General features: G+C 41.5%; 1 protein-coding gene and 1 long non-coding RNA gene across 7 annotated transcripts in view; both read left to right on the top strand.

Moving 5' to 3' along the window:
• Window positions 1-16,476, top strand: part of LOC122873310 — a 103,391-nt gene extending 86,915 nt beyond the window's left edge. Inside the window, exons 4-5 of the long non-coding RNA XR_006377395.1 lie at window positions 12,987-13,078; window positions 14,061-16,476. This is a non-coding gene — a long non-coding RNA (uncharacterized LOC122873310). The remainder of the gene's footprint in view (window positions 1-12,986; window positions 13,079-14,060) is intronic.
• Window positions 16,477-49,501: 33,025 nt separating this feature from the next.
• Window positions 49,502-141,450, top strand: LOC122873289 (LARGE xylosyl- and glucuronyltransferase 2). 6 transcript variants are annotated; one of them, XM_044189813.1, is made up of 17 exons: window positions 49,502-49,792; window positions 49,894-50,015; window positions 82,540-82,637; window positions 116,489-116,700; window positions 123,236-123,525; window positions 125,596-125,678; window positions 127,616-127,739; window positions 130,821-130,992; window positions 132,105-132,209; window positions 132,487-132,599; window positions 133,947-134,072; window positions 135,313-135,468; window positions 136,016-136,179; window positions 136,802-137,080; window positions 137,837-137,983; window positions 138,134-138,329; window positions 138,715-141,450. In XM_044189813.1, the coding sequence occupies exons 4-17, from the start codon at window positions 116,601-116,603 to the stop codon at window positions 138,910-138,912; spliced, it is 2,253 nt and encodes a 750-aa protein (XP_044045748.1). In that variant the 5' UTR covers window positions 49,502-49,792; window positions 49,894-50,015; window positions 82,540-82,637; window positions 116,489-116,600; the 3' UTR covers window positions 138,913-141,450. The 6 variants fall into 6 exon arrangements, with proteins under 6 accessions (XP_044045748.1, XP_044045769.1, XP_044045780.1 ...); XM_044189834.1 differs by lacking the exon at window positions 49,894-50,015; XM_044189845.1 differs by lacking the exons at window positions 49,502-49,792; window positions 49,894-50,015 and adding an exon at window positions 62,300-62,393.
• The last annotated feature ends 2,729 nt before the right edge of the window (window positions 141,451-144,179 follow it).

Genomic DNA, 144,179 nt, shown 5'->3' with positions numbered 1-144,179 from the left:
GCATGTAAAATGAGTTTTCATCACATGTGAATTTGATGTTTTCTCATGTCTGACATTTCAAATGTGAAATATGACAAAACATGTGCCAATAACATGTGAATGTATCATATGTCGGTTGCTAATATTAGTGAGGATCACATTGTGTTTCCTTTTGCTGTTCTTTTCAGTTTGTTTTTGTTTTGTACTGATGATTCAACCAGGAGAGTTTCATGTTCAGCCAAGTGTTGAAGAGCTCACATTGTCTATGAGAACATGAATTTTTACTTTTACCACAGGAATCCTGGACGCCCATCATCTATGATAGATACAGAAGTACGTTTACACAGTAAGAAACAGTATTTGTCCAAAGTTCTTTTTCTTTTGCTGTTTTTTGTTTGAAATGCAAGCTTTATGACAGTTTGCCTTTTTGAAACCCAACGGTGTCCTGTTGCTATAGTTTACCGTGTAGTCTGTAGTTTAATGTGTGTGTGTGTTTGAAGGGCCCACCTGTTCTTCTCCTGTGCCAAATCCTTCACCCTGCAGCCTGCTCCTCAGCCTGTTTCAGCCTCCTCTGAGGCTCGGAGGCCGGGATGACCTCAGAGTCGTCTCTGATCCGAACCTCTCTGTCGTCTCTTTGTGCTTAAGGTTTGTAACCAACTGACATCTACTCCGAAGACTGGTGAGAATGTGAGGACATCTTGGGTCATGTTTAGACCAAAATTAGCACGGAGTCAATAATTTAACTTACAAAAATTAGCAAAAATTGGCCAATCAAATACGGGCAAGCACACATTCCTGGTAGTGTACTTTGTAACATGAACAGCATTTTCTACTAGTTACCTGGCGATCGTGGACATAAAAGATAAAAGGATCATCACAATATCAGAAACCAAAACAACAGTGTTTTGGTGTCTGATAAGCCTCCAAACTCATGGAGCTGATACCCAGACGGGACTTCCTGGGTCATAGGTGCATGAGCATCTACGGGAAATCATACTGTTTTCTTTCTTATCCCTTTAATCATCTGGTGACCCCTCAGATTTATCTTGACACCCCTTGGGGGACCCTGACTCCCAGTTTGTGAACCATTAGTTTAGTATGCATAATGTTTACCGAGTTCAACATCTTAGCTTAGCATGTTAGCATGCTAATGCTTGCAAATTAGCACTAAACACAAAGTACAGCTGATGCTGATGGGAATGTCTTCAGTTTTGCATTTGGACATGAACCAAAGTATTGGACACATTACAATTTTGACCTGATGATGGTGCTAGATGGAAAGACATTAGGAAACATCACCATCATGAATGTTGGCAAAATGTCATGTAATCCATCCATAGTTCAGATATTTCAGCCTGGACCAAAGTAGTTGAACAAATTGCCGATGTTGCCATTCCTCGGGCCATGCTGCTAGCGTGGTTAAACATGAGGGGATCACCAAAACCTTTAGGATTCATCCTCTCTGGACTTTCAATGTCTGAACCAAATTTTATGGCAGTCCATCCAATATTTGTCAAGATGTTTCTCTCTGAAACAAAACATACAAGCCAACATTGCATTGACGTCCCTTGAGCCATCCCTTGGAAGGAAGGAAGGATGGATAGATATCTTCCAGTAAGATGAGGACGACACAGTGGTCAGAGTTCATGTGTAATGAATACGCTGTTACTTTTCCTCAGTCAGCACTTGCTGCTGTTCCTCCAGAGCAGTTTAATCCACAGCCACTTCCTTCCTTCCTTTACAGACCAAAACAATACAGACCAATCCCATAAATGCCTCTTACCTCCGGCTCGGACTGTAGACCTGCTGACATTTAAAGTTCAGAGAGGTGAATGGTGACTGGAGCCCAAATGGAAACTACCTTAATGAAGTCAACCATTGTGTTTACTGGATTAAAGTCCATGTTTGAATTGGAACAACAAAAGGTACAAGTGCTTCTCTTTGATAAATACTCGACCACCTTTGAAAGTTCTACATATCCCCTTCAACTTCCAAACCTGAACTTGTGGGAACAAGATATTATACTTTGGGAAAAACATCCATGTTGTACCAAACTATATTTGTATCTTGTGGTAAAAAATGTGTTTTTCATCTGCAGCAGACAGTTTAGTCTTTTAACGCAGCACATTGCCCATACAAAAATAACTGTTTAATTTTTACCTTTGAATTTTAATTTGTAACTGTAACCTGAAATCACACACTACTAGACTTCTAATGATATTTCACAAGTCTGAAACAAAACTGGTTTTCAAATCTCATGTTGATTTGAAAACCAATTTTTATTTATTTTTTGCTGACACACCATTTAAATTTTAATGTAATTTAATTATTAATACAGTAAAATTACTTCTACTGATTAATCAAAGCATCTTCATTCAGATCTTCAACATTGGCAAAAAAAATGCATATCTGTTCACTGTCTATACCTCCTTATCCTGTGCAGGGTGCTGGAGCCCAGATCACACTGGGTCAGAGGCGGGTTACACTCTAGACATGCCACCAGTTTATCACAGGGCAACATTTATAGACAGAAACCGCTCACATTCATGGACTGTTGGAAGAAACCCGTCCCCCTGAAGGAAACGGTACAACGGTTCGCAGATATCTATAACGGAAAGTTATGCACCATTTTTTGTGCATAATCCTACGAATGTCCAGCAACCAGCAACAGGCGTACCGGACCTTCGTTGTCATGGTAACAATAAACACATGGTTAATGTTGTGAAATGGTCGTAGTTTGGTTAGGTTTAGGAAATGCTCGCGGTTATGGTTAAAATAAGTTAGTAACTCACAGTAAGTTACGAGACGTAAACACGTAAGTCACATTAGGTAAATCACGTGATTTAATTTACATAGTTTACGTAACTTACGTACATAACTTAACTTACATAACTTAAAATAAGTAAGCCTAACTTAAAATAGACTTTTACGCTCTTTATACTTTCTCATCTGACTTCCTCCTTTGCTCCCGTCATAATTACTGAGGCCACTAGAGGTTGCCGCTTAAAGATAAATGTAACTGCCTCGTGGTTCCCGATTACGTTTGTCATATATGACTTAGTGCATAGTGCATTACTTTTCGTAGGTATAACTACGAAAAGTGAATGAGAACAGCCTAAGGAAGCCCATGTAGACACAGCAGAACATGCACACAGAAAAGACTCAGCCAGCTGGGGGACTTTCTTCTTGCTGTGAGGCATTTGCTAGGCACCATGGGCAACCAGTCAGTTGAGGGGGAGGGGGCAACGCATTCATATGAAACATTTTGTAGCGGTCATGTGTAACGGTTTGAGAAGCAAAACTTCAAGCTTCAAATGAAAAAAATCTTTCCTGTCTCCCACAAAATGAATTTTGTTAAAAGGGTTTTTCACTCGATAATTTAGTTCGTCTTTTCCTGGAAAATGTTTCAACCATAGAACCTCAAAAGCTCTTGAGGATAAAATGCAACCTTTGCTGAAAAGAGGGGCACTTTCTGTGCTTTTTTCTAATATAATATAATAATATATATATAAACAATATTGGCTGTTTTAATGAAAAGTAGGTGACTGTAGTGGTTCTTCAGTGGTCGTCCCAGAATCCAATTAATCACCTAAAAGCATTGCAGAGAAGAAGTGTGCTGTTTGAATAACTGATCAGAAACAAGGAGTTTGGAAGTTACTGTGTCCATGACCAGATATTCTGCAACATGTGTGGGAGTCTGTGGTTGAGCCTGCGGGTAGGCGAGTTAATGCATCAGGTGATTTAAACATTATAACTTCAAAAGTGTAGCAAATCATATGGAGGCAAATAACCTCTGATTGCAAGGAAGAGACCTAGCAAAACCCACGGAAAGCTCAACATTGCACAGATATTGTTTTGGCATAATTCAATCAAAGCAGAGATGATTATTTTACATAGACCTCTGCAAATGTTTGAAGCCACTATGGTTAGTGTACATACTGTATGTATATTACGGTGATGACTGATGTAACAAAAAGGTCAGTGTGTGGGCGAAACCTGCAGTTAATCAGTTCCTCTAATTGCCTCAACACACAAATCTTCATCAACGTATTCATTAAAAGTGTTCCCCCTGTCTTTTATAGTTCAAGTTATTCATTACATATTAACTATGAGTGTTCAGACCTCAGGCTTTGAATGACCTTTTTCTGTACTTGTGCATGGCCTGTGAGGCAGAAAGTGCACCATTATTCCAGGAAAATCATCTGAGTTGCTCTCAATGACCTTTTCCTTTTTTTAATGATTGATTCTCATTGGAGCTGTGCATTGCAGAATAGTCTGGACGAAGCAAACGCTAGCGGCTCTGTGAGGCTGTAGTACTCATTGTAAAGAAACCAAAATGTATGATTGATAAAAGTTTAGGTTCCAAGTTTGTTTTTGATCCTACCAGTCGTAATGAAATGAGTTTTTCAAGTTGTGAGCATGAAATTGTTAAGAGATGTGTGAGACAGTATTACGTTTTCATGTTTTTGGTGGAGGCAAAGAGGTCAATATGTTAATGATATCATATGGTAATGATATATACAATTTGGGGTTCAGTATCTTGCCCAGTCTTGACATGTGGGCTGGGGGAAGCCAGGATCGAACTGCAGACTTTCCAATTAGTAGACGACCTGCTCTACCACTAAGCCACAGCTGCCTGAATGCTATATTATGAGTATGTTTTAGCCATGCTACTGGTCCAGACTGAAATATCCCGACAACTATTGGATGGATTGCCATGACATTTGTTACATATATTCATGGTCCCCAGAGTATGATCCTCGGACTTTTCCTCCACTGCTGCCAGCAGGTCAAAGTTTTCACTTATCCCGTGAAATATCTTAACATCTACAAGATGGATTGCAATTAAATTTCTTCTAGCGCCATCATCAGGTCAAAACAAGGTCAACGTTAGACCTTGTAATCCCTTATGAACCTTCATGTAGTTTGAGATCTTCGGGCAGGGGTCTCCTGTCTGCTCCTGAGTCCAGGATGAAAACTAAGGGGGACAGAGCTTTTGCTATTTTACTCTTTGTTATTATAACGTGTGTAATACTATGCAAAACTAATGACATTGCTACCAGGGTAGACACAATACCTGCTTAGCATCAGCATGTTAGTATTGTCATTGTCAGCATGTTAGCATGCTGATTTTAGCATTTAGCTCAAAGCACTGCTTTGCTGAAGTACAGCCTCTGTCTTGTTTGGGTCACATACTTTCTCCGGAAAAAGTGGTGTATTTTAATGCACAATGTTCTACATTTGTGGTATATTGCAAATGTTACATATAATTGTAGTGGTGGTCATTGTTGATATATCATGCTCACATGCTCACAATGGCTTATTATTAGCTCCCACTATTACTAATTAGCACTAAACCTAAAGTTTTTAAAGTTGTTAGTTTTGCAGGTATTTGGTCATAAAACGAAGTAGTGTACAAATTAAAACGTTGACCTGATGATGGCGCCAGAGGAAAAGTTAGTTATTAAGTTATTTCAGTTCATCTCGAGGGGACCACGAATGTCTGAACCAATTTAATCACAATCCATCCAACAGTTGTGAAGACATTTCAGTCTGGACCAAAAATGTCAACCTCATGGTGGCGCTAAAGTAAAGTCAGGGGACCATCAAAGTCATTAAGATTCATGTTCTGGGGACCATGAATATCTGTACAGGATTTCATAGTAACACTTATGATGATGAACCAAAGTGTTTGACTGACAGACCAATTGACATTGCCTCCCTGGACCCACACCACCAGTTTGACTAAAATAAGTTATAATACCTTCTTAAACATTTGAATACTAAAATATACTTAAAGAGTAAGAGTCTTTGTTTTAAGAGTTATTGAGGAATTGAGGGAGAGGCACATTTTCCATCAACAGATAAATCTCATAACTCTGATGTAAAACTACATCAATCGAGCTAGATGTAATGAGCTAATAAACTGATAAAAGAACAAAGAAAAGATCCCTTTAGGGATATTTACCCTCAAAACCCTCTTTTCCACAAGGGGTTCTTCAAATGCAAAAAACATCAAAAGCAGCTTGTGAACAGTACTGGATTACAGATCACTGTTTGAAGAATAAAGTTTGTGTGTTTCTTATAGGTGTCGAAAGAGCATTTTTTCCCCAAGCAGTTCGATTGATTACACAGTAAAGCTTGTGTTAAATTAATTTACAGGGAGAACAATCAATCAGCTTGACACCACTTCATATAAATTTATGTGCAGCAGAAAATGACTTTCACATTTACTGATCTAAAACCAACTCAGTAGGATGATCAGTGGAGGTGGATGAATTTCACTCTCCACTTCCACTTCGTCTTGATGGTTACATCCTGTCATGTGACATGTGGAGGAGGTGAGAGAACTGCTGCAGACTGAACACACACTCTTACATAAGAAAACATATTACATTTCCTGTCTTTAAAGGAACATTCCCTACACTAAGTAATCCTTTTGTGATGAAATTTAGCAGTGTAATTGAGTTTGGTGAACTCACTTTTCCCTCAACCACTTTTACTTCAGCAAAAACCTTTTGACAACAGACAACATCCTATCGTTCATCACGTCACTGTGTACAATTAATCCAACGTTTGCAGTGCTGTGAGCATTTATTGTTGAATATGTGCCCATCACAGGCCCTCCTTACCATCCGTCAGGGATCTGCTCGACTCTCGTTGTTTAACCAGCCAATGTCTTGAAGCCTGACTTTGGTTATTGCCTGCTGAGCTTGTTGGCTGTATTGCACAGTCTGTGTGATAGTGGCTTTTGATACTTGCATTTCCTAGCCATGGGCTAACCTAATTCCACTTAGGAGAACAGTCAGCTGAGGGTTAAAGCAGCAATATTGTGGGAAATATGCTTGTTTGGCGCCCACAGTCAGATGAGGACATTTGTATGAATTTTAGCACAAAGACTGGAAGCAGGGGGAAACTGCTAGCCTAGCTTAAAAAACCCCAAAACCATATATCCTCAAACAAGTGAGTGCAGATTCACCAAAATGTAAAGAATTATGTGGAAAAAAACAGGGCTACAGTGTAGCCCACAGTTGGCCTTTCACACCAAAACTGCAAGTTTGGCTTTGCGCAGAGCAAGGCCATTATTTCCAATGGAGACAGCGGCTATGCTCTCTCAGGAAGCTCTGTGAGACACAGCGGCAAACACTGTGCTGATTTTCATCAGGGTGTGTGATATAATTTCAACTAAATTGAAATTTGACCCCAAATGTGCTGACCTCCATGACGTTTGTCCAATGGGATTCGGGCTCTGACAGGAGGCGACCATTTTACAGTAGAGGAGAATGGTGGAAACCTTAATTTCTAAATGTCTGAATTCACAGAGCTTCAAGCCTTGAAGAAAATATGAAGGATACCAGGTTATGAAACTACCATGTAGCCTGTAGCATCCTAATTAGCTGTTTTGGTGCCGCACTACTTGGCGCAAACTATTTGTTCTTGCACGTTTGGTTTCAGTGCTAGAACAAAGCAAAAGATTTTAAAGTTTAGAATAAGTAAGATTTACCACACTGTTCAACCTGTCCCCTTTCTGCATTGCATTTACTCTCTTCTTCTGTGAATTTCTCCCTGTGTGATTGTCAAACTTGAGTGCAAACTGTTCGGTCACCAGCAGCAGCTTTGTATCAGTGGATTTCCTCCGTAAGTCTGCTGAACGCATATTTGAAGTCGTGGAACAAAGTGTATATTTGTGTTGTGTAGGCTCCTCCAGCCGTCACATCATCCTGTATCCTCTCCCATTATATCCGACAGTGTTTCTGTGACTGGCGTGAGCAGAGGAGTGAGAAGACAACTTTGATGTTCAATGAAGCGCTCCACTTCAAAGTTCTGCGCTGCAGGATTAGCCGAGGAAGGAGATTACTGTAATTGGGGACTGTAGAGGTGGAACAAAAGGTTCTCCTCTCTGTCAGAGAGGTGGATGTTGTACAGTGGAGGCAAGGACACACACACACACACACACACGCAGAGTTACATTGGAGGATGTTAACCCAGCTACTTTAGAAACAGCAACAGCCACTTTTCATATTTTTGAGTTATAGCTTATACAAAGCTCTGTCAAGATGACCGTTCATGGAGTGTACCAGAGTCTGTATTGGAGCTATAATGAGACTGTGGATGAGCTTGCAGATGTAGAAGACACGACAGCAGCTGGAGAACATTCTGTGCTGTTTATTTTTCCAAGATCGGTGAGCAGCATGGTGGCTCGATGGTTAGCACTGTTGCCTCGTGTTTGGGATCAAACCAGATGCAGATGGCCTCTCTGTGTGGAGTTTGCACGCTCTCCCCAAACTTGCGTAGTTTCCCCCTCTTGTCTGTAAGCAGTCCAGTGTTACTGTAATCACATTCCTTTTTGCAGTAAGTGGCGTATAAAAGCACTGTTTAATTCAAAGTTGCACTAATTAATATCTTTATATTAACAATGCATCTAATGTGTCCAATGTGAAAGGGGTAATTCATAGTGATGAACCCAACTCTGCAGTTCCCCTCATTTCTACTTTTTTAGCCTCTTTTAGCTCCTAGTTTTGGTTTTGCAGCACATTTCCTGTCTGGTTCAGTCTCAGTGCTTCCAGCAGCAGCAGGCAGCTGTTTTCTGATAAACCCACTGAACGCGACCTGCTCAGCAGCAAACAGCAGACAGACTCAGTTAGAGACCAGCTGGTGAACATAGTGGAGCTAAAGGATATTTTTTTCAGTAATTTGGTGAAGACCAAACCAGTGCTAAAACGAATGAATCGTTTAATACATTTTTTATGCAAAAGTAATATATTTTATGGTTTCAGCTACTCAAATGTTAGGAATTGCTGCTTTTTAAGTTACACTAAACTAAATAATTTGGGGGTTTGACTGTTGGCTGGACAATACGTGTGGTATTGGTATTGGTACTTTTACTTAGGTAAAGGATCTCTTCCTCCATTACTGCAGCCCAGTATCCTAGGACTTACGTCCACACACTACTCTCTACATTCAGTGCCAATTCAGGGTGGTGGATGGGCATGTAGCACATCTGACTCTGATGCAGGAGGCCAGAGTTTACTTCCTGTCACAGACCTGCAATTAATGTTTGTCTTTTTATTTACTGTATCCATGATCTCCTAACGCTAACCTTAACCAAAGTTGTTAGTTGTCTAATCCTAACCATTTCGCCTGTGATGATTGTGAAGTTGATTGCTTCGATTGTTTTCACCTGTGTCTCGTTGTCTCCCCTCACTGAGTGTATTTAAGTCTGTGTCCTTCATTGCTTCATACCATGCGTCCTGCATTTGTTCACCCCAGTTCTGCGTGTTATCTTCAGTCCTGTATTTTTCCTGTGCCTCTGTGTGGATTTACCTTTGTTGGGCTCCTGTTAAGTTTTTGTGTTGGTCTTTCTTTGGTCTTTGGGATTACTTACCTGGACTTCTCAGCTGCTCTAAGTTGTGTTGTTTTGCCATTTAAGTAAGTAACAAACTCATATTTTGTTCTTCCACCTGCCTGCCTAGAGTCCTGCATTTGGGTCCTCTTTTGAACTGAACGTGACACACTCGGGTATTTGACATATTGACACACAGACCTGCTTGCTGCAGGTTGGGTTGGTCACTAGGAACCGAGTGGACCTGTGAAGACCTCTAATTGATGATGTGAGTCAGTGTGTTTTCAGTAATTTGCAAATATAATACCCAGTACAGACTTTAGTACAGGATGGCACGGTCAACGACAGGACAACACCTCAAATCACTGACAACGTTCAACAGAGGCATTCTGAAGCCCTGTGTATGTTTTATTTTACCTGAATAACAAGACCTTGTCAGAACTGCAGCTTTTCCGGGTTTTTGGGTTGGTTTTTTTTTTGTTTTTTTCTGCGTGGACACGAGGTGAACCCTCACTGTGGCATTCATTACCTGACTTAATCACTGCTGCTGGGAAAGAGGAGGCGGAGGGGAGTAAAGTCCTCGCAGTGACATAACAACAATGCATGGGAAGTGTAGTTAAGTATAACAGAATTATCTCCTCATTACTTCTCTATTTTTGTGCAGCGAGCTCTTGAGATGGCAAATGGGTAACGATTTCTAATTGTTGGATTTGTTGTAGAGATTATGGACTGAGTTGGTGGATGAAATCCTAAGTGATTTTGTGCTGCTTGGCTTCTCCCCAATGGCCTGTTCATCTGTAAATATATTTAAACGGTGAGACAGAGAACCAGGTACACTGAAGAGGTTCAGATTTATCCCTAATCGGCATCATCAGTAACAGCTCACTGATGCAGAGAGAAGCTGATTCAATAAACCCAGTGTTGGAGATGACACATTACTGCAACACTCCACAGTATTGATCCTGTACTGAATTTAAGGATGAAGATGCTGATGGAAAATGAGGTGACAATCAGTTCTCTAGTTACTTTTCATAAAGTAATGTTGCACCCTGTTCCAGCTTCCCTCTACCTAATTTGAAGATTGGAAGGCAAGCTGTGCACAGAGGAGAGGAGGTTTGGGGTTGATGAGAAGAGAAGACTTTGAAATTGACTTTTATGCAAGGTACACACTTTTACCAAAGGTGATGGCAAAGTCTGGTGGTTGGTAAGGTTCCTGATTCAGAGTAAGATATCTCAGAAGTAAACTTCTCATACTGAGCCCCTTCATGCTCCCTAGAGGATGAACCCTATGATTCTGTGAGCAGTTTTACTGCGTGGCATTTTCATACACAGGATGACACAAAAAAGTCAGGTGACAAATTGCAAGAAAAATAGGAAAATGAGTGGAAACATAACAGGAAGATGCAGATGAATCCATACAGGGGGAAGAGGGCTCACTAAATGGTTTGAGTATGAAAATGATGTGAATGGTATGCTATGGCCTCCGCAGTCTCCAGGTCTCAACCCAAATAATGCTAGACAAAAATGAAGGCACGATTCTTTTCTACTGGTACTTTTGTACCGGGTCTGCACTAGTACGCACTGCTTCCACGAAAAAGCCATATGCTCGCACTCTCAAGTCCGACACTGACAAAGGCTCTCAACTTCTCCTGCTCATTTGGCTTTTATATATTACCAAACTAACTGCCAGTCATATAAATGGAACCTACCAGCTTTCGTATTTACTCACTCCCCTCCAAACTTCCTGTACATGCCGAACTGCAGCCTGTACGCTGAAGAAAAAGACACCGCTTTGGAGCTTCTGGGCTCGACAGATTTATTCCAGAGTCAGATAGTAGACTCTGTGCCTGTTAGCCTGTAATGTGTTTGCAATTTGATTTTAATACTTTTATCATATCCAGGTCATATCATGTCAGCGTGCCCTGCAGTCTGTGGCCTGAAAGGTGCCCAACATCCAAAACTCAAACTTGAAATACTCGCTACATATAAAGGTTCAGACCCAGGTATACTGAGGCAACATGACACTTGAACTTCCTGGCACTAAACCCAACTGAACACCTATGGGAGATTTTAGAGCAACGTGTTTGACAGTGTTCTTCACCACCATCATCAAAACACAAAATGAAATGTTTTGGATGAATGCTATTGGAGAACCTACGACGAGAAGCACTGAAGCTGGACGCTCGAACACTTCAGTTAGACACGTTTATGTTGGGTTTCATTTATATTTGTCACCTATTTGTATTTCATAACCTAATAAGCAGACTACCATTTAACTTACTGTGCACATTTGTGCTCTTCACAGGATGAACCATTTAGATTTTTAAAGCTACATGACTTTCCCTTTACCACCACCTTTAATGGTAAAACCCGTCAGGACATTGTTTTTCCGTATATAAGCATTGTGTAATACACTTTCCAGCTTCTTGCAGCTGCTAGACGAGCTTTAAACTTTTAGTCTTGTTTTTGCCAAATATTGTATATGTGGTTATTAGTCCCTCAGTTCACAAAGTGCCTTTTTTTTTTAAACAACTGAAAGGTAAACTGAGCAGGTTTATTCAGATTTATACAGAATGAAGACCGTATAAACAGCACTGTATTCTAAAGAGGCACTTTACAGCCAAAGGAAAAAAAAAAGTATATTATTTATTTTTTTAAATGAGCTCTTTAGTTTCAATTTCAAAAATAAACTTCAGAGATAACTATCGGCAGTTTATGAAGGCATATGTTTGGCAATCTGAGCAGAGGATTTAAATAACGCAAAAAATCAAAAAATAAGAGTACAATTGTGAAACAGCTGAAGCAGCAAACAGCAGAATTGCTTCTGAAACACAAAGTTTTAAAATGCACCCTCTCCACTGTCACAGGTGACTGATGCAAACTTATTCCAGTGTAATGACAGCGTTGGGAGAGATGCATCCCGGGGGACGGCTGGTTATTGAGGTGTGACAGTAACACAGTCTGAACACCCCGCAGGCTTCAGTGGAATCACTTAGTGAAGCTGTTTTCACCCTGGCCTGTGATCCTGACGTGTGTGTGTGTGTGTGTGTGTGTGTGTTTCTGCTTAAGGCATCTGAGTAGCAGAGTGAGATTTCCCTCAAAGCCTGTTTGAGATTCATAGCTTTAGAATTGGACTCTAAAGTGCAGGGTGGCCACTTTTTAAAAGCAGGCACAAATTCTGGCCCCTGTCTGGCGTTTATCCTTCGGAGACCCACTTAAAAGTTTGGGCTTTTCAAAGTTTGGCATCTAAAGTCCGCCACGACAGCAACTACGGAAACTGAGGAAGAGACAGTGTCTTTGTTAGAGACATCCGGGTGTCACCTGAGAACCGTCCAAAGCAGAGAGGAAGCACTCTGGCCTTGGTGAACATTATAGCTGCAGTTAATTAAAAAAAACAATCCGTCCTAACTCTCTGCTAAGCTGTCGGTTCTGATGTTGTGTGGTGTGCATGCTTTGTAAAACTTTGACACCGTGCACGAGTGAGTGAGGAAACTGACTTTAAAATCTCCATCTATTAACACCGTGCAGATGGACTAAAGACGATGGACTGGACTAAACCTCTGACCCTTCTGCAGACATTTTCAGCAGAAATACACAAAGTCAAAGCATTCGGTAGTCACTGAGGTTCACTTTAAATTTTATAAACAAGTCTGTTTTGTTTCAGGGTGGGCCGTGATTGGCTAGCTGCATCCCTGCAATGCAACACAGAATAAAGAAAATTGGGCAACACAAGTCAAGCCATCTGAACTTCACAAGGTAAATCTGCAAGCTTTTTAAAAAAAATAATTTTTTGTGATGTAGGGTCACTGTGAGTTCAGGCCCCCCCCCGGGACATCGGTAAGCAGAGGTCAGTACAGGAGTTTGCACCAAGAATCTTTAGACCTTCGATTTTGTAAATAAATCGTCGTTCCAAAAGCTCGGTATGCACAGAAACCTTGCACACTGATGGCCTCTGCGTGTCTTCTGTGACTGCGCTCTCATGTGAGCCACCGTAACTCGGGGATTTGGCATGTGCTTCTCAGAATTTGAAACACTGCAGTCTGTGTGCAGCTCCTTAATGATGTTTGGCTCATTGGTCTGTGCTACCCCTGAGCCAATCACTGACTTCTGCTTAACAAACATAACACCAGCGTCACAATAAACCATCTTCTGAAGACAAGAAGAATTTAGCGGTCCCAGACTTCTGAATCACCGCCCACATCTCAGATTTATTTAGCAAACAGGTCTGGTGTTGTGCTCGTTGGTGGCTTGTTATCCAGCTGGTGAAACAATTGACCAATCAGAGCTTAGTAGGCGGGAGTGGTGACATCATCTCCCTGTGCCAGTCAGAAAAGTGTCAGAACAAAATGGCAAAGTGAGGATGTGTACAGATTGTTGTAGGTCGAGTTACAGAAACAACATACCTTAAATCGACATGTTTCTTTAACACAACAAACGTTAACTTAGTTAGCTGCTCCTAGTGGGTTGGTTATGTCAGTCTCTCCTGATTGGTTACGGCAAAATAACCCCCCTCCCAAACAGAAAACAATTAACAAGAACACAATGTCAGACTGAATATTTAAGTAAAAATGAAATGGCAGTTCAGTCTGATGTCTAGCACAAGGAAACAACATTACACAACCTATACAGTATATTCCTGATCAGTCCCGCAACAACATCCAGCTTCTTGCAGATTTGTCTACAGTGTCTGAGTGTCTTTAAACTTTTCAATTTCTTTGCACTACAAAATACATTGCAGCCCTCCAGCAGTGATGCTGCTCCTGATGAAGAAGGAAGCGTCAAGAGCAGTTTCACCGGCTGACAATGGAGCTGCAGAATCACTTCAGTTATACTTTCTGATGACAAGCACTGCACTTTAGAGGAAATTGGGAATTTATAAACTGAGAAAAAAATGGGGTAAAATTCACAAAAAAGGAATAAATAAGTTCATAAATACAAACTTAACAGAAAATCTAGACTTTTCTAAAATGAAAGAAATGAAAGTAAAGTTTCTGACTTGGTGTGTAAACAAACTGGACTGAACACATTTTGGACCAAAACACCTGGTTAGTAAAAGCCTTAGTGAGTAGAAAATCAAGAGACAGCAATGATTCCAACCCTCTTTTCTCAGACAGCTCTGTTGCTCTGCAGCCTGAACGCTGCTGATCATAATTCACTGAAACGCTTCTCATGACAAGAAGCATTGAGCTGAAATCAATTTGAGAACTGAAAGCCTCTTTTTATTTATATTTTTTTCTTTCTGCTCTTCTGTGAAATATTATTGGTAACTGACCTAGTACACAGCTATTGAGGCACTTTTATTTCGGGCTTCAGTCAGATTTATTTTATTCCTGTCCTGGCCTCTCTGTGTGGGAAGCTGCTGATGGATTTTGTACTTCTTCACAAACACTGACTCAGTTTGTGCTGCTCAGCCTGCAGCCCACAGGCTCTGTGCAAGTTGCAAGCGATGCACTTATTATGTGCATCTTAATATAAGACTCTAAGATTCCCATATCTCATCAGCTTTTCTTTTTTTATCTCTTTTCCTCACAATTCTCTTATTCTTAGGTTGCCATGTCTCCGACCCTTGAATCGTAATTCTTTACGGTTAATGGTTTGTATATTGGTAGTGTGGGTCTCATTTAAGTGAGTCAAATCTTAAATGCAAAGTAGTTAAGTGGAAAGCCGCCTGTTTTTATTCAGAACAGATGGAAAATGAGTTATTGATTTTGAAAATGATTGTCTAATATTCTCTGAGGAAAGTTCAACTGAAGTTACTGTGGAGGTCAGCAGAAAGTCAGTGAGCTGAGAGGAAAACAGCATGGGGGGGGGCGGCTAAACTCAGAATACATACAGTATAACAACCAAAGATATGAAAATACAAGTATTACTAGTAGTAATCCTGCAGATTTTATTAAAGTTTTGGGCTGCTGCTGAGTAAGTCTTACCATAAGACTGCATGACGAGATCATGCAAAAATCAGTTTACAGTATTTATCTCAAATTCTGACTTTTGCTTTTATTACTTTATTTTTACAGGCTGTTCTGTGCATTGGATTATATACCACAATGTAAAAATATTCCAATACAAGTAAAAATCCTGAATTAAAAATCTTACTTAGTAAAACTACAGAAGTATTTTCAGCAAAGTGTACTCAAAGTATTAAAAGTAAACTACTAATCTACTTCTTAAACAGAATGGCTCCTTTTTTTAGTTATATTTTATACTGTATTATTGCATTATTATTACTGATGCATGAAAGTGTAAAAGATTCTTTAGTGTAAGTACAATCTAAATCTGCAAAATAACAACTGTAAATGTACTGGAGTGCAAGCACAAAGGAGCAGAAAGTAGAACTACTCAAGTGCTGTACTTGTTGTACTTCAGTACATTTTAGTTACATTCCGACACGGTCTTAAAACTTTAAAAGAGCACTCAAGCAAGTTTTAGTATTGAGACTTCTGTCAGTTTTATACTCAGGTCCTGAGTTTCATTTTAATTGTATTTGTTACAGCTGAAATGACAAACTTGAGGTTAAAAAAGAAATGATTATCTAAAGTGAAGCAGAGGTCTAGATATCTTGACGTTTAGTCTAGTATGGGTCAAAAACAATGCACCTCAGTAGCATCTTTGTGTGTGACCCTCCCTGCTGGTAAACAGCCACCTTTCAAACTCCACATCTCCAGTTTGTAACTCAAGCTTTCTGTTGTAAATGTGTAGCCTCCAAGCTGAGATAACCCTGATGACATCATCAGGGTTATTTTCTCCTCCAGAGCAACAGAAGACATTATACAACTGTTCTCACAAGCTGAGTAGGACCAACCAGGAGGAGTAAACTGAGTTTGATGATACTTTTATTAAACTTTTCTCAGCTTTGAAATATTATCAGAATTTTGAAAAAGTAAAATAGAGTCAGCTGTGCTTTTGTTTTCCAGATGGAGTTTTATTTTATGCCTCTGACAGCACTCAAACTGAGCACCGTTTGATCTCTTTAAAATCTCTCCCAAACATCTTCCACTGCTGCATTTTTCTCTACTTATCCTACTCGAATGCATGTTTGTGTGTTTTTGTGTTTGCGTGCATATATTATACAGTGATTGTCTGTGAGGCTCTGTATTGCCGGTGTGCTTGTCATGACTGGGGAGACTGGGTGAGAGCGGGCTATGCGTTAAAAGCCTGCCTGATTGCAGCCTCCCTCTGATGGCAGCAGGATCTTCAGGCTCCATTAGACTCACAGATGCGCTCCAACACAGAGCTCAACAGCCTTCACCTCAGAGCCCTTTTTAAACAACACTTCCTGCCAAACCGTTCGACTTGATGGCTTGACAAGTGAACTGAGGAAGGCAGGCAGGTGCACCACAGGAACCTTCAAGGGGAGCTCGTGGAAACAGATCGCACCAGGACTTTGCTCTCTTGATAGCTTCCATCTATCTGCATACTTGTGCTTGACGTTGTGCACCAGGAGCCTCATAAGTAAGTGACTACATGGTGCTTTGTTGTGTAGCGTGTGAACTATTTTAAAGGAACACAAAAATCCATTACAGCTTAGGACACTGCTTATGTGCCACGTTGCAGGAACTTCAAAGTAGAGGTCTTCACGGGTCCACCAGAACCCTGAGACCTGACCCTCTGATTTTTATCTGCTGTATCTCCGTTACAGTTTGTTTACTTTGACTTACCGCTCTCTCGCGTACTGGAAGCTGATTTGGCAAATACTTATATTTTTATAAGTCAGGTGAGAGTTAGAATTACAGAGAGAAAATCTGAACATGTGCTGCTGCATGTCTTTAACTCCCCTTCCAGTGTTTGTACTGTTCAAGTGTAGTAGTAATAATAATATTAATAATAATAATAAAGTATAAATTACATTCTAGAAAAGGTGCAAAATCGTAGTATTGGCCTTTGACACTACAGCAATAAATACATTTGAGCTGAAACGATTTGTTGTTAAATGGATTAGACGGTCGATGGAAAATTCATCTCCACCTATTTTTTTGGATAATTGAATAATCATTTATTTATTATTTTGTGACAAAAAATTCATCGGTTCCAGCTTCTAAAATGTGATTTTTGTTTTTGCGGATTTTCTTCTTCTGTGTTAAACTGAATATTTTTGAAGTTTTGGACGGTTAGTTATTTTAATATGTCAACTTGGGCTTTAGGAAATCATGATGGGCATTTTTCACCATTTTCAAATAATTTATAGACCAAACAATTAAAAATACCATTAACTGGCCATTTTGTGTAAACAAACTAACCATTTATGGGACCCACTTGAAAACGAGATGAATCATCCTGATACAATAACTCTGATTTACTTTTGCTCTTGTTTGTAGTGTATTTCCACCTTTAATTGTTGGGTTGTCCCTTCACCTCCACTGTCTCTATCAAATGAATATAAAATAAGACAAATATAGTTCTTTACTACTTTTCTTTACTTTTAAAACTGATATAAATCTGTCTGATGTTGATTCAGCACATAGACCATAAAAAGCATCAGACTGATATGTGATTATATGATTTTATGTGTGGCGACGACAGAGCAGCCAGTCATTGTAACTAAATAAACCTCAACAGGGTGAATCAATTCAACCGATACATTTATCATCTGACACCAAATGTTGATTTAAAATTATCTTATTACAAACCGAAGTGATGTACAAGGTCATGCCAAAAAACTGCTCCAGCAGGACTGTAACCATGGCAACTGCTGTGGCTAGCATACCATCAGTGGTAACCATGGAGTCCCTGCTGTTCATCCTCTAACCAGAATATAAAGTTTCTCACTCTCTTAACAAATTGAATGTATGTGTTTAAGTGTTTTTAGAAAGGAAAAACAGAAGTAGTAGTGAAGTAAACACAGCAGAGGCTTGGACACTTAATTATGTTACTGTAACATTCGTCCTCAGGAGCCAGTTGGAGCCTTTTTACTTGCTGCTCTCCTCCATCCTGCTGTGCGACAATGCCATTGATTTATTCCTCTTTGCTAACTCTGGGCTCTAATGGCCTGTGGCTGCTATGAACATTTCAAGGCTAAAAATGCAAGTGCTGCACTACCTATTGATCAGCTGTGTTTACCACTGGTGGTAGATTGTTAGCCGTCTTTCACAAGCTGCAAAATAACTCAGAGTGGTGAACAAAGACAGGAGTGTCCCACATATACACAGTCACTGATAACCAGTGTTAACCAGCTTTTGTAGCAGGTTTCCCAGCGATGTTCCGTGTTTGGGTGTTAAATTGTTTCATTTGTATGGAAGTATATTAATGACAAAACTACTAACCAATCTTTAAAAGACTATTAAGAGTGGTCACACTTTATTTTACGGTACACTAATAAGACGTAATAAGCCGAACTTTGTATCAAATTAGACCAAAACTAGAAATAATGTTCTTTATTAGACAGACAACCAACAGTTATTCCCTAATCAGACACCATACACCTAACTTATGCTGTAATTAGACCCAAAATATAGCCTACTTAGACACGATAATACCAAATTATACTCTAATTAGAAACCAGATAGGAGATCGTAATACACAATTAGACACCATTTTACAAGATCAGAGGCTAATCAGACTACACAGGCTGGAATTACAAATGTAATTGCATATTATATATCGGGTATAGCCTTTTATAATAGACAAAACAGAGCGCTCAGAGGACAATCCATTTATTTGGCCTTTATTTAACATAGTTTCACTTTCTCACAGGGTCATTTGTTGCTCATTAGAAGAAACTGTACTGTAAACTAAAGTCAGACCACTTCTGGTAGCGACCTTACGCGCCCCTCGCAGTCTGGATGTTCTCCGGAGTCCCGTGGAGTTTGTAAATAGTCCTCGACGCTCTACTCCCATACCAGGACATTGCATCTTCATTTGCCACGGTCAGACTTTATTAGACTTTCTTAGAACCTAATTTGCGACACTGTACTGTAAACTAAACTGAAATCACGTCTTCTGCTTGAGACACACCTTCTTCGGCCGGTCCCGTACAACTGGCAGAGTAACCAAGACCGATGTTTTCTGGCCTCCTCCTCTGATGAAATCACAATGATCACATTTTTAAAATTACATTCTATGGGGTTATTATACGCCTACAGTTTAACAATAAGTCTGTGCATTCACCCAAAGCCAGAACATAACAGTAACATTTTGGCTTTGGGTGATATATATACACATTGTTTTGTTTTTTAAATGGGGAAGAAAGTGATTGCATGACATCTCCTGCAGCACTTTATTTAGGTGTCCAAAGCCATACAACCCGTTAAATAAAACAACCGAAAATGCTGAAAACTAAATGATTCTCCATAAAATTGCATCCCTTTGCTGTGATGGAGCCTTTGAAACCCGTAAAAACCAAACACTTATCACATCACAGCTGCACACACACTCACCAACCACTTCATTAGGTTCCCTTAGTACAATCTTATGTGATCCAACGCAGCAGCTCAGCCACACACTCTGCCTTTATAAAGATGATAATGTTCAATTTTGATTGACATTGTCAGAGAGGTATTCATTTAACTACATGTTTATATTATTGAGGCTGTAGTTTGCAGTAGGACTGAGAGGTGTTTCTGATATTTTGGCCCCCCCATTTACAAACATGAGAGGGCCAGAATATTAGAAACACCTGTCAGTTTAATACACTCCAGTTCAACACCACCACCCATTATGACCTCAGTAATAAACAGAGGTGACACTTTCAGAAAGGTAGTAATTCAACAAAAACTGAAAAAACTATAAGCTTAAAGCAGAATTCATGGCAGAACTGTTGTATTGGATGGCATCACATTGTACAGGTGAACCTAATGAAGGGGCCGGTGAGTGTATATTATCACAATAACATGAATCCGATGTCTAACTACAAAGGTGCATTTCATGAACAAAAAGCAGGTGATTGCTGAGTGGATTGGAGTGTCTGATTGCAAGTTGATCCTGTGGTATTAATACGTGATTGTTAGGATATTCCAGGTTGTTACTATGGTGTTGCTATGATGTGGGGAAACCACCCAAAAGGAGGAGCGTTTTGGACTATAAAAGTCAGTGCAAGGGGTTTCATCTTTGGTGCAGCTCCAGAGTTTATCTCTTGTGAAAGAATAAACTCTGATCTTCTCCAGTGCCTTATTATGAGTGTCTCCAGTTTTATTTGGTAAAATGTTGGAAGGGAAACCAGACTCATCTCTTCAGCCCACACCTGGTTTTCTCTGCTCCGTGTAGAATAACTTATCGCTATTGAAAATAAAGAACATGTACCAAAGCAGCCTCGAGTAAGAGAGATGCAAAGAAGGGCACATACCTCTTTGGGGAAACTTGCCTCTGTTCCCCTTCTTCTTCTTTCTTTGGCTCCTGTCCTCAGAAGATGATGCAGTGTCTGTATCGGCGCTTGTCGAGTAGTCCTTCCTCTTGTGTTTGGTAACTAAACTAAAAAACATAATTTACAAAAAGACATAAAACTGCACTTAGGGTCTGGAGCACAAACACAGGACAGGAGTGGTGGCTCATGTTATAAATATGGTCAAATAGTCGGTTACATTAAAGGCTAATGCCAGGGTAACTGTTAACACTTAAATGTACCTACAATATCATGAATTCACCGTATGAACGTAAGTTACTTCATCCATTTATATCATGTGTGCAAGGGTGCGTGACAGGAAGCTGCACTGGGTGTAGTCACAGAGGGCATTAGGAGAGAGCGCTGCGTGTGTGTGTGTGTGTGTGTGTCCGTCCGTCCGTCCCAACCTGGATGTGTGGCAATAGTTCAGCTCCCTAGCTGCAGAACATTTCGCCATTCATTTCTATGGGCGAAGAACCGGAATAGCGCTCAGATTCTTTAACTAGAAAGCACTCAACCACGCCTTACTTTACTTGAAAGAAAGAGAATAAATGCTATGTACATTAAAATAAATACATCAAATACATGTTAACAAGCAGACCGTATTTCCTCAAATAAGAACCGGTAAAGGAAATCTGGTATATAAAGTTTGGAGTGCACTTTAGCACTAAAACTGTAGCGTTATGTGCTAGTAAAATAGTCAGAACTCACCACCTATTTCCTTCCTTCGGTGTGTTGATTTACGTCATTTTCATCTTTCTCCGGCAGGAGGGACACTTAAGCTTCCTCACAAGCAACTTATTTATTTGGAGCCATTTCACTATACTTTTTTATTTTTCCCTTTTCACCTTCCCTCAACAATGTCTTGCCTAACGACATTCTGGCGCAGGCGATCGTAGCTAACTGGCAGTGCTGTGTAGATGAACGACAAAGACAAACAGACCAATCACAACCATCAGCTTAGAGGACGAATCAGCATTGCCGTTGGCCTTTTAGACTTACCGGCCGACAATTTGAACTAGACCCATCAAATCTGATTGGACAGCAGAAACATCAATCAGGAAACACAAGGATCTTTCTTCCATGTATCCGCATCGTGCACCTGCCAGCTGCGTGGTCTCACAAAAAGCTGTGAACTCGAACCGTGATTTCTTACGTAAGTAATTAAGGCGGCTACTCTGCAAGTCAGGCATGTAAAACGTAGCTGCAGATGCTAAGACTCTAAGTTTATGTACAGAAGCCGGGCAGGTTAGGGTAAGAGGAACGTAGAAAGTAGGACTTTCTCTTTATACATCCATAGAAAATAACAAAGATGGCGAATAACGTTGGATTTAACAAGAGATGCAGCTCATTCATTGGAATAACAGTGACGCATGAGCCTCGTAGTGCCCTTGTTTTCCCGTTTAGCTCTGTGCTGGCGGGGCTGTGGAGGCCACGCACCAGCGACCAGAAAACCCAAACTACCTAACTGAATTCATTCAAGTAACTTTTCAGCTATTCAAAAACCTTTTGCTCATGCATCGGCAATTATTTTTTTTGCCGAAATGTCTTTAGGTGTGCTGCTGTCCTATAAGAAATTAGCGAATCACTAAGTTAGTTCTTTGTTTGTAGTCTTACATTAAGCTAACGTGTTATCTTTGAACTATTATAAAACAATATATTTTTTATTGCATGCATTTCTAAAACTCTAACTTTGCAGTCATGAGGGAAAATCTTTTTCCCCACATTCATTAAGTTTTTAAATTACTGACTATCATTATTATTATCATTATTATTATTATCATTGTTATTATTATTATTGTTATTGACTTTTCATACATTTCAGAAAATGTCTGAATCAAACCTCGATGAGCCAGACATCAGAGGTTTATGGTAAGAATCTTAAACATTTAATAACGTTCAAATATGTACAGTTACTGTTTACATACATACAGTAACATCTGCAGTTTACAGCTGAGGAACTGTGTTTAATCTATTCGCTGTTCACTTATACCAGATGATTAATCATTCAATATTTGTGAACCTGAAAATGCTCAACTCACATGGTGCAGAACACTAACAGTTAATGTATTAGATGGAAATTGCATGCACATAGCTTATGTAACGTTTCTGTGTCCATTATTGACAGGTTTTGAACAATGGCAGGAGGATTTTCAGTGATGGCAATAACAGTGTTTGCTCAAAGCTTTAAATTCCAGTCTATTTTGCAGTGGTGAAATGCTTGCAGCAATGAAAGTTATTCAAAATAGTCAAATAACTTTTATATAAGGACTAATTTATATGTGTGTGTGTGTGTGAGGTATTTGAGGTATAGGTATTTGTTTTTCCTAAAGAAAAAATACTTGAGGAAAGCTGCAGAATGGGTAAAGCGAAACAAGCAGCTGTTTCAGGAAGAGGTCCTGTCACCATCTGTCCTCTGACAGAAGGCGGACTCTTAAACATGAAACAAAACCACGTCTATAGAGGCCAGGGAGTACATGTAGAAGAGATGCCGATACTGCCCAGCTGTGTAAAACTCTGTCTGCCTTGTATGTTGCAGACCAAGATTAGTTTAATTCAAACAGGCATACACACGGATTGCTACATACAATATGTAGCATTATTTACTTTTGAGGAATACAAATGTTTGAAATACTTTCCAGTTACTGAGCAGTCGTGTGATTCGCCTCCATTCAACTGACGAAGCTCCGAGAACAGGAGGAGTGCAAATTCCTCAGGGAGGTGTTGGAAGGTTAAAAGGGATTACACAGTGTATGCAATGTACATTATAATGCAAAAGCATCATAAAATTACATAGAGTGGCTATTGCAAGGGTTCAAGAGCTCAGTCTACACACAGATTCCCATCAAAAGTGAATCATTTGTTCCGTCACAGTAAGGGATGGCTGCAGAACCCCCATTAAAGCAGCACCGGGGTGAGATTATTAAAGACCATAGTTTTGATCAGCTCCGATGTTTCCTGGTTTCTTTTATCGGTTTTGGTGTAATTTCCCGTCACGCTGCAGCCCCCCCTGCTGACTGAGTCTGGGCTCCACACACACACGGAGCCAAGTCAGCAGTTTGACGACAACTACGCTGTTTTACACAAGCACAGCGCGCTAGCCGGCTGACAGCGAATTGTTACAAACGAGCTCAAACAAAAGCTGTCTGTATATAGTCTAACTTAACTGTTTAGATTGCAAAATTTGAAGATGGTGGCAAATTCTCGTAAACTCAGCTGCTGACTGAGACAAACCACCTCCTGCCTCTACCTGCGGGACAGAGGACAGAATGTGTGATCTTCACTCAATGTTTTGATGTCAGGAATATGATTTATTTTATTCAGATTAGATTAGATTTGTTTCCAGTGAGAGATTGGTATGTATAGCAGCTTTGCTGTTGGAAACATCACTGTTGCTGCTTTAGAAACATTTAGTTATTAAAAATATTCAATTCTAATCCTGTTCTGAATTTATTCTCTTTTTAAATATATTTTTTAAAAGCCATTATTTAGCAATGAGAAAGAACCAATAAGAGTAGTGTTGATCAACATTTGTGAACCTCAGCTGCTCTGTTATGGTCATTTGTGAATTTCAGCGAGTCACTAAATGCATTTTGTGTTTTAATTGGACCAGCCATGTCTCCTAGAAATTACATTTATATGCAACTAATTTGCAGCAGCGAATACGTTTGGAGGGAAGCGTAACTGCTGCCTGGATTACACCACACTATCGTGTGCCGCCTACTTCCTCTTGTTGTTATAGTGGAGAGCTATGAAGAATATGCCTATAAACCTGATGTTGCAAATAAGGCAAGAGAGGAATGCTGGCAGAATAAGTTATTATATTATTTTACCACTCAGTGCACTGTCAATGCCTCTGTTTCTTTCTAACGTGGCAGCTGCACATTCAGAGCTCTGCCGGCTTCGTTCGGTGGCATTACTAACATACGGCTCAGCAGCTTTGCATATATAACGTCTTCCCTCAGCTGAGAGTCTGTATCGCTCAGAGAGAATATTGAGTTAGTGGAGGGGTCGTGCCTTTTACAGCCGATTCAAGCCGAAACTCCGAGCATAACCTCCCCCGGCACGGGTTATGTGTTCAGCACGAGTTACACGGTGATCTGGCAGGTTAAAGAGATCCACCTTCGTGAACCTGAGAACTCTGGCTTTAGGCTCCACGTGGCTTCGTAGTACACCAGGCCTGAACTTTCTGTGTAATGGATTTGCACGAGTCAAGACTGTGACGAAAAGAAGGTCCAGAAGAAGTGTGCTTGTACTTGTTCAGTTCACCATGCACCATTATGAATACACTAGAGCATGTTTAGTATATCATTAAACAAATTAGTGAATTTTTTTTTCTTCTTCTCCAACAACAGATGTTGAGCCACAACTGAAGGGCCACCCAAATTAACCCCTGTTTGACTTTTCCAACTTCCAGAGTTGTGCTGGGAAATATGTTAATAAGTCAATATCATTGTTGGATTCATGTTATTGTGATAATATACACTCACCGGCCCCTTCATTAGGTTCACCTGTACAATGTGATGCCATCCAATACAACAGTTCTGCCATGAATTCTGCTTTAAGCTTATAGTTTTTTCAGTTTTTGTTGAATTACTACCTTTCTGAAAGTGTCACCTCTGTTTATTACTGAGGTCATAATGGGTGGTGGTGTTGAACTGGAGTGTATTAAACTGACAGGTGTTTCTAATATTCTGGCCCTCTCATGTTTGTAAATGGGGGGGCCAAAATATCAGAAACACCTCTCAGTCCTACTGCAAACTACAGCCTCAATAATATAAACATGTAGTTAAATGAATACGTCTCTGACAATGTCAACCAAAATTGAACATTATCATCTTTATAAAGGCAGAGTGTGTGGCTGAGCTGCTGCGTTGGATCACATAAGATTGTACTAAGGGAACCTAATGAAGTGGTTGGTGAGTGTGTGTGCAGCTGTGATGTGATAAGTGTTTGGTTTTTACGGGTTTCAAAGGCTCCATCACAGCAAAGGGATGCAATTTTATGGAGAATCATTTAGTTTTCAGCATTTTCGGTTGTTTTATTTAACGGGTTGTATGGCTTTGGACACCTAAATAAAGTGCTGCAGGAGATGTCATGCAATCACTTTCTTCCCCATTTAAAAAACAAAACAATGTGTATATATATCACCCAAAGCCAAAATGTTACTGTTATGTTCTGGCTTTGGGTGAATGCACAGACTTATTGTTAAACTGTAGGCGTATAATAACCCCATAGAATGTAATTTTTAAAAATGTGATCATTGTGATTTCATCAGAGGAGGAGGCCAGAAAACATCGGTCTTGGTTACTCTGCCAGTTGTACGGGACCGGCCGAAGAAGGTGTGTCTCAAGCAGAAGACGTGATTTCAGTTTAGTTTACAGTACAGTGTCGCAAATTAGGTTCTAAGAAAGTCTAATAAAGTCTGACCGTGGCAAATGAAGATGCAATGTCCTGGTATGGGAGTAGAGCGTCGAGGACTATTTACAAACTCCACGGGACTCTGGAGAACATCCAGACTGCGAGGGGCGCGTAAGGTCGCTACCAGAAGTGGTCTGACTTTAGTTTACAGTACAGTTTCTTCTAATGAGCAACAAATGACCCTGTGAGAAAGTGAAACTATGTTAAATAAAGGCCAAATAAATGGATTGTCCTCTGAGCGCTCTGTTTTGTCTATTATAAAAGGCTATACCCGATATATAATATGCAATTACATTTGTAATTCCAGCCTGTGTAGTCTGATTAGCCTCTGATCTTGTAAAATGGTGTCTAATTGTGTATTACGATCTCCTATCTGGTTTCTAATTAGAGTATAATTTGGTATTATCGTGTCTAAGTAGGCTATATTTTGGGTCTAATTACAGCATAAGTTAGGTGTATGGTGTCTGATTAGGGAATAACTGTTGGTTGTCTGTCTAATAAAGAACATTATTTCTAGTTTTGGTCTAATTTGATACAAAGTTCGGCTTATTACGTCTTATTAGTGTACCGTAAAATAAAGTGCGACCGCAAGGGGAGAAAGCTAGCCTCGCTGGTCCAGAGTTTTAAAAAACGCCCATCTACACCTCCTCTTTCTGTTATGAATTTTTGATCCATGCAGGTTTTATATTTGTAAAACTTTTTCTGCTGTTTTCTGTTAATGCAAACACAGTACGTCGTCACATGAAAGGTGTTTGATGTTATCACGGCGAGTCTTTATCAAAGTCACAAATCACAACACGGGTTTACAGCAGAGGACTCTCTGGTCTCCATCCGTGGCTAACAACAAATTCTGGGTTCTTCTCTGACTTTATTTTCTGTGCGAATGAGCACAAACAACAAATGCTGAAAGCTGAGTTTGTTTTGGTGTCAGAATATCTGAATTCAGAGTGCAGGTGTACAACAAAACTCCACCAGTCCGTTCGCTGACGAGTGTGTCTTTGTGTTTCCCGGCGACAGGTGGTGGTATGTGAGTGGACTGAAAATATGAAACTTGTTATTGAAAGTTGGACTGGGATTCAGTTCAAGATGTGGCGGGTTGTTTGATGCTGGTTTGTTTTCAGCTGTTGGAGCCAGACAGATCTGTCTCTTCCATTGGGTTTATTTCTGGATCCAACTGCCTTGTTGGTTTTCCATCCTACCAGGCGGTTAATTGCATTCACCTGGCATCCCAACTGTAAACCAGCGCCTGATTAGATAGCTGAAGACGTGTGGAGCTCAGGAATCACGATGGAGGACGGCTAGTCTGTTTCACATATACACATCCTGGAAGTGACACTTAAAGTTTGTAGAATACACAGAAAAAGTAAATGTTGAAAATAAATGGCAGTATTTAATTCAACCTCATACAGTGGAGTCCATGGATGTGCTGAGGATGTCTCATCGGTTGGAGTTAACAGCACTGACAGGCCTGTTTAGCTGGAGCTAACCTTGCTCTTATTGTATTAATGGGGAGAGACGGAAAGCAGCACAGTTTGTCCTGGCAGCCTTTATTATCGTGTCCCGGCCGAGCGGTCAGGGGTGACTGACAGCAGTTTTGGTGAAAGGGGCCGAGTTTCAATTAGCTTCCACCCCAGGAGGACAGAGGCTGCTCCTCTGCAGCGCTGAGCGCAGAAACCTGCCAAGACCACTTTCATCTCTCCAGGTCCAAAAAGGGAAAAAAAAAGCTGCGCTTTCACTTTCCATTTACTAATTTAAAGATGCACTTCCTGATTTTCTTTTGGTGCCCGACAGCTCCCCAGCAGCTGCTGATGGGCCAAAAGTAAAAAAAAAACACCTTAAGACAAAGATGATCTTAGCTCATAGACTTTAGATGGGAGAAAAGGATAGGATAGCCTTAAAGAACAGGTTCAGATGCTGGCTTCCTAATGCAACTGAACTAAAAGACGGCCAAAGTCCACGGTCTTTATTCTGTGCGAAAATAATGTGTAATATATATAAAGAGTATTTTAATGTTGGCGCTGATTGAGAAGGTCCGATTTTGGTTACCTCAATACTGTACTTAAGTACAATACTTGAGTAAATATACTTAGTTACTTTCTACCACTGCATTTTACTAATGCAGACTCTCAGTGCAGTCCTTTAGTAAATAATGGCAAATTAATACAATTGACTGTTTGGAGCCCAACGACGGGCCGCGAATCCTCACTGCCTGTTATGTCTTGAAATGTGCCAGAAAATTATCAACTAGTATGATAATAAGCCTCCTGGTTGGTCATTTTTCTAACCAAACCAGGCAAAAAAAACACTTCTTATTCAAATAAGCCATGTGTTGGACTCATACATAACCTCAGTGTTTGTACAATCCTGGTTGCAGCCTCGTTGGAATAGAGGGTGAGTTTTTTATTTTAGTTTTTTTTTTTTTTTTACAGTTTGTAACTCAGGAGAAGTGGCAGGAGAAACATTAAGTGGCTGTTTACTGACATCACTTCACACCTCAAAGTGAAATGATCAGTGGTGGAAGAAGTATTTATCTTTTATGTAAGTAAAAGTACCAATGCAACAATGTAAAAATACTCTACAAGTAAAAGCCCTGCCATTAAATCCTATTTATGTTAAGGTACAGAAATATTATTTGCTAAATGTACCAAAAGTAAAAGTACTTGTTCTGCAGTAAAGTGTCCCCTGTGACTGAAATGTTGTTATATATTTTATCATTAGGTTGTTAATACTGATGCATCATTGTTTAAGCAGCATTTAACAGGTTTAACTACTTTATATATTATTAGGTCGTTTCATCCAGTGGTTCCAAACCTAGGGGTCTGGCTCCTTTTCTAAAGGTCACCAGATGAATCTGAGGGCTCGTGAGATTATTTATGGGGTAGAAAAGAAGAAAAAACAAAGTTCTGCTACACAAATTTGTTTTTTCTTTTAGACTTTTCTCAAATCTCAAAAAAGCTGTTTTTTGTGAAATATTGGAGAGTTTTACCTTTTTGATCCTCGAACATTTGAGGAGTTTAGAGGGGAAATGTCTCTTTGGTGGAAACGCACAATGCACCTCATATTCACAAACCAAGAAGGTTAGGAACCACTGTCTTAATCTATAGCAATATATTGTACTTTTTAAGATTATCATGTGTTTTTTTTATTTGGTAAAATCTTTATTCTGAAAAGCAGCTAGTAACTAAAGCTGCAAAAGGTCGAGGAGTAAAAAGTTCAATATTTACTCCAGAGATATAGTGTAGTAGAAGTAGAAAGTAGCATAAAATGGAAAAATTCTAGTACGGTACAAGTACCTCGAATTTGTACTTAAGTGCAGTACTTGATTAAATGTACTTTGAGGAGGAGGAAGAGGAGGCTGAGGAGGGAACACGGGTGAAGCAGGCTGCAGGGAAACTAAAGAGCAAAGAGACAGAGAGTGAGTGGAGAGGCGTAGCCAAAGCCGCGTAATGAACACTGTGGTGTGTTGTCTTGTTTTCCTCTCGCTCTCCGTCGCTCTCAGCTCGCTGCCATCATGGCGTGTGGTCGGTGGAACCACCTGCAGACCAGATTAAAAAGGCCTCTCTCTACCTGCTGGATGCGGTGCTGTGTGTTTTGATTTACTGCCTGCTGTGTGTGATGTATAGTGTGGGCGTGTGTGTGTGTGTGTGTGTGTGTGTGTGCACGGTGGTGGTTGTGTGTTATGGAATGAGAGAGCAGATGGAGGCAGATGGTGACTCCTACTGCTGCAGCAAAATGGCATCTCATTACAGTTCTGCCAGTTTAATCTGCTACCAATAAAAAAATATTCTTCAATAAAACAAGAGAAATGAAACTCACCAGAAGACGGAAAGGCGAGGGTGCTGGTTGAAGAGAGGGGGTACTTTTGTGTCATATATTATGCAATCAAAAAATAAATAGATTTGAGAGCAAAACGATGCAATCAAAATAGTTTTTATTGCAGGTAAAATTAATTTGTGATTAAAAATCCATTCATGAAAAGCCAAAAGTTTTGCTTTAGAAACCGAACAGATGCACATTTGAAAGTTTAATTTCAACAATAATATCACTATTAGGCTTCTCAACACAGAAACACAAGCGTCTCCTCGATAAGTTAACGGCCACGTTATGGCCATCCATATCTAAATGGCAGAACACAATATGTGAAGGCTGAAACTCATAAATCCACTGCTCCCCCAGGATCTTTCCTGACTGCTTTTATTTAGTCTGTATGTTAACAATCCTTCTTTTATCCTGATGTAGAGATGCAACTATCTCTGCACATGGTTCCACCAAACTTACTGCTGCAGTGACTCGTATTTTTTTATTCATTAAATCATCGAAGGCATTCAGCAAGTAAAAATGCAAAACTTTTGCTGGTTTTCCCTGTTTTATATCTTTGTAAATTGAATATCTTTGAACTGTTGTTTGAACAAAATAAGTGACTTGAAGACGTCACCTTGGGGTCTCGGCACTATTGTCACTGATTTTTTGACATTTAAAGGTTAAACAATAAATTCATCTAAAACAAAAGGCATGGTGTCCTGTTTTTGTTTGTTTTTTTGTCCCGTTTTACTGGAGGAAAACAGAGTTTGTTACATCTTTGTTAGAGTTTCCTCCAGGTTGACCTTATATTACATCGGGGGGGGGATAATGCTGCTGGAGCGGCTCCCCGGGCCCCCACGATCACACAGTAATGGAGGTCGGAGCAGACTGGAGCCGTCCTCCCAGGTCTTTATTACAGCTACGCTTTGGAAAGTCACACCCGAGTAACCGTTCACCTCTGCTGCTCCGCCAGCTCAGGAAATGTCACCGTGCCACTGCTGAAAGCCACAGCACATGCACTTAGACATCACACCCAAACACACACACACACATACAGTATGCACACACACTCGGTGCTCTGACTTTTCTATGGAACGGATCAGGGGCCACACAGCCGATACAGAAACAGGAGGAATAGTGCTTCTGTAAATGGAATAAAAAGAGAATATTGGCTAACTGTCATCACAGTGTGAAAACCATCCTTGATGAAGCAGCGTGGTTTCTAAAGCTGTGAGCTGGAGCCTTCTTTTTCCTCACTTTCCCTCTTCAGCTCTCCTCCTCTTTGTCTCTTATTAACTTACAAAGATGTGAAGGCGCAAAACCACACACGAGCAAACACACTGACGGAGAAGAAGAACAAATACAAAGACAGACAGCAGGTCTCTTATCTGTAACAGTCTCAACATTCATTAAAATGATCTCAAACTGTGAGACAGTCACACAGTACATAACGTGCTAACGCCATTTGACATTGATGGTCCTCAGAAGATGAATCCTATTGACTTTGATAATCCTCGGACATTTTATCTAGTGCCACCAACCGGTCAAAAGGTCCACTTGTCTGACAGTGGGCAGAGGTGTTTCTGAATAACGTTAAGCTTTGTAAAGATCTTGGTTACAACACTTACATGCTGCAGGGGCCTGGGGTTATAGACAAACAAAAAGTGATAAACAGCTGTACGTTGTTTTTTCAATGTGCTTAAAATGGCCCCAAATCTGTCAATATATGGTGATGGGATGGAAGCCATGTGAAGTTAGGAAAAAGCATGACATTCTGCGACTGTGGAACAGGCTAATTAACATGTCTGACAATAGACTTTTTTAATAGACAAATCTTTTACTGGGATTGCTCAACTATCCACGAGGAACCTGCAGAGTTATTCTTTCAATTTGGTTTATAGTATATATTTAGAAATAAGTTGCCTTGTAGTGTTAGTTATTTTAAGTTTCTGCTGTTTGAAAAGTATAAAGAAAAATTTGAAATATTAAGCAAACCAAAACTGAAAATTTGAGAATACCCTGAACACCCTGAAAGCAAGCGTCACCTGAACACCCTGAACTTAGCAAGTGTCACTCTGAACCTGAGCACACCCTGAATTGTGAATCTGTTCACCCTGAACCTGAGCAAGCGTCACCCTGAACACCCTGAACCTTAGCAAGCGTCACCCTGAACACCCTGAACCCGAGCAAGCGTCACCCTGAACACCCTGAACCTTAGCAAGTGTCACTCTGAACCTGAGCAAGCGCCACCCTGAACCTGAGCAAGTGTCACCCTGAACCTGAGCACGCGTCACCCTGAACACCCTGAACCTTAGCAAGCGTCACCCTGAACACCCTGAACCTTAGCAAGTGTCACCCTGAATCTGAGCAAGCGTCACCCTGAACCTTAGCAAGCGTCACCCTGAACACCCTGAACCTTAGCAAGTGTCACTCTGAACACCCTGAACCCAAGCAAGCGTCACCCTGAACCCGAGCAAGCGTCTCCCTGAACCCGAGCAAGCGTCACCCTGAACCTGAGCAAGCGTCTCCCTGAACCTGAGCAAGCGTCACCCTGAACCCGAGCAAGCGTCTCCCTGAACCCGAGCAAGCGTCACCCTGAACCTGAGCAAGCGTCACCCTGAACCCGAGCAAGCGTCACCTGAGTGATTTGGATGAGGCTACCATGGCTTGTTTTCTTTTTGTTTTCTCTTGCCTCTGAAACACATACTGAACATGGGCTTGTTGACATGCTAACTTAGCATGTTCAGGTACTAATGTTAGCATACAATACATGTTAGCATGCTAATGTGCCAAATGTTGTCAATGACAGCATGTAACAAACTAGCTGTTGGTAAATAACATGCAAACGTTAGTGTTGCTTACATACATACATAATGTGAGCAATGGCATTCTAATGTTAACATGCCAAACTGCTATAGCCTATGTTACATCATAAATGTCAACATATTAACATCCAGTAACATGCATGTTAAAATGCTAGCTGTACACATGTTAATGTTAGCTTGCTAACAATAGCATGCAGTTAAAAACAGACAAATCTCTCCTCAGACTTATGAAAGTTGAGCCTGACCAACAAGGTAGAGCTGAACCTGATAAGCTGAGTCTGAGATGTCCTAAATGGCCTCTGTGTACGGAGGAGATCGTCCATTTTCATTTCGCTAACGTTATTTTCTCTGGCTCCACTCTCCGGACAAACTATTGCCCCACTAGTGGTAAAGAGCTAATAATTACTTCTCTGGTGTGATGAGGATTACAGCCTCTACAGTCTGTGGTCAAAATGAAAAATGTCTGCACACACTGGCCTCATGTTTCAGTGTCAAACTACTCTGTGTGTCTCTATGTTTGTTCTCATTTCACAAACTCTCTGGCTGCCACTAGCAGGGAGCAACTGATTTCTGTATCTGAACTGTAGTTCACTCTGAAACTGTTCCTCATCTGTCTGCAGCCGTCATATCTGGGCTGGTTAGACACTCTGGGATTTGTTGATATGCATGATCATGCAATCATGAAGGGGAGGATTACGTGTTGTTCTCGATGCCGGAGGCAGCTGGAGCTACGATCTCAATGCTCTCCCAGCAGACTCGCCCTAAAAACACACACACACACACACTTACTTGTATTGTATGTACACACACTGCTCTTTCAGTTCTTTCACTGTTCGTTCTTACTTTCTCATGTCAGTCGTCTATCTGCTGCTCACGAATCTTGTTGGAGTGAAAGGTCTTCCTCATGTTTGGTTAGGTGTTGGGCTCACTGGCCCGGGCGACATTTTGGATGTTTTTTACTCGCGCTCCATGTTGTATTCGGCTGATCAATTCAGGTTTTATTTTTGAAAAAATATGCCATGTCAGTATGGTGAGATTTCACCCATTTCAATCTAAACCAACTTGTTTCAAGTAGCATGTGGATCCGCTTAATATGTCTTGTTTCCATACGCTGTCTCTTTTCTGAACGCTTGCTTAAGGAAAGGAAACTGAAACAGGGAGAAGTCAAATTAGCTTTGTCTTATTATTTGGGAAAATAAATGTTAAATGAAGCTGAAATTAGGCTGAATGACCTGTTGAGATGGATGTTTTATGGAAGTGAGAAACAGAACATACCTGTCGGAGGCAGATTGTTAATTTCCTCTTATCCCATTTTCTGTTTCCCTTTCGATATTAATATTTTATTGCTCAGATATTCTGAATATTTGTCCTATTTAAAGTGCCTCAAATTTGACTTTGCTAATATACCAATTGTAATAATCCACATTTAATTTTAGCAGTTTGGTGCTAATATAGCATTATATTTATTGTTTGGGCGGACCCTGCCTGAGCCTAAATGTGCCATATGCATATCAGAACAAGTTGAAATAATATTAGACTTAATATAATGTCAGAGGAACTCACACTTTATACAGAGATCTCCCATTACACAGCATCAGCATGACAGTGACCTAATTAGGAAAATACCTGCCAGTTTCACCATTTAACCTAAACTGTTTTCACAGTTTTTAGATGCAAAGCACCTCATGGAACTAAATCGTAACTCGCTTACAAACTCCTTCACGTTTTACAATCTGCAGACATGTTGACGTCACTACCTACATGCAAAGAAAGCAATTGCTGCTGTACTTTTACACTTACAGGCAGGCGATGACTGTTAGGGTCGGGTTATGCTAGAAAAGAACTAGCTTTTGTAGCAGGTTTTCCAGTTATTTTAGGTATTAAATAAATTGTTTAATTTTGTATGGATGTATACTAATGACAAAACTAAGAGTTGACATGAGATCAATGCCACTCTTCCTCCTACGGGCCGGGTTATGCTCCAAAAGAACTGGTTCGTACAACGTGTTGGCTGACCTCTTCGGAAGGCAAAACTGTTAATATCATATATTAGAGGTGATGAAAAGCTGTCTGTCATAGAGGGGGGGGAAAGAGAAGTTCACACCCTGGCTCCGTTCTCACCCCCACACAGCTGGCCAATGACTGCGTGAAGTGGGTGTGAATGTCGGATTGTGTCTGAAAGTTACAGAAATGATCGGACGCTTGGGGGGGGGGAGGGATTTCTGAAGCTATGTGACCGTCCGTCCAGCAGCAACTGGCAGCCTTAAGGTGTGTCCAGACTAAACGAGAAGCAAAGCTTAGATGCAGATTTAATATAAAGCAAATGGAAAGACGCAAGCGGGTGAGAACTTGGTCTCGGCAGCACACATCGAAGTGAAGACACGTTTACATATGTTGGAAATGTTTCAACTAAAGTGAAACTTTTGCCTGGTTCTATGACTCCACTTAATGAACACACGGAGACAAGAGGAAAAACAGGAAAAACACAGTCAGTGTATACGCTGCTAGCTAGCTACAGCTAACATGGTGCAGTGACTGTTTGGTGGCGAATAAACACGGTCTGCAAAAATACTGTAAGTAAATCATGAGGCGAAATTAGCTTTGTGTTCAGTCTGAACTCAACTTTCCAGCTGCATTTTTTAAAATAGCAGTTGTGATGGTAAACATTCAGATGGAAATACAATTCACCCTGTGGCTGTAAAACACCAACTGTCAGCTTCTGAAGAGTTTGTAAATGAATTTACTTTCTAAATATCTGTGAATGGGCTTAACATTAAACCTTTCCAAGCATTTAACCATCAGACAAGTGAGCCTAAATGAATTGTCTGTAGAAATAGACACCTGTCCAGAGCGGGTGGTGTAGGTTGGGCTGGACCTGAAATTGCAGATTGTTTTTTTTTTTTAGTTAGTTAGTGCTTGTCAGTGCAGAAATCAGGGCTAACGTTCCTCTCTCAGAAGAAGCTGTTTGGTGCTGTTCGATCTTGTTCAGAATGACACACACAACTTGAACAGAGTGAGAAAATCCATCACAGCGAACATGAGGAAGCCTGTGTTTTATCCTGATTTCATTAGTGCTTCCTCACACACTGCTCTGCCTTCTGTCAATCAGCCTGAGCCCTGTGGAAGAGAGAAGTCTCCTGCAGGAAGTAACCCCTCCAAAACACATCTCAAAGAGCGTCTTTGTTGACCTGGTCAGGGTTTATTGGTAGGACATTTTGGCAATCCATTTACAAGATTCATGTAAAAAAAACAACAACTACTCATTAGTTTGGAACACAGTATAAATATATTTAAATATAATATTTATAATTTTGTGAAAAATGTACATCTGCGGCAAGACACCCCCTAGTGGCCTGGTGGAAAATGACCCTGTGGGATCTTTCCTCACAGTAATATTTATCTCTGTAGTCAGATATTAATTCCACAGTTTCCGAAAAAAACAAAGAGACATCACATTAGAAAGGAAATCAACTCACATGCTGATGGTTCTACCAGCTTGTTTGCATACAGCAAACCCTGACTGTTAACTACATTTAGCATTCAGATAAAAAAGATAAGTGAAGAATAAACCATAATTTAATCAAAGACTTTTCTTTAGAAGCTGAACCTCATTACAATAGCCTAATATTTCTATTAACTTAAGATTTTATTTTACTCAGTGAGGGCAAGATTACTCCAAAACTGGGTTGATGATTATGCTGAACATTATGTAAACACATTCAAACACTTATTTTTTTCTCTCAGCAATAGATAATGTTGTTAAAGGAAGAATCTAACCCCTACCAAAATGTGTGCATGACAAAATAACAGGCCAAATTTGTCACGTACGGCTGCACCATTCCTAGTGTTCCTGTCTGACTGTCCCCTGTTAGTCTGGTGTGTGTGTGTGTGTGTGTGTGTGTGTGCTGTGGGACACGGCCTCCGAGGTACTGCCAATCAGCAACTGACACACCTGCTCACCTGTTCCCCATCCACAGTCACACCTGACCAGATCGTCCGTTCACCTCAGTGGTGTCACTCGTCGGCTCTTGGCGGCCCCGCTAAGTAATCACCTGCATGTTATCAGAACACCTGATTAAGCTGTTTAACTTCCTGTGCCCAGGTTCGCTCGTGTCACCTGCCTCCGCGTTGCCCACCGGCTTTCACCGCATTCCTGCCTCGGCCTGCCCGCCCTCCTCAGCCTCGTGGCGGTCTGCGGGCTGCCTCCAGTCCACCGGCCTCCAGCCGGACCTCCACAGTCCTGGTTCCTCACTGTGTGTTCCTCTAAATAAACGGAACCTACTGCTGCACACTCGGTCCTGCTCGTGCTTTTGGGGCCCATCCCTGGTATACCATAACAAAACTGTAATCTGGATATTATTATTATTATTATTATTATTATTATTATTATTATTATTATATTAGCAGATTTCAACTTTAAATGACACTTTTCTCATTTAGTGTTTTGAGGCTGATTTCACAAATAGACGTCCGATACATGTCAAATTTGGTTGAGTTATTTGGTTGTTGAGTATCTAATGTAGGACTAAAGTATTGTGGATTAAACTGCTTCATGCTGCTCATCTCTGTTAACCGCAGAAGGAAAATGTGTTTTACTAGAAACATTAGTGATGAGTGAAGCAAAAGCAGAAAAAAACAATCCATATTTCCAGATGGACTGTGTTGCTCAGAACATGAACCGAACCAGGATTGTCGGCAGGTGACGTTGATTGTCCCACGCGTGTTGTCGGTGACCCGAGGGCGGGGGCAGCTACAGTATTTAGCCCTGCTCCACTCGTCCATCATGTCTCTGCTGTCTGTCCCTGATGTACGGACAAAGATGGGAATAAAGCCTTCATGTTTTCTGCTCCAGTCACTTGGAATAGTTTGCAAAAGGATTGTCTCTGTCCTTAGCTTATTTTAGCTCTCAGTTCTGATATCTGGGGGTTTTTTTTTAGTGTTTTATCCATTTCCTGATTTCAATATTATTTTGTCTGCAACTTTGTTTGCTGCCATCTTGGCCAGGTCTCCCTTTCAAAAATGTTTTCCACCTCAGTGAGGCTAACCTGCTTAAATACAGGTTAAATAGTTATTAATAATTCAAGGCTCGCAGTGTAGTGCACTCCAAATATTTTCAACAATATTTGACTAAAAACAGACTGACAGTAGTTTTTTGTTCCTCCATAGGCATAACACGTTCAACTCAAACTCAAGTATGTGCAAAAGGCAAATAACAGACTTTACTATAAAAAAAATTAATCACCTTCATTTACGAGCAGATTCTCATCGACACAAAACAACAAAAAGTCTGACCTTTATTTCAAATATTTTCGTCTTTTTCTGACATATTTTACATCCAACGCCCCTCTCAGTCTCTGTCTCACTTTTGGCAGTTACCCTGTGTGTGTTTCTGTGTGTGTGTGTTTGGTGAATTATTGATGTGTGCGTCTGGCTCTTGACGTGTGTCTGCCATTGGAGTTGGGTTCTTTGAAATCCCACCATCGAAGCACACACGCTCACACACGCTCACACACACTCACACACACACTCACACACACACTCACACTCACAGAGGTATGCTTGACTACCTATATTAAAGATGGTTATCAAAGGCTCTACTGTGCCATCTGGCAGCTCATCAAATATTAAAGGTCTGTCTGCGGACTCCAAACTGACTGCACATACAAATATACTGTGAACGTACGATGTGTATTCACGCTGTATTCACGGGACGACTCGTCCTTGTAGTTGTAGGAAACTTTAATGTAACCTTGGAGAAATGAAAGAGATGGAAACAGTGGTGACACAAAGAGGTCTACTGCACATGCTCAGAGCTCGTTATTTTAGGCTTTTAGTTTGCGTTTGAGTGTTTATTTGGATCTGAAAATCTGTTTAGAAAGATATTGAGGCAAAACTGTGTGGAAATCAGCTGTTAAAAATGCCATGTGAAGCGCAAACTGTTTAGTCTCACCATTTATTGATTTTTTATTTTAGTTGTATTTATTTATTTATTTTACTTACTCTGTAGGATTCTGGTGTTCTGGACACATTTCGTTCAGAAGTTGGGGATGATTTTTCTTAATTATCACTTCCATATTTTGTAATTATGACTTAGCATCCCATAATTATGAGAAGAAGAATTACCAGATCTGTATAATTATGAGAAAAGTATCTCATAAATGGGTAAAAATCTTGTAAAGATAAGATATTTTTCTTCCTTCTAATCGTATCTTTTTTATTATTAGTAATTAGGGGCCAGGCAGCTAGGCTGCCGGACCCTCTTGGAATTGCCAGTGTTATTAAGGCCCGAAGTGCAAGGAGCCTACTGTTTTTCTAGAGATCATTATTATTATTATTATTATTATTATTAGGATGCTGGAAAACTCTTGAAATTCTGCACACACATCACAACGGGCGAAAAACGCGATGTTCTGCAGTGACTGGGCTCGGGTGTGGCCAGGGGGCTCTATAGCGCCCCCAAACGTTCGCCATGGTTGGGAAAAAGTTGCTTTGATCTTCATGGGATTTTTGGGGTTCATTGCTTTCATCATAAAGAACATATTTCAGTTTCTTTTGAGAGAGTTTACGCAACAGGAAGTCAGCCATTTTGGATTTCCTGCGTCAATTTCAAATCACGTTTGAGGTCTTTAGGATGCTAAAAAAGTCACGAGACTTGAACTGGTAAATACTTTAATTTGAGTCCAATTTTGGGCTTGGGGGTGGCACGTCAGCTCTATAGCGCTCCCTAATGACTTTTAGCCTTCAAAACGGCTACGGATGGCTAGGGATAGAAACTTGGCACATGCGTCAGAAGGGGTGGCAAAATGTCTCAGTAGCACCCCCTACATTTCACCTAGATGTATGAAATTTGGGAGGCATCTTTAGACTTTAAAAAAGCCTCTTGGAGCCTTACGCTAAACCCAACAGGAAGTCAGCCATTTTGAATTTAATGTGCCATTTTTTGCGATTTACAGGCTCCCTCCTTTAACCAAACTCCTCCTAGAGAATTTATCGGATCGACTTCAAATTTAAACCTATCTCCTCCCACATTTTTTACGCAATCGACACCAAACTTGCCACACTGCATCTTCAGACTGTCCTCCACAAACGATCCAGCCAGATTTTTGAAATATCGAAAATTTTGCCCACAGCGCATCAAAATGTTTTACTGTAAACAGTACGGTAAACAGCTACTGCAAATTCTTGATTAAATAAATCTCCAATGTTTATGAAAAAATAAATTCATAATTGTATCTCAAAGTTCTATCCTCATGTAAACCATTGCAGTCAATGGAAATTGAGCATCTTTAAACATCAGTTTGTCATTAATGGAGCAGTCATTCTTTGTAAAAAATAAATTTCAGACAACTACGTTGTCTAGATGAAGTCCACAAATTCTCAGAATTTAGTCTTGATAACTGAATTTTTGACACTAGTTTAAAACCTGCCTCTAAGCCGTTATCACAGCCCTGGTGGTTGCATAAGTCTTAGTGTGAAGCCGCCTTTGATTTTCCTGTTTGTGCAGGTAGCTCAACGTGTTCATGATGTGCCATTGGTGACAAAGGGTGTGAGTTGAATCTTATATCAGTAGTCATCAGCCCTGCTCCTGGAGAGCTACTGCCATGCATGTTTTAGGCATCGCCCCACGCTAACACACCTGATACTAATTATTGACTCGTTATCAAGCCCTTGACAAGCTTCAGCTGCTTCTGCTCACATTTATTGCTCAATTGACACCAAACTAACAAATGGTTTCTTGTTTGGCAGGTAGCTCAGCAAGATCATGACCTGCCCTTAGTGTCTAAGGTTGTGAGTTTGAGTCCTGGGTGATGCAGAATAAACATGCTAACATCTACTCAGCCACTGTGCTGTGTGGATTAGAGAAGAGTGACTTCAAGGTTTAATATCTTTGGTTCTGCTGATGGACTGCTTGTCTTAATTTTTTCCTCTTTCTTCTTCTTCCTCCTCCTCAAAATGCCCGGCCCCGACTCACAGCTCCGCAGCAGCTGTAATTATCTTTATTGTTGGGGGTTTTATTTTATTTAATTAAGTTTTGTTTTATTTCATTGTATTGCTCTATTTTGAATGCCTGATTGTATTTGCCCCAGTCCTGAAATGTTTTAAGCCTGTTTCAGTCATGTAATGCATGTAACTTCAATTTTGAAAAGTGCTGAATAAATAAAGTTTATTATTATTTTTGCATCTCATAATTTTGAGATCTTTTCTCCTAATTATGAGATGCGGACGTCATCATTTCGAGACAATGTAGCAGCTGAATTGCATTTTACCCCCAGTTTTCTCTTTACAGAAGCATTTTTTTCTGCTAATAGAAAGTAACACGAAAACCTTGTTTACTGTAAACTGCAGAGTTCAGTGTCTTCTTGCAGCGCTGAAATCCAGGGACCCATTTCACGTTCTGCGTCATCATCAAAGCCTTCTGAGAGCGCTGCTTATGCGGAAATCCCACATGGTTGCAGCGTTGCGTTGAGTCCTACAGGACTCTTGCCTGCTTGCAAGTATGATTGATTGGGAAAAGATGTCAAAATAAATGCATGAGGAAACGATCTCATGTTGCAAATCACAGCTTGCATGTTAGAAATTTGGTATAATAGGCCCCAGATTCAAATCAGATTCATATCAGTGTGCTCCGTTAAAAAACAAAACAAAAAACTGGGTGTTTTGGATGAAAATCAGTAAAAACCCAAACGCAGTGAGCCGTATGCTGAAAGCAGGATTTAAAGGACCATGCTGCTAGTTTTTCAAGTTGAAGTCCATCCACCTGTCGAATTACTTACATACTCCAAATCAATAGTGGGCAGCATATCACATGTCCGGTCATAAATGCTGCTAACTGCCATTAGCTAGTTAGCTCAGTTAGCTGTGCAGCTAACTAATAGCTGACTGAGGACTAGAACCGGAGCCGGGCAAGCGGGCAATGGAACCGAGCTCATTAGCCTCCCAGTGAACACAGCCAGACCGGGACCGAACGCAGCCTCCGAGACCGCCAGTGGCCAGTTTGATGACCGGGAATACAGTGCCGAGGTGATTTACAGCGGCCCCCGACCAGGACTCGGGGACGACGAAGACGCGGCGCGTTCAGGCGGGGTCAGGAGAGCGGTCAAGCCGAGAGGAACGAGCCTGTAGACCCAGAATATTTTTCTCATCTAACTCGGTGGAATGAGGGTTTGTTTCGAGCAAACCAGAGTTGGTGATTGTTGGAACAGTTTAAAGACTAAGCAAGACGGTTTTGGTGAGATTTATTTTGTTTCTGTTGGAGTTTGAACGATGTGTCCTTTACTATGTAATAGTTCGGTGAAAGAGAGAAACATGAATTCAGAAGGTGTACGGTTGTAAGAATATTTCCTTTCTTGACGTTTTGTGAGTTTATTTTGTTTATTTATTAGCTCGCCTCTTGCACACAAACCTAAATAAACACCGCCAAAGTTTTGAATGGAAAAGTGAAAAAAAAGAGGAGTACTGCAGAAAGCAGAAGGTGGCTCAGAGAAGGTTAATTATATTGGAAACCTGTGTGTGTGTGTGTGTGTGTGTGTGTGTGTGTGTGTGTGTGTGGTGTACAGTAACGGGCTTCTCAGGACGGTCGTCCAGCTGTCCTTTAGGTGTCCCATCTGACCTCTGACCCCACCACTAACACACTGTCCCAACTATCAGCTGTCACACCAACAACTCTCACACACACACACACACACACACGCCCATACAGGCCTAACTCTGTGTGTGTCCAGAGTAGCTGTGAGACTGCTGCTGTGACAGGCAGCACATATGGGCTATTTGCATATGATGCCTCTTCTGGATCTTCAGCCTCACCTTGAACATTTGTGTATATATTTGTGTGTGTGTGTGTGTGTGTGTGTTTTAAAAATGTAGATGCTGAGTGTGTGTGTGGTGAAAGTACTCGTCTCAGAGTTGAGTTGCAGCTCAGTGAAAGTTGTCCTCGTCTGATTTTTTTTGATGCTCTTATAAAAACAACTTGTCTCTGAATTATTTATGATCTGCGGGTTTTTTGCTTCTCGTGCTGCTTCACCTTCTTTTCCTCCCTGAATCTAGTTTGTAAACTCTCTTGCTGTCTTTGTCTCTGTTTCTTCCTCTCTCTCTCTCTCTCTCTTTTATCAGATCTTGCAGCTTTTTTTAACCTTTGTTTTTCAGTAGAAGCTTCTCTGAATCTTGGTCTCTCTGTGGGAATCAGAGCTGCCCAGTTCAGCCTCCTTTGCCCACTGACAAATACCAATATGATGATGTGGTGATATCAGGGCGCTTCCACACCACCTTGGCCGTCGTTTGGCTATCGTCTAGTGTCTGTGATCGACCGTCACCTGCAGTTTTCACAGTGTGTACAGCACTATTGGTTCCAGTCAGCCTTATCTGCAGCTGATTCAGCATATTGAAGCTGCACACAAGGCAGTCGGTGAGAGAGAGCTCTCTGATTGCCCATTTCACCTAACGAATGAGTGCATTCACCCATTTTATGTATAGTGCCAATTGTTTTTATCTGACATATTATACAGTTGCATCCCAATCATATAGCCAAACCCTTTACAGGTTTCCACGGCTGGTCACATGGATTTCTGCTCAGCACAACAGTTAATCTCAACATCCAAAATGCACTAAAGCAACCCAAACACTTCCTTCACATCTCAGGATCAACTCTAGTCTGAGAACACAATGACCTGAAAAAACACAACAACTGGCAGCATTACATCATGGATCACAATTGTCTTTGAAGTATCTTTTATTATTATTTTTATATATTTAGTCAGCATGAACCGAGATTCTGTTACAACCAAAAGAATGGCGCTTCTTCACTGCATGGATTGTGCTACCTTACTGTATATGTTACAGAGATGAATCAGAAATGCGTCAACAGGCTTTCTTTTATTTTGCCATTTTTGTATAGAGTTATTCCAAGTCCACAGAATGAAACTAAAGTAATTCCAATAACACAAAACAAAACTACACATATTCACTATACATACAGTACTTGATTGGAGAGCTACAGATATAGAAATACAACAGTGCTAGTCAACCCAGTCTTCTGCATTTGGCCACAAGTTCTCATCCACGTCACACCTTGTGTCCTCTCTTGCAATCCACTTGGGACAGGATCTTTTTGCATGTCTGATCAATACCTGGCGATGTTCTGCAGATATGTGCAGACATCTGATCTGATCATAAACTTTCCACCTCCATGAGGACAAGATTTCTATGTGGGGTTGAGGAATGGAGAGCAAGGTGGAGGGAAAAGTGACGCCATCCTGGGAAGGGCTGTAAACCACTCTGAGATGGTGAAACGCACGTCATCCCATACAATCACACCTCGTTCTGGATTCTGCCTCACCTGCCCCCTTTCCACATCTGGCACAAGTCTTTCATAGAGGTCCTCAAGGACTAACAATAGGTGCTCAGTGTCCCTAACCTTAACCCACGTTGACTTCTGCTGTGCTGACTGTGTGAAGAGTTTTGAAAAAGTGAACTCAGTATTGAGAAATGTGAAATTGTGAAAAACAACCTGTAGACAGATTCTCTGTAAATGGTTGGATGATTAGTTTTGTTCGTCTCTCTGTGAAAGGTGATGGATTATGAATACAGACTCCTGACCAGTTATTTCCTCTTAAGCAGATGCAGAACAACATGCGCGTTTTCGGTCAGCTGTAGTCTCTGTGGCGTGTTCCAGTGCAGCTTTGAACAGACGCGGCGTGCTGACAAATGTTTGATTAGTCCGTCTGTGTTGGTCAGCTCTGTCACTCTCTGATTCCACTTATTCACATCACATTTGTCACCAAAAACAAAAGAAACGGCCCTGATCTTGTGGTGTTTGAATATTGTAAAACGTTTTGAGAGAAGCTTGTTCGATGAGGGTTGACCACATTAGAAGATAACAGCGTTGGTGTTAGTTATCAGTTCTATTAAATGAATTCTAATCTAATCGTGGAAAACTGTTACTCTGTTTTTCCATGTTACGTTATATTACATTCATTTGGCAGATACTTTTGTCCAAAGCAAATAATAAGTACATTCAAACTCAACAGGAGTAAGGGATAGACGTCACCATGAATTGTAAGTGCATCCCTCCTAAACTGAGAACTTAAATCATGTTCAGCGCTGCTTAGAGGTTTTTATTGTTGTTGTTTGCTTTTAAAGGAAATGAGACGTTAGTAGGTGCTAGCACGGCGCATCATGGTGTCATTTGGAGTTGGGAGTTCATTCTGAGCTAGAACTAGGGTTGTGCCGATGAACGATGCCATTGACCACTGAGCCCTCCTGCATCGTAACATCGTGATTTAAAAGTCGCCCCCCCCTTTGGCGAGTAAAATCTTTTTACTGAAAGTGCTATAAAAGCTCTGCGAAAAAGCTAATACGAGTAGTTTATCACTATGACTGGTATTTTTAAAATATTTTTTATAATCATATGATCTGCTTAATGAGGTAACCTAAGCATAGTGTTAACCGTTCCTGCTGCAGCTTTCCGGCCGTGGTCGGGAAACACAGGGAAGACTTGGTTTTCCTCCAGGGCTGAAGTGGATGCTAACCACCTTCACCAGACACGGGAACGTCTTGGCTATCGAGGAGCTGCAGCGTTTATTCATGGGCAAACTGAAACCTACACTGTACATTTACTGCCACTAGACAACTTCGCAAAACATCCCAGTGTTTGCCAATTTGGTAGACATCGCCCAACCCAAGCTAGGACAGAGAAAAATCTTGGCCGAGATGAGCGACCACGGGGTCCTCAGTTGGTCCGAGGTAGAGGAGCTCAATGGACAGTCTGACCATAGCTCGATTCACTGCCCCGTTGGTCAGCACTACAGTCTTAATGTGGATGCGACAAGGAGCCATTGTAGTGAACGGAGAAGAGGAATGGTGTGGGAAAACATGGGCTAGCTGCTCTGGGTGGCCAATATGGCCTTAAAATAATATCACAATATTTCAGGATATTTCTGCCATAATGGTTTTCTTGACGATATGACAAAAATCATGAAATATATTTATATATATTTGCCTATTGAAAATATTATACATATAATATTTGAAAGAATACATTACCCTATTTCTAGTAAATCATTTCTTATTTCACCATTTTAATTCTACTTAATTCTCCACTTTTTTGTAGTGTTTACTCACAAACTCCTAATCTGCTCACCTTGCTTTTCCCTTCACTTCTCTTTCTGTTTCTCTTTCTCCCTGTATGTGTTGAATTTCTTCATCAGCAGTATGTTTTATATATATGTTGCCCAAAACAACTCGCGTTTTGGACTTTTTCCACCCGCGATTGTTGTTAATGACGTCGCCTATCGAAACGATCGAAACCAACGTGGCGCCGAATGACATCGGCACCAACATTTGCACTTAAAAGCTTTTACTAACAACGGCATAAGAAGTAGACTCTCTCTCTCTGCAGAGCATGTGCGATTGTCAGTAGTCCGCATGGGGGGGCAGAGCGACGGGAGATTGTCCACTAGTTAATCTATCGCGGATGGCGCCGTTAGTATACCTGGGCGGCCCGACCAAGTAAAGTCTATGTGTGGGAAACACTGCTTGATCATATGTAACCAAACCACTTCCACTACTGAAGTTGCTCCCCTTTTTGGAACCAACGCCTCCACTGTGGAGCCGGCAACAATGTTACTTTCGCTTTCAGCCATGCTCTTTGTTGCTGTGCATAACAGTACGACGTCATTATGTCAACAAGTTGGAATGTTGCCATTATCACGATAGGAATTTTTTTTATCATATTAAAAAATTATACCAGTATTATCATGAACGATATGATATGGCACACCCCTACTAGCTGCTATTGTCTGGTGGCAGACGCAGGGGCTCCAGCAAGTAGTCCAGGAAGGAATTGGCAGGTGCCTGGATAAGCACCTGGTCTTCCTGGTGCAGGAGGATGTGCAGATGATGTGCAGGAGGAATCTAAAGTAGCGGGCTGAGTTGTTTGGTGCCAACGACAGTCCATCATGCAGGATCACAGACAGGTTCTTCACTGTCAGATCTGGCATCACCACAGTGTTGCTAATGGTGATGGACAGGTGTCGGTGAGGACATCCTTTCCCCTAAAGGAGGACACGCTCTGTCTTGTCCAGGCTGAGCTGTAAACATCATGTCCTGAATGTGATCAAACACAAAGTTAAAGGGCAACCAGTGTGTGTCTCTAAGGGGAGTTCCACTGCATATGTTTAAAGCAGTATAAAGCCTTCGGTGTCTCAGAGGGAGCTGTGTGGAGTCTGATGTCACTCGAGTCGGCGTCGGTCGGGGCCGAAGACGACGAGTTTGAAAATGAATCAAAGTGTTGGTGTGGAGTCAGAAAGAAGTGAGCTCAGCAGACCTCTGCAGCTGCTCGTCTCTGCTGCAGGCTGCAGGCTACGTTAGCCGCTGCTAGCATAACACACCTGAATCTCAGACCAAACTGCCGGTAGTCGGCTTGCATTGTGGGTAATGTAGGCGCCAGGTTCTGACAAGGAAGACAAATGCATGGACTAAAAAAGACGATATCTCTGGTTCTGCTGCATCTATTTGGCTCTTTTGTTTTTTTTTACTGTTCAATATGAGTCCGACAATGTTATAGGAGTGCGATGATAAATCTGTGGAGTGCCCTTTTAAAAGCCCCCGTGACTCTGGCATCAGTTTGTTGTGCTGTGGCCTCATAGGTTTCATTATTCACACGGTTTTATCTCGGAGGCCATTCTGTGTCTGATCTTGTTTGTTTATTCTCTCATCTGTTTAGAAAAATGACCGTCTACAGTCTGAGGAACGGATCTACCCCCACAGGTCCAAACTGATAACACAAAACAGGTTTTCTCTCTTTTTTCGCTCTGATGCATTTTTCATACAAACTGGATTATTCAAAACTGAAAGAGCTCCCGTGTTGATCTTAAACTGAATATGAAAAGATCTTAAAGCAGAGTTAGAAAGCTTCCTGTGCTTCACAGAGATAAGATTTATCTAAGCCTGACAGCTAAAGTGTGATGTCTGCTCTCAGACTTTGGACTGCTTACAATCATTTCTGCAGGTTTTTTGTTTGTCTTGGCAATCTCTCGGACTCTTCTCCTGTCTGTAAAGAGACCGTTAGTCTCAGTGACACTAATTTAACAAACTCTGACTCACTTACTTAATGTTTGTGATCCACTTTTCTCACTATAGTATCCTCCCACGAATGAATGTTTCTTTTGCTAAGCTTGGTTTCAGCCCAAAAGCAGAACGTTTGCAAATATTGCAAACATAATCTAAAACTTCTTTCTGTGTGATTGAGCTGTTGAACTAGTTCAGTAAACTCCAGCGTCACATTAGAAGGTTAATAATTGACTATACTTTGTTTATATGTGCCATCAGAGATAGTTTAAAGGGTATTTCAGTTACAAAGTTAAATGTCCCAACTGCAAACTAACTCTAACAGTATCAGTATGTAGTATGTTCAAACTGGAATCATTTTTAAAAAGTAGTTAAAAATTCAGGCACGGATACTGAAAATTAAAGATTTGTGATGTTTGAAACTGGCAGCACTTTTCCAAAGTGTTAGCGACGTCCATCGCTGCACGCGTGTTAGTACAAAATGGTACATTTCTTTTCAAAGTTTTACACTGGAAACTGTCACGAGCGCATATACTGCTACCTTAATACTATTTTCTTAAAGGAACTTAAGGAACTTTTAATCGAACCCAGGAAGCTGATTAGGAAATAATAAACTTTACCTTCCTTTTGACCGCAGGATCCTGGTTCCAGTTTTGAATGAATGTCACTGTTTGGTCGAACACGAGCTTCCTGACGGCAACACGTTGTGTTCAGCATTCGTTCAGGCTGCAAACCAGCAGTGGCTGTCACGTGGATGCAAAACTGCAGATCCGTTACTTAGGGAACAGGTGTTTTGCCTTTTTTGTTTTTCTTTCTCTCTTTTTCCACCGGTGCACATTTCTTTTCATACATTCATTCAAACATCACAGCCGTTCATATATAACTTTTGAGACATAAAATGCCGCCTTTATTACATTTTCTATCAACACAACGAGGCAACTTTTGTATTGATTGTATTTGCAAACTGTTCACAGTATCTGTTCTTGGCAAATAAAGCACGATTACTGTCTTTATGTCTGCGTTCAGCAGAACGTGGTTAAGGTAAAGAAAGATGGCGGTCATGTGAAGGTTTTAGTAATCAGTCACAACCTTTTCCGAACCTTAACCAAAACTTTTTAGCAGCCTAAACCTCGAAATAAGTGGGACGCAGGACATGAACCATCCACCTCGATCTCCTGACTGATCTCCTACAGCAACTACATCTCCTCCAAAACATAATTAGTAGTATATAAGCATATTTTTAGGAGACAGGGTTGACAGTCCCAACAGTAAATTACAAAGAACAAGACAACATTGTTTTTGTCACCAATTAACCTAACCTTTATTGTTTTTCAGATGTAGCACAACACACAGACATTAATGTACTAAATGAACTTTAGTTTTTGAGTTTGGGTCCTGTGGTTTCTTGATTAACGTGTTCAGTGTGGTTCTGGACTAAAGACTGCGACTCTTTAAAATGCTGTGAAATCTCTTGAATGCGCTTGAGTCAGATGTGGACAGAAGTGTTTCTCCAGCTGTCGGAGTCTGAGTCTGCCTGAGTGTCTGCTTGCATTAGAGGTTGAATATCTGTGATTGGCTCCTGGTGTGAAGCTGAGCCTTTGTCTGTGTCACCAAACTGTCTCAGAGAGAGAGGTGTGTGAGAGAGAGAGAGAGAGAGAAGGGGGTAGGAAGTAAGACCAGGCAGTCTCTGCTATTGGCTGAGCCCATGTGGGAGGGCGGGGTTTATCTGGTGGGGGTGGTGTTGCTGCAGTGAACAGCCTCATTTGTCAGGAGGAGCTGGGCAGAGAGAGCAGTGTGTGTCCTCCTCGCAGCGCTGACCGGCTAATGACTGAGCAGCAGCCCGACAGAGACGCGACTCAGAGCCGCAGACGGGTTCTGACGGGCGCACCGTCCTCACTCCTCCAGCCCAGGCCGGGTGCACCGTCCTGGGGGTAAACTGTTCACGGACTCAGCCTCTTCTTCTGGAGCTCCGCAGTCACACCGAGTCTCTGCTCCACCACCTGGCTTCCCTCGCGCTGTGTGTTTGTGTGTGCAGGAGCGTTTAATGTGAGTGTTTCTCTCTCTCACACACACACACACACACACACACACACACGCATACAGATACACACTTTCTGGACTGGACTCGATGCCACCTCCTCCTGCAGAGTTTTCCCCCTGATTCCGGATGGATTTTTGAATGGTTTACAAACCCCCTGGATTAGGATTTGGAGTGGTTCGCGGCTCGGAGCGCCAGTGGAAGTAACAGCCTTCAGAAGTCCAGACTCAGGTGAGGGGGATGTTCACTTTGTGCCTCTGTAGCAGAGACAGAAGCAGCCAGCTTGTGTTTAATACTCAGAGATGATGCGAGTTTGATGGATTGTGTGCGTGTCTCTGATCATTAAAGTGCGCGTGTGTGTAAGCCAGGTCCATGTGACCACTGTGTTGGATAAGGTCTAACTGAGCTACATTCTTATGCGCTGAGCCATGTTCAGACCCCCCACCCCCGAGCGCGTGCGTGCGCGCGCACACACGCCACCCCCCATGAAAATGAATGAATGAAACGGTTGATTTAAATTGCTTTAATTTGGCCCCATTCTGAGGTCACGATGCCCTGATTCCTCCTGGATGCTGATTAAACCCTAAAAGCAGACAGACAGCTGCTGTAGATGCACTAGTGAAACAACTCTGCTCACCATATACAGTAACACACACACACACACACACACTGTAAATGAACATCAGTCCTGTCACCACTCTGCTGATCTGACTTAACAGAAATACTCTTTCCACCTACTGATTTATTCTTTCTGGTTTCATTGTTGTGCTTCTGTAATGTTAAGCTGCCATTTAATGAAACCCCAACAAAACTCGTAACTCTCGAAGCAGTCATTTGATTTAAAACTCTTAAGATCAGGATCCTTCCCCCTCCATGGAAAGGGAACGGATTACGCAGCCCTGGTTTGTTCTGGGGAGGCTTTTAATACGAATTCCTGCCAGTGGAAACAGATACAGGAGTGTTTGTGGGCCCTGGATTGGGGGAAAATGCACCTGCAATTCCCTCCAGTGACCACAGCTGTCTCCAACTGGAAGGACTGAAATCTTAATGTTTTAATCTTAAGGATTATAAGGGACAGCGCACATGAATTAGCTCGGCAGCTAATTTGCACCCATAGTCTGGACACTAAAATATGAGCAAATATAGCACAGGAGGAATTAGAGCTAAAGGCGTGTCTCTAATTACAAAGGCATGGTTGTCTTCTCAGTTGAGCTGAATAGAGGCTCAGCACACTATTATGGGCTGGATATTGAACATACTACTTTGATATTGACCAAAATGTGTCAAACTGTCAAGTACAGAGAGCCCAGAGTCTTAGTCCCCTTTACTGATTCTTTGATCAGATCGTTCCTGATTTTTAAATACAGATTTAGGCTATATTTTATTTAGTACTTTGTGTTAAGACAACATTTCAGGATTTGGGCTCCTTCATTTATTTATTTATATATATTTGGCCACTTGGGGGCAGTGCAACAAGCTGTAAACACAGCACTGCCAGATTATCACCTTTTTATAAAGTTTACATTATTATTTACACGTCCAGCAGACACAGAGCGACGTTGGCATTCGTTTGGGGTCGTGTTTGTGTCCACCTGGTGAATGTTAGTCCAACATCCATCTCCTTTTCGCTCCGGTTTGGTCTCTGACTGCCTGCCTGCTGTTTGCAGCCGAGCAGGTCGTGTACGGTGGCTTTCTCAGAGCTCGTTTGACGAAATCCCCAAAAGTATCTGTTCCCGATCTCCTTTCCAAAACAGTTCCCAACAGTAGCCATCCCTAGTCACCGTTAGAGAATTGACATCTGCATGTAACTTGCTCCCAGAATGCATCTACATGCACACACATTGTTAATCTCTGGGGTTTCTTTGTAACAGCTGTTACTACTTTGACACTCTGCTGCTTCCTTTCACTCTTACTTCCCCTCTGAAAGAAATCCTGCATGGTTTGCCATTTGGTATATGAAATGCATCATGGGGTTTTTTTGACTCTCCATTGAACTCCCGAGGAAGCTGTAGGAAACGTTTAAACCTTCGGTTGCTTACGACTCCCTCTGGCCTCCGCGTCTCTTTCCATCCCTCTTTCTAAAGAACAGGTGAACCCTTCCCCTGCATGTTTCAGAGAGAAATATTTTAAATATTCATCACTTGTTCGAAGGTGTGCCAGAACCCTGCGCTGTGAGGGAACAGTAGTAGTAGCACTTGGCTCTGGCTGCCACAACTGACTCCACACTTAACCCATCCAGGAAGTGTGAAATCTGATTTAGGAAATGAGAAATGCCACTTCCATTCGCTCGGAAATCCCTCAAGTGTGCGATTGGAATTACTGATGACTCGCCCTCACACTTCACCTTGAGCTCTTTATGTTAATGCTGCGGTTAGTGGTGGGAACCAGTGACGCATGTCAGAGTGGTATCGGAGCGTTTGGGCTGTGCGGAGCTGAACCCCGACCGGTACTGGATTTCTGAGGCCGATACTGATTGATGTTTTAGATTTTTAAAAAGGCATTTTTACTAGTCTACAAATGTATAACAAAGTATGTATTACAAACCTGGAGGTGTGGAGTTTGAATGTGGTGGTTGTTTACCAGGCAAGGAGGGTCTAATGAAAGGACACTATCGAGTTGCATTATGGGAAATATGGGATGCTTGACTCATAGGGATTAAAGGTCAGGATATCTCTCCCTCCGGTGCTTCATTTTTAAACATCTGTCTCACAATTCCCCCAACTTTGTGGAGGTGAAATAGTGTGTTGGGATACTCACACCCAACACCTTTGGGATGAACTGGAGCACTGACTGGGAGCCAGACCTGATCCACCAGCACCAGTGCTGGACCTCACTGATGCTCTGGTGTCTGAATGGGAGCAGATCCCTGCAGCAGGTTCAACATCTGGAGGAAAGACTAAAAGCTGCAGCTCATTAATGAACACGGTGACAACAATCACATGGCTGGAACTTTTGGCCGTGTAGTGGTTATGCTAATAATGCTAATATCTGTGATAAGCTAAAACGTGTGTGTGTGTTTGTGTGTTTTGAATGTAAACTAAAGGCTCAGCTGGCCAGTTAGAAACAAAAGCCATCCCATTCTTGAACATGTGGTGAGTCACTGCAGTGTAACAGAGCGGAAAATTATAGAGCCGTTTGTCTACATGTGATTACGCTTCACAATCAGTGGTCATTGTGATCAGTCCGTGATGCTGTGTGACTTGTTACCGTGAGCGACAGATGGCTGAGTTGATTAATTAAAAGAAAGAGAGGAGGAAGGGGTGGAGGAGGTTGTAGAAAATATTTAAAAAAAAAATATGGAGTGAGGCAAAGAGGGGAAACAGCAGATGTTCCACAATTATTCTGCAGAAATATCTGGGGAGGTTCAGGTGTGTGCATAACTGAAGAGCTTATTTTTTTAGCATTTTTTCATTTGTGAGAATGAAAAACCACAACCCTTATTTCTATTTCTAACAGAATTTCGCCTGTTTCACTCAGATTTCTGTACGTCTAATCAGGTCAGGTCATGTGGCACAGTGCTGAGTTATGAATGTGTGTGGTTTGTGAGCAAATATTCAATTTTAAAGAAGTATTTGGTTTCTGTCGTAAAATGTGACGAATACAGCGCAGTTCATTGGGAACTCATTCATTTCCTTTTGGCACCAAGTGGTGATGCGTCCTCTGAGTGCTGATCTGTATTACCTCTTTTTAATATGTTCTGGATTAGGTGCTGAAACGCTTGTTGTGGTTGGAGGTGTTCTTCATCGGGGCTGCAGAGCTGCCAGCGGTTAATGAAAGAATGTAAACATGATTACTTTGGGATGTAATTAAAGCTCAACTTGGCACACGTGTGTCTAGTGTTGTGTTGCTGAGATCAGAAGCTGAACTGTAACTCACCCTGGAGGAATTATACTTCTGCATCACAGTATACAGCGATTCTGCCATACACACCTCAAGTCTTTGGGGTCCATCAGGATTCCTTTATGGGACATGTGATGTTTACCGATGAGCCTCAGCCGTGTTTACTTATTATTTACTTACTAAATCCTGTCAGAAAAGTACATTTTCCCAAGTGCAAAGTTACAATGTACATTTTTTTTTTGCCTAGTAATGAGAAAACCTAAGCTTTTTACGGCTGATATTAAGTCTCTAAAAGAAGATCTAGAAGTGATTACACGGCTCTGTTGAATACTCGATTCTGATCGATCAATTACGACATTCTACCGTCTGTTATTTCTGAAGAACAGGCGGTTGCTATGGACGCAGTTCTGATCATAGACTCTTGAGATCATTTTTAAATCAATATTTTGTGTCAAATTATTGATATATTTAGTAAGTATCCGCGTAATAAGCGGGATAATGAACAGTGAGGCTCGCTGTACGTTATCCCTTACATGTGAGCTTTTCAGATGAGGACTCAGCATCTCCTACTTCCCACGTGTGGTAAGGGACACGAACACCGTCGGGTTAATTTCAGGGAAAGAGAGCGGTTTTGGTTAAATATTGAAACAGTAAACATGCCCTGTGTTGCGCTTCAAGTCACTGTTGACTTTTTCATTATTAAACCAAGACCACCATCTTTCCCGAACCTTAACCCCGTGTCTGCAAAGAACTATAAAAAATGTTGTCACAAGCGGATACTGTATGAAAACAAATTAAATACGCTGTCCGTGCTCAGTATGTGGCAGCAGCACTACAAACGGAAAAATATTTGTGTGTGTGTGTCAGCACACTGTAATGTTTCCAGGTTGAGTATGTGAACCTGCTGTTATTACCAGAAGAGACATTTATATAAAAGCTTCAGCTGATTGTAGCATCAGTTCAATATTTTATTGATTACTTGAAGGGAATAGTTTCGACCAGGTTTATAATCCAAAGCTTTTAATCATTTAGAGCTTTAAAGTCACGGCTCTACTGACATAAAGCTCTTCAGACTTTTCCAAAGAGAACATTAAACTGATCAAGAAGAATTACCCTATCGCTTTTTTAATTAAATTCTTCCTTTCAACTTCTTGTTATTAGATTCTTCATTCCTCTCTCTCGCGTCACACTGACGACCTGCAGTAGTGTTTTAGCCTCCGTTCGACGCTGGCTCTGCTCTTTAATGAGCTCTTCCTGCTGTATTGTCTTCAGAACAGAAAAGTGGACCTAACCATTAAAATATGGCTGATCAATATTTCAAAGGTATATGCTGTATAATAATGTTACAAGCTCTGCTGAGTGAGCCTTAATGTACTCTGCAGCTCATGTAGCTGATAGTGTAGTAATACGTTTTAATCGACCTCTCTCGACCATAAACTTTTGTAATTTACAGCTTTTTTTTTTTTTTTTTTTTACCGTTTGAGAATTCTCCTTCCTCTTCTGATTTAATATACATAAGTTTTGACTTTTAAGAAGAATAAAAAATCCACTTCCTTTGAAGGAGTCTGCTGATTGTCTATATTTTTCTTGTCTACAAATCAAGATCCAAACCAGCAGTCAATGTATCTACTAACAAGTGCTGTGTGTGTGTGTGTGTGTGTGTGTAAAAACAACTATAACACCAGCCTCTTTAGCATTTATTTATTATCTCCTTCTTTATTTCATAGGATCCTGTTTTTAATTGCTGACTTATCTCCTAGCAGTAAGCAGCAGGGTGGCAGACAGATTCATAATAAGCTGAATTAACGACTATTATCTGCTGATTATGCCCATGGCTGCGTTCTCCTTCTCTTCTACCTCTCTTTCCACTGTCTCCGCTCCGTTGTTTCCCTCCGTCCCTCCGTCCGTCCGTCCGTCCGTCCGTCCTCTCGCTGCCGCTCTGCTTTCTCTTAGTGCTAATGGTTTCTCCATTAACCCCACCTGACGGCTGTGTGGGTAATTACAGATTTATTTAAGGCCTGTGGCCACACACAATGAGAAATAAATAACATGTTTGACCAAGCAGAAAGAGACATTAGCCAGCCGTGCATTTCACAGATTAAACCACACACACACACTCTCTGCCTTTTCTCTTTAATGGAAGCTGCTGCCAGAAGGTTTAACTGTGACGTGCAGTATTGTCTCTAGATGTCCGTGTAGCTGCTGTATCTCCAGTTAAACTCGAGCCCGGCGAGTGTTTCCCTCCCTCTGCTCTGTTGTGCAACAGAATGTTTCAAAATAAAATCAGTACGGACTCTGATGCAGGCGGTGCAGACCGCACTTTTAACCTTCATCCCTCGCTTTTATCTGCATTCTGTCGTTTGCAGCCAAAACATGTAGTGGACACAACATTGACATATCATCACCTTTAAGTTGAATTTGTTAGCAACAGTTGCCCGTTTCCACCTGCAGCAGCTACAGAGCGACATGACGCTTCATCAGGAGGCGTGTCTGTGTCTCCTGATGGACGTCAGTCCGGTCTTCTCTCTGTCCGCTCTGGGTTTGGTCTCCAGCAGCTGCTGAGGGAAACATCTGGCTCTTTAGCAGCTAGATGCTCCGCTATGTTCAGCAGCTGCTCTCTGACTGCGTCTGCTGTCTGCAGCTGAGCAGCTCGTGTTCAGCGGCTTTTTACAGCTTTTTCTCCGAAAACAGATTTTCACTCAAGCAGCAAATTTTTTTTTTAGCTTTTTTAAAAAATGTTCTTTTGAGGGATATATTGTTCTATTGTAGGTTTCAGTCGTAGTCAATTGAGAATGACTTCCGGATGGGAGCCGAAACGTCTCGATTCTGAAAACAGTGTCCAGATGACTACGACTGAAACCTTTTCTACGATACACTACTATATATTCGAGCCCCGAGAATGGATACGTTTGGAAACGCAGCTGGCCCCGTTTTAGTTTGAAAACTCCGGGGTTGCGTTCTAGTCTGGACGTGCAAAAACCGAGGCTTTTGGAAACGATGACGCAGACACCCAGGTTCGCTTCTTGATTTGGTCTTGTCAGTCACTACCTGTCCTTCCCTGAAAACGCACTTTTAAAACGAAAACGTAGTGGTGTGGATGTAGCCTTAGTCTAATGCTACCTGGTTATTCGATCAAATATGTGAAGATGTCCAGATGAGCAATGTCTGGCCACTGTGTTGGGTCATTGATCCACTTCTAAAACACACTGTCCTCGCATATGTCCTCACATATATGAAAATCACCAGCTTGGTGTGGACAGGAGGCCTGTACTGCCCCTTTTGAGGGAGAGACTGTTTATACCTGTGGTTCTTTCTGACTTACCTTTAGCTCTGCCCCAGGAAGTACAGAAGCTAGCTGTTGTTTTTCTCCTGCGAACTTTTCTTTCAGTCCCTAAAGAACATGTCTGTGAGTACAAAGTAATATTTGTTGAAGTACTTTCCTTTTAAGTTCTTCTGTGACCTGTAACAGAAACGTTATGACGCTAATTGCATTAGCATGTGTATGGGATTTTCAGTGTTAAGTTAGCATCATGCTAATCACTAGCTCCAATCATGGCTGTATAAAGAGAACTGGATACAGCGCCGGAGGCGGGGCCCCGTTCATTCCTATGAAAGTTTCTCTGTGGCGCATGAAGCCAAAAAAGTTTGACTTCCGGGTGTAAAATTACCCGGATCTTCTGCATTGTGCGGCCTCATAGAGCAAGCTCACTAGAGACTCCGCCGCCGAGCCGGCTAATTACGGTTTAGCCCTCCACTAACTTGAATGGGGATAAAATAATTGAATCGTGCGGCTCTTCTAGACTTTTCAAATGTTATCGTACCGAATGGATCAGATTCTGATAGTGAAAGTCATTTCGCAGAGACTCTCAAACAAAATGATCCACCATTTTCCAGCCGCTTCTTTCACAATGTAAGTCTAGCGGAAAAAGTCTCCTGGGGCTCGTATGTATCACATGACGGACTCGGTAGTTGTAATTACACGGTTTGGCCAAATTTTGTCAAATTAGTTTCAAAGCCCGGGGCACTTCCAGGGGACTTGGTTAAATGCTTAGTTTTTCTTGACTTAACGTTAAATTAATTTGTGCAGAGACAGTATATTATATTTTAGACTGTTTGTTTGTGAATGAACAAAGAGTCACACAGTTTGTAATGTCCTCTTTATTTCTGGTTTTCAGTTTCACTGTGCTTTTTTCCCCCCAAAAACTGAGAGACCTGCTTCCTGGGTTTTTATTGGATTAAAGGTAGAAGCCAGAACACATTAGCAAGGGCAGAATTGTCGACAGTCTTGTGGCTGAGCCTTTTGTTCGTAGACCGGGTCGACGTATTACCTGTGTTCATAAAATGTTGTTGCAGTCGTCTTTGGACAGTGTGCGGGTTTCTTTTTATCTTTCAACTTTTTAAAAAAATAAAAATGTACAATGCAATCAAATACTTACTTATACTTATGAACTTATTTGCCCACTTCTCCAATCTGTTCATTTTATTTAATATGCAAGAAAACATCATTCTCAATCAATTAGAAGATGTTCTTTGTACCATATTCAGCTGCTGTAGAAGGTAAACCGAGTGGACCGTCACACACTCACTTTCCATCAGGCTGTTTCTACACTTGTCTTGCCCCCCTTCGTCTAATCCTCTGCATGGGAGGAACCAAATTTCTGTGTTTGCGTGTATGCAGCTCGTCTTTTGTAAACATCGTCCTCCTTCCTCAACATTTCCTGAACCAAATCCAGACAGCAACAGACGACTGCAGACTTGTGTGGTTGGCTGGCCTGCATGCTAATAATCCCTCTGAAGCTCCGATTGATTTCAGGTCATTATCTGTTTGCTGTCTGTGTTTCAGCTCCAGTACAGCTGAGAGCTGCTTGTAAGATTTATGTTGGCCAATACTGAAGATTAAACGTTAACAAGTGCGAGTCAAATTCTGCTGTCAGGATGTCTGTTTATCACTGCCTTTACAGCACGTTTGTACATGTTCCATTTTGATTTACTCTGTCGTGAAAATGTCTGCTGACCAGAAGTTTATTGTCATTTATTCAATCACGAGCTTGTGTTAAAAGCGTTTTTTGTGAGTTTTAAGACCAGATGACATTATCGAGAATGATGGGAGCTTGGGAGAAAAGCCAACGATTTGAAATAAAATATGGAAATGCTTCTTTGTTCCTCTGAGTGGTTTGATGTTCTAGTTTTATGTTTTTATTTCAGCTTCACTTAGATTTTAGTCTGAGTTTACTAGTTTTTATAGCAAATATTTGGTTTTGATTTGTGAAAGTATTAAACCTGAAGCTGGTTTTTATCTTTGCAACATGTGTTTGGTAATGCAAACAGTAAATAATGGAGCAACCTTTCTATCTTAAAGAGTCACTCCAGCATTTTACACATCAAGATCGGTTTACTTGTCATGTTTAGTGCTACTCCGTTGGTTGTATCATGTCTTCGGTGGCTCTGAAGGAGCTTTGTCGAGTCTAAGAAAATAACCCTGATGATGTCATAGTGATGTCGGCTTGTGATGGCACAGGGTAGTCTCGGTTTGGGCTCGGATACTACATAACGTCTGCATTACAAACTGGAGGTGAGGAGTTTGAAAGACGTGGCTGTATACCAGACAGGGAGGTTTTAATATAAAGATGCTTTGAATTATGGGAAACGTATGATCCAGTGTTTTTGGCGCTTGACTTGGTTGATGTGTGGTCGTTTTTGCGTCTTTGTGGTCGTTTGATTAACTTTCCAACAAGAAATATTGTTGTAATATCGCCAACATTAGGATTTATCCTCTGGAGACCACGAATGTCAGTGAAATGTGGCATGTCGTTGTCGAAATATCTCACTTTGGACGGATAGATGGATGGGCAGAACAACAGCAACGTATGTAGTCTCTGCTGCTAGTGGTGCAGAAAAGAATGGATGAATCTGCTGTATTGAACTTTAATTGTACTAATTATAATAAACCAACGTTTACCTGATGATGATGATGATGATAGCAACAACAGCAGAGAGTTCATATGATTGGTCAAACATGGACTGAAGCTGTGTTGCGTATCTTTGTGTGTGTGTGAAAGGTGTTTTCAGGTCTCTGGTCACGTGTCCGTCTGATTGAATCGCAGCAGCAGCAGGAGGATAAAAGCTGACCTGTGTCCTCCTCCTCTTCAGCTTGCTGTGTGACATGAAGCAGAGCTGCTGCAGCGCTGGTCGCCTTCAGCTCTGAGCTGCACGTGGGAGTCCAACTCTGATATGATGCCTTTTATAGAGGACCGTGCTGTTTTTCTTTCTGCGTTCCTATTTCTGTTAAAAGGCTTGGGGGGGGGGGGCTGTGTGTGTGTTTCATGTTCTTATATCCCGGTGGGGACTTTAACCTGAGTGCACACTAACCCGTGGGGAGTTGTGTCACCGTGGGGACAGAAATTGAGGTCCCCATGGGTAGAGACTGCTTTTTGAGGGTTAAGACTCGGTCTTAAGCTAAGGGTTAAGGTTAGGCATTTAGTTGTGACGGTTAGAGTAAAGGGAAAGCATTATGTTAATGATAGTGAAACAAACGTGTGTGTGTGGGAGCAGCTAGTGGATCCTGCAACTCAACAATTTTAGTGGTTTCTGAAGGAGAAATAAAACTCCAGTTTAATTTTGACTTTGCGTGGCACCCGGTAGACTGAGACGACTCCGCAGACACCTGTGTTATAGAGACGGAGCGATCTGTGTGTTGCATTAGCACGGCAAGTTAACGGTCAGTAATGGATGAAATAAAGCAAACGCCTGCTGAAGGAGAGCTCAAAAGCCTAACTGGATCAGGGATTTAGGAGCATTCTGACCTCGTATGACTTGATCGTGTCTGAACATGATTTCTGTTCTCTGTTTGAACTGCCAGCTGGGAAGGAAAGTTCTGAGTTTACCAGGCAGATAAATTACTTTTATATTGGCGAAAAAACCTCTTCTGACTGTATTTAGTAGTTATATATCAGACCGCTGAATTTGCTGTGTTGTTGCTGTTTTCTTCTTCTTCTGTTTTAATTATTTTTCTGTTCTGTCAAGAATAAAACAGCAAATCAAGTTGTAATTGACTTTCCAAAGCTACTCCTGTTGTGCTTCTTTTCTCTGCTGCACATTGTGGTTTCTTGCCAGGAGTGGGTGATTGGGATGGTGATAAAAGGTCACTTGCCAAGAGCCATCTTCAGCCGCATTCCACCGCAGGAACTTTCCTCAGGGACTAGGAACCTTTTAGGAGGAACCACCCGCAGGGACCAGGGTCTAAATGACCCACTGACATTATTTTACCAAACGGGGACCTTTGGGGGGGTAGTACTTTCCAAAGGTACAGGAACTGTATTTTGCACATTTATATTTCTGCAGATTAATAAATAGTTGTGGAACCAAAACAGGTATATACTAATACGTAATGCTTATGCTTGTGTTACCATATCCTAATATTTACAGCGCTCTGAGGAAGCAGTGGCTCTCAGTTTCCCCGTTATACACCGGTAAGCTCAGTATTTAAAGTGCAGTGTAGAGAGTGCAGAGGCTAAAATAAGCAAAGGTCCTTGTGCTGAATTGCAGGTGATGAGTTTAATAAGTTAAAACAACAGAGTTATGCAGCTGTGTGATGGGTGTGACCTAATGGTGTAATTTGCCTGATCTTCCCGGGTCTTTAGACTGCGGTGGCAACGCACAACAACGTGCTGAAGGAACGTCTTACTATCTTGAAAAGTAGTTCCTGGGAATAGTTCCTGGTTCTGGGTACTTTTAGGTGGAAACGCAGTTTTTGTGTTTCTGTGACACTGATCGGGGGCTGTACCTTCAACGTGATTGACAAGCCCTCGGGCATGTTGGATTGAGGGCAGACTGGGCGCTACAGTGACTCACTATTGCCGCTTGAGGTGCAAGTGGTATTACAATACAGGACGAGCTGGGGCTAGCTGGTTAGCATGCTAATTTTAATAGATATCTCTGCAACACAATACAGAGACTCCTTTGACAACTATTTTTCAGGAAGATTTGCGTTTTTTCGCTGCAGCGTCTGTCAGGACACCTGGGGTGCTACTTTCTTCAAACAGTCCTAATGTTGGTCTGAACACGACACAAGTACATCAACATATCCTACAACTCCTCAGCTTAACGGGAAAATTCAAAATCGCCAAATCTGGAGACACATGGTCTTCTCCGGACAGTGACGAGGTGCTCCTGATGGGACCCTGCAGACCCTGAAGAAGACTAGTGTGCAGTTGATATGCATTGGTCTTGTTTTTAATCATGCAACCACATCAATAAATAATGTTTTGCACTTTGTTGAAGCGGTGTCTGTGTTCTGAGCATGATGTTGCCTCTTTTGGGGATGATATTATAAAATCTTTTGTAGAGAGAAAAGCATCAGTTCCGTCTTCTGTCTGCTGTATTCTGTGCTTTACAGAGACCTCCGGTTTACCCACCTTTGTATTTTCCACCACTTTGCTGAGCAGAGTTGTTGGGGGTGTTTTGGTCCTAATGGCCTGTGTCCAACATGTGGCTTCTCAACATGTTCCCCTCATTAAGACGGCCTGAGCGGGGGCTGTTGGCCCTGTGGGGAGGGCGGGAACTCCTGCAGGGGAATATGAATGGAGGACCACGGTGGGGAGGTGTCGGGGTGGGGGTCAGGTAAGCCCTCTTTTGTCTCTATCGTCGGCCTCTTCATATTCAGATCAGCTGTTACTAGGTGTCCGTGTGAGAAGCGGACTCATTAACTCTGTTTCTCTGGGTGAGGAGCTGTTTCTAGCTCTGACGGACGGATGGGGTTTCTCTCCTGAGGTAAGGTGAGATTTATGCTTTATGTTTCGGTTTCACATGGGTTAGGGTTAGATTATACATTAGTTTGTGACTAAGACTTGTACTGAGCGGGTTATTTTACAGTTTAAAAAATGACCCAGTTTTTTTTTTCTAAATGACCATAAACTTATTTTGAGTGAATTTAGTGTTTCAGCCGAATCCACTGATGAAACTCAATTTCATTGGCGTGTATTTCACACAACTGCACAGAGAATGTAATATGTCATCTCTGTATCTGTGTCCTGAAGTCAAACATTAGAAGTGGTTAATGGAGTCTGACAAAGTTTAAAAAAAAAAAAAAATAAAATAAATTCTGGCAGCTCTTTGTGGTATTGTGGAATGTATTCTCAGGATATCTTATCAGAAAATCAAATCTGGGAAACAGACTAAATCATAAATGGCTGTCGTCAAAGGAGGAATGTGATTTATGGAGCTTCTTCCATTAAAAATAGGCCAGTTGCCTTTAAAAGTTACTTCCAGCTGCTTCACGGTAACATGTGAGACACGGAGCTGGCTGCACAAACCGAATGAAACAAAAAATGCAGAAGCACCACTGTAGTGTGCTTTGTGCATTTAAAAGAAGGCCCGGCGACAGGTGAGGAAGAAGCACCTGGTTTCATGCATGAGAGCTCTGTGAACATGTTCATGGTTGCTTTAATGAGCTGTGCATCACTTTGTCAGGATCCGTAAGTTACTTTGCCAACTGGTAATCACACTTTCTGTCCATTGGGACTGCTTTTATTTTAGGACTTGATGGCAGCTTCCTGTTAGTTGTCTGATGCAAATCGGCGGTGTCAGACTGATGGTTTAGATGGAAAATGTAGCATTTTGTTGTAGTGCGTGCTCTAAACTAAAGCACGAGACGTTTGGTAATGAAGTGATTCATTATGAGTGAACAGCATGTTGCGTTTCCTCTGCAGATAAATGATTTCACAGAGTAAATCCTGTAGTGACACAGGTGCTAATGAGGGAATAATTTGCCTATTTACGCTGCAGGCAGACAGGACTTACAGCTAAGCTCCACTGATGTTGGAAAAATGGAGTGGAGAGTCAGTCTGTAGTTCATGAGCAGGAGCTGTACCTGCGGTGTAGGAGTTTTCAGCCTCTGTGCGGCTGTAGAGACTTTGAGCTAAATGCTAACGTCAGCATTCATCGTTTTAGTTTAGCGCGTTAGCATGCTAACATTTGCTAATTAGTGTTTTACTAAACACAAAGTGCAGCTGAGGCTGATGGAATGTTGTTTTGCAGGTATTTGGTCATAAACCAAAGGACTCGAGAAGTAGAAATTTTGACCTGATGAAAAAAAGTCAGAGGATCATCAGTTATTACAGTTCATCCTGAAACACAAAAGTCAGCCTCATGGTGGAGCTAGAGGAAACGTCAGGGGATCATCAGAGTCATTAGGACTCATCTTCTGGGAACCACGAATGTCCGTACATAATTTTGTGCCAATCCATCGAGTAGATGTTTAGATATTTTAGTCTGGACCCAAGTGGTGGACAACTGACCGACATTGCCGTCCCTCGAGCCACTCTGCTAGCATTGCTAATAAAAATAGTGTATCTGAACCGGGTGCTGAGGTCTCACTAATAAGGAGGTTTAAGCTGTCACTGGTTAATATCACTCATGTCTCACTGAGGATGTTGCTCTACTCTGTAACAAAGGCTGGTGACAAAGGATCTTGTCATTTCTGCAAAGCGGCTTTGTTGACAGCGGTGTTTGTTGTTTGCAGATCTGGCATAAAGTATAGTGTTCCAAAAAGGTTATTTTGGATTGCAGTTTAGTGTAATGTGTACTGTGATGTATTTACATCGTAGTCCTAAGGTTTAAAAACGGCCCGAGTCGTGCTTCAAGGCTGCTTTAAGTCCTCGCCTGAATCCCTGGAGAGGACTTGTCATTCTCCCTGTATGCGTCTATCTCGTCTCTGCTTGTCAATCCTACTGGAGCTGAACTTTGCTCCCAGCATGCCTTTGTTGTCCCTTTGAGTGACAGCTCCAGTCCTGACTGGGGCGTCCAGCGTGACAGCTGGCGATGGATCATCTGGCGACGATGAGTTTGTGTGGGATGCGGCCTTTTGTGGCAGCGCTTGTTTGCTTTGTTTCCTCTCTTGACATGTGAGGGTTTTGATAACTGGCTGTTTATAGCCGCCTGTGTTTGGACTGATATCCCTCACATTGTTCTGGATTTAGTAACAGAGGAGGAGGAAAAACATGATATATGTGATATGTGTTATATATGAGGATGACAACAAATGGCATAAAACACTCATTTATACACAATTAACTATTCGATGCAGGTATAGACGCTAAAATGAACAGATTGGTTGTTTGTTGTGTGATCAGAATAAGTTTGAACCGACTTTCAACGTTTTAACTAACTCCAAATGGCAGTAATTACAGTGTTATACGTACTGTATCTAATGTTCTTTAACTGATATCCTGAATACTGTACGAGAGCCATCATATAGACCAACCTTGAGTCTGGGCTCATACAAACACTTCAGTTAGATCATGTGAGTGCAGCTGCTTCAAAATAAAACACTGTCCTGTGTCTGACGACACTTTCCTAACAACATGTATTTATGTCCTAGTGTCAGAGCCCACTAGCGGCCGCTGGAGTTATGACTGTTCACTTCACGCTTCCTACCGACAGTCTACATTGGTTCCTTTATAAATGACCACGATCGTTCCCTAACCTTAGTAAAGTATTTATTTATTTATTTTTTATTTTTTTTACTGTAACCAAGTAGTTTTTGTGCCTAAAGCTTACCAAAGCTTAATCATAGCAGTGTCAGATCAGAAGACACAGACAAAAGATGTCTCCCTGCTCATAAGGGTGTCAGATCAGAAAATGCTCAGGTGGCGTTCTGGACATTATGAATGTTTTAATTTCGAGGACTTGTTGCAATAGAAGGCTTTTATTTTGAAGCTGCTCCAAGCACATAAGAGTGTGTAAAAGCCCCTTTCAGACATGAAATCCATAACTTCATCTGTCTGTTAAAGTGGTGGCTTTTTGTCATTCAGAGGTATGTGTGTGTGTGTGTGTGTGTGTGTTACGTAAATTACAGCTTTGTTCAGACATGACAGGACAGTTATGGAAGGAGCCCCAGTGTTGACATGATATTTGTCACCTGGTCCACAGAGGGAGTGGAGGCACTCGTCGAACATAACAATATGAAGGAAGAAGAGTGTTTTCTCTCCCCTCTCAGGCTGCGCCCGTGATGGATTTTAAAACATATTTTGCCATTAAAGCCTGAAGTAATGACCAGTGAGAGGAACGCTTGCCCCCCTCCTCACTCGTCGATCCTCTGACTCAGAATTTATTTGTTCATTTTTTGGCTCACATGTTGTATGCAAAACATTTTGCTTTTGCATTTTCCCCTTTTTAACCTCTGTTTCCCTCCATTAGAGGGAAAATCATTTTTTATAGACTGATCTGACGTGAGAAGAGTCTCATCGACAACTTCAGTGTTCCCTGGTTATTAAACTGATTTAATTGCCTTTGCGCATAAGAAGTGAAAATTGAGTGATACATTTACGACAGTGCTGTTAATAAGGCACGACATGATTTCTCTTTAGATATGAAAAGACTTTGTGCTGCTGCAGTCTTTGTTAATCTGACAGCATTCACTTCAGACTTGTGTTTTGCAGTCACGACTTTGTAAAGGTGAGCAGGGTGTTTACAGACATGTAAAATTAACACATTTACATAACGAGGTCTGAAATGAAATAAATGATGGAGGACAGTGGAAGTGATGGTTCTAGTCCCCTGTCTGTCCTTCCTGCTGTCTGCCTCGTCTTCTTCTTCTGTCCTGGGCTGCTTGTGGACAGGAAGCAGGCCCGAGGCAGCTGAAGGCTTCGTCCTCACAGACTCAGTCAAACTTTGATGATCTCTCCAAAAAGCCACTCTGCTCAATCCCTTACAAGTCTGCCAAGAGACACAGAATCACTTTATTTGTGTGTCTGTACACTGGACTGTGTCTCACACACCAATCACAAGCTGTCCGGTCTCAGTAAAAACCACCAAAGTTCAGATCTGTGAGACTTAAGAGACGGTCGGGTGGTTTTACGTGTTTTAGCACTACAAATGGGGCATAGTTTACATCTTCAAGCCTGAACTGTAAGTTTTTAGATGTCCAAAGTTTTATTTCAGGGTGCTGTGAAAATGAGATTTGAGATATGTAATCCATCTGCTCGTAACTGCAGCATCACATTATGATAATGTAACTTTGGCAAATTAAATTAAAAGCAACAAAATGTTGACTGTGATGGATCGTCTTTCTGCGGCACAAGTTTCAAGTGTCTGCTAGTTGAGTGCTGAAATGAACTGAAACCAGTTTCTGCCTGGAAGGAAGGAAAACTTTCAGATTAAAAAACATTTGGTGAGCAGAGATATCAAGTTTAGGTAATTTAAAGGGCCCAAACACAGAAACTAGCAGTAAAACAACATAAAATATCAACAATTCAAAACCCAGGATTGGAAGTAAGTAATGTTTCTTAATACAAGAGAAGGCCTATATTTTCAATTAGGAGCAGAATACAAACAAGTTCCACTTACAGCTTGTTCCACAACTTTCAACCACGTCTTGTGGTCATCTTAGCGGATGGAGTTTTTTTCTGTAACTATTTTTGAGATCCAGAATGAACTTCAATCAGTCAGTCCAAAAATGGACTGATGAAACGTGACCTTCTGTCACAAGCACGCGTCTCTAACCTTTAAGCCACTGCAATTAGAATACACCTGTAATTTATCCAGTTATCCTCAGCTGAAACCAAACTAATGAATCACAGATATGCACCCTCTCTTTGCCCTCTCTTCGTTGAACCTGAATGTGATTGTGATGCCATTTCTCCAGAAGCTGTGGGTGTGTTTGTGACAAACAGAGGAAGAGTAAGGAGCAGGGAGATTCTGCTCCTCGGCTGAGGCTGAGAGGATGCTGAGTCAGGCTGAAGAAGTGACAGGACGAGCTGCGGGGGAGGGAGAGAGAGGAGGGGAAGAAGAGACGCTGCTAAATATTTCAGGAAGGTCGAGCTGCAGCTCTCGGTGGCGCTCCTCCCTCGTTCGGCATCTTAAAGCTAAAAAGATTTAAGCCCAGAGTTAAAATGAAGATCATCTTCGCCTAAAGATGGTTTTGGGAAACCGTGCTCAGGTTACTCTGAGAAACCAGGCCATACAGGAAATCAGACTACACGTTTTCATACACTGTAGAGACCTGACATATTACTGTTTTGCGTGTGTGTGTGTGTGTGTGTGTGTGTGTCTTGGCATTTGGACTGACAGCGCAATTAAATACTCGACAAGTTAATGTACTTCATCACATTTGATGCAAAAATCAAATAAAAATCCAATATTGCCACGAAGCAGCTCTGTTCATTGACGTGCCACGTTGCCTTCGGTGCTCCCAGAGATATTAAAGGGATAGATACCTCGATAAAAACGACGACGGCAGAATCTCTGAAAGTAGACGTCATGTATCATTAGATCGCCAACCCTTATGTTAAAATTAGGGATCGACCGATCCAGTTTTTTCCTATCTGATACCATTCAGGGCATCTGAGTCCAGCGTACATTAACATGAGGCCTGGGGTTATTTTTATTGATCCGGCTGATACCGACCCAGTGTATTGAATTGGAGCATCCCCTGTCAGAGGGATGTGTACAGCACAAATATGTCTGAACTTTAGTCAGCTGTGGAAACAGTCTTCTTTAGACTTCTACAGACTACTTAGTGTGAGTGTCAATACATGACATTTTGACCTTACTACATAAAGACTGTTACTTAGGTCCATTTATAGCTCTGACTGATGCTTCTTTCAGGTACTCGAACGCACCAGAGCGATAAACTGTATATGAAGATGCACTCTGCTGGTGCGCCTGCCAGCAAAGCCTTCTCTTTAGAAATCTACACGTACACTCCTCTTTATATTTTTATAGCTCTGTGTGGGATGTGACTCAGGTCGTCAGTGTGTGAGCACACCTCTCTACCTTTGCTCCCACACATGCTGCTGCTCTGTGTGTGTGTGTGTGTGTGTGTGTGTGGCGATGAGAGGTGTGTATAACCGGGGAAGGCTGTGCGAGTGATGTGGTTGTGATTCGTGACTGTTGGCTTGTCTCTCTGTACGGCCGCTGAAGCCTCCTCATTATCTTCATCGTGCCAACGGAAGGCGCCGTCGTCTCGATCTGGAAGTGACTTGCAGCTAATGAACCCGGCGAGGCGTGGGGCCAGGACAGACCGCCGCTCGGCTCAGTTAAAGCTAACATGATAGGTCTGCTGGTGGCGGAGGAGAGAGGGAGAAAGTGAAAACAGAGACGAGCAGCATGAGGGAGAGATAAAAAGCATGATAATGTTTTATACTTTTGTGTAAAAGCGGAAATGTACTGAACATGAGTTGTTAATCTTGTTCATAAATAATGCAATATCCATTTAGCCAACACTCCTGAACTCAGCACCCTGAGTGAAATGGGCGTGGGCTGCTGGATAATTTGTGTGTGTGTGTGTGAGTGTGAGAGAAAAAAGTTTGCTGATATCCTCGAGCAAAGTTTGAAATCCAGTTCTGATTTTTAAGAAGAATATTAAAAATAATCATCTTTATTTATAGGGCACTTTAAAAAAAAAAAAAGAATAAAATGGTTAAAACAAATTCTGTTTTTATATAAAAAAAAGTCAAGTCAGTTTCATTTACAGCAGGTAAAATAAGTACCGAACACGTCACCATTTTTCTCAGTAAATATATTTCTAAAGGTGCTATTGACATGAAATTTTCACCAGATGTTGTAACAACCCATGCAATCCAGATGTCCATAAATTAAGTTCTGTATAATAATGTTAAATGACTCCGGGAAAAAGTATTGAACACATGTAGAAAGGGAGGTGCAAAAAGGCCTGGAAAGCCAAGACAGTCAGTAATTGTCAGTTAAAATTAATATCAGCTGGTTGAGTCCCAACTGATGGCCTATAAAAAGGCGTCACAGAAGAAACATCTCATGATGGGTAAAAGCAAAGAGCTCTCTCAAGACCTTCGCAGCCTTATTGTTGCAAAACATACTGATGGCATTGGTTACAGACTGATTTCAAAACCTCTGAATGTTCCGGTGAGCACTGCTGGGGCCATAATCCGGACGTGGAAAGAACATCATTTCACCATAAACCGCCCACGACCAGGTGCTCCTCGCAAGATTTCTGACAGAGGAATGAAAAGAATTATCAGAAGAGTTGTTCAAGAGCCAAGGGCCACTTGTGGACAGCTTCAGAAGGACCTGGGATTAGCAGGTACTATTGTTTCAAAGAGAACGATAAGTAATGCACTCAGCCGCCGTGGCCTGTATGCACGCTCACCACGCAGCAAGACTCCATTACTGAAGAAAAAGCATGTCGAAGCTCGTTTAAAGCTTGCTGCACAACATTTGGACAAGCCTGTGACATACTGGGAGAATATGGTCTGGTCAGATGAGACCAAAACTGAACTCTTTGGATGCCATAATACACACCATGTCTGGAGGAGAAATGGCACTGCCCATCACCCCCAAAACACCACACCAACAGTGAGGTTCGGAGGTGGAAACATCATGGTGTGGGGCTGTTTCTCAGCATACGGTACTGGCAAACTTCATATAACTGAAGGAAGGATGAAGGATGACATTCTTGATAAAAATCTGCCGCCATCTACCAGGATGACGAAGATGAAACGAGGGTGGACATTTCAGCAAGACAATGATCCCAAACACACAGCCGAGGAAACTCTCAGCTGGTTTCAGAGAAAGAAAATAAAGCTGCTGGAACGGCCCGGCCAATCACCTGACTTCAATCAATTAAAAATTTCATAGAAGAGATCTGAAGACTGTTTGTGTGGAAGAACGGGCCAAAATCACACTTCAGCAATGCATGCAGCTCGTTTCTCCACACAGGAGGCGTCCTGAAGCCGTCATTACCAACAAAGGCTTTTGTACGAAGGATTAAATGAATTTCAGTAAGCGTGTTCAATACTTTTTCCCTGTCATTTAACTTTATTTTACATAACTTTAATTTATGGACATCTATGTGTGGATTGCATGGGTTGTTACCAACATCTGGTGAAAATTTCATGTCAATAGCAGCTTTAGAAATATATTTACTGAGAAAAATGGTGACGTGTTCAATACTTATTTTATCTGCTGTATATGGCCCAAAATCACAAACTATCCTGTGAGGGATTTATGATCTGTACAACACCCTTCAGATATGTATTAGATGTTGTATGTACAGAGTAGACAGAAATAACAAAACTGAAATCGAAATATCAGGAAGCAAAAACAGATAAAGTGAAAACATGTACAATATGGATCCGAGAAGCAGATTCCAGGTGCCGGCTAAACCTGGTAAGATTTGCACTGTAAAACCTCTGTACATCTGCAGATAAAAGAAAACAATTCAGGTCAAACTGGTGAAAAACTCTTTAATAAAAGTATGTTTTAAGAAGAGATTTGAAAGATGATTCTGACTCAGCCAGCTTCAAACTCACAGGACTTTATTTCAAATTCTAGAGACTCAGGTTTCCAAAAACCAAGTATGCCAGGCTGAATATGGGGGAAATGTGTCTAAAATGATGCACAAGACATCTAGAATATTTCCATTTGATACGATGGTGCAGCCATTAAAAACATGGAGTTTAATGTTCCTTAAGAGGAAACAAAAGGTGAAAACTATTAACCTGTTTCTAATTCACTCTGAATGACAGACAGCAGAAAACAGCTCCGACTGTGTGCAGATGAATCTGAAAATGGTCCATACGTAATTCAAGTTTTTCCAGCACTTCAACAAGCAAAACAAAGTGCTGAAACGATAGAAAGTGTGTTTCTTCCTCCTGTTTTGGAGATTCGATTGAGATGCAAACCTGTTGTGTGAGGCTAACAGTAGCTCCTGTGCTTTTCCTGTAATCAAACTCTCGATGAAATCACCATTACTGAATACTGGAGCGGTTGTCATGACAACAGAAACAATGACAGTGGATATTTCAGTGAGAGCACCTGTGCTGTGTTTAGCTATATTTAAACACATCTGATTGTAGAGAAAGTCGGCGGCAACACAACAGACGATAAACTGCGTTCACTGAATTACTGAATTATTAAATCTGGTGCCTCGTCACAGTTTTCAATGAATAAATAGTCTGAATCCCATATAACTGCAGAAAATGTCTACAACAACCAATGACATCTAACCAGATGTTCAAACAACCAATCAGCCGAAGTTCGGTCCCGAAGTCCAGAGTCTTTATCCCAGACAAATATATGAAAAGTAAGACAGCACAAGAAAGAGTCACATCCGCCACAAAATGTTACGCGCCAATGGACGCCTGTAACCCGAAGAAATAATCACGGTACATTAACCGGGGTGCGTTGATCCGGAGAGGGAATGTGATTTTCTGTTAAGTTGAACTTCAACGCTTGCAAACAGGACGGTGATGCTGACGTGTATCGGCTCACTGCTGTTGTGTGGACGTACGTGGAAAACAATGGATGGGTGTTTTGACGCGCCACCGGTACGTGTTGTCTTTTATCATTACATTCCTCGTTATCGAGATAAATGTGACCGTTGGCTGTGATACAGAGTTTAGATCATATTTTTCTGCCCAAAACACAAATGTATCTGCTTGTGATTATTTTGTGGGTTTTTTTTATGCCTTTAGTAGATAGTGATAGTGGAGAGATGGCAGGAAGTGAGGGAGAGAGCGATGCAACAAATGTCCCCGTAGTGAAATGGCCGTTATGTGTGATAAGGCTATTTTATATGCTGAGCTATGGTGGCGCCCCAAAAATGCAACTTTTGAATGTATGTCGGCAAGAAAAAAGAAGAAAAACATGCATTTTCATCTTTGCACACTTGGTTAGCTTTGCTCTGCTGTGGTCTTCGTTTTAATTTGATTATAATTGAAATTTATTCCACCAGTTATTTTTTTCCAATAAACAGATTCATCATTTTAATCTATAAAATGTGAAATCTAAAATTAGTGAAAAATCAACATCAGAATTTCTCAGAGCCCTAGAGGACGTCTTCAAATGTCTTGTTTTGTCTGACCAACAGTCCAAAAGAAAGATAAGCAGTTTAAAGATATAAAACAGAGAGAGGCTGGAACCAGAGGATGTTTGACATTTTTACTCAATTAATGACACCCGTTATCACCGATTATCAAAGGTGCTGGCGATTTAATTTTCCTTAGATTGACTGACTAATAAATTTAGCTGCAATGTGACTTTTGAGTTGTTCTGTCCACGTGTTTTTGCTTCTTGTTAAGCACATAGTGTGTTTGTATGTATAAATGTGCTTTATACACACAGTTCTGGCTGCTGTGAACACACATATACTGAGACAGAGAGTCATCTGTCCAGCTTCAGTGTGGACTTCTGCTCTCTGACTTCCTGTTTGGCGAAGCTACAGGTTTACTTTTCCTTAATCAGGGTGAGAGAGCAGACTGCTGCTTGACGAGGTTAATCTGTGTGCAAACGTCCGAGCAGGTTGTGTGTTCAGCCTGTGTACACGTTCAGAGTGTGTCAGGTTTCACCTCCGCACTGATGTGTGACTGTAACAACGCTGTGCGACAGTCTGCTTCAGTGTCTGTAATCACCAGGACATTTCACCTCACATTTATTTCGTTTGTCCTTCACACTGAGACCAAGTTGAGGAAATGAAGACAAACATTTGTCAGATAAACATAAAGCTTCCAGTAATGAGCCGCTCTTAACAGTGTCTGGATCTACATCTGTGTCTGAGTAAATAACAGAAATCAGACTTAGAAAGCACTTTTTTTTTATAGTTTGTACAAACATCTCATCATGTTTTAACAAAAGAGAGGCATTTTATTTTTGTGCCTAAAACCAGTCCAATTTAAAGATATTAGTCTAAAGTATCTGAATAAGCCTAAAACAACCTTAACAAGTGTAATTTGGGTGTAATTGTAGAGTTTAAACTTCTCCTCAGCATGTTAAAACCTAAAATCTCTAAAAAATAAAAAATAAATTAAAAATTGATAAATTTGGACCTTTTTTGGTGATTTTAAAAAATAAATAAATGTTTTTCTTTTTTTTTTAAGTGAGAACTTTTCTGATTGGCGTTAATGCCTTTTTGTGCTCTGTTAAGATGCAGCACTGATACTTTCTTCACATCACAAACACTTCTATTTGTGATGTTAAAAGTTACAAGTTTTCTAATCTGACTGTTCAGACTGAGGTTTTCTACAAATAGACATGTGTCAGATTTAGGCGCAAATCTATAAGTCAGAAATGTCACCTTCAGAGAGATTTTCTGTCTACACATTAAAAAAACAGACCTGCCAGCCATCGCCTCCAGAATCGGCACACTTCACTCCGGAGGACCAGATGTGAGTCACATCAGTCTCGTATGAGGCTGCCAGATTTGGCAAGGTTTTGGGGGCATGGAACTGGGCCAAAGTAGGCTGAGACACTTGGGCCAGCGTTGGCACCAGAATCAGACAGGTGAACTTGGCCTGGTTATTTCAGGTCATGAATCTGGCATGATGTTCCAGATTTTGATTTCTGTTGGGCCGAACCACTTTGGCTTACTCGTTAGTATTTGTAATATATTTTTTTCTTATTTATCCAGGAAATCTTTTGGTCAAAATTGCAACATAAAGTAGTTAAAAGCAGACATACTGTGTATATACACAGGTAAAATAAAAATACATCACACTAAAAATAAAATGTTAAAGTCAAGGTTGAAAAACCATAACCGTACGCTTTTAAAACAATTATAATATAATTGTTGCACTTTCTGTCAGCTGGCTATGAAGTAATGTTTCAATGTTTTTCAGTTTGTCTAACAAGACAGTATTTGAGCAAGATGATTCTCGATTTTCAATAAAGGGGGATCAATAAAGTATTTCTGATTCTGATGATTTAAAAAAAAAAAGCAGGTTTTCTTTTTAATTTTCTCTCGTGTTTTGTCAAGGTCATTTAAAACCGTGCTTAAGCATTTGACTCTTTAAACTAGGACACACACACACACACACACACACACGTGTGTGTCAAAAGCCCTAATAATCAACCAGGTCTGGGCTCAGCCTCTGTGTCAGTCAGCGAGTCCTGGGCGTAGTGGTGTTGCAGTGGTGTAGCTGGGATATCTGGGAGCTGAGGGGGTGTAGTGAAGCATGGAGCGATGCTATGATAACCTCATTATTTTCCACCGCCCGCTCCAAAATACTCTGCCAAATTTACCAGCTACTGAAGCAGCAGAGAGTGAGTCGATGGGTTAATCGTGCATGCAGAGTGGATATCTCTGTGTGCACTGTGTGTGTGTGTGTTGACCAGATCTTTGTGGTTAAGTCTAAGCCACTGTTACCCTGGTTGTTTCGAATGCTTGTGTACTTGGCAGAATTGGAGCACTGTATTTTGGACTTTCGGTATTGGTAAAAATGGGATTATAAAATTACCAAAAATACCACACATTCTGCATCATTTACTTCAGCAGCTCTTCACTTTCTATCTGTGGAAACATTTTCTGATCTGTCCTCACCAAAGGAGCCTCTTTATGAACTGTGCTGAATGGGTTGTCTGACAGCAGATATATTTCACTGATGATGAGCTTCACCTCCAAAAAGAAAAGGAGGATCCACCTAGCTGCCCCTTCCCCTCTTTCATTGCTGTATGCTAAGTGTAGTCGAAGCTTTTAACCCCCCTAGATCCCCCCTCTGCACTCCCCCACCTCCAACCAAAGCCAGAAGCCCTCCCAAAGTCCCCAAACTCATCTAAAAATCTTTCTTATCTCAGCGCCTCCCTCTCAGTTTTTCACCCAGCAGCAGCGTCCTTGGCTGTTTCTACTGTACTGAGAATTCAAGAATTCAAAACCTAAATCCACCCCAACATCTAACCTGCTTTCACACCAAACATGCAGAGACTATAACAGTAACCCTGCAGTAAATATGCACTGGTAATTACTTGTTAAAATAATGCACAGTGACTAGTGTCTATCTCCCAGTGCATTGTGAGATACTGAGGAACACAGGCTTTAACTTACAAATTCAGGCAAAACAGGACTAAGTTTCTCAGCCTTATCAAACCTTCACTCAGTCATCACATCAGAATCAGAAATACTTTATTGATCCCTGAGGGGAAACTCTTTCGTTACAGCTGTTCACTATCACGTCAGTGCACACAGGAATAGAAGTACTAAGCAAATCAAATATAATACACTATAATACAGGCAAGATAAATTTAAGTACAAAGTAGATATAAGTATAAAAGCTAAAATAAGTGTAAAGTACCAAAGTGGATTTATAGGTTGATAAGTAGGTCAGCATCCACCTCTCTGACCCCGACCGTCCAGCTCCACCCCCACAATGTCACTGGCCTCACGGATCAGTTTGTTGAGTCTGTTGGCGTCCACTACCCTCAGCCTGCTGCCCCAGCATGCAACAGCATACAGGATAGCACTGGCCACCACAGACTCATAAAACATCTTCAGCATTGTCCGGCAGATGTTGAAGGACCTCAGCCTCCTTAGACAATAGAGGCGGCTCTTGCCCTTCCTGTAAACAGCTTGAGTGTTCTTAGCCCAGTCCAGTTTATTGTCCATGTGTACTCCCAGGTACTTGTAATCCTCTACAATGTCCACACTGACCCCCTGGATGGAAACCAGGGTCACTGGTGCCTTGGCCCTTCATAGGTCTACAACCAGCTCCTTTGACTTTGTCGCATTGAGCTGCAGATGGTTCTGCTCACACCATGAGACAAAGTTACCCACCACCGCCCTGTACTCACTGATCACCACAGCAGAGTCATCAGAAAACTTCTGAAGGTGGCGGGACTCTGTGTGGTAGCTGAAGTCTGTGGTGTAGATGGTGAAGAGGAAGGGAGAGAGGACAGTCCCCTGAGGGGCCCCAGTGTTGCTGACCACGCTGTCCAACACACAATGCTGCAGCGTCACTGGGACACAGTGTCTTCGGCACAGGAATGAGGCAAGATGTCTTCCACAGAACAGGGACCTTTTGAAGACTCAGGGTCAGGTTGAAGACATGTTGAAGGACTCCACATAGCTGGGGGGCACAGGCTTCTAGCACCCCGGGGCAAACGCCATCGGGGCCTGCAGCCTTGTTTGAGTGGAGTTTCATCAGCTGTCCTCTCACCTGGTCAGCAGTCAGTCACACAGTGGAGGTTACAGGCGGGGGTGAGTCGTCAGTCTGGAGAGGGCTGTTAGCCTAAGAGCCAGTTGAGGGGTGAGTAGGACTCTCTTTTGATGGAAACATTATGGTCCGGGATATCCTGGTGTAGCCAAGTCTCTGAGAAGCACATCAAACTACACTCATGGAACTCCGTCTGACTCTGGGCTAACGCTCGTCCATTTTATTCGCCAGTGATCTCACGTTGCCCATGACGAGAGAAGGCAGACACGGCTTAAATCTCTTGTTCTTAAGTGTCTTTTGTCTGCACCCCTCCCTCTTCCCTTGCTGCTTCGTTCCACCTCTGCATCCTCAGTGTGTCCTCCTCCAGATCTCAGTGGGGACATCGGTTGTCCTTGGCGGCATGCTGCTTGGCTTCAGCGCGATCAGCTGTTCTTTGGTGTAAACAATGCGTGCCCTGACCGAGTAGCAGGAGAAGAAGTTTCACTGCCGGGAAAAAACCCCAAAACACTCTCTACTCTCACTTTTCGTAAAGAGCGTAGTTTAAATTACACTTACACAAAAGTTTACTCATGTTTTGAAAAAAAAGGAAAGCTAAAAGTTGAAAAAAAGTAAGACGACGAGACGGAGCAGCTGCAACAGGCAGCATGCACGTTGGCGCGTGCGCACATCGTTCACAGACTGTAAAGCAGACTGTAAGGGAGACAATTGAGACCCAGCGTATGACTGAGAGAGAGAGGATTCTAGATCACAATGCTGAGACATGTAACAGAACTGCAGTGCATATTCTGAGGAGGTAACCTGAACAAACTATGGATGCGGACCCTGCAGTGAAAGGCTTGATGGGTTGGGGGATGCTGCCTCCTTTGAAGGACACTTCCTTCAAAAGTGTGATCTTTGGAGGATTGAAGACATAGATGCCTCAGATTAAAGCCTATTCACAGACAGATGTGTTGCTCAAGAGAAAAGCATGTGAACTCCATGTATTTCAATGAAAGAATGCAACTCATAGCATTCAGGGGAGGCGGAGGAGCTTTGTGACGCGTTTTGTTAAAAAACGTTAGAAATTCTTTATCTTTTGAGGAGACGCAGCTCAAATCACCTTTCAAACCATAATGGATGACCAACAAAGGATCCAGGAAAACTAATCTGTATATTTCCATCTACTTTTTCTTTACGGTCAGTCACAGTTCATCTATCTCTGTCTCTGTATCGCTTGTGTTGTATTCCTCTGTCTGAATGGGGTCGAAGACCCTGAAAAACTGGAAAAATGACAGACAGCAGGTGGACGAGCATGCGGCTCTTTGGTGTCTGCGCAGGCAGAGGTGTTCACACTCAGGCAGTCAACACGTCCATACAGTCTGTGTGGACATAATTGACGGACCCTTGCAGGTATTCGGACACGGAATGTATAATTGGAAATTTTGTGGGAATTCTCACCGGATGAGAGATGTCAGTCCTGCACAAATACTACTACTACTACTGAAGCATCCATCTGTTTAACACACTCAGACCATCATTATGGTGTAACTATTTCACTCATTATAGGTATAGTTAATGTCACGGCATATACACAGCAGGAGATTTGTGTGATTTGTACTGTTGCCTTCACTTAATGTATCAGTGGAAGTCGACGCATAAAAAAATGCAAGCGGTCGCGTGTCCCTCGGAATCTGTGTGGATCATTACATTTGATAAAATGAAAGTATCTGTTCAGTGAGAATGATGAGTGACAAACATCAAAAAACACTGCTGTGGATTGTCCATTAGACAGTCTACACATAATTCACCATAACATAATTTTGAGTTTCCACCTAAAAGTCATAGTTCGGTGTTTCTTTGAGTCGTAAATTATGTATGTGAAAACAAATTCTTAAAACCAATCAACTTGGTTTAAGATTATTTTGTAAATCAAGGGTCATTTGCAGCAATCAACTATTTTCTTGTTTCAAGATACTTATTTATGGAAATTTCCAGAAATGCATAAAACTGCACTGGTAATTATTTATTAAAACAGTGCACAGGGACTAGCATCTATCACCCAGTGCACTGTGGGATACTGAGGACCACAGGCTTTAACTTTTCTTCAAAACCAGGCAAAAGAAGACTGAGTTTCTCAGCCTTGTCAAACATTCACTCAGTCATGAAATGTAGGCTGTAAGGGAGACAAAATGAGACCCAGCGTATGACTCTCTACACAACACACCCACCTGAACCTTCATCCTCATCATTACTGTCTGTAATGAGGGCAGTTTGCTCTAATAAGCAGCTTTTGCAGCCTGTTAGTCTGCAAAGAGCCAAGCAGAACAATATGATGTCTGGACTGAAGCTGATGACAATATAAGGACTTCACTGCTATACAGGTAGATGATATTAGCTTTAATGCTAATTAGCAGCATTACCCAACAACCTATATACAGTTTGTCGTCTTTCTGTTGTGTTAGTTTTGACTAGTGACCGTTCCGTCTGTTTGTTGTCATGATTTTGTAGATTGTTCCTCTTGATGTATTCAATTATTTTGAACCTTTTCAAACGGCTGAACCTGCGGTTTGATCCCAGGTGATTTGTCCTCTTTGGAGCTCTGTCATTTGTGTCATGTTGCTTTGAAAAGTCGCACTTCAAAGTGCTTTTTGCCAGTCCTCCTCCGATAGCTACAAAAAGCTGCTAATTGGCCTTCAGTCCAATGTGACTCGCAGTTGTGTTTGTGATGATTACTTCAATTTGAAGTCTTTTTTTTACCACGAGGCCACGTTGATATTAGTCACCATGTCTATCTGTGACTTCTTCATGTGTTCTTGCCTGGTTTGAGAAGTGGGGTTAGGTGATTACGAATAGTCAAATGTTCAGTGGTGGAAATGGATTTATTTTGACTTCTTGCGCTACTTTGTGTAAGTTTTAGTCAGACTTTGAGCTGGACCTCTACATTTAATGATCTTTGTTTATCCTGCTGCTCTGCTGTCACAGCAACACTCTCCCAGTCTGGAGTCTTGTCCTGCCCACGCTGTCATGTAAAAAGCAGATTAGAAACTCTTACACACATACATGGTGGAGGAATCAGCTTCCTCCAGGAGAAATCTATCTTGGGAAATCAGGTTTCTCTAGTCCCCTATCCTCATTACGATAACCAAGTTTCTCGTATACATCGTATACAAATCAGTTTACAGGATGCACTGATAAAGTTTGGATTTATTTATTTTGGTGAAGATGTGCAGCTAAAAACAATCTTCATCCCATTTCTTTGCTGGCACAAGGACACTTTCCTAGGTCTTTCATGCACATGTGTACGCTTAGAAAACCTCCAAGAAACCCATGTAAGTGTACATATGGTTCATATTATCAGTTCATCCAGCAGAAATCTGTCTGTGTTAAACTCTTAAAGCTTTAACGTGATAAAGAGAAGCAGATTTCTCCTTTCACAGATCACTTTACTGCTGTAAGAAGACTGGAATGATCAGATTACTGACGTTCATGTAAATGAATCTGAATCCAGAAACCTTGATTCTGTTTACTGCCAACTAAGACAAAAGAGAAAAACACAGAGAAAGGAATTACCCACACTCACACTAGGCAGGGCTGTGTTATGGGTGGGTGGCCGCATCCCCCTCCCTCCCCCAGGTCGTATTGAGCAGCTTTAATGGTTGCTGTTGTTTCACACTACGAACCAATCTGGCTGTGCTCCTGGAGCCATCAGAGGGCTGTTAGCACACAAACACCAGCAGCACTCCCGCTGCAGTAAAAACAGCCCGGGACCTCCTGCAGTTCAGGATGACTCCAGCCCCCACCCTCCTTGATGTGGATGCAGATTAGACCGTCGGCATGCGTGGTGGGAGTCTGTCACAGGCTCTGGCTCGGGTAGATCGGGCTCCGGGGGAAGATTTTGCGGGGCTTCTGACAGGCGTCCTGTCGCCTCCCTCTGTTCTGTACGGCTGCAGAGACGAGCTGCCATCTGGACGGAGCGCAGCGAGTGCCAAGGAGGACAAAATAAAGACAAGACTCTCTTTTGGTTGAAGTTTTTTTTTTTTTTTCCCCCTTCTTGCCTCACTCCTTCCATCTGCCTCTCTGTCCCGCTCTGTCCCCCCAGATCCTCACTACACAGTGTTACCTTCCCAAAATTCAACTCTAATGAGCCCAGCCTGCAGACCTGGAATCATGTTTTACTCAACACTTGTTACAGTGACAATCAGTGATGTTTTTATCTCAGTAAATCTGTCTGATTGGAACTGTATGACTATGTGATCCAGTCCGGATTTAGTAAACGCTGATGTTGGTGATCAGGTCTGGCTCACAGTTGGCGGTCCAGTTCAGCCCAAAGGTGTTGGATGGGGTTGAGGTCAGGGTGTGCAGGCCATGGAGCTGACACTGTCCTGTTGAAACAGGAAAGGGATGAACACAAACTGTTGACACAAAGCTGAAAGAACACTTTGTCTAAAATATCATTGTATACTGGAGCATTAAGATTTCCCTTAAATCATATGTTTCACAACTTCATAATCATGGTTTTAAGTGTTGGGACTTTAAATGATGACAAGACCGATTTATCAGACTGAGCGTTCACTAAACTCATCAAAATAAGTTTGAGCTAATTCGCATACTTGATTCTTTGTATTTGGGTTCAACCCCTTCTGTCTTCTTGATTAAAGAAAGTTACATGACAGAGGCTTGTTATGTATTCTTTGTGCATGTATCAGTCTCACCATTCAGCCCCTATACGCAGTCTTCACTTGCAAATCAAATCCGTTACAAAATATCAATCTCACACTGCAATTTGAAAGTGGCTGCTGCTGTAAAAGTCCAAAAGTTAGCAGGCGTTCAGTCTGAAAATAGCACTGTATTAATTTAAAAAACACGAGAGTGTTTGTGGGGGCATGTTGTTTCCCTGTACTGGTGGGAAGATGAAATACGATCCAGGAAATCCAGTTTGGGCAGATCCATGAATATGAAGGTTTATCAGACACTGAAATGCTGCACAGCGATTTATAATGCTCTGAAACAGGATTTTTACGACTCTGGAAAGTTTTCACGGCTGCTGTTATTTTATATTTCGTTGCAATGATTGGGAGGTAACAGTAGAAATACGATGGATTATGTTGCATTTTGTTGCAGCAAAAGTTGAGCCAGGTTCAACTTTTTTGCCGAAGCCTCCACACCAGGACCCCTTCTGTGTGAACACAGTAGTCTGATTGAAATGAATGAGGAGGCTGCATTTTTTGTGTTGGCGTTATTCCTGAAACTCTGTTTAGGAATAACTCCAATCTAATTGGCAAAGGCAAATCTGTCAACTTTTGTCATTATGACTCAAGACTCTTCTGCTGCTTCCAGTCCTTTATGCTCACAAACCAGTCTTTTATGAACACGAAGAGATGGAACTGGTATTATTCTTCTTATCTGACTCTGGTTAACAGGCACATGGGAGTAGTTTGCCCTCGGGGCATTAAGACAAACTCCTCCCACGTGTGGATGAAATTATTCTTTTAAAATTCTAATTTGAGTCAGCGACAGTTAAACACTTTTTCTAATGGTTTTAGCCACAGTTGTGCGTGATTGGTCGCTGGGCCGAAGGGGACGTAGTCTTTTTTTTTTTTTTTTTTTTTTTTTGATCGCCTGTGTGGCTGAACAGTCGCCTCTGGCTTTAGAAACGTCACATCCCCATCTTGCCGTGTTTGATTGACAGGTGAAGCAGTTTCAGAAACACAGTGGTGGGTGCTAATAATAGCAACCAAAACAATTTAAGAGAAAGATCTTGTGATCTGTCTTTAATAATGACAGGCAAGAGAAGCGTTCTCAGCTGTTTGACAGTTCAATTGATCCTCTGTTGCTTTTGTTGTTTTTCGGTTCACACAGCTCAACAGAAATCTCCATCTTTCTCTCTCTGTTATTCTGAATAGATTTTTATTTGATATCTTTTGTGTGTGTGTGTGTGTGTGTGTGTGTGTTTATCTGATAAGTAATCTTCCTTGCCCTGTCATGCATTGTATCTGTCATCTCATACCTGTTGTTTTATATATATTTATATTTATTTACAGACTGGATTTTCTCCCGAGGTTCCTGTTGGAGTCGTCGACTGCGACTGAGCAGCTTCTCCGTCAGTTTTTCCACACTGGGATTTACATCTGCGAATCTGGTGAGGAACAAATGCCTTTTTTTTTTTTTCTTGTTTAAAATGTCACACTTTTGCTCTTCACTCCTTTGTCTTCTGCTCAGTAAATATGTGTGGGAGTGTGAAGAGGTCTAATTGTCGGAGAGGAAAATGACTGCATGTGAAGTGTAAAATTAGTTGTATCAAGACTGTAACAGGCATTAGTTTGTGTCTGAGACTCAGAGAAATCTACACAGGGGGAACACATGGATAGTATGGAGACGTGTCAAATTCGTAGATGTATTGTTTTGGCTCTTTGTTGTTGATTTCTTTGTGTTCACTTTGACGTGACGGGTTTTCTGATTGTTCTATTGTTTGTATGACATTAGGCACGAGAAGAAGTATAAAATAGGATTCCAGTGCTGCAGCTTCAGTTTTCAACATGACACCCGGTCGAACACAAAGGTCATCTGATAATTACGATGCCAAGTTAATTAGCTTCCAAGTAATTTAAGGTTGTTTTTTTCTTCCTCAAGGTTTTCTCAGTTTTATTCTGTGCTCCTTTCTTCTGCTTGAGGAGTTATAGAAGCTGCAGTGGAAATTATTAATGCGTGCTTGAAGCATTGTGGGTGCAAATTTTTACAGCATCATGGAGTCTCATTCTGAGGAGCTCTAAAGAAATATCATGGGCAAATCAATATTGCAGTACATGTGGATTTTTGTAAAGAGATACGATTGATGCTTGTGAAATATAGGCAGCGCAGTGTTTTGTGCAGAAATTCAGATTCTTTCTAGCCTGCCCCAGACCTCTGAATCACGGTCCACATTCTTTAGTGACTCAAATAGGTCTGGTGTTGTGCTCATTGACGGCTGTTTCCACCGGTTAGAACAACAACCGAGCCAGTCGGAGCTTTTTAGGTGAGATTAAGAATGAGGACGTCATCCTCCCGTGGCAACAATAATGAAGAAAAGGTGAGATGTTTGCAGCTGTAAGTCAACAATGTGAAATTATCTTAGTGACCGCCACCACAGCTTCTGTGTCAAGTGAAAATACTAACACTAAACTATCACTAAACACTAACATGAAATCAGACTGAATTGATAATCTACCGTACCACAGCATTATCAGCTTTCAGGAGGTAAAAGCCTCTAGCTTTTTCTCGCTTGTTAATAAAAATGTCACCAACTGTGATATTTGCTGGAAGGCTGCCGGCTGCGGTCGAGATGCCACCGATTTGTTCAAACATATCAGAGCTAATCAGCAGAAAGAGCAAACAGATCTCACTGATGGACAGTGTTCAGAAAGACAGAGAGGCGCTGCTTTTGTGTCGGGCTGAATTACCGACTTCTTCTTATGTGCTATTGGCACTCTCTACTGTTCCATGGCTGTAGATGTGGGTTTTTAGCATTATATAAACATCGCCTCTCTTCAATGGCGGTACATTCGGATCTGATCAATGAAAAGTATCCATAGCAGTATGGGTACTGCTGATAACTGCCCTGTCATTATTGGTGTCGGATCACAATCAACGTTTCTGGCCTCAGCCATGGCTCGCGTGCATTTGGGTAAAAGGATTCGGACATGTAAGCCATGTTCACGTTTCAGTCGTATTTGGACTTGGATTTAGTCAGTAATATTGGATCTATTATACTGGATCTGTAAATGTCAATTATTATACTAATTTTGTGTGAATATGTTTCACGTGAAGCACAGATCTTGTTGTATATTCCTTATTCACATCAGGTCCCTCATTAGTCTTAGATAACGTGTTGAGATGAGATTGTTGTGCAGTGTAGGCGTACTTTTTGTTTTCCTCTGGGAAACCTACAGTCATGCTTGTGAGTCTGTGTCGTGTTGTACTGTATGAACGCTCATCCACTGCGTAGGAGGGTTGCTCTTTACAGGAAGGGCCAGAGCCGCCTCCATTTTCAGGAGGCTGAGGTCCTTCAACATCTGCCGGACGATGCTGAAGAAGTCATTCCTGCCTGTGGCCATCAAACTCTTTAACTCCTCCCTATACAGTATATATTATAATTATAATATAATATAATTATAATATAAATCTTCCCTCTAAGTGTCAGTCTGTATGACCCTAGGTCACTAAACTGGACATTGGACCATTAACATCACTGCAGTACTTGAAATATTGTGCAATATTCTGTTTAATACTGCTATGCAATATCCACCGTCTCATAATCATCTTAATAAGCTACACTTAACTTGACAGTACTCATTATTGCACTAATTACTTATATTATTACATTGTATTTTTATACCGTGCATACTTATCAACCTGTAAATCCACTTTTGTACTTACACTTAATTAGCTTTCATACTTATATCCACTTTGTGCTTAATTTATCTTACCTGTATTATAGTGTATTATATTTGATTTGCTCAGTGCTTCTCTTCCTGTGTGCGCTGACGTGACAGTGAGCAGCTGTAACGAACGAGTTTCCCCTCGGGGATCAATAAAGTATTTCTGATTCTGAGAAACAGAAAGGTTTGGCGGCTGTGTGCTGCTCTTGATCGAAGGTCGGAAAGTTAGCCAGACATGCAAACCAAGCGGTCGGTCTTCAACCTTGAAGTCTTTTCTCTTGTAAAACCAAAGCACTGAGAACACTTCAAAGAAAGCACGATTTTCAACTTTGTCGCCTGTCCAAGTAAGTCTTTGTGTGCGGCGTAATGAGCTCATTACTGCCCCCTGAGGCCGGAGAGCAGATAACACCCACTGGTGTTGATCTCAGTTGTAGTTTTTTCTGCCATCAGTCGGTTCCACATGTAAAAGAGATTTATGCTTTATTCCAAGTGTTTTCTATCAGTATGTTTTGGGTTTACAAGAGAAAAGGATGAAGACTAACCGATTGGTTTGGCAAGTTAACTGTCCTTCCTCTGACAGAGCAGAGCACTGGCGCTTTCCTAAACCTTTTAATGGGAAGCATCCAGGACAGTTTCTCATGCAGTGGATAAGACAGTTGGGACTGTGAGCGCCTGACCAGAGGCAGGAGACTCCCCATATCAAAGTGCACCAGGTGGGGAACTGAGCTTCTGTTTCCTCCTGGTATCGACTGCTAGACACTAGATGCCTCGCTGCCACCTCCCACATCCTCTCTGCTTTGTTGCACACTCCCTTAAGACATTTGCAAAATGGCTTTGCTTAAATTAGCCCTCATTAACTTTTAAAAACCCAATCTACACAGCATCGACAGAGCCTGCTGCATGTGTTTGGTTTGTTCTCATGCAAGCTGCAACGACTGCATGAGAATGAGTCGTTTTGGAGTTTCTGGCATTTGGTTGGAGTTGTGGAAACTGAGTATGAGGCAGTGTTTTTATCCTGATAAGATGAGAGGAGGCGTCATGTGATCTGTCCTCTTCCATTCTGTTGTATCAATTATTAATTATCATAATTATCATATTTTAATATCATTTAAGGTATTAATGCTACAACTCCCATGGCTGTAGCAGATTAGAGTTTGGGAATAAACGGCCTCTGAAGTCTGTGCGGCGCGAGAGGATCCACCAGCGTGCTGTCAGCTCCATCACAAGACATAAAACTGTGTGTTGAATTAGCTGGGGAAGCTGTGTGTGTGTGTGTGTGTGTAAAAGGCTCCTCTAACCCAACATGTTTAGTTCAGTGGTGTAGGCGGCTTCTGGAGGCGTTTCGATCCCAATTTAACCAAACACCTCTAACAAGAATTTTCCACTTGATAAACCAGATGACATGTGGTACCTGTCTAACATCCAGCTCCCCTCCTGTAGTATATCATGTAAATCAACAAAACCCAGTAAGCTCTGATTTGGTTATTTGCAGGTTAAAAGGAAGGTGTCTAGCTGTGGTGTTTTGGTAGGTGGGTGTACTGTGGCTTCTATCCCAAATAAAATAGTTAGCTCCACCACAAACTACAACCGTAAAATTCAGCCTCCACGTTAACGCGCTGCTTTAAAGACTAAAGTCGGGGAACAAAAGTCTCCTCTGTGCAGTTAACAGCAAAGATTACATTACAGACTTTAACATGAACACCTGCAGCTTCACTCTGTGGCTAATTTTAGGCAGGTAGACGGTAAATCCCCCCGCTCAGAGGTCTGTGTTTGCCATATACCTGCGTATAAGCACCGACACACCTCTGGCCTCAAGGTTAAAGTAAATATACTATAATTATTGACTATAGACTATATTCTATTGTGAAGAAGGTCCAAACTACATCAACATGTAGTCTGTTAACATACACATCACAATGAGTAATTTTATTAATTGGTAATATAAAATCTATTGATTAGTTGAGCTTTAGATAGTGAAATCAGACTCTGTAGTAGACCTGTGTGTGTGTGTGTGTGTGTGTGTGTGAGAGAGAGAGAGAGAGAGTGTGTGTGAAGGTCCTGTGGTTAAATCACAGTCTAACCCTGCACCTGCTGTGTGCAGAAATGCGACGCCTCTGACTGATTGATGAGCTCTGCTCGCGGCTGCAGATGACCTGTAAGACTTGTAATGAGCTTTTACAAGGTGACAGCCAGACACACACACACACACACACACACACACACACACACACACACACACACACACACACACACACACACACACACACACAAAGAGAGAGCCACACAAAAGTGTTCTCCCCCACCACCGTTTCCAGACAGAGGTGACTTGACATGACCACAGGACACTCACCCACAATGCCTCGCTCTCCCACTCCTAATCCCCTGACCCCTGACCCCTCCACTGCACCCCGCCTCTGATTGGACAGATAAAGAAACATTAGGGGCCGTGTGATGTGTCGAAAGGGTCGTCTGGGCCACTGGGAGGCTGGTGGCTTCATGTTTAATTAGTTTGTTCCCAGGAGAGGCACAGTTTTCGGCCCCGAGGGGCTCGCTGTCAGGGTTTGAGGTGAAGTAAAGACCCGAATTAGGGACTGACCACATGTACATAAATATTTGAGTGATTTTAGATGAGAAATCTGTGTGCTTCTCAGCTGATCGTAATTTAAATGATCGACCTGTTTTCTGCTGTTGTCACAAACATTCTGGATGAAAGAAATCTACAACTGATCAGAAAAGTCAGAGTATTAATGAATTTGAAAGTGACATCAGGTTTCGGTTGTGATTTTTATTTATTTTTTTGGTGGTGGGATGATCCTATTTTTCACATTTGGATTGTGTTTTTAAGGAAATTTTCTTTTTTCCCCCTTATTCCTATCGGTCCTGATGACACTAAACTTACCAACTAAATTCCTGAATCTGGGGACGTGGCACCATCGCTAGAAGCAACTATGTCGGGCGACACGAGCAGTGTTGTTACGTTGTCTACGTTACATGACCATGATTCATGGATTAATTGAAAAATGGAGGATAGATTAATACAAATACTGGATAATCACAGGCGTAGTTGTGTGCAGCAGACATGTTGGGTTTGTTCACTTCTAAATTACTAGGTTTAGATAATTCAGTTAAACTTGATTTGTTCAAATCCCGATTGCCTGATTAGTGCACTGCTAATCAACTCCATTATGAAGCTGTGTCGTGTGATTTCAGCAATAAAAATCAAATGTTCTCGTAACTGATAGAAATGATTCTCCAAACTCTGAAAATAAGACTCAGGTTGTAAAAGAACAAACAAAAAACAATCCTTCAAGGTTGCCAGCAGCGCATTTAGCTCCAAACAACAACCCCCATAGTGCTTTGCTGTCCTCTTCTTCATAGACAGTAAATGATGAGGCCCTCCTGTGAAGCCATCTACTACATTTGTTGTGACTGCTGGAGAAATGAGAGGGAAAGATTGATGGAGGGAAAAGGACGGACGAAGATTGAGGGAGACAACATGTGATTCGTACAGTAAAGGGCTTTCATTAATGGATGTCACTCCTTCTCCTCACTGTATCTACTATCACCACACACACACACACACACACACACACACACACACACACCTCCCCTTGCTGTCACAGAGATGAATCTCTGTTGGTGGATGGGAAGACATGGAGCCGGGGCTCTGCAGGGGAAATGAACTCACAACTATACTTAATCATTTACCTCCACCTCCTCTCCCCACAGTCCTCCCTCCTCCCCTTCTCTTTCTCTCTTACCTCTCTATGTGACATTTGAACCGAGGAACCACCACAATCTCAAAATCAAATCCTGAAGCAGTTTCAGCACACATCACCTGAGACGAACGCCTCTCAGCACTCTCTGATTCAGCGGGACGGGATTTCTGTAGATCAGCAGCCGAGGGGGCCTGGGAGTGAAATTCAATTTCACAGCTCTTCTGGATTTGTGTGCTGTTGCATAATTGGTGTTGAAATTGGTTAAAATAGAACGTAAAATCTTGGAGGGAAGAAAACGGTCTTCTCCAACATGGTAACAGACAGTTCGATCGTGTGCTCATCGCCTCAGAAAGGTGTGACAACATGAGAGAGCGTCCATTATTCACGTGTGCTAGTGCCTATCAGATAGAAATATTGGCTTTTTTGTTAAATAACAAAGACAGTTTCAGTTTTCAACAAGTCCTTAGATCAGCGTGAGATGTTTCTGATCTGTCACCTCTATGGTTAACGTTTGAAGTTTAGGCAACTAAAACTACATGAAGATGTGTTGTTTAAAGAAGTCTTTGTTTTGCGAACCAACCCTATCGCACGGCAAGAACATCGATATAGGACTATTTAGCAAAACACAAATTACGTCCAAAGACTATATTTTCGAGCGATTAGTCGATGAATCAATTTTTCCGACTGAAAAAAATGAATCCGCTACTTTGGCTATGATTAAGCATTTGGAAAATGATTAATGCATAGCCAGACTTCCTCACATTCCAGCGTCACAAACGTGAGGATTTGCTGCTTTCCTCTGTTGTCTCTCATGTCACTGTAAGCTAGATACGACTGAAGACGTCAGCTTGTGCTCCGACAAATTGGGTCAGACATTTTTCACTATTTTCTTACATCCTAGACAAAACCATTAACTGGATAATTCAAACAGTGATTGATTCAGCGATTATGGTCAATGATCCATCGTTTCTATCACACTTAGCTAGTCTGTGTCTGTGTCAAAAAACAAAACTAACACACTCAAGATGCATGTTTAAAAAACAACAACATACAACTCAAAGGCCCAAAGGCTTCACCCAGTGTGTGTGACATCGATTCAAATACAACAACAACTACTTGACGCTGGATTAAAAAAAAAAAAAGCATGAATCTGCGATCTGAAAAACATTTTTTCTTCTCGTCCTCTCAATAATGCTCCCACACACCTGTGCTCGTCAGTCTAACCTCCTGGGGGGGGGTCTGATCATGGCATGTGACAATAAGGTGACACCCTATAATGTTTTTATCTCTATAAAAAAATTGGGTCCAACAGTTTGACAAAACATTGTCTCAACAATGTCGACTTTCCAGGAAATAAGAAAGATGGCTCTGCTCTGATTTGGATGACCTTTCAGGGCTCAGCAATGAGGATTGTTGGGGCAAGTAAAATGCCACGTCGGGCAAGTAAATCTAGCATCTCGCCTGATCGGAGCGCAGTCAGCAGGTCAGACAGGCCGCGGTGGAGATTACTCCGGATGACGACAACTGCGCTCGTTAATGTAAGTGCAATAAAACCACTGCGAGTAAAAAGCCAATACTTTATCAATACACCTGTTCAACAAGCATACACATGTAGAAAGAGATGTTTTAATCTGCTCTGTCTGCAGCCTGATCCATGTTTACCGAGCACAGCGAGCTAGCTCGGCTAATGGCGAATTGTTACATACAGACAGCTTTGTTTTAGCTTGTTTGTAACTGTTTGTCTTAGTTTGCCACGAATCTTAACATGTAAATTCTTGTAAACTTAGCTGAGACAAACCAGCCCCTCCCCCTCTGCCAGGTAACCGGCCCCTCCCCCTCTGCCAGGTAACTGGCCCCTCCCCTCTGCCAGGTAACCAGCCTCCCCCACCCCTGCCAGGTAACCAGCCCCCTGCCCCTCTGCCAGGTAACCAGCCCCTGCCCCTCTGCCAGGTAACACCCCCCCCAGGAGGAGGGACTGATACGGACTGATGTTTAGAAAGAATGCAGAACAGACTTCACTCAGTATTTAATCAGGAATAAGATTTATTTTAACATTTTAGATTTGTTCCAGTGAGAAATTATTGAGTTTATTGCTGTTGTAAACACTGTTGCTGCTCTAGAAACAACATTTAGTTATAGGAGGGGGTGTCACACCGTTTTCAATATGCAGTGTTTGTAGCTTTGCATCTGTGACACACTGTGTTCTTGTTCTGATCCATTCACTTTATTTATAATGATTTAAACATGACCATTAACTTAGTTAACTTTAGTTTTTGTTTTGTTTTTTGATAACCGCTAGTAAATAAAACAATTCAGAAAGGGACAAGTAGATTTCTGACCCACTTGTCTCTCTGGGCAAGTGGGGAAAAACCCACCTTACCGTTGAACCCTGCCTTTAGTGATGTGACATTACAGCTGAATGTCAAACAAAGAAGCTCCAGAATCCGATTTTCCAGATTAGTTAATATAATATGACACAAAAGTTGTGTTTTGTCAACATGTCCGTCACTCTACTGCTCTGGGAAAGCAACAAACTGCCAACAGTTGTCCAAAAGGGGGCTCTTTGTAGCTGTTCCTTTAAAATTGTATCCCTGAAATGATGACTGAAGTTCTGCTGTAATGTACTGGAAAAGACAAACAATCCCACAGATCTAATAATCATGAGACGTCTATTTTATTTTACTTTTTTCTATCGCGATGTATATAGGTACTGGAGGTCTCGTGTCAACCGACTCCAACAAACTGGCCTGATAGAAGCTTTGATTCTGACATCCGTGCCCTGAGCTGACCTCAGACCAAGCCGTGTTTGAAGCCTGAAAGCCGGAGCGAGCCTCTGTCGCAGCAGCATTAATGTGTCCTGGACAGAAATAGCAGCATGTGACTCAACACATTAACAGAAGCCTGACGAGGTCTCGCAGCATCAAAGTGCAACGAGCACGCACTCTCAAATGCAGAATGTGGGCAGGAATACTGGCGCATCAGGAAAAGATGAAGTCCAGTCCACTTATGTATTAATGCGTTATCTTCTATCAGTCAGCAAGCGGTGTTATTTTGACTTCGTTTAAAAAATCACTAATACGACATTTCCTGGTATTCAACCCTTATTATTCATTTATTCATTAGGCACTGATCAAACAGAGTGCTTCACATTAAGTAACACAAATATGATTCTTTATTTTTTTTAAAAAAAGGATTAAAAAGACATTTAGAAAGAGAGGATTAAAAAATACAAACAAAACAAGATTTGAATTATGACGATGATTTCGATTGTGTGAGTCTTTCAGACTTTCTAGGTCAGAAATGAAATGTGATACGAAGATTATTTAATCCCAAGTTTTTCAGAGATTAGAAGCCTTGACTACAAAAATCCAGTCACCTTTTGGTCTTCAGTCATGATCTGTGGATGACCAATAAAGTTTTATTTTTAGATCTGAGATTGTGCTCCGACTGAAAAGGGGCTTCAGTTCATCTTGGTACCCTGCTCTGGTCTTCAACAGTGCTTGGGCTGAATCCGGCACACCTGGCTGTCAGACTCGCGTTAGAGCCGGCATGCTGACAGAATTGGCCAGAACTGCTAACGTGATCTGATTCCCAGCCAAACATCAGCTGCACTGACGTGCCTCAGCTGGCCACTGTGGGAAAGCCAACTTGCAAAGACTTGAAACTTGCTGAATAATTCTCGACAAATCAGCTCTTCCTCCCGCAACACACCGATTTCTGGTCTGTTTTCTAGACACGGCTTGAAACGGTAAGTTTGTGAGTTTTATTTTGAAAAGTGTGAGGTAGTCAGACAGGCTAACGTTGAAGCTAAATATATTTGCCTGTTTTCAACACAATGTACAGAGAGGAATGTTGCGTTTAGTCCCAGGTTAAAATAAAACCTAACCACCAGCTGTTTTTTACTTGCCTAAACGAAGACCCCGTTCAGACACAAACCCCCCTGCGATCTCTTAAAGTCTTGCAACAAGTGCTCCAAATTAATCGACCAAATATGTTTGTAATTGTCCTCCAGAGCGGCACACCGGAGCCTTTTCTGATCTGATGCCCCTCTCGGCAGGACATCGTTTGTCAATGCCTTTCGAAACCAATGTCACAAAAATAAGACGGGGACCTAAGCTGCCCGGTGAGGGGTCTGTTCTGTGACGGCTCGTGTTAGATGTCGATTTAGCCGATCGCACAGCTGTTGTCATTAATCTGGATTTATGTTGATTTAGTCAGACGGCATCTTGATTATAAAATAATTATTGAATCACCGCAGTACAGCAGCTTGTGAATGATGCGATGAAGTATTCATACCTGTTGTATTGTCTGACAACAGAAACTGAAAAATATGTAAATGAGTATTACAACACAGTATAGGTGATCACAGAGCAGCAGGGGACTGAACGCAGGTTTAACCAGCTGTCACTCAGCAGTACCCGGCTGTGTCTAGCCCACTCCTCACCAGGTGTTGGTTGGGATCCTGTTTTGTTCTGAAAAGAGGACGAAGAAGAGATTTAGCCATTTCCCTGTTGCTCAGGTGTTTCGCTCATGAGCTGGAGGCAGGGTGGGGTGACAGCGGTTTAGGTCAAATCGCTCCTGACCTATATGGCATGTGAACTGTGTGGTATTATGTGGATCTGTGACTCGTGTAGCTTTCACATCACATGGCTTCAGCCTGCTCTGCTAGACGTGGTCCTGCTGGTTGGGTCGGTGTGTGTGTGTGTGTGTGTGTGTCCTATGCAGAGCATGTCAGCGCTGCTGTCTGGTCCTGTTAGTGCTGACGGCCGACAGCCGTGACAGCAGAGATCCGCAGAGCGCAGCTTTCGAGGCGAGGGCCGGGAAGAGGCAGCAGTGAGCGTTACAGGGCAGTAGCAGCATGCGTGCATCATGGCCAGACTCTGACACTGTTTCTGGAGGTTTGGCTGAATCTGTAGCTCCTGAGAGAACTTTGAACATTGTCTGATTTCTTATCTTTATCGAGTGACACAGATCTGATCTGTAAAAACTCACTCAGATTTTTTACATTTCTGATTTGATCCAGCTCACGAGTACGGAAGTCCAGGACTAACCAAATTAAGTAAAAATCATTCAATGAAACAAACATTTTTTCTTGACTGTGTACGCATTATTTCAAGTTAAACATGAAATTCATCTCATTGACAAATAATTTTAGGTCTACTCCAAATCACAATCCTGCCTTATTTAAAATGAAATGTGAAATAAGCTTCTATGAGCCAGATCATTGTCACCGTACTAAATAAAGTTTACGTCCATTTGACTTTGAAAACATGGAGGACAACACCTGGGGCAGCATTTGCAAGGCTGCAAGTTTCATTCTTAAATATTTCTCCTTTTTTAAACCGTAAACTACATTAGATTATATAAGTGGATAATATGATGTCTTTTATGATTTGTGCATTAGTCATTCAAGGTCTGTTAAACATGTCATTGAAAAAGTCAACTCAATATTTCGTTGCAATGTTATCCAACCAAACACTGTTCAAATCCACAGAACTTTTGAAATTCTAGTCGAGATGCCAAAAATATTTTGTGGAAATGTAAATGAAATGATCAACAAGAAGACATCTGAAATGTTTTGAAATGTGATGAAATGGTGCAGCCAAAAGAACATGGAGTCTTGGGTTTTGATATTTCAGTGTAAGCATCATAAAGCTTCGATGTGGTGTTGGAACTAGCTGCCTGACTAAAACAGAACCAATTTCACACATTTATTGCATCACATCCATCCACAGCAGCAGAGCTGTGATGAAGCCCGACTGTTGAACCTCTCTTACCTTTTCCACGCAGACAACAACATCAACAAATCAGGAATGAATAACATTTTTAAGTAATGAACTTGCTCTGATTTAGTCATAGGAAATCATGAAAAAGTTTTGGACTTTTGGGACCCATGTGTAATCAGAGACATCATTGTCCATATAAGAGGAGGAAAAGACGGAGTGTGTGGGAGGACAGAGGCAGACAGAGCGACCCTGGAGCCTCAGATGGAGCATGTTATCGGAGCTGGGGTCAGGGAAAGAGCAGCTGGTAGTTCTGTTGCCTGCAGGCTCTCATTCTGCCTCCGCTGAGTTTCAGCTGCAGCTCCACCACATGATGGAGCAGCCATCGCCTCTAGGTCGCTGAGCTCCATGTTACAAGATTTCACTGCTGTTTCCAGCTGAGTTTCCGCCAGAAACACCGAGGACAGTTACACACAGGTTTACAGTTTGATCTTAAAGGGTCAGTCCACCCAAATCACAAACAACTTTATTTTCTCTTACCCTATAGTGTTATCTAGCCTTGCATATGGTGGCCATTTTAGGACATTTCAGACTCTGTTTGTCAGGTTCCACTCTGCATTGTCAGAAACCTTTCATCAGCTTCAGCCTAATGCTAATGCTAACAGCCTGCTAATGTATTTGCGTAGTGTTACAACTGAAGGTAACAGGACATCTGAGGCAATGGGATGTTGAGGTACGTGCAGCTTAAATATGACGATGCCAAAACTGAGTTTTATCTATTGAGGTTTTGAAATATTGACCTTTTGAATGCTATGCTGCAATGCAGATGACCTCACTGTGGTCAAGTTTTGTAATAAAAACTGTTAGTGAGGTCTGTGGATTATCCAGGGTGACTGAGGCATTGTTTCTAGAAGGACATGTTGCCGTTGAGGCTTTCAGATATCATTTTAATGCAGGGGCCTCAACGTACCGGCCATGGGGCCAGATGTGGCCCGTGAAACAAGTTCATGAGTAAATTTAACATCCCGTCCCACCCCATTTTGATTTTATCCCTGTATTTTATTTTAATCATTTAATTTTATAACAAGGCTGCAAAATTAGAGCACAAAAGTTTTGACAACATTTAGCAAGACACAACTTGAGCTCAGACCATCGGTACTCTGACTCACCCGCTCTGTAATTAAATTTAAGAACATAAACACGGTGATTGCTCGCAGTCATCTTACTCAATCATGACACAAGACAAAAATAATAAGTTACTTGTATGCATCTCCAGTTCTATAGGTACGAGTGTAGCATAATATACATCATGTACAACACGAGAATTGTTTTGTGTCTTAAACTACATGAATTGCAAATCCCAAGAAGGAAACCTCCCTGTTAGTTCAGAATGCAAAATGAGCTTTTAGCATGTAGTGATCTGGTCAGAGCCTTGGATTTTCATAGACAAGATGCAGTCGTAAAATGGTGGTTACTGTTGTTGTGTTTGGTGTAGTTGTCCTTGTTGTGATGTGACGACACACCTACTGTACTTGACCGATCACAGCTCTGCCACCAACCCGATAGTACCTGGAACTTGCTTTTAGTTTAATCTCCAGAGCCTAAATTAGCTCCTGGAACTCGTCCCCAAAGCAGGCAGAGAACGGTGGAAACAAAATATCCTGTGACAATGGATATAAACATGTTACATTTCAATAAGTTCCTGCAGTGGAAAAGGGCTAACAGACAGCATGGAAACTCCCCCATATGTTGCAGCAGCTTTGACAGAACTATGTTTTCTTTTTAGACTTTATGTTATCTTTCCAGAGGGAGGAGAGTTATTTGAAAATTTTTTGCAAGAAAGCAAGTTTTTAAAGGCAGGAGTCTCAGTAACTGGCCAAGCAATCGTAGAGTCATCTTTATCGATCGACATCCCTATAAACCCCCACAGATACATTTTGGTGTGTTTGCTCTGTAGGACATTATAAACCTGTATTTTTGCTCAGAAACTGCAGGTGAATATACAACAGCTGATTGCTTTTAATAGATTCTCAGTAGGACCTCTGACCCACTGTCCTGAAGCGGACTTTGTGTATATGAATCTGCTGTGTGTAGGCAGCCGGAGCACAGAGAAACCAACAGAAGAGCTCTTGTGAGTGAATCTGTAAACTGTGAGTCTATTGTCATATTATTTATACAGTCAGTGTGGGTGGGCAGCACAGAGCCAGAGGGCAGCACATGTTTACACTGACAGAGATGGAGAGAGATCCTCTCTGCAGAGCTATCACACACTGATCCTCTGCTTTCTGAATTTCGAGTACCGGTAGCTGGTCTTAGGTCTGTAGTTTTTTACCATAATTCCTTTTGGTTATGATGGTGCTGCCTGATCAACAAATAGGTAATGAGCAGTAAGATTTGTGCCTGTAGCAGAGGGATGTGTGTGTGTGCACTAGTTCTTCTATCTTTGTGATGATCGGTTCGACTTTAGACTTTGACAATGAGGACGTTTTTCAGGTCTTCACTTCTTCAAAGGGCTATGTTAATGGTCTCCCCTGCAAGGCATTAATGGTGTTTCACTCAGTTGTACACAGAAGAAGTTCTAATAGCTCAGAGAGATGTTCAAACCCTGGCTCATTTCTCACACAGCTGACCAATCACTGTGTGAGGTGGGTGTGAATACCCCCCCCCCCCAATCCGACGTGGGAAGGGTAGGGGGGAATGACCAGAAAGCGTAAATTATACTTTCTGCATCAACATTAGCTGTAAGGGTCTTCATGATGTAAATGTCAGCGTCAGCTCAGACTGCACGTGTGGACATGTCCGCCTACACAGAGCTAAAGTACAACTGCTTGCACATCTGCTGTCCATGTCTGTTTTGGAGGATAACTGGCCCTTAAGTCAATACTGTGTCCTCACAAGTGTAGCTGTGAGCTAAAGAATGCTCCAGCTTTCATTGTATACAGTTACACAAAATGGACCATTAACATGGTGGCATATCATGACCGAGGTTTCCAAATGGCGGCTGACTTTAACACGCAGTTCGAATTTTTCATGTGCATCTAATTCATTTTCCAAACAAAACTGAAAAATATGGTAATTTAATTTAAAAAGTCAAGTGTGCAGGATTTAGTGGCATCTAGCGGTGAAATTGCAGTTTGCAGCCATTTGAACACCGCTCGCCTCGCCCTCCCGTGTAGGAGAAACTACGGTGGCCGCTCAACTAGCGAAAGGCCCTATCTAGAGCCAGTGTTTGGTTTGTCCGTTCTGGTCAAGTTAGTTTTTCTAGTGCTAAAAATATCGGAGTAAAAAAAGATGTGGCATCTGCATCAAAGGGTAGCACAGCTTGAATAAAAGTGAAAAAACTGCTTCACATTATCGCATTTACTACTGGTATATGTATGTACGACATTTCAGTCATCAGCCTTCATCAGGTATACACCTGCTATAAATCTGATTATGGTCAGATTTTTTCACTTTTATTTAAGTTTTTTTCTTAAGTTTTAAATATTTTTGGTAATCTGCTTTTTAATTCAAAACTATGAGTCAGCTCAGTGTCTGTCCTGATGTCTCTGTGCTGAACGTGAAGCTGGACGGTTGTCGTATCGATGAAGCAGATAAGATTGGGAGTCTGCAGAGTTAAGATTTCCCTGGACGTCAGGAGGAGGAAGGATGTGCAGCAGGTGCGAGGGGGAAACCCAACTCCTCACCCCTGCCCTCCACTGTCCACAGACTCCCCTCACACCCACCACCTCCTCCACCAGACTCTTATGTTCGCCAAGGAAACCCAAACCCCGTCTTTTCACCTTTCTCCCCCTCCTCTTGTTTATGTGTTACCCGCCTGCTGTAACACCCCCCTGTGGGCCAGTAAACCTGACCTCTGACCCGTAATAAGGAGGGACGTGTTGGTGTTAAGTTGTCAGGTTGTCTAGAGGATGGTCACCTGACCCTCTTACACCGGCACAACTTGCAGCCAGAGGACAGAAGGCAGTAAAAAAAGATGTTTTTCATGGAGTAAATTGCTGAAAGTGTTGTTGACCTGCCGACCTCTGTTTTGTTAAAACCTGGTTTCATCTCAGAGGAGAAATAATGGTTCACACTGCAGTGCTTCTCTCTCTGCTTTGGATATAAAAAGTTAAAGATACAACAGAGATTTCTTTGTTAGCCACAGAAGTTCTGTCAGGGCCTCATGGGAGCTGCAGGTGTTGAATGCTAAGACTCATGGGATATGCTGTTGTTGGTTGTAACAAAATTATCGCTGTTTTATCTTTGTTAAAAGACCATACCAGTCGTTTTTGCAAGTTTCAGCTGCCTAACTACAACTACAGACTCTACTGTTTTGCTAAACCTTTTTTTTTTTTTTCAAATGCCTGATATATTGTTTTAGATTTTTTTTTTTTTTGTGGGTTTTAATGTTTTACCAACTGTTCCAGGTAGCCACTGGTTCCCATTCATTTTCATACAGTATAGCAGCCCTTTCTCCTGGATGTTAAGTTTATATTCTGTTAATTTGCAACAGATATAGCGGGTAAAATAAGTATTGAACACGTCACCATTTTTCTCAGTAAATATATTTCTAAAGCTGCTATTGACATGAAATGTTCACCAGATGTCGGTAACAACCCATGCAATCCACACATAGATGTCCATAAATTAAAGTTATGTAAAATAAAGTTAAATGACAGGGAAAAAGTATTGAACACGCTTACTGAAATTCATTTAATCCTTCGTACAAAAGCCTTTGTTGGTAATGACGGCTTCAGGACGCCTCCTGTGTGGAGAAACGAGCTGCATGCATTGCTGAAGTGTGATTTTGGCCCGTTCTTCCACACAAACAGTCTTCAGATCTCTTCTATGAACTCTGACCTTTAGTTCTTTCCATAGATTTTTAATTGATTGAAGTCAGGTGATTGGCCGGGCCGTTCCAGCAGCTTTATTTTCTTTCTCTGAAACCAGCTGAGAGTTTCCTCGGCTGTGTGTTTGGGATCATTGTCTTGCTGAAATGTCCACCCTCGTTTCATCTTCGTCATCCTGGTAGATGGCGGCAGATTTTTATCAAGAATGTCATCCTTCATCCTTCCTTCAGTTATATGAAGTTTGCCAGTACCAGCTGAGAAACAGCCCCACACCATGATGTTTCCACCTCCGAACCTCACTGTTGGTGTGGTGTTTTGGGGGTGATGGGCAGTGCCATTTCTCCTCCAGACATGGTGTGTATTATGGCATCCAAAGAGTTCAGTTTTGGTCTCATCTGACCAGACCATATTCTCCCAGTATGTCACAGGCTTGTCCAAATGTTGTGCAGCAAGCTTTAAACGAGCTTCAACATGCTTTTTCTTCAGTAATGGAGTCTTGCTGCGTGGTGAGCGTGCATACAAGCCACGGCAGCTGAGTGCATTACTTATCGTTCTCTTTGAAACAATAGTACCTGCTAATCCCAGGTCCTTCTGAAGCTGTCCACAAGTGGCCCTTGGCTCTTGAACAACTCTTCTGATAATTCTTTTCATTCCTCTGTCAGAAATCTTGCGAGGAGCACCTGGTCGTGGGCGGTTTATGGTGAAATGATGTTCTTTCCACGTCCGGATTATGGCCCCAGCAGTGCTTACCGGAACATTCAGAGGTTTTGAAATCAGTCTGTAACCAATGCCATCAGTATGTTTTGCAACAATAAGGCTGCGAAGGTCTTGAGAGAGCTCTTTGCTTTTACCCATCATGAGATGTTTCTTCTGTGACGCCTTTTTATAGGCCATCAGTTGGGACTCAACCAGCTGATATTAATTTTAACTGACAATTACTGACTGTCTTGGCTTTCCAGGCCTTTTTGCACCTCCCTTTCTACATGTGTTCAATACTTTTTCCCGGAGTCATTTAACATTATTATACAGAACTTAATTTATGGACATCTATGGTTTGATTTCTTTGCATGTGTGGAGTTGTTACCAACATCTTGTGAAAATTTCATGTCACTAACACCTTTAGAAATATATTTACTGAGAAAAATGGTGACGTGTTCAATACTTATTTTACCCGCTGTATTTTGAAAGAAAAGTTATGCTGCACGGATCACATTTTCAGCATAATGAGGAAATGCTGGTAATGAATGCATCAGTATCATCAAATGTTCACTGACAACACATTTCTTTTTCTTTTTCCTGCAATATCTGCGTGTAGCAGCTGAAGCATGATTAAACTGTTTTCGGTTCTGTTTAGGCACTCACAGAACTTGGTTAAGGTTCAGGAAAGATCATAGTCTTGGTAAAATATTGAAAAAGTCAAAAGTGACGCGAGGCACTAACATTTAACCAAAACCACTATCTTTAACTAACCTTCCGTCTAGTCCTTTTGTGGCCTAAAACTAACCACACATTGGATGTGAGCCCTGGTCTCCAAGATCAAAGTCTAGCACTTGTACACCCACAGTCCACCCTGACTACAACTAAACGTATTTGGCTAAACAAATAGTAGTTTATTAACATAACTTCTAGGAGACCAGGTTGCAATATGCAAATAAATTAGCATAAAACTTAACATGTTTTGTAATCCATCAGTGAACATCAAGTCTCATAACTATAATGCAAGTTAGACAAAAATTAATGAAGACTTGATCTTCTCTGTGATGGATTACACAAGCAAGTTTCAAGAGTCTGATATTTGACTTTCATATCCTCAGAAAATTAATGGAAACCAATGTCTTCCAGAAATAGCAAGAAAAATACCTTCAAAATTGTGACGCCAGCACGGTTTGCAAAATGGTAAATGTGATGTGAAGTGTAGTAAATGAGCTAAAACATGCCAAATCTGTGGTATGGTCCTTTTTAAAGGGTAAGGTTGGCATTATTCTATATTTGTTACTGTCAACAAATCCCTCGACAACGCCCAAACCAACAATGTGTTGGCCCATCTTGCAATACTTTCTGACTTCCTGTCTGTAGCTGTCAGCTCCAAGCCCATTGGTTCCTACTGAAGACGTGAATATTAAAAAACACCTCATAAATATATAGTGTTTTAAAATAAAAGGTTCAATCATTTCCTCAAACAGCTGCTCGCTGTAGTTTTTATCAAACAAACAGGAGGAAATAGTGCGTTTGTTGGGGACTATTTTCAGCGGCGGATGAATCCACATGTGGTGCTGTAGTGAGTGTTTGGGGCAGCAGGACGGTGTGTGTGGGGCTGAGTCAGAATAAACTACAGTGTGTGTGTGTTCATGGTGATGAAGGAACAACAGAGCAGCTCACTGATGTGTTTTAATAGTTTCTGGACAACAGTGGAGGAAGAAGATCCATCAGGCTGAGGATTTGGCTCTCTATAGCCACAGAATGACATTGTTTTTCTAAACAAGAGTGCAATGTCTGTCATACCAGCCGTGTGTCACTGAAAATAACCTGGAATAACCTCATAAAAAAGTGAGGATCCAGGTAGAGCTTGCCCAGAGCTCTGCGCACAGTTTACGTTACAGAAGGTGATTACAGACGTTCCTGGCATTGCTCGTGTGCGGTGTAGACTTTCCCCCGAGGCTACGACTTCAGATAGAGCATGAGTTGTTTCCGGAGAAGAGCTAAGCGCTGCGGAGGTGCAGTCGGTTCTCAGCCTTCCTGCTGATCCACTCCACTGATCTGTCCTTAATGAAGCATCTATCAGCAGAGCTTCGTTAGCTCGGGCATGCAGCCTGCTCCAACTGGTTCTCGACCCAGCACCGCCAAACACTGTAGGTCTGTGTGCTCTGTCATTACAGAGCACTCACCTTCTTGTGATGCATTTTACCTTCATGCCTCCAGGCACAGAAAAACAGAGGGTGAGCCAGGGTGAATTCACTCCGAATGAAATCATGTTTGGCAAATACAAAGCTACAAGCAAATACCAGTACACTGCAGGTACTCCATGTGTTTGTTTAATGGCGTCTATACCAGGTCAAGAAGTGTGCAAGTCCCAGCCAGAGGAATTCAACATCAAAGGCCAGTTTCCTGGACAGGTTATATATTAAACCAGGACCTTTTATCTAGAGTGGTTAATCCTGGTTTAAATTTGAAAATTCACACACCGTAGTCAAACAGTAACTAAACCAACCACCAAAAGAACATGTTCATGAACACAACGCCGAAGACCCCCTAAGGTTTGTGTGTTGGTGACAACAATGCAAAACTGAACTCTAGCAGGAAAGTTATCTCCACTGTGTTTTCTTTACATATGAAATGTGCTCAGAAACTGATTTCATGAAAATGATTCAATAGGTTGCTCCCAAGTACATGCCTGGCTTGTGTGATACTTACTGGTCTTCACTGAAAAGGTCCCAATAATTCATGTGTGTCCACTGACAAGCATGTGACATTAATCTAAACCTACCATTTTGGAAGTTTAATTTAAGTCTAAACCGAGTCCCAGAGTAACCCTAATCTTTGGTTCAAGATAAATCCAGGAGTATTCCAAAACAGGTCTGAGAAAGCCAATTTGAGTTAATCTGGTTCGGAAGGTCACTTATAGGTCTTGAAGACCTTTTGTGGCATTTAGGGTCTTACTGTCATCTGCCAGTTAGCACAATACAGGTTCATTCACATGAATGACATTTATATTTGTGTTTTGTCTGTGCTCTTCTAGTTGGGAGTGGCAGTGTGAACAAGGTGATGTCAGGTACTCACTGCACAGATGACAGTTGTTGGGCTGAGATTCCACCGTCAACCGAACTAAAATAACAACAACCAACAAGAAATTTGCTAACATGAACACAATGTCAAAAAGATGCCTACATGGGGCGCACCAGATGCTCACCAGGTGCAACATGGCGGCCTCCGTGGAAGGGGACCCGCTCCCTCTGTAGATATAAACGTCTTATTCTAAAGGTAACGAAAACACGATTCTTATTCTCAGATGATTATACACGAATTAAAACATACTTATAAATAATAATAATAATATAAATATTCCATTTCTGCCAATAGATCCTCTTAAATGTTACACAGTGGACCTTTAAGTGTAGAACTAGACTGTCATTGTTGACCAGTTGCAGGTGATGGTGCATTGGTTGAAAGTGAACAATGCTGTGCAAAAAATGAATCAAAAGGTCGGCGAGCCCTCCTGCACACACTGAGGCAACCGAATCCAAATGCTTCTTTTTTTGGTCTCAAAGACTTTTGCATTCCACAGCTCAAAAAACCCACAAAGCTCTTCTCTATTATTCCTGACAGTATGTAAGATGACACCACTCTGTTCTCCCTCTCATTACTCCTCTTTCCACCTTTCTCCTCCCATCTGTCTGACGGAGCTGAACTCGTTTCGGTAAAAGCCTGGAGAGGAGAGGGGGCTGAAATCGGAGCCGTTCCCTCTGAAGTGGAGGCGATTTATTGCGTGTTTGTGCACAGGGAGAGGGAGGAGCAGTGGGAGGAGAGCAGCAGAGGGAAGGAAAGGAGGGCATGAAGCAGCGACAGAGGTTGAAGAATTGGGACAAAAGTCTGCCGAGAGAGAGAAAAGAGCTCTGGAGTTTATTGTCGGAGCAGGAGCGCTCTGAAAGAGGAGGATTAGGAGGAGGGGATGAGGAGGAAGAGCGCTCGGTTCTCTCTGCAGCTGAACTTGGACTTGTAACCACATGTTTAGATCACATGGAGCGCAGGAAAGGAAATATCCAGGTAGGACGACAGGTCAAAGGTTGCTGCTCCTTGTTACTGGGTCACTTCGTGTGTGCCTTGAAGGTTTTTGTATTCACTTGTTTCTCTTCATCTATTAGTTTGATTGAAGAAACTGCAGAATTACATAAAGCACAGTGGAATAGGACGACTGTGAAAAGGTGTAGGAGTGGAAGAAATATGTATCTCTCTGTGTCTGTGTGTGTGTGTGTGTGTGTATACAGGAGTAGCTATATTCCAGCATGTCCTCAATCTTCCTCCATTCAGTCTTTGTAGTGCAGATTGTCGATCTCTCAGCTTCTCCTCGTCAGGTTTCTGTCAAAGCTCAAGCGACTGCTGACTTTTATTTATCTGTTTGCCTTTGAGATGTTATTACAAGGCATCTTTACACCTGCCTGCTTCAGTGTACCGTAGGAGGTGGTGGTTTTCTTGATGCGTGCTGTGATATCTAACAAGCAGACATGCTGTTTTACCTTACCTCCGGTGGTCTCTATCCATGCAGATAGTTTTGGTTTAATTTGTCCAGATTTCTACGTCCACCGCACTACAATGGAGATGAATGGAATTTAGTTGGTGGTGCTAACAGCATTACAAAATCACATTTTAAAAAAACTCAACAGCAACGTCTCTTTCTGAAAACGGTGTCCCCTGACTCTGGATAGTCCACAGGTCTCAGTTTTCATTGGAAATATTTCTCTGGTAGAAAGTAGTTCCATTGAAAACAAGATTAGCTGTTGAGTCTTTAAAATGTAATATATCACTGCTCCCTGGGTACTCCTCCACTCCTGCAACATAAACTACTTCTCCAAAGGCCATGCACATGCTCAGTATATTTCAAACACCTATTGCTCCCCCAAAAGATGGCTACGCATGCAACTTCCAAAATACAATAGCAGGAACCAAAGGGAAGTCAGGGGAGTACAAAGTGTGCAAAGTTTTTACAGCCACATTTTAGGTCTACAGTCCATTTTAAGAACAATCTGAATGTCAAAGATACCTGAAGCTTATAACTAAATGATTAATAAAAATCATGTCCATGGAATATTTAAAAAGTGCTTTAATTAAATGTTGTTTCATTAACCATGTTTAAAAAAAAAAATGAAATTGCATTTCTTATAAGATGTGTAATTGCCCAAATGCACATATTGTACTTGTTGGATTGGTCATTGGCATCTTTGTCTTTTTATACTTTCTTCTCATAATAATCATAATAATAATAATAATAATAATAATAATTATTAATATTATGAGAAACTTTATTTGTATAGCACCTTTCATACAAGAAATGCAGCTCAAAGTGCTTCACATGAAAAACATAAAATGAACATTGAAAACAGGGATAGAACGGCATAATTAATGTAAAAGAAGATAATAAAATAAATCCTCTTGATGATAATAATAGTAAAAATAAAATGATGATGATGATGCATAAAATCATGTAAAATACAGCATTTTAAAAGTATTCTTTGAGTGCAGAGTTTCCGGCTTGTATCAGAAGGTCACAGCTAATTAAAGGTTAAAGTGAAGAGAGAAGTTTTTAGCTTGCTTTTTAAAAAATATTTAGCGAGCTGGATTCCCTGGTAATAGGTTGTGGTGTTCCATAGCTTTGGGGCGTAATTGAAAATAATAATAATAACTTGGTATCGTATATCTCATGTAAAGATGCAGGCCAAAGTGCTTCACAAGACATAAACAACAAAGGCAATAGAAAGAAGAAAGAAAATAAAACGGTTTGATAAATGATACCAGTAACGTCCACCCAAATTAAAAATATAGCTCTTTAATTTATTTTTAAAAACACAAAGGGAGTTTGCTGTCCTGAGGTCCAAGAGGAGGCCGTTCCACAGTTAAGGGCCATAAAAACACAAAGCAGCCTCACCGGATTTCTTGTGGGACACTTAAGAGCTTATTAGGAAAGTATAAGGTCCACATATAACAGAATAAAAACAGATAATTATATAAGACTTATACAACAATTGAACAAATGACAAATTCCCCATAAATGCACGCCAATAGAACAATAACATCTTTCTATGAATTAAAAATATTCGATAGAAACAACCAACCCCCTGACATAATGACATAACATGACAAACATACTCATAACAATGACACTGTTTTGCTTAACTACTTACACTCTTGCTTGGAAGTATGATTTCATAAGCCTCTTAAAGCAGCCTCAGCGTTCACATACAATCTGGACGATTAGTGCACAATCCTGTTGACTGAATGAATAATCATCGGAGTGATTTAAGATAGAGGAGCTTATTGAAGTTATGACTGCTCTGTGTGCGTTATGTATGTGCTGTTATCAAGCTGACAATAACAAGTCAACAGGATGTTAAAAGTAGAATCTGCAAAATCTCCAACAACAGCAGTGATATTGTGAAAACCTGTGGTGTATAGTGTAAAATGAGAAAGGTGGTGCAATTCATCTGTGGGAAACAGACAAAGGGAGAGAGAGATCAGTGTATCATTGTGAAGGCCTGCCTGTGTCTGTGGGACTGCAGGGAAATGAAATGAAAAGGTCGTCCCCGGTCACAAACCCGCTAATCCCACCTCAGCTTACTCTGATAAATCACAAAGACATACACACGACCTCACAGAGCGGGCCAGTATGCCAACAGCAGACTCAGACGAGCACGCCTATATGAGCTAAAGGAATCAAATTAAAATCAGAACCGACTTATTACAGCAACTCATTCCTGTCAGAACAAAAAAAAAACCCAATTGAGGACAGGAAGTGTTCAGAGAAAGAAATGTCAAAGTGAGAGTGAATGATAAGATGAGCTATATTTGACTTATGAATCTCTATGATGAAATATGGATCTTCTGGAATAACCTGCTAGGAGGCGCAAGGAAAGAAATTAGCAGCTGGGCCCTTTTTTTTTTTTTTTTTAAATGATCCTTCAAACATATTAAGGTATTGGCTACATAAAGCTCATAACATATGAAGAAGAAGTGTTTTACTTTGCTACATGCGTATTATTTTTAGAGAAACAAAAATCTACCAACTGATATGTATGTTTTATCATGACAGTAGCAGAAAAGACTTGGAGACAATAAATGTACTTAAATCAACACGAAAAAGAATTATTAACTCTAACTCTAACAGGCACTAAAAGTAGTCTATCAGCCAAACTCCACAGTGAGTCTCCACAGGCAGGAATAACATGCTAACAGGTTAGCTTGTTACCAGTCACCACCCGCACTGATTAAAGTAAGCTAAACTTCAAAGCTTATCTAAAACTGTATTGAACACTGGCTTACTTACATTGGATTCAATTTGATTGCACTTTATTGTCAGATTCCTCTAAAATGTGTCTTGTCACAAGCCAACTCTGTTTCCCACACACAAACAGAAATATCCATCCAATTTGTCAACTTTTCGTCATATCATTTGATAATATAATAATATTGTATTATCGCCTTACAGAATTTTGCAGTCAACATTAATGATTTCATGATAATTGTAATTAAATGTTTTTTGCATACAATTCCCATTTTGTGATATTATACTATATTAAAGAATATTCTGGCCTTTGCACCCAAAGCTCTGTTTTTGATTTTGTCTTCGATTTCATCACGTTTCCTATTTTCAAAAATGTTACATATGCACTTTTCATTTGGTGTTTTAAATGAAGGAGTTTGTATCGTTATGTCTATTACGTCTCCTCACCTTCACTATAATGGAGAGTATCCAGAGGAGTCGTGTGTTTTCACAGTGCTGAAGAAAAGGTTTGTTCCTCCTGAACAGCTGCTGCAGAGCTCTGATGTTGGTCAGGGGAAAGAGGAGCCGCAGCAGGCGTTTGATGAAAGCAGAGTCATGAAGCAGAGGGAAAATAGGGCAGGAAGATGCTGAAACATGATAAACAGCAACGCTGGAGGGCAAAGGATGGGAGAACAGGCAGTTTTTCACACGTTGGCACTGGGTTTTGACACCGTCGGTACGCAGAAATCCTGAAGATGATGTTGGTAAACAGAACAGAGCAGCAGGTTTGTGATACTGATGAGAAAAAATAAAGAGTTTCCCCTAAGGGATCAATAAAGTATTTCTGATTCTGAACAAGTCCAGGTTCCTCTGGACAGAGTGCTTAGTCATTGTTATATAGGAGCTTCCACTCGCTCTTAAGTTTCTCTTTCACTTCCTGCTTGAACAAGATATCCCACCAGACCTTAGGCAGACTACTATGATGATTTTCAATCACGATCACGTTCAAGTTTAATAGTATCGATGCCAACCCAGTAGGTCACAGCTGTGTTTTTGATTCATGGAGAATATTAAGAATAAAATGGAACTTGATGGGGGGAAAAAGCCATTGAGTCTGGTTCTGTCAGGTTTCTGCCTCTTAAAGGAAGTTTTTCCTTGCCACTGTCGCCAAGTGCTTGCTCATGGTGGGATTTGTTGGGTCTCTGTAAATAATATTATAAAGAGTTCGGTCTAGACCTGCTCTGTAGGAAAAGTGCAGTGAGATAACTTCTATTATCAATTGGCGCTATATAAATAAAATTGAATTGAAAACGTGAACAACAGTGTCTCAGGTTCGGGGGGATTCTGGTCTTTTTTGGATTTAGCCTGTTGGTGAAATTTTGGACAGTATTATGAACTTTGTCTTCTCATGTCAGGGCAGTCTGAGTGAGTCAGTATTGATCCATCCATTAGTTGATTGCTGATTGTTTTAGGGTGTGATTAGTTAGTGGGTGGGGTATATGACATTGGCTAAGTAATACTTGGCGTGAGTCCAGTACTAGGCTACTGTTTAGGTCTCAGTATTTACAGTTGGTTCACTAATTACTTAACCATGATGGACGGAGTGATAATGAAGCAGACAACATGTCTTCAGACTCTGGACTCTGACAGCACAGTTACAATGGCTGATTTTAAAACAGTCAGATGTCAGCTGGCTTGAACAAATAAACATGAGTCTTGAGGAGTTCTTAGGCTGTTGGAATGCACAGTGGGGCTTTGAGCTAAATGCTAACATCAGCATGCTAACATGCTCACAATGACAATGCTAACATACTGATGTTTAGATGGTATAATGTTTACCATGTTAACTCATCTGAGTTTAGTGTGTTAGCATGCTAACATTTTGCCTTTCCTGAACCAAAAACACAAGAGCAACAGTATAAGGAATGGATTGAACATAACATACAAGCGCTGACATGCCACTAGCTTGCTTAGTAAATACAGTAGTAGCCTATTCACTTCACTTCACAAGGCCAAGAGTTAGCATATCATTAGCTAACTACATTATTTCGTGGGGTTACAAACTTAGAAATTAGAAAATGCTCCGTCCAGCACTGCGACGTCCACTGTGTGGGAGCCACTTCTGGATGCTATTAGAGTTTACGCTAATGTTAGAGGCTCTGGCCCGTCGATTTAACTCAAAAACTGTAGGCCGGAATTTGTCTCTCTATAAACTTCTGTCCTGTCTACCTGACTAACACGTTTCAGCTTTTCAAAAAGCCTACAGGTTCTCTCTGGAGGGTGACGAAGGTCTATGTGTGGAACATTTAAACAGAAAAAATATGACACTCCCACTGGGCTTAATTTAAATGATCAGAAGCTGGGAGGGATAGTTAGATTACTGTATATCAACACAGTGTGTTTGCAGCAGCGTGTCGAACATGTATGAATGTGAGGACAGTTTGTTCACGGCTGAAAAACAGCGACACCACGAAGCTTCTTTTGGTTTGTGCTCATTTGTTTGAGAGAGAGAGAGAGAGAGAGAGAGAGACAGTGGTGATCGAGCGACCTAGAGAGTGAATGAGGAGAAGGAGCGCCGGTAACATGACTTTCTGATTGTTTCACATCAGTTTCCTTAAGCACAAATAAAGACCCCCACACATCGTAGCAAAGCCTGATTTGGTCTGAATATGGCCTTTTTGTGTGTGTGTGTGTGTGTGTGGGTCAGTGAGGTCAGTGAGTGGAGTTGATTACCCGTCTCCATCTCTTATCTCCGTTCTTCTCTAATGCAGGAAGCGCCTGCTGATTATTCCCTTAATCAGGACTATGTCCTGTGTGATTAGTTTGGTGCTAAAAACCCCTTCAGTTTAAATGGGGACACGTCCGCTGGACCAAAGCACTGCTTTCAGTTTTTTAATTGCATTATCATACTGTATGTTTCCCCTGTAGCCGTGACTGACATGATTCAGCGTGAGGAGAGACACCCTGCAGTTACAACCCCAGGAATCAAGGAGATGATCTCTTTATAAGGGGTTTCTCTCTCTTTCTCTCCCTAGTATCGATCTGTTGAAGCTTATCCTGCGTAGACCTTACCATGAGACGACCCCGTTTACTTGCCAGGTTTCCGTTCAAATTAAGCACTAATTTTAACAGAATTTACAAGAAAATGCAAACTTGTGTGTGTTTCCATCCACTACTGCTATGTGGCTATTAGTGGTTGGTGGAACTAATAACTAGTTCTCCTGCCGCTGCCATTAAAGCATCGCAGAAGAAGAGGACACAGCGAGATGACGTCATTAAAAGCTCAGACGATGGGAAACTATGTGGGAAACATGATGGAAACATGACGTTTCTGTTAGTTTCATGTTCATTCTCTCAGCTCTTCAGGCTTCATGGACGTCAGCAGTTTTTCACTCAGTCTGTTTCCATTGGACTTTGTCACATTTTGCTTTTATTGATACACCAAGATTTCCCCCTCAGCCAAGCGCTATATATATATATATAATATACATTTATTTTTCTCCTTTCGATATTTTAAGGGTTTTTTATTTTATATTCTGCATTTCCACTCAGGTTTTTTTATGTGCAAATTGAAAATGAGTGCTGGATAATATTAACCCAATATTGCGTTGGTGCAATATATTAATACAGATCTTCTCATCTCACTCTGAGACAACGTGAACAAGCATTTTCTCCAAATGTTGAACTATTCCTTTAAACCCGTGGGTTGACTGGAAGTCCTAATATACATTTGTAGCCATGTTAGCAGTCCACCATTTTGTTATATCTCAACAACTGTTGGATGGATTTCCTTGGAAGTTGGTACAGATATCCATGGTTCCCAGACAATGAACCCTAATGACTTTGGTGATCTTCTCTTTATGCAGTAAATGTGAACGTACATCTCCTTCATTTTGCTTTGATTTCTTTTGTGGTTGAATGAAAGTAAATGATTTTGGGGTCAGTAAATACTGTAAATTACAGGATAACTGTTTCAGAAGAAACGGGCTGAGCACTCACTCTGTGTGTTATCCTTTAATTTATAGCCATTAGACAAAGTTATTTGTTGTGCCTCCACCCCGGTGCCACCCACGCAGCCTCTGCCGTCCCTCCAGTGCTGTTCTCAGCTCTGATTAGATGACCGAGGAGGCTGCAAACCGCCGCAGTCCTCCAACGCTTCCTCCTCATATCGGCGGCCGAGTCTTTTGTTTTTACGGCTACAATTAGAGCCCAGAAGTGTAAGCATTTTGTGCAGCTCCTGCAGAATCAACAAAAGCTGCCTATTAAACTCCTCTTTAGTAGCACTGTCCCTCACTTTTATATCCTCGCTGGGTTTATGAGTGTTGGAGGCTGAAAGGCCAATATACCTCCGCATCCCACAACTCAGCCCGGATCTTAATTACTGACTCCTTTCTCTTCTCTTTTCTCCTGTCCTCTCTATCACCTAAATCTTCCTTTATTCTCTTCTCTATTTCCTGGCTTCTGTCTTTCCTTTCCTCCTCCTCCTTTACTCATCTTTCTTACCCTTTCCCCTCTCCTTTCTTTCCTTTCCTTATCTTTCTCTCCTCACGTCTCTTCATCCTTTCTCTGTTCTTTCCATCTCTTCTTTCCTCGCTTTTCCTCCCATCTCAGCACCTTTCATTGCTCTTAATGACATACAGCGCATACATCAACCTCACTAATTAACTCATAAATCATCTCACTGTACTTGGAAAGTTTAAACCTCTGGCAGTGTTGGAGTGGATTTCTGCAGTTTTACAGTCTGTCCGTTTACACGCACATTTACAGCATATAATGACGTTAACTAGAAATTACATTTAGTTTATAAAGCTTTTGCAAATTATCAGTCTGCCCCCAGGTTTCTGGCCACAGAACAACACTTGACTTATTATATTCACATAATGAAAATCCAGACACAATATATATATATAATTTTTTTTTCCAACTGATCATTGAAACTGTCGGTCTGTTTCTGATTTGTTTACAGAGAATCTGATTGTGATTCCTTAACATCATCAGAAAGCATGTTAACTCAAAGTTACTGGTGGTTGCTATAGCGAAAGACCTGTCAATCATTTTTGAGATTGAGAGCAGGTTCCATTCCTGTGTTTTGGGTAGTGGGTTAGCTACCCTTTAGTTTACTGTTTGATCCTGATTGTGATGTAAAAGACAATCTGCAAATTGTATTACATCATTAGTTTCCTTTAAGTTTAAGTTCATTCTTGACCTTTTGAGCTTTCCTTCCTGAAATGTCTCCATGTTGAGTTCCAGAGCTGCTGGGAAGATGACAGATGATGACAGATGATGACAGATATTCAGATTATGTTGATGTTGTCGTTTCTAGCTGCAACATTTTTCGTCGTTCAAAAATCATAAAAGAAGAAATCTGTCGAAGGAAAGGCAGAGACCAATTTCAATGCAGCAACAACAAAAAAGTTTTAACCAAAGAACATGGCCACAGTCATGGACATGTGTTCAAATTATACAATAGTTGGTAGCAAACTTCTTCAAAAAGCATTATAGAGAAGGGCAGAAATCACATACCAAAAAACTTTAAAATACAAGCTTTACTAATACTGCAATGTTCATAGGACCATGAAAGCGGAGTTATTCTCCGATCAGCATCACCAGTACAGGGGATAAAGGTTTGTCCAGGGTGGCATCAGAGGAAAACAATGGATCTTCCTCTTGGTAGCAGCAATGTACTCATCACATAAATCTCCCCATTAAATTGTGGCATTTGTTCTGTACGAGTGGAGTGGTTTTGTCCTGTTGGTGGCGTTAAGTGGAGGCCAGGGAGTCACCAGAAACACTAAGGCTCATCCTCTGAAGACCAGGAAAATGCACGGCAGATTTCAGAGCAACTGGAAATCAGAATCAGAAATACTTTATTGATCCCCGTAGGGGAACTCTTTGGGGATCAATAAAGTATTTCTGATTCTGATGTCACCAAGTTACTTTAGGTGTCACTCAAACATCACAGATGGTGATAATGACACTAGAACAGCGGAGTCAGATCTGAGGTTGATTTTTATTTCAGCTGTTCCCTTCGCTCAGTTTTTCATGAAGGGCAGTAAGAGGTCACCTTCAGGTGCTGCAGAGGAAGCGTCTGCATCAAACAGCGCTGTGTTTCCCGTGTTTTAACATGAAGCTGATTCAGCTGCTGAGGAGAGAAAAGAGCCACGATGGCAAAACGTCCTGACAGAGACATATGGAGCAGGACCTTGTCCTCAGTGTAAAGACAGTGCTGTGCTTCATTTTTAAGATCTACGCTCAGTTATCCTGCAGCTGATGACTGACATGTTAGAAAGTTGTTTGTTTCTTTAAAAACTGGTAACATGATGCCTTAAAGTCAACAGACTGTTATGTTCTTTATTTAGTTAAAAATTTTTTTAGCCAGAAAGACGGAAAGCCGAGGCCTCTCTGCTGTCTGTTGGAGATGTTTTATTTAAACTCTGAAGGCCGACTGTGTTTTGTCTCTTTCTCATCTTGCTGTTTTCATCAGTCATCTGCACTTCACTGTTTCTCCAAAATGCTCTTAGAAACAATACATCACCCAAAGCATCTCCCAAATACACAAGGCCAGTCAGTAAGTGTGCTGTCTAACAAGGTTGATATTCATTGTTGTATTGAAGCATAAAACATGGAAAAACACAGATCCTTTGGGCAGGATGTGCTATTAGTCCTTTTGTGTCTTTTTCATTGCATTGAAACATTTCCAAAACACTACTAATATAGAAAAATGCTTTATTTTACAGTCATTTTGTAATAATTTCCGTGGACGTTCAGTGACGAGAACTACATAATCTGGTACCAATTAAAAGTGAAATACTGTAGACAGAGTTCAGTTGGTACATTTCCACCTAATTAATTCCACTTGGTTGCACCGTAAAGTCTTTTGGTCAGTGCACAGCAGGTCAACTGAACATACAAAAATGTGTAATTTGCAAGAATATTCAACATTTTCAATTCAATATATATGACAAATACAGTTTCCAGTGATAAATTAAGAATGAATAAATGTTTACTTGGGTTTAAATGGAGCAGAGAATTTCTCTTGAAATAAACTTGAAAGAAACACAACTAAATAAACTCAACTGTCTCAGAAATCTCCTGCTGTGTCTCTCGTTTCTCTAATAAAAGCCAGTTTACAGAGTTCCTTCCAGGAAAGTTCCTAGAAAATCAACAAGAGGTTACAGACTTTTTTCAGAATAAAACAAAGAAAATCGATAGCTGACAAAGACTCTCACCACAAGCTTTGTTTGGCAACTCTTCTGGAGATTTCGATCATATCACATGATCTTCCTCAGCAGATGGGGTTTGCTCAGTTGTCATGAAAGTATGTCAGTTGTCAAGAATTAACTTTCAGTCTCAACTTTTAGCCTGCATGGAAAGAAGTCCTTAAAAAATTGGAAATTTGAACATCTATAATTCCATGACACAATGTATCTGCTGATGAAGACCAAGTGATATGACTGAAAACTCAAGAACAGCTAATTAATGGATCTCGTGGTGAGACTGTTTTGTCAACTGATGTTTCCGAGGCCAAGGCCAAACTTTGAATCTCAAATGAAATATATATTTTTGATGTGACACAACAGGATGACTTCATTGGTTAATCAAAAACCAATTAGCAAATATTACAAATATGTCATTTATCAATTTTGTCATATTTCCACGTGACAAAACTTACCCTCACAAAAATTACACAGATACATTCATGATACAGGCACATGTATCAGAGATGGGAAAGTCAGCAGCGCATTATTAGTATGTTGGTGTTTTTAAAATGTACATTAGGTTACAGTTTGGTGAAACCATCATTAATCTTGAACGTTTGTCAGAGTTTTGTTCTTCTCAGCTGCTGTATTCTCAGACTGAAGCGTGCCAGTGTTGTATTCATCCAAAAAGCAGACAGAAACCAAATGAAACTTCTTAACTCAGTGTGGATTAAGCTGAAAGTTTCCTTCTTACTGCTGTAAACTCACTCTGTGGTGTTTTCTGTTGGCGGCGGTTTCTCGTCTCGTTTCCTTCAGGCTTCTGTCTAATTAAAGTGGGATTAATGAATCACATTGTAAAACAAAGGCAGACCTGCTCTAACCAGGCTCAGCTCACAGAGGGAGGCGGACTGACAGTGGGAGGGTTTAGAAAGCTGTTGCAGCTTGTTCAGGATTTTCTCCTTTTCAGGTTTTCCATGTTACAAACGTGACACTTATTGATTCCCTCTTTCAGTTCAGTTCAGCCTCATTAGACTGAAACAGTTTAGGATCATTTGGTCTCATCTGCAGAGTGACTCCCAGAGACATTCTCACTACCTCTTCTTATTAGAAAATGGTCATTTACTTTATTTGATTTAATATTTTAGACAGAGGTCAAATACAATCTCTATGGAGTAGACAGACAAACTGAACAAAAGGAAGAAGTGTTGTAGAGACTGAATAAACTGTTCCAAAGTGTTTGAACCAAATCGAAACTGATGTGACTGTCTCATGTGCGTAGTGTGCATTGAAATGCCCACTTAGAAATATACTGTATGTTTGCGATGTTATTTTGGCGAGCAGTTCTTTTTATTTATTGTCCCTGAAGGTGATTAAAGCTGCACTGATCCATGTTTGACCACTAGGGGCCAGAAGAACTCCAGAACAACCTGACAGACACCTCTGACGTATTATCGTGTTATCAAGTTGATGTGGCTCATGTGTGCTACTACATATTCACACATGCAGCAACATTAGTGTACAGTAGCATCGGCAGCTGAGGTACGTGACTGTACGTTTTTGTTGCCAGTCGTACACGCAACGCTCTGCCAGAAAAATGGCTCATAGTGGACGTGTGGACTAGAGGTCTTCGTGGGCCCCCTCGGTCCTGAGTCAGACCTGAGTAGTGTACTCTCTCTTTTTGGGTCTGTTCACTGTGACCATTTTAGACCAGGTCTAATTATCCTCGAGTCTATTTGTCTGTTGTTGTTTTTTTTTTTATTGATTTCTGCATGCCGGGTTTGGGAAGGTTTACCACAGGTCTGTTTCAGATCGTGTCTAAAATTTTGGACTCATTAAAGACCAACTCATAATAGACCTGCGGGCCAATTTTGGACCACACCCCACCAGTTGGGAACAAGAAAGAAACCAGTTGGGGTGAAGAAAACTGAATTGAAAATTATTGAAAAAAGTCGATTTTTATTGGAAACAGGTCATAATATCTCGCTGCACCGGCAGGATTTTCACTTACTTTTTAATAAGACATAAAGACTTTTAGGACTCAATATGAGACAAACATTGTGCGGTCAGATGGATACTTTTTGCAATGTAGTGATTTGAGTTGTCAGGTTTTTTGACTATATTCCTCTCTCTTCAGTTGAAAGGATGCTGCAGGGACCCGACGAGGGACTGAGCCCTACCTGAACCCCCCTCCCCCCCTCCTCTCCCTGACCCCCGACCCTCAGAGCCCTCAGCGCCAACATCCCATCATGAACCTGCTGTGCCGCGGGCGCCTGAAGCTGCTGGTGGCGTCTCTCACGGCCATCGTCCTGCTCACCTGGCTGTACCTGCTGGCTGGAAACCTGGAGAGTGAGTACGAGCACATTCAGAGATATATTAATATGTGCATATTAAAGGGGAAATTTGACCCAAATTGAGTTCTGCCAGGCATTTCTCATTATTCAGTACATTCAGAGAATCCTCACTGTGTAATTTTCACCGAGATTGGGTTTGAAAAGTCAAAAGCTGATTTATAATGAAAGAGTCGGGCTGTGGTTTGGGTCAGAGAGTCACAGGAATCCAACCAGCGAGAACAGAAAACATCAATTATCAGACGTTTTTTGCAACTCAGCTCAATTTCTCTTCGATTATTTGACTGTTAAGTTCAGTTCAACACATGGAGCTTATTTTCTGTTCAGTTAGATTTTTCATTCTGACATCCCAGAGAGCCAACGAGGCTGCAGCAGCGAGCCGCAGTCAGCGCTTTAGTTTGGATCACAACAGCCGAGGTCAGTTCAGAGAATTTCTTTGCCACAGCGCTGCCATGCTTTCCCGGAAGAGCTTTTAGGACACACACACTCATACAGGCAGTCGGAAAGTCACCGGCACACCGGCCCGAGCTGAATTTAGTTCCTGTATAACCTCATTTTACAGGTTACAGATTGTTGCTTTTCCAGATTGTTTTGTCTTATTTAGCCAGAATTAAACTTATTATACATTAAACATATTATAATCCACTTACACAATACTAACACCTAAAACAAGCAAGATTTCAGGACAACTCCTGACTGACGTGAAATTTTCTGTGGATAGTCACGTTCCCAGAGGATGATTTCAGTAACCCTTTTTTAGCACCACCATCAGGCTAATCTTAAAACAGATTTGTGATGAATCATCCCAGTTTTGTGACAGAGCACCTGTATGGTCAGTGTTTTCACTGTCAGTAGGTTTGCCTCCACGATTTCTTTTCTAGTCTGTTTGCTGCAATCACTGCATTTTTAGTAAAAATGTTTTGGTACCTACCGGCAGGTTTGTGCATCTATGGTTTTAACATCATCAAATTTTGAGATTCAAAGTTCAGTCTTGACCTCAGAAAGAGGGTGGCAAAACGTTCTCACCGCAAGGTCCATTTAATAGCTGTTCTGGAGCTTTCGATCACACGGTCTTCCTCAGCAGATAGAATTGTAGATGTTCTAATTTCCATTTTTCTGTGCACTTTAAGGACTTCTCGTTCATGTTGACTTTAAAGTTGAGATTGAAAGTTCAATTTTTACCTTAAATGTGTCTCAGTATGTCGACACTAGCAGACGTACTGTACCCACTGAAGCCCGGTGCCTTCCTACAGGATTGTAATGCAAACACAGGATCAAGTTACATAACCAGAAAGCTCTGATCAGTTATGATGTTTTTTGGGGATTTCTGAAATTGGGGCAAAATAAAATAGTGCCCGTTTCCGTCAGCCATCTTTACGTGAACATATTCAGGTGTACGTGACCAGATGACATTATTAATGAAGCAGCTGTGACTCTGATATATTATGGCTTTTCATTGATGCTTCCCACCTAAATTGCCTGCATTTGTGTTTTATTGATGAATGAATTAGTCTCTTCTGATCCATGTGCACCCTGTGGTGTGTTTATTGATTTCTGTGGTGATGTTGCACGTCAACCCCGTCTCCAACAGCCCCGTCTGGACTCAGACCCAACGGTTACACACACAAATGGCCCCCCCACTCTTGTTTGTTCTTTATTTTTGGGGGGTTTCTAGTCGAGCGGAGGAATATTCTCTTTTTCGATAGGCCATCTTTTCAACCTCAGCCAAGCCTAAGAACATTTTTCTGTGCTGCGATAAATAAACTGCAAAACTGACTGGTCAACCTGCGAGGTCCAGTGTCAGGTCGTAAAATACACTTCCATCACACTGGAGTCCTGTCTGTCTGATGTGTCCTGCAGGAGTGGAGTGCATTTCCCCTTTAATGTTGAAGTTAAAATCCCAATAATCACGCTGATTCGTTGTGGTTGAATACAGTGTGACTTAAGGCTGCGTATGTTTTTTGTTTTTTTAAAGATATCACACCCACAGGTTCTGGTAATACATTTAGTATTTGATGTACACGTTGAGGTTAGCAGTGATTCTTGGTGGGAAACCAGTATTCCCCTTTGTTGATCATCCTCTCTCTCTCTCGTGGATGACTGCTGAGTTGTCAGGGTGCAGTGTATCCATGGTGGAGTGAGCTATTGGAGAACATCTGTGCTTCAGAAATAACCAGCGTCTTCTGTTGCTACATGTCTGGCTGACTGACTGACTCCATCTGTCGCCTCAGGTCAAGTTTCCTCTGTTTCCTCGTCTCCTTCTCTCTCCATATCGCCCTACCTCTCAAACTGAGATTTACTTTTTTGGCATGACCGTAGTTAAAGGTGTGGTATGCGATTCTAATCCGCCACACGTCCTTTTATCAATTTCAGCGAGTATCTCCTCGTGGTCCGCTAGCTGTCCGTTGTGTTTGTGCGTTGTGTTTGTACTCAGCCCCGGCTCTGTGAACAGGAAACACACAGAGAGACTCGGACCGAGCCGCACAACACTGTTCCAGCCATGATGTGTGTGTCGGGTGACGTTAAACGCCTTGCCCACGGACATTCAGCTGACTCTCTAGTTTGCCAAGATCTGCTGCTGTTGTGATGTTAGCTACAGCAGCAGGAGAGTTGTGAGCGTCGCTGTCTGGAGCTGCTGTGCTGGCTCTGGGAAACCGTCTCGTCCTCTCTGGCTGTTAGCTTAGCAGCAGCAGCTGTAGCGACAGTTTGCTAACCCACAACCTAGCTAAGCTAACACACAGCCTAGCTAACGTTAGTTACATTACTTGCTGTGTCGTTGTTCGCTCTGTATCATGGTGTTTGTCGTGGTGTTGGATTTCTCCAGAATTGCATTTTAAATACCGTATTACCAAAGTGAGTATAATAATTCATAATGTAATAGTTTACACATTACTACATTACATACACTATACAGCATTGTAACAAAGTACATTTACTCAAGCACTGTACTTAAATGCAATTCTGAGGTACTTGAACCTTGCATGTTTTAAAGTTCTGCTGCTTTCTACTTCTACTCCACTGCATATCAGAAGGAAATATTGTATTTTTTCTGCACTACATTTATCTGACAGCTAATTTGCAGATTAGAAAACTTAAAACCCAACAATGAGTTGTATGAAATGCATTAAATTAAACCACCCAACAGTATATAGAATATCTCCATCTCCCCAGCTATAACACAAAAATGCTAACTATATGTTAATGCATCTGAAACAATAATCCAATAGAACAATACATAAATATACAGTAAGTTTATTTTTCCTGCATAATGGGTGCTGTTATACTTCCTCCTAAGTAACATTTGCAGATAATACTTTTACTTGAATGCAGAACCTTTAATTCTACGATTACACTACGAGTGGTATTGCTACTTTTCCTTAAGTAAAGGATGTGAATACTTCTTCCACAACACACTGTGTATATATAAAAAAAAAAATCTTTGTCCTTCACCCTCCGCGGGTGGTCTCATCCTTCGAGCTCGGGTCCTCTACCAGAGGCCTGGGTGCTTGAGGGTTCTGCGCAGTATCTTTGCTGTTCCCAGTACTGCACTCTTCTGGACCGAGATGTCTGGTGTTCTTCCAGGGATCTGCTGTAGCCACTCCTCCAGTTTGGGGGTCACTGCCCCGAGTGCTCCGATGACCACGGGCACCACTGTCGCCTTCACCTTCCAGGCCTTCTCCAGCTCTTCTCTGAGCCCTTGGTACTTCTCTAGCTTTTCATGTTCCTTTGTCCTGATGTTGCCACGTCAACCACAATGGCTTTCCTCTGCTGTTTGTCCACCACCACGATGTCAGGCTGGTTCGCCATTACCGTTCTGTCAGTCTGGATCTGGAAGTCCCACAGGATCTTGGCTCGGTCATTCTCTATCACCTTTGGAGGTGTTTCCCACTTTGACCTCGGGGTTTCCAGTCCATGATCAGATACCCCATGGGAATAATAAGGTGGTGGCCAAAAAGAGATATATATATATATATATATATATATATATATATATATATATATATATAATATAAAATGAATTAATGAAATGATCGACAAACAGCAGAAGAAGGCAGTGGTGATGGATGTAGCGATCCCAAGCAACAGTAACGTCAAGAAGAAGTAACACGAGAAATTCGAAAAATACCAAGGGCTGAAAGAGGAGCTAGAGAAGATGTGGAGAGTAAAAGCAACAGTGGTGCCAGTGGTAATGGGAGCACTGGGGGCTGTGACCCCCAAACTCCCAAACTGGGAGAGTGGCTCCAGCAGATTCCAGGTACAACATCTGAAATCTCTGTCCAGAAGAGTGCAGTCCTAGGATACATATAGTACATGCAGTCCTCTATATATATATATATATATATATATATATATATATATATATATACCTTCCTTCCTCGTTCGTCGCTGTCATCTCCTTTCGCTCTCAGATGAGGGTGTGAACATTCCCAGCATGCCTCACTTCAGCTGTGGGCCAGCTGCTGCTCCAGCAGGGTTAGAGAGAGAACGAGAGGAGGAGGCGGGAAAAAGGGAGATCGGGAGTTAGGCTAAAGAGTGAGTGAATGAAATGAAGAGAAACAGACAGAAAGAAAGTAGAGAAAGAGAAAAAGAATGCAAGATGATTGGAGATACATGGAGAGATAGAGGAAAGGAGGAAAAAGATGGAGAGAGCAGGCAGTAGGCGATTTGAGGGGGGTAACATGTTAGCAAAATGACCAAAATCCGTCCCCCTTGTTAACCTGCTCAAAAGCTCCGCCCAAATTGAATAATTCTCATCAAATGATCTGTGTTCTCCACGGCAGACGGGGGGAAAGAGAAGTTCAAGGGGCAGTAAATAGGCTACCTTCTGCGCTAAGCGTTGGGCCACCCCCCCTTTTAAATATGAACAAATCGCCTACTAGGAGTAGGAATTTATGAGAGACCGGAAGAAGAGACTGAGAGATGAGGAAGAAGAAGAAGAGATGGAGACAGAATTTGAGGTAAAAAGAGAGATATATCTACAGGAAAGGAAGAGAAAAACAGAACAAAAGATCAACTGGCTTTTTACAGCTTTTTCTCTGAAAACGACGCTGTGAGAGCGGTGAGAGGGAACCAGAGCAGTAAAGTTGCAGCCGGACAGATAAACAACGAGCTGAAACTCACTATAAAGCTCTGTAAAGCCGAGGAGAGCTGCAGATTAAGGGGATGATTCTCTGTAGGTTCATCCCTACCAGAGACACCTTTCACACTGTCATACGATACATGGTTATTATAAAAAATATCCATTACAGCCGCTTTAAATAATATGGTTTATATTAAACCACTGTAATGGTGGCGTATCATGAAATATCTAAGACTGAACGTGGATGGAGAGAGAGAGGTTCTACCTGAATTTAAGTCATTTTAGGACAAATGTTTGGTTGTTTTCCACCTGTTTTCTGGTTATTTGTCAGCTTCAGTACATAAGCGCATTGAAACTACTGGCTACCTTTTTGTTTTTATGGCGTTATGACTGCAGTTGAGAAGACTGAATTTAAATATGAATTCTCTTCATAATTTACTAAAGGTCAACTTCAATCAATTAAAGTTCATAATTAGGCCTCAGAAATGACTCAGTAAAAGAGAGGGTTATTTATTCAAGCTAATGCATCTCTGCAAGCACTCATGTAGTTACTGTCTTTAGTAACAAAGCGTAAACACCCCGCCCTGAGGCAGTCTGGGAATGTTCACACCCCGGTCTGTCAGAAAAGAGCGAGGGCTGGAGGCAGGCGGAAGGTGGAGAAAGAGGAGAAGAAGTGTGATGAGCCAATTTTCAAGTGTGAGACTCATGAGAACAACTTCTCTGCATGTTTGCACCGTAAACTAGAAACCCACGGTGTCCGTGACGTCACCTCGAGGTCTGAAGTGATGATTTGAAGCTGGAGTTCAGGTTTACACTTTCTGTCAGCTTGAAAGTTTTGAGGAACAGAAGACGGAGCTTCTTAGCAACCGCCATCACCAATATGCTAAAATATAACTAAATATTAATGTTGCCTTTGGTGAAAACATCTCCATTCATGTTTATGGTTCAACGTCTTCATGCATCTTTTATACAGACGTATACAGTTTTGAGGTTCTGGTACTTTATTTATTTTCACTTTATGCTACTTTATACTTCATTACATTACAGTGGCAAATATTGTACATTTATTTGACAGATATATTTACTTTGCAGATTAGGATTTTACATACAATCCTTGATTATAGATCATATATGGTTGGGTAGTTTAATCTATAAATTAAGCTCGACCTCGACAGATACAAGAAACCCGTAAGAGTCTACAGCCATGCTAGCTGCTCTGTGATTTGAACTGTGTCATCTGCTCATGGTCACGTAAGCTGAACACAGGATACAAACACAACAGGGACCCAAAGATCCGGATACTTCCTCCCCCACTGATCTCGTGACGTTCTGACTCTGAGGTACATATACACACATAAATAACAAACAGTATGAAGGGTTAGCAAGTGAAAGTGAGCACTGTCTTTGAAGTACGTTGCACACAGTCTGACACTCCCTGTGTCTCCCTGCACAGATGGTCGGTCCCTCCTCCTGGCTCCCTGTCTGGCCGACACACCAGCAGCCCGAGTCCTAGAGCGAGCCGTCCTCGAGTCGCGGGTTCGAGAGGTGGAGGAAGAGAACCGGCAGATCCGGTTGCAGCTCAGCCAATCACAAGGCACCGCTGCCCAGCCGCCGGACGGCAACTATGGCAACCAGCAGTGGGGAGCCTCCGCAGACACGGGACCGGAGGATGGGGACAACACAGCCGAGGAGAAGAACAACCACACCGAGTGTCCCCGATCGCCCACCGTGCAGAAGTGTGAGGTCAGGAAACACAACGCCCAGCTAACACATTCACCTGCTGCATATTAAACATTTGTAAACAATAATGCGCAACTTGATACACCAAAATAAGAGTAGACGAGGCGGAGGTGAGGAGTATCATCTTCTACATCAGGACACCTCCAAGTGGATTAACATGCGTATGCCAAAGGATAAAACTGGTTAAATCATAATCCACTTCAAAGTTTGTCGTCAATTTCTCCTACAGTTAGGTCAGTTTCAGTCCGGGTTATCATCCAGTTACACTGCACTGAGCATCAGCATTGTTACTATGGTTACCTGGAGTTCAATATACCTTGTGCACGGATTTAGAACAGTGGTTAAACACTTCCAGATCTTTCTATGAGGGATCCTGTCATATGATTTTAATTGATAACCGCCAGCCATCAGAAACAGACCTTTCAGTGGCCATAACAGTTCCTCACTCGCTCCTTCTGTTACTTATTAACGACTGAAGCCGGCGCACTACCAACCGCAATTTTTACACCTTTGTCCAGGTGTGATAAGCTCCTCCTTTTCTTTTGTGCATTGAAATGGGGGACACTGTCCGACAACACCACACTCAAACTTTGAGGCTATATGCTGGTATTTTAAGCGCAACTCATTATGTCCACCACTTTGGTCCAGATGGAAATATCTCAGCAACTATCTGCTGGATAATCACGAAATTTGGTTCTGATATTCAAGGTTCCCAGAGGATGAATCCCTTTGACTTTATCTCTAGCGCCACCAGCAGGTCAACCTTTTCACTTATCCTGTGAAATGTCTTAACATTATCTACTAGATGTATTGGAACAAAATTTTGTATTCATTCATGGTTCCCAGACTATATATCCTGATGACGTTGGTGATCAAATATCTCAAAAACGTTTGGATGGATGGTCATGAAATGTGGTTCAGACATTCATGTTCCCCTCAGGATGAACTGTAATAACTCTGCTGATCCTCTGACTTTCCATCTAGCGCCACCATCAGGCCAACATTTTAATGTGTCCAACACTTCTATTAATACCTGCAGAACTGACATTCCCATCAGCCTCAGCTATACTTCAAGTTTAGTGCTTATTAGTAAATGTTAGCATGCTAACACGCTAAGCTGTCAGTGCAAAGCATCGCTGCATCAAAGCCACACAGCTGCTAGCGTGGCTGCAGAGTCAGTCTCCAGTGTGAATGTACTCCCGACTCCAAACTCTGGTTATAATTAGTTTACACAAAGCAACTGAGACAAGAGGTGTGACTGTTTATGTCAGCTACAGTCCACCATAACTCAACCTATCAGTGTTGCTGCGCTTCCTGCTGGTCGCTGCTAGAGGTCACTAAAGGTCACAGGCTCTCTGGTGCATCTTTGAAACTTCCTCTGCAAAGAACACACCAGTGATGGCAAACACAGCGACGGCACGTTCCGTTTATATGGTAGTTACAGGCATTGCTGAGTGAACAATGATTGTGTTGTGTGAAACAAACGGTCAAAGGAAGGTTGATGTGTGGTTTACTGAAGACACACCACCACGCCTCACTATCACAGCAGTTCATACCAACTAATTGATGAAGGAGCCACGAGTCCATTGACAGGGACTAAAATCCGAGAGAACACACTCTCTCTTTGAAAAGTTGGAGCTCAAAGGCTGGAAAAACATCAAAGATTTTTGCTTCTTAAAAGCAAGTGATGTAAATTCATACATATGAGAGGCTACATATAAAAATTTAACATCAGCGAGGGGTGTGAATGTCCTGGACTATGTGAAGTTGTCGGGGTGAACTGCTTGTGTCTCCAAAAGGGTGACTGTTCAGAAACTAAAAAGTAGAGCTTCAGTTTTAAAGCAAAAATTCACAACTAAGGTGTTGAGATTGATAGCTGTGGTCACATGTTGTCATTACAATCTGCTAAAAAAAGAGAGAGGCACGATTTACAGAGAGAAGGATGCTGTGAACTTGTGATGAAAGTTGTCAGCGCCCAGAGTGAAAACGTGTAGACGGGTGAAATGAAGTGAAATGGCTCCTGGCGGCCTCTTTCTAAAACTCTGAGCTGAGAAAGGTCTTGTGTCTCCGCAGCTGATCCATGTAGCGTGCGTGTGTGCCGGTCACAACGCCAGCAGAGACGTGGTCACGCTGGTCAAGTCTGTCCTCTTTCACAGGTGAGTCCGTTTCTTCACTACAGAAAAATGTTGTTACACTGAATTTTCATTTCACAGACCTCTTCCTCTGTCCTTGAATCTACGAACTCCACTTTCGCTTTTCTTTATTTGAAGCTGAAGCCGACATGGCCTTATCCCAGATTGTACAGGCCTTGAAAATCCTTGAATAGTACTAGACTGGAGAAACAAACATTGAGATAGAAAGATGCTGACAATGAAAGGATGACCATTAATAGAATTTAACTTTTCATGTAGCACCTGAACTAAAGAAAAACCCTGAACTCTCTCCATCATCATTCCCTCCAATCTTAAAATAAAAGTTAAAAATTAAACGAAATGATGAATTATATAAACTGTATTTCTGTTTGGTATATGTTTATGTGAGATGCTTGTTGCTGTGTAAAGACCCAGCTGTCCTATTTATGACTATTTTTATGATTTTAAAGCTCAGGATTTATGTAGACGAGGTTTCAGGGTTTTGTTGCTGGTTTCTGGATTTCTGCTGACCTCAATCAGCTCTGCTCTCGTTGATGTGTTGCTTTTGTTCCTTTTTATAGATGCTCTTAAAGATTTAAACATCAATTTTGTTTCTATATTTGACCTCAGCCTCTTTGATGTGCTGTTGGTTTGCGAATGAACTGGATGTTCCTTTTAGTTGTATTTTAATTGCAAATGAAACTCTGAGCTAGACCTTTCACAGAGTGAAGCTGAATGTCCCCGTATTTGAGATATTATTATCTTTTTTAAATTGTTTTTAGCTCAGTGGGGCCTGACGTCCATGTCTGTCTCTCCCCTGGTGCATGATGGTTTTAGGTCATTGTTCTAGCCCCGAGCCTGCTTACAGGAAGGTCTTACAATAAAGATCAAACTAATGCGTTTATCAAAAAAAACAAAACATGTAAGGAGTTTTTATGACCTTGATGTTAACACAGAAAACCTTCCACCTCTTTGTCCAGACTCGACAAAGCAAATATTGTCAGAGAACACAACACTGCTGGTTTCGACCAATGAGGTGTTTTTATTGTCAGTAGAGGATTTAAAGCGGACCATTTTAAAGGATAAATCTGGTGATATTATATCTTTGCTATTGACAACAAATCTCCTGAAAAGACTAAAACCGACAATGCGTTAGTCTCTCTCAAAACTGTCTGACTTCCTGTCTGCGGCTCTCAGCTCCGAGCCCATTGGTTCCTGCTGAAGACGTAAATCTTTAAAAACACAGATCTGTAGTTTCCTGTTTAAAAAGGCTCAGTAGTTTCCTCAAACAGCTGCTCGCTGTAGTTTTTATCAGACTAACAGGAGGAAATGGTGCGTTTGTTGGGGACTATTTCCAGCGGCGGATGAATCCACATGTGGTGCTGTAGTGAGTGTTTGGGGCAGCAGGACGGTGTGTGTGGGGCACAAACTACAGTGTGTGTGTTCATGGTGACGAAGGAACAACAGAGCGGCTCGCTGATGTGTTTTAATAGTTTCTGGACGACGATGGAGGAAGAAGATCCATCAGGCACAATGCTTGTTAGTAGATACTGTACATTCAGTGTTGGTTTGGACAATAACAAAATGATAGAATATCACCAGACGTATCCTTTAACCAGAAGGAGAATTAAAAAGATTGAAATGTAACGGTAATTGTTTTTTGACAGTAATACCAGTAAAATCTAAGTGAAAGTTTTTTTTAAACTGGTCGGCTCCTTTTTTAGAAAATTCAAGTGTTTTGGGGGAAAATAAGGTAATAAGAATAATAAAACACACTTTTTATTGTGTGTTTAAACCTTCAGTAGGCCCCCTTGTTTCAACTTTTTACCAGCCACCAAACACTGAACTACCACCCAGCTTTTATTGTTAGAAAAGGAGCAGTGTCTGCAAAGCATAACCATCCTTTCCTCTCCAGAAGGAACCTCTTGACCTTGACGTCTCTCTTTCTTTCCATTTCTCAGGAGAAATCCTCTTCACTTTCATTTCATCACCGACACAGTAGCCAATCGTATCCTGAGTTCTCTGTTTCAGTCCTGGATGGTCCCATCAGTGCAAGTCAGCTTCTACGATGCAGATGAACTCAAGGTAAGAGGACGACGTGAAACACGCACACCTCGTCTCAGACACACCGTGTCAGTCCTCGTCCAAACACCTCTACATATCCCTGTTTCCTGCTCTCTGTTAGGACAAGGTGAGGCAAAGTCAAATCCTACATTTACCATATCAAAGGAAAATCTCTCAACTCCAAAGCAGCAGCCAGTTGTGAGGATACAGAGACGAGTCGAGTTGAGTTAAATGTATTTATAAATCTCCTTTAACAGAAGAGATTCACCTCAGAGCATCAAAGAGTGAGAGACATCAGTTCAGAAACATCACGATTTCTAAAACAGGTCACAGCAGCACCCTTGTGTCTTCATGTGCCTGTCACATTAACAGATCAGAGGATTGTTTAAGCTGCCTGAGTGTTAACTGGATGTTACTTCAGGATGTGGGGGGGGGGTCAATCTTCAGTTTAGCCTCAATTTAGACTGACAACCAAATTCAAGAAGGAAGGTCCTAGTTCACATCAATATTTAAATAATTAACAATAATTAATGTCTAATATTGTGTCCACCCATTTTTGTGTTAATATGCTTGGCTAGAAATATTAGACACACATTTTTAGTATGTGTAATACAGTAGAATACAACAGTACCACAGCCTCTAAAATAACCAGTATTTTTGGCCAAATATGACTGATGTACATTAACTACAGGGTCTTCATCAATGTCATTTCAGTGTTTCCACTCTGTTGCATTCATTCTGACTCAGTTTCTAGTTCCACAGCAGTCCATGGTACTCTGTATCAGCAGATATTCAGAGTTTAGGTATCAGAATCTGGATCGGGGGAGAAAAGGTCAGACTGTGCATCCCTAATATGTCACTTTATGTTGCAACAACTTTATACAGCACACCAAGATGAGGCCAATTCAATTGCAAAATTGTGTTTTTGGCTAGTTCAGAGAATGAAATACCTGACAAATTAAGGTTCTTTATCATTTGATGCAAAAATCCTGTAAATCCAATGTTGCCATAAAGCGGTCCCACCCACTGATGTGTAACATTAACCAAATGCCCTATGCAGTCAGAGATAAACCTCAGTATAAATGGTGTAGGATATGCTGCTAGAGCTGTAACATTTAGTCGATTAATCAATTAATTGAATGAAAGAAAAATATTTGGCAACTATTTTGATAATCATTTAAGCATTGGAGTAATTATTTCAAGCCAAAATACCAAACGTTTTATGGATCCAGCTCCTCAAATGTGAGAATCCGCTGGGTTTCTTTCTTATGTTATAATAAATTCAATATCTTTGGGTTTCAGCTGTTTGTCAGACAAAACAAAGATTACAAAAGATTGATTGACTAATCATTAATGAGAATAATCGTTAGTTGCAGCCCGAATGTCTACCAGTTGGCTAATCCTTTTTGTCTCAGAATATACAATATATCATATCGCCCGACCGTGACAGAGTGTCATGGACTCCTCTCTGATGCAGTAACAATAAGAACTGAACACCACAAGCTTCAGAAAAGTAGGATTCATTGCTGAATGAATTGTTGCAATTGATTGCACTAGATTCTACAGGTGAACCAAATAAACTGGAAACCCAGTGTGTTGTGGTTAAACTTGACATTGTTGACTAAGGGTGGAGCTAGATCAGTGATTCTCAGTGACTGGTGCTGGTCTGGGTAGTGCTGGCTAAAGGGCCACAAAGATTTCATCTCACAAGAAGGAATAACTCCAACCAATGGCCTGACAACCGCACCACCACCTCCTGTACAACGCCAGATGACCTGACATTAAGAATGATGATGCACTTAAATGCACATTCAGTTCAGCAGCCTCTCTGTCATCATTTTGGCTGAGTATCCCATCCTCCTCCTATCAGCAGTGAAAACCATACTACCCTTTCCGACCACGTACCTCTGTGCAGCTGGCTTCTTCGCTGCATCAGCCACAAAAACAAAAGGAATAGACCCGAACGTCACTAAATCATTAGGATTCCTCCTCTGGAGAACATGAATATTGATGGTACCAAGTCACATAGAAATCTAGCCATTAGTTTTTGACAGACCTCGTCATGGGCCAACGTATGTTTTAGAAATTTAGACCTGATGGCAGTGCTGGAGCAAAGATCAGCAGTCACCAAAATGTTTATATCCTCTGAGGAACACGGATATCCACAACAGAGTCTAATGACAGTCTGGCCTGTAGCAGTTTAGATGTCTGATGTAGAAACAGAAAGCGACATCTTGGTAGTAATTATTATGTGACTATCATGTCACAACCTAATCTAAACCCAAATCCGGTCATATTTCATGTATTCATTACATATATTATTATATTATTACCTGACCACAGTAAATTTTTCTTCCTAATGTTTTCCAAAGAAACCTTGTGTATTATATCTCGACCACAGGGCACTTAAGACTTTGAGTTGTACATCGCGCTCCTTAAAGTTAAACCATGACAATCACCATAATGGTTACAAGGTTTTCGCACAACAGCAACAATACGTAACTGAGCTGGACGAGCTGTTGAAACACTTTTCTCCCCAAAAACACCAAATAATGTATTTTAACATCAAGTTGATGAATGAGCTCTTAGAGTGACGGGAATGTAAGGAACAAGCATGAATAAGTGTTTGTGTTTGTGTGACTCCAACCTGCATCCCCCTCCTTCACATCATCACATTCTCCTCCCTCACAGTCTTTGTGCTGAACAATGAGTCCTTTGTGCTGTCAGATGCTTCGACCTGCAGTCTCTCTCTTCAATTTTCATTAAGTCACATTAAACTGGAGGAAAACAGACGAAACTCTAAGCCGATTATATTTGCAGATGATGCACTTATGCAGATCCAATTACTCTGAATCAAGAGAATTAATTAAAATACACTATTTGCAGATTCAGAAAAAACCCACATTGAGCCTTTGCCAAAATATGCTGAATGTAGCTTTGTGTTAACCCACACACAGAATACTGCTCACATATAATGAACACCGGATCCATCAGTCAGTGCGCTGATGGTTCACCTGTTTAAAAAGAAAAGATGATTGCTAAAACATTTAGAAATGAAACCAACTAGTGAAACGTTACACGTTTTTGTCTTTGTCGTTTCAGTCCGAGGTGTCGTGGATACCGAACAAGCATTACTCAGGTATTTACGGCTTGATGAAGCTGACGCTAACCAAAGCCTTGCCCTCAGACCTGTCGAAGGTCATCGTCCTGGACACGGACATCACCTTCGCCACCGACATCGCTGAGCTCTGGGGCATTTTTAGGAAGTTTACTGGTAAGGCATTTTGAATTTTATACTTTATTAAAGAAATCCTGTCTGTGAATATAAGGTCTGTGAATACAGTGTTAAGGTTTTTTGGAGGATCAATTCTGCAAAGGGGTGGCTCATTTAAAATGATCGTGTTGCTGTAGATCACCTGTAGATCAAATTCCATCAGATTTTGGAGTTTATGTCCTCATGTCATCAAGTTTGTTGTAACTTCACAATACATTCAAGAGTTAAAGGATCAGTATGTAGGATTTAGTGGCATCTAGCGGCAGTTTGCAACCATTTGAATACCGCTCGCCTCACCCTCCCCTTCCAAGCGTGTAGGAGAAACTACAAAAACGCGAATGGTCCGTCTGGGCTACTGTAGAAACATGGCTGCCTCCGTGGAAGGGGACCCGCTCCCTCTGTAGATATAAAGGGCTTATTCTAAGGTAATGAAGACACAACGATTCTTATTTTCAAGTGATTAAACACTAATGAAAACATACTTATAAATAATATATTCCATTTTTGCCAATAGCTCCCCTAAATGTTCCACACTGGACCTTAAAGGCAGTTCCTATCAAAAAGGCCCACACCTAAAAAACGTGGCAACTACTTACAGGAAAGTGATACAGCATATCTACAAATGAATAAATAACCTCAATATCATCCAAATATGCTACAAATCTGATAAATATTAATTGAAATTAGTTGGAGAGATTTTTATAAAACAGTTTCACAAAGAATAGAAATTGTCTGATCCTTCAACCAAGGAATAAAAATAATATTGCTTCTATTCCTTTATTAAAGTCTGTAAAGTACTTCATGAGCTAAACAAACAAATGAGACTGAAAACAAGCTTTTCATTCACTATTAGAAGATTATTTAATTTGTATTACCTGTGGTCTTACCTGACTAAACAAAACCATCAGCTAATCTGTTAAACACGAGTTCTTTGTGCTGCTGTCTAATTGCACATGATTCATATTATAAACAGAAGCTCTGCACTTTCAGAATTGTTGCTCATTTTAGGATTTTTTTGTGACACTGTAGGCAAAGTTATACTTATTTATTTAAAAAAAAAAAAACACCTAGAGATTGTTTCTGATCATTGATGTTGGTTATTGTGTGTGCAGACAAACAGGTGATAGGCCTGGTGGAGAACCAGAGTGACTGGTACCTGGGGAACCTGTGGAAGAACCACAAACCCTGGCCTGCACTGGGACGAGGCTTCAACACAGGTAACGGCTGTTTTTCTGGACAGATCCTCTCTGATGCCAGCGCTTTGCTTTAAAAAGATACTGAATCTGACGTGACCTCACAAGAAAAATGAGTTCGCTAACAACAAGAGACGCTGCATGTGGCTTCCATCTCCACAGTGTTTCAGGATGGCTGACCTCATCTCACCTGGAGCAATTTAATTTACAGTTTAATTTGAAGTGAACTGTTGTTTCTACAGATGAGGTTCAGGAGAAGTTCAAGTCATGTTTGTGAATTATTTCCTGTTCTTACTTGCAGGCGTTATTCTTCTGTACTTGGAGCGACTGCGGCGAATCAGTTGGGAGCAGATGTGGCGGCTGACGGCAGAGAGGGAGCTAATGAGCATGCTCAGTACATCGCTGGCTGATCAGGTCAGGGACACCTCCAACCCACTGAGAACCCTGTTAAATATGTTTCTGTTTGTGTCTGCTGTTCCAGTTGTCAAGTCAACTTATCTGCAGGATAAGAGGAAGGGGACGTTTAATGGCAGCTGCCTGGTGGCTAGAGGAAAGGTCAGGGGTCAAAAAATGATCAAATCCATCTTCTTTAGATCATGAATCTACAGCAGATTTCAAGGAAATCTGGCCGATAGTTTTCAGGATTTCTCAGTCTGTGCTTACAGTAAGTGTTGGACAGATGTCAACGTTATGCAACAAAAACCATAAAACACATTGAAATGCTGAGAGGCTGCACAGTAAAAGTATAAATATAATTTAGTCTGAGAATGAACCCAGAGTCCTTTCAGCTGAGAGCACAGAAGATGAGAGATTCAGAAATGAGTGTACGAAAAGCTTTCTAAATAGTCTTTATTGTTCTTTTATATTTTACACATTTACAAACCCATACATGCATGAAAGCATGTGTGTGTGTATATACTGTACCAATGCAGAAATTAATAGTATCGAAAAAGATAAGAGAATAATACAAATTTAAACAATGACTGCTTTTTCCAGAGCTTCAACCTCATCTTAGTCTTATTTTGTCAAACTATGATTTCCAACAAAACAGCAGCCAAGAACTTTATCTAAATATAATCCTGTCTAAAACTGTCAAAATTCTGATTTAAATCAGGAACCATCTGACTAAAGAACAAGTCAACAAGAGTATGAATCTGAACAGACATTCAGCAGTTTTTGATACTCAATGCAACAGACACATTTTGGTTAGCACCAAAAAAGCACTGAGGTTGGATACCCTCAAGACTCCAGTTAAGGTGGAATGTCCTTCCATAACCGTTGTGCTTTGTTATATACAGTTCAGAAAGATCAGATGCATCAGTATCATTTCAAATGTAAAGTATGAAAAATGATACTTCTTTGATCTGTGCTGCATCATTCCAGCTTGTTGCTTTAAGTCTATTTACAGTCATAGGTCCAGTAGTTATAGCATGTTTGTTGGTCTTTGATTGTATTTTAGAATACACAGGCAGCCTTTGTAAAATCAAAGCTGAGGTTGCCAGGGAACCAGCAAAGAGATAATATGGCTCTCTGATGCCTTTAAGAGACGAGCTGCTGCATTTTCAACCAGGACCTTAACACCACGATGACTCTCGCTTTCAGGCACGCGTTCCTGTTTCCTCCACCCTGAGAAACATCAACAACAATGAACCATTTCTGTGTATCCATGACAGTGCACAAATAGTCCAGTAGGAAACAGAACCCAGTAGAAGAGCTGCTATAAGCGTTGTTAACACTTTGTTGTCTGTCCGCTGTGTGCAGGACATCTTCAACGCCTTCATAAAGCAAAACCCGGTCCTGGTGCACCAGCTGCCCTGCTTCTGGAACGTTCAGCTGTCTGATCACACTCGCTCCGAGCAGTGCTACACTGAGGTGTCCGACCTCAAGGTACGCTCACACACACTTCAGAGGACTTACCCTAACCTTAAACCAAGTCTTCACCCTAAAATGTAATTAGTGCTACAGGCCCTGCACACACCCAGACAAGTGATTTCACTTATTCTGGCTGATCTCAGGACTGTGTGTGTGTACAAACCGTCTCTGATTGACAGGTCTCTCACTCCTGTTAGATTTGTTGCACATTTTATCATCGAATTAGTTCAGTGAATCTGGTGACCTTACGTACATCCCAGCATAGCTTTGCCCACCTTCAACCCGAGCAGAAGTCTAATCAGCCAAAATAACTGAAAACAACTGTGTGCCTTTCAATTATTGATGGATGAACGGTAAGTTTATTGATTATATGCCCCTACAGGTAAGAAATCACTGTCAAATTTTACATTTTGAAAGGAACAAAAATGACATCTTCCTGATTCACTGTCAGACGAAGCTCCGCAAATCAACATGTGTTAAAACCAAAACTGATGGAACATGCTTTGCTCTATTCTTTGTTTCTGTAATCATTTGTTAAAAATAATTTACTTTAATATCAGTTTACAACAAGCAAAAACCAACCTCGAGAGTTTCCTGGCTGGCCCCATGTTTTAAATGGTCAGTTCCATATGAACAGATTTGTCCAGTGTGTGAGAATGTGGAGCTTGCCAGTATTTCTTTAGCAGTTGTGACACCACGTAGCCATATTCTCTTCTGAAGAAGAATCATCTACAATTAGTAGTTTAGGACAGTTTGGTAACCTGATGATGTCAAAAGTATCACTCAAACCTAACACAGCTCCAAATTAGGAAGTTCCGATATACTTACATAAATGATCCTGTGGCCGCTGGAAGACATACAGGGATGATATGAGTTTCATTGTATGGCGCCTTCCATGAGTGAGATCGATCCTACGAACACGTGTACAGTGTATTAATTGATGGTCAAGATTTTTAGAAAATAGGTTTACATTGCGGCAGACAGAATCGAAACAGATTTCACCATCCACACTGGACAAGTCTCTGAGCCAAACCTCTGGAACCGGTAGTGGGTTTTTAGTGGGTAAGAAGATTTTATTCCCTTGGTATGTCTGGTTCTTCACACTACACACAATATTTATATCAGCAAAGTGACTATGTACAGCAGAAAGTCTACTAAAATGGAAATTCTGGAGTAAAGCACCAGAACCTTTAAAACTGTACTGAAGCAACTGTGATCAACAATGACCTGAGTTACCTTCCTGCTGTGGCTTCAGGTGATCCACTGGAACTCTCCAAAGAAACTTCGTGTGAAGAACAAACACGTGGAGTTCTTCAGGAACCTCTACCTGACCTTCTTGGAGTACGATGGAAACCTGCTGAGACGAGAGCTGTTCGGCTGCCCGAGTCAGGCCAGTCCAGAGAGTGTCCAGGTGAGACACACACACACACACACACACACACACAGAAAGTTCATCAGGCTACAGTGTACATTTACATGACACACGTTGAAGTTTGCTCTACCTTGTCATGGTACTTAAAATGGTACTTTGAAATAGAGCCGGACTGACGCTGCATTTTCAAGCAACACAATATTTATTGGCCAGTATTAATTTTTAACATAATCAAACACTTTTGGATCCCAAAACAAAAATGTCATTATTATTTGGCAGGATATCAGTTAGATTTTTCACTGTACAGCAGGAGTGGGGCTGCCATGGTAACACAGTTCCTGCTTAGGTTTGCTAAATCTTGATTCCAGTCCAAATGGATTTAATTGGTTGTGGTGTGTTTACAGTCTGGCAAAAACAAACAAAAGGAGCCAAACCTGAACTGAGGATGAGCCTTGTCCAGTCTGAAGCACCAAAAAATGATAATCTTAAAGATTTTCTGTCAAAAAAAAAACTCTTATTGGAAAGAAACCTTTGGAAGTTTGTAAGAATTCCTCCGAGCTCTGAGCAGCGTTGTCTGTCTCCTCAGCTGCAGGCAGCTCTGGAGGAGCTGGACGAGGACGATCAGTGTTATGACTTCCGCCGAGAACGACTCACAGTTCACCGAGTGCACCTGTACTTCCTGCAGTACGAGTACACGCCCACCGCGGACGACACTGACATCACACTGGTGGCCCAGCTCTCCATGGACAGGTACGCAACCAACACACTGCACATAGCTTTACTGCCACATGCCTTTAAATACGGTTCATTTTTCCCCAATAGGTCCATGTTAGCTTTCTATCATATCACATGAGCTTCATCAGCAGATGTAAGGGAATTGTAGATGTTGACGTTTCCATTTTTTTCTGAGCACTTTAAGAACCTAAAAACCCCAATCAAATGGTAAATGGACTGTACTTGTATAGCGCCTTTCTAGTCTTCCAACCACTCAAAGTGCTTAAACTGAACATTTTAAACATCCACAATTCCATGACAACTGGCCAAACACCATTTGCTGATGAAGATTATGCGATATGATCAAAAGGTCCAGAACACTTACTAAATGGACCTTGCATACTTAACAGCTGCTTTTGTTATTTCCTGCGATTTTGCCGCACAATATTGGTGATGTAAATTGGAGTAAAATTACCATCATCATCCTCGTTAATACTGAAAATATTAGTGAGTCAAGTGATTAACTTCATTCTTCAAGCATACAGGCAAACATTTTGCGTTTCCAGTTTCTTCAGTGTGAGAGTTCGCTGCTGACTGTGTATCTTTGGGTTTTGGACGAAACAAGACATTTGAAAATCTTTCTCCGTGCCACCTGCAGGCTGCAGATGCTGGAGGCCATCTGTAAGCACTGGGAAGGCCCCATCAGCCTGGCGCTCTACATGTCTGACGCCGAGGCTCAGCAGTTCCTACGCTACGCTCAGGCCTCCGAGGTCCTCAAGAACCGCAAGAACGTCGGCTACCACATCGTCTACAAGGAGGGCCAGTTCTACCCCGTCAACCTGGTGAGGAACGTGGCCCTGAAGAACGCCAACACGCCATACGTGTTCCTGACCGACGTGGACTTCCTGCCAATGTACGGCCTCTACGATTACCTCAGGTAAGACCAGCAGGTTCTAATAGACCTTTTTCCATAACAGGAAAAGCACAGGAGTAACTAACAACATGAATTTCAATGACACCACTGTGTTGACTCAGCAGGCGTCCAGACACGGAGGGCTCAGGCCAAAAGTAAACAGGGTCATCATTAGTAAAAGCTGAGCCAGAGTTTTTTTTATTAACAATAATAATACATTCTATTTATAGAGGACTCTTCAAGATACCCAGATACTTTACGCAACAAATTAACATCCAGCAATGCACTCATGCAAGTGCTCATTCCCAGTAGATCACTGTAACTATTTCTACTGTTAACCTGGCGACCGTCATCACAGCACAAAATGAAATTGTTCCTCATAGCATTAGAAACCGCTGTGCAAAGTTTTAGTGTCTGATAAACCTTCAGACTCATTGATCTGTTACTCCAGCTGGACTTCGTTGATCCAATTTCATCTTCTCACCTGTTCCTGAAGCAACACGCCTTTGCCTTTTTAAAGCAATGCTGTTATGAGTCTAAGCACCCAGTAAGCCAGCATGCACAATACCACATGCAAAAAAAAAAATCAGAGGAATATGGATGTCTGCCAACATGAAGCAGATACTAATAATTTTTTAATCTTAATCATTTAAACTGACTTTCAGCTGTTTTGTTAATGTTCGCTTTACAGTGAGCTGGGTCGTCCACTGATAGAAAGTCGCTGTGCCTTTTTTAGCTGCATCTCACCTGTGGCTCACCTGTCCTGTTTCCTCTGTGCAGAAAGTCTGTGGTGCAGCTGGACATGGATCACACTAAGAAGGCTCTGGTGGTTCCAGCTTTCGAGACGCTTCGTTACCGTCTGTCCTTCCCCAAATCCAAAGCTGAGCTGCTCTCCATGCTGGACATGGGGACTCTCTACACCTTCAGGTACCTGAACATCAACAATTGACAATTTTCATATCAGTGAATGATTGGGGAAAATTAGATTGCAAAATAATGTGCCAGCCAATGATATCGTATAATGGATACGTATGCGATCATCATTTTATCTTTTTCACCGTGTCCCTGCCTCTCCAGGTATCACGTGTGGCCCAAAGGTCACGCTCCTACCAACTATGCGGAATGGCGAACAGCCACCACACCTTATAAGGTCGAGTGGGAGCCGGACTTTGAACCGTATGTTGTGGTGAGACGAGACTGTCCAGAGTACGACCAGCGCTTCGTGGGCTTCGGCTGGAACAAGGTGTCCCATATCATGGAGCTGGATGCACAGGTATGTCCGCACCATGATGGCTGGGGCTTTGTGTCGACAGTCTAAATGCAAAAGATGAGCGCTCAGGTGCTCGAGGTCAATGAGGGTATTTCAAACGCGCCTTCTTTCACATTCACACAGTATGCTATGAACAAAAGTCACAACATCTGTCTTAAAACATGTTGTGGCTGTTTGGGTGATTTTGAAAGTCTGCTTATGTCGTGATAATTTTCTTAGACTCTTCACTGTGCGAATGTCTAATGTAAAGTTATAACTAAAGAAGTCTGATGTGCACTGCTTGGTCTAATCTTTGTACTCCAAATTTAGCTTGTGTTTACTACCAAACAATAATGTGGTTTCATTATTTCCATGTTCTGTTTTCTCAACCTGTTTTTCCCTTTCCCAGGAGTATGACCTCATGGTCCTCCCCAACGCTTTCATGATCCACATGCCCCACGCGCCCAGCTTTGACATCTCAAAGTTTCGCTCCAGTTCCAGCTACCGCAACTGTCTGAACACCCTGAAGGACGAGTTCCACCAGGACCTGTCCAGGAAGTACGGCTCGGCTGCTCTCAAGTACCTCACCGCCCAGAGGAACATCTAAATCCCAGAACTGCTGAGAGCCAGCAAGTCCGTCAGCCTCCGAGCTCCGAGAGCTCGGACATGTACTGACGCGGCGCTGCGGACCGCATACAATGACGGTAAAGCTTTACAGCCTATCGAACATTCTCGGTCTCCTGTGCATTAATTCTCCAGTCGACTCCACCTTAAGGTGACGAAAAACCGGAGTGGCAACGGATTTCCTAAACGCAGGATTGACTGGGGCGATGGATGAGTGTGGATACTGATGGGACTAGCTTTAAGGCTGGGAAATAACAATATTCTTACAATTTGTTCTGACAATCAGGGCTTTTTCCAGAGGACACAGTGCATCTATGTGGATATATATGGACACGTCATTTTTGGGGGGAAATTTAAAAAGACTACATTTGAATCGTACTTGTGAGGCCAGTCGAACTGGAGAAAGATTTAAGCCTTATCACTTTCCATGGTATTTACTGAGATATTTAATGATGTTTTCATTTCTTTTTTTTTTCTCCAGTGTAAATCAGAACCAATGAATAGCGGACATTGGCATTTACAATGTTTTGATTATGACTTTACATAAGAATCAGTTTATTTTTCCTTTCTATATTTTCTGACCTCTCCCAGTTGAATTATTTCAGATTTTCTGTGAGCTTCAGGGATGTGCTTTGTATGTGTGAGTGTATGATCCAGCTGCATCATATGGCTCGTCTTCAACACGCTTATTGATTGTCGTCAAGGTCATTCTCGCTTTTGTCTTGATCATATATTTGCTTGCATGTAAAGAATGTTCTTTTCACACAAGAAAATAGTCATTTTTCCATCATTCATCCCTCTGAAAGAAGCAAAAATCTATTAATGATAACAGATCTCATTACTGATTGGGACCAAGACTGAGACCTTACAGTGAGTTGTTACTAATGCAGCTATTAGCTCTTAAGTGAAACTGCTGCAGTTCAATTAAGGCCAGGAGCTTTTCTATGTTCTTGTGTTTATGCCATTACATCTATAATGTGTCTGAGTCACTGGATATGTGTGCCACCTACTGTACCAAAAGTCCAACTGAAATGACAAAATTCATACCTTTCCGCAGTCAGTTACTATTTTTTTGGAAGTGTGAATATTTTTTTGACATTTGCAAAAATGCTACTTTAGTCTCCAAACTAGATATTGTCACAGGCCTTAGTCTGCGTCCTGAGGAGTACAAATTATATTCAGACTAACTGCATTTGTAGTCTGTTTGGACTGGGTCTGACCTTTGCTAACAGAATGATTTTCTGAAAATGTTTGAATTTGCATCAAGTTAAGATGTTCAGACTACAGTAAACTCGCCAATTAGCTTGAGAAAATAATCTGGAATATCCCATGACCAACTGGACTTGCTGTAGATTCACACTCGCCAGTCAGAACTGAAGAGACCTCCGGGATGAGAGAGGAAACGTCTACAGCGAGTCCAGCTGCCTGGGACTTCTAGATATGTAGCCTGATGTTAGCAGCTCTTCCAACAAGCTAAGGTGCAAGAACGATGTGTGTCCATGCTTCTAGAGGAAGAGACATTAGCTAGGAAGCTAATATTAGCTGCAGTTCACAGTCTATTGCAAGTTGCCAAAGGCACACAAACTAGTATATATGCAGACAAGGAGGTGCCACCATAAAACTACACAGAAAAATAGAAAGAGAGGCCACCTGTAAATTTACAGAGCAAGTCTTTATGTTGCAGCAAAAGGAAAACGCGTCATACAGTTTCAGTTGGACTTAATGAAATTAGGAAGGTTAAATTCTTTGATAAATGTTATGGAGGAAGGCTGTGTTGTTCTGTGCGCTAGACTATCTCAACTCGACTTATGTCGCCACTACATTTAGTGAGTGAGTGGATTATTATTGTCCCCGGATGATTGATCAAATGTTATTGGCCAGATTTACCCACAGTTCGGTGTATATTCAAGCTCCCCAGAGGATGATCATAATGTTTTTGATGTCCTTTCCTCTAGCATAGGACAAACTTTACTTTTTTAGCTCCATTACTAGTTCAAATAAAATAAATATTGGGGATGTGACATTGCCGCCTCTCGGGGCCGCCAGCAGAACTGCAGAGCTTTGATCCTTCATGTCCTCTCTTCCATTTGTGTTAAGATATTTATTTTCTTGATCCCTACCTGCATTGGGACAAAACGCAAGCAGAGAAGAATTGATTGAAATCTAGTGTAATTTCCACAGAGTAAGGCAGAATTAGGAGCGGGGCACTGAGCGCCAGTCGAGGCCGTTGGATCGTGACCGACGGTGTATGTGACGGCCACGGGCTCAGACGGAGTTTGTTTGGTGAGGAGTGAGTGTAAACTGTGACATGAAGAGCCCCCCCATCCATGCCACCTCCATTGACTTGTTGTTGATTGTGGTAAATGCTAGTGCCTTTGCTGTATTGTGAAACTGGATATTGATTGTACTGTTGTACCGACAGGGCCTGGGGATAGTCAGGCACTCTATTTATTATTGTTGACTCAAATCAATCATATTTTTCTATGTAAGTGCTTTAAATAAATTTGCCCTTTTTTTTTAATCACTTTGTCTGGCGTATTTATTTTTCTACACAGAAAATATGCAGCATCCTCAGCAAACACCAGTCCAACTCTTCTTCAACTACTGTAGAGTTTCCTTTCAGTTAGTTATTTTGGGATTACTGGAACCTTGAGGATTTTTTTTTTAATTCTTACCTCTCTAGGGCAAATAACATTTTTGGGTTTGCAGGAATTTATAATATTTACCAAGGTCAGTGGTTTTAAGCCTGTGTGAACCTTCCATGTGTGTAATTGGTCCAGTGGAAATTTTCAATATAAACTAAATTATTTTGGATGAATACAGAGTTCCTCTGATAAGTCTTGTCCTGTTCAAATGCAAATTGCAATCAATTAATTGGATACATAAATTCCCCTGCAGTGTTGTTAAAAAAGTAACTGCTGCTTTTGTCCAGAAATGGTCCCCAACTGACTCTTTCTGAACAAAAGCAGCAGTTATTTTAAATTTGTTTTCTCCACTTTTTTTTTTTTTTTGGCAGGAAACAAAAGCAAGTAGAGAAAACACATTCACCAACGCATTTAGGAAGGCAATGACTGAAAACAAGCAACTACAGAAAGTTGACAGGTGTCTTAAAGCAGACAACAGCAGTACTTGCAGAGAGCTGTGGTTTTGTGGTATTTCCTATTATGTGTATGTGACACTGAAGTAACAAGCTACGAGTTACAAGCACAAATCCTGGCCCTGTTTTAATGCCTGTGCTGACTAGCCAATCGGCATGTTGCCCACTGACCATCCAATCAGAGGGCAAAAGGTTCTAGCGTGTTCTGGTTACTGACAGCGGCGCTAGCTTTGAAAATAGTGACAAAGGACAGCGAATATAATGAATTTACTGTTTATCAGAGTGTTGTTGAGTAATGGGACCTCACGGTTGAAAATATTCCTGCACATATTTTAATTACACATGCACTAAATATTTCTACAGCTGCAAAAATGTATTACACATTCCCAAACTTGAATTTGTGCGAACATTTTTATTTTTTTATTTTTTTTCACGTTCACACAAAAAGTGATATACAACTGCAGGCTGTGAAATTATTTGTAATCATCATTTCACAAGCCCCTATTTGCTTCCATACATGTCAGTCCTAACGTTAAGACTCCTGAGTGTTTGGTCAGAGTAATTCACAAAGCACTTTAGCACTAAAAACAGCTCTTCAGTCTGAGAGAAGTTAGAGGTCTGAACTCCTGAGACCTGCTCACAGTCAGTCAGCTGCTGCAGGTAATGCGCCTCATCATAATCAACTAGAGCCCGGCCGATTTATCGGCCGATATTGGCCCATCGCAGATATATCAGTATCGGCGTACATGTTATCCAATATAAGACGGTTTTCTTCTCAGTATATTAGACAGAAAAGGGCTTGGGTTAATATATTGGTGTCATTACAAAGTTTAGCCAGCAGAGTGTGCTGTCACTACAGTGGCAAGCAGTGTAACATGAGAGAGAAGAAGCAGCTCAAGAACTCACGCCACAGATGAGCGCAGGCACACGTCACTTTCCTGTCTTCAGAATGACCACGCCCCCTTTTGGGTGAAAACAAGCGCTGGAAAAGTGCCAGCGCCAAATTGAAAAAACTAGTGGCACCATGCCTAAAAGCTGCTGCGTCACATTGTGCATGTCACACAAAACAAAACCCCCCAGTTTCCAATCTCCCCCCCAAAAGTGCAGGTTAGTTCATGATGTTACTGAGTAAAGGCATGTGTGCCGATTGTGCCTGTAGATCGAAGCGAATCAGAAAAGAGTCTTAATGATGCTGTGACTAAAGTTTTTACTGTGAAAAATGATGGCCCTACCATAAAACACATGCTTTTAGAATGGAGTTTGGTTCATTAGTCTGTTTTTTTAACGTTAATAATTAACATAAATTGAGCTGACCAAAGTTCTAATAATGAACCTTGTAGGAAGTGGGGCTAAAACTGACCTTGGTTCCGTTCTCGGCTCGTAGTCAAAGGTCGCGTAAGGAGCGCAAACGGCTATCATAACAGAGACAGCGGTCGCTTTGCCACAGCGATGTAATTAGTTTACAGTAACTTCACATTGTAAAGAAAAAATAAAAGCGTCTTAACGACATCAAAAGCGACATGTTAGAAATACTTTAGCGTATTGTAAAACCTGGAGATTTAATACGGTATGTCAGGTTAGTCCACTCGGTTTGTTTCACTAAATAGACTCATCACCCATTATTTTTTTCTATACAACAATGGCGATCATCGATCGGCAACAACATAATTGTTTGCCTGACTGACAGTATTCTTATTTTATGCTATTAAAATGGAAAAGACCTCGGAATTTGCATTCACCGCTGGTCAAATTAAAAGGGGCTGCTTTCACCCAAAAGGGGGCGGGGGCTTGACACAGGGGTAGAACACCCAGATGTGCTGCTTTCATCCATGCCAGTCAAATACAGCTGGTGTCATGAAATGTAACAGCCACCTCACTAATGGTTAAAACTATAAACCAGCATAAAAATGACAAATACCAATGTAAACCGCCATGTTCCGCCACACTAACTAAAAGTGACATTTGCATTTTGGAACATAAGGCAGCTAACAGAAACTGCTTTCAGCACCAGGCAGTGCATGCTGGGAAATGTGGGCCGTTGCTATGGCTACAATACTCTCAGCCTTTAGAGTGCCTGTGTGCACAGCTGAGCAGATGTGGAGTCAAAGCGGTGTGTTCGCGGTAAGCTGCTAACCAGTTTGTGAAATACATTG

The sequence above is a fragment of the Siniperca chuatsi genome, linkage group LG1 (assembly GCF_020085105.1).
Source record: "Siniperca chuatsi isolate FFG_IHB_CAS linkage group LG1, ASM2008510v1, whole genome shotgun sequence".
Classification (NCBI taxonomy): Eukaryota; Metazoa; Chordata; class Actinopteri; order Centrarchiformes; family Sinipercidae; genus Siniperca; species Siniperca chuatsi.
The sequence above is the reverse complement of the archived record's forward strand: the minus strand, read 5'-3'. Positions and strand labels throughout refer to the sequence as shown.

Coding starts and splice junctions, on each gene's coding strand:
- LOC122873289 (XM_044189834.1), top strand. CDS start 116,601: ATGAACCTGCTGTGCCGCGGGCGCCTGAAGCTGCTGGTGGCGTCTCTC. Junction 123,526..125,595: donor CCACCGTGCAGAAGTGTGAG/GTCAGGAAACAC, acceptor GTGTCTCCGCAG/CTGATCCATGTAGCGTGCGT. Junction 132,210..132,486: donor GGGACGAGGCTTCAACACAG/GTAACGGCTGTT, acceptor TCTTACTTGCAG/GCGTTATTCTTCTGTACTTG.